The sequence below is a fragment of the Neolamprologus brichardi genome, unplaced genomic scaffold (assembly GCF_056152115.1).
Source record: "Neolamprologus brichardi isolate AB-2024 unplaced genomic scaffold, ASM5615211v1 NODE_ptg000031l+_length_7269946_cov_1, whole genome shotgun sequence".
NCBI classification, from domain to species: Eukaryota; Metazoa; Chordata; class Actinopteri; order Cichliformes; family Cichlidae; genus Neolamprologus; species Neolamprologus brichardi.
The window spans coordinates 471,822-616,000 of NW_028270136.1; the positions used below are offsets into that span (position 1 = coordinate 471,822).

The 144,179-nt window shown below is 40.2% G+C and overlaps 7 protein-coding genes and 1 long non-coding RNA gene across 20 annotated transcripts in view; 7 read left to right on the plus strand and 1 right to left on the minus strand.

Moving 5' to 3' along the window:
- Positions 1–4,268, plus strand: part of hoxb7a (homeobox B7a) — a 6,002-nt gene extending 1,734 nt beyond the window's left edge. Inside the window, exon 2 of the mRNA XM_006806243.3 lies at positions 3,224–4,268. Coding sequence (XP_006806306.1) covers positions 3,224–3,483 — 260 coding nt within the window. The 3' untranslated portion in view covers positions 3,484–4,268. The remainder of the gene's footprint in view (positions 1–3,223) is intronic.
- Positions 4,269–12,791: 8,523 nt separating this feature from the next.
- Positions 12,792–23,380, minus strand: LOC102777224 (uncharacterized). Of its 3 annotated transcripts, none has more exons than XR_004844153.1 (3): positions 23,298–23,380; positions 13,586–13,724; positions 12,792–13,018 (listed from the first exon to the last, which is right to left on the minus strand). It is a non-coding gene; the product is annotated as an uncharacterized LOC102777224 (long non-coding RNA). The 3 variants fall into 3 exon arrangements; XR_004844152.2 differs by having other exon boundaries at positions 23,057–23,339; XR_437519.3 differs by lacking the exon at positions 23,298–23,380 and adding an exon at positions 15,424–16,291.
- On the plus strand, positions 14,081–19,584 carry hoxb6a (homeobox B6a). The gene is made up of 2 exons (XM_006806239.3): positions 14,081–16,522; positions 18,184–19,584. Exons 1-2 carry the CDS (start codon positions 15,949–15,951, stop codon positions 18,462–18,464), a joined length of 855 nt encoding a protein of 284 aa, XP_006806302.1. The 5' UTR covers positions 14,081–15,948; the 3' UTR covers positions 18,465–19,584.
- On the plus strand, positions 22,654–26,227 carry hoxb5a (homeobox B5a). The gene is made up of 2 exons (XM_006806240.3): positions 22,654–23,546; positions 24,835–26,227. The coding sequence occupies exons 1-2, from the start codon at positions 22,865–22,867 to the stop codon at positions 25,080–25,082; spliced, it is 930 nt and encodes a 309-aa protein (XP_006806303.2). The 5' UTR covers positions 22,654–22,864; the 3' UTR covers positions 25,083–26,227.
- A 9,192-nt stretch (positions 26,228–35,419) lies between these two features.
- Positions 35,420–86,195, plus strand: hoxb3a (homeobox B3a). 11 transcript variants are annotated; one of them, XM_035914514.2, is made up of 4 exons: positions 48,452–48,681; positions 71,578–71,644; positions 78,570–79,276; positions 82,331–86,195. In XM_035914514.2, the coding sequence occupies exons 3-4, from the start codon at positions 78,691–78,693 to the stop codon at positions 83,200–83,202; spliced, it is 1,458 nt and encodes a 485-aa protein (XP_035770407.1). In that variant the 5' UTR covers positions 48,452–48,681; positions 71,578–71,644; positions 78,570–78,690; the 3' UTR covers positions 83,203–86,195. The 11 variants fall into 11 exon arrangements, with proteins under 11 accessions (XP_087693325.1, XP_035770407.1, XP_035770413.1 ...); XM_035914517.2 differs by lacking the exon at positions 48,452–48,681 and adding an exon at positions 52,874–52,901; XM_035914515.2 differs by lacking the exon at positions 48,452–48,681 and adding an exon at positions 57,095–57,289.
- hoxb4a (homeobox B4a) lies at positions 42,278–46,518 on the plus strand. Its single transcript, XM_006806238.3, has 2 exons — positions 42,278–43,106; positions 44,384–46,518. The coding sequence occupies exons 1-2, from the start codon at positions 42,635–42,637 to the stop codon at positions 44,686–44,688; spliced, it is 777 nt and encodes a 258-aa protein (XP_006806301.2). The 5' UTR covers positions 42,278–42,634; the 3' UTR covers positions 44,689–46,518.
- A 2,932-nt stretch (positions 86,196–89,127) lies between the features above and the next one.
- Positions 89,128–94,105, plus strand: hoxb2a (homeobox B2a). Its single transcript, XM_006806237.3, has 2 exons — positions 89,128–91,531; positions 92,905–94,105. The coding sequence occupies exons 1-2, from the start codon at positions 91,048–91,050 to the stop codon at positions 93,720–93,722; spliced, it is 1,302 nt and encodes a 433-aa protein (XP_006806300.2). The 5' UTR covers positions 89,128–91,047; the 3' UTR covers positions 93,723–94,105.
- A 21,844-nt stretch (positions 94,106–115,949) lies between these two features.
- LOC102775675 (homeobox protein Hox-B1a-like) lies at positions 115,950–118,385 on the plus strand. Its single transcript, XM_006806233.2, has 2 exons — positions 115,950–116,778; positions 118,039–118,385. The coding sequence occupies exons 1-2, from the start codon at positions 115,950–115,952 to the stop codon at positions 118,383–118,385; spliced, it is 1,176 nt and encodes a 391-aa protein (XP_006806296.1).
- Positions 118,386–144,179: the final 25,794 nt, after the last annotated feature.

Here is a 144,179-nt window from a genome sequence, read left to right on the forward strand (position 1 = left end):
ATGTATAAACATTAAACTGACATTCGTATTGTAAAGGATGAAGAAATTATTTTGGAGTTTCACGTTTTCAGGCAGAAAAGTGACAACAATTATAAAAACTTAGTAATGGACAAATAAAATACTAGCCCACATATTGTGGCCTACAAATATAATTAGAATAATTTACCAAGACTAATTAAAAAATATTAAAAAAAAAAAGGAATGGTGGGAAATCACAGGCAGGCACTGAAGAGGCACTGCAAAATCCGTATTGTTGTTATTCCTAGTCTTCTCTATTTTTATTTAATGTGTATTGAGAGACCGAGTGTTCTGAGGTCGAATCAGCCAATCAATTTATAGATGTTGATTTAGATCCAGGCATCCGAAGATGACTGGACAGAGAAGACCCGGATGTTCCCGTTGATAGTGTTGATTAAGGAGACTGCTGGCCTCTCTCTTCGACTGTGTATGTGCGCACAAGCACACCAACAGACTTCTTTTTAATTACTTCGTTTTGGTTTCCCGTGTGTGTGTTTGCACCAGAGAGAGAGTAAGCAACAGCAAATCCCCTTGTTGTCACTGACTGCCAGAGAATTCCAAATCTGGCTCAAGCAAATCACTGCTGAGCAGAAAATATTACCAGTGAAAATGGATTTCACACACACACACACACACACACACACACACACACGCACAAACTAGCAAAACACGTCTAGGTGCTGACAGTTACACATACTGATCTGTGGCACAAACCCAGAGGAGACTGCAGACACTGATATACTCGACAATATTCTTGGTGAGCCTTTAAATGCAGGTAATCGACTTTCTCTTTAAGGACAATGAGCGCAATGTGTATGTAGGCATATATGTAAACAAATATGAGTTTACGTTTGTAATTACTCTCCTTCAATCATTATTAATTATTGATATGGACTGTGAGTTAAGGGGAAAAAATACCATATAACGTTTATACGTGAAACAGGAGAAAACAGTGAGATATCCACTGACATGAATAAGAATAAACAGATAAACACATTAACAGCCAGTTATTACAATGTCCTAAAATACAAATAGCAGCTGCAAGGATGGAAGTAACTGGAAGTATTTTTTTAATTAAATGTATTGATTACATTCATAAATACATTCCCTGAAATGTGTATTTAATAATTAAATCTAAAAAGGTGGAAAAACAAATAACCGTGGACAGGAAATAAACATCAGAACATCATATTCTCTTTTAGCATTTGAATGTGACAAGGTTGGTGTCTGTGTGTGTGTGAGAGAGAGAAGAGAAAGAAAGAACAACAAACCAAAAAAAAAGAAATTGAGGGCTTTTGGCTGAGTGAGTTGACATTCACAGTGGTGCAGTGTTGTCTCACAACAAGATGTCCCTGCGCTTGAATCTCCTCTAGGGACATTCGCCGTGATGCGTGCTCTCTGTGTCTTCCTCTTCAGATACTCTGTCATACTAAAACAGTGCATGGCATTATGCCATTTTAAATCGACCACAGGTGTGTGTGATCATGAATTGTTATATGTTATTTGTCTGTGTTACCTTGTCACAGATTAGCAGTATTTCCAAGCTATATCCGTCTTCTTGCCCTGTGAGACCTGGAAATCGAATAAGTGGAAGGAAATGGATGGAGTCAAGATTCTTTTACAAGCTCATAGACTGATTTTTACCCAAAAGATTATATTTCCTAACTATATATAATTAGGAAATGAAATCACATCATACATAATCACACACACACACACACACACACACACACACACACACACCTACCTTTCATAAGTATGTATTTATTTTTTGCTTTTTGGTGAAATTTATATACACAGAAAGGAATGATGGGAAATCACTGGCAGGCACTGCAAATCCTTTATTGTAATTTCTTAAATTTTGGTTTTGATATAGATTTTATGATTGCACATCTGTGATATATGATTCTTGTATAGTGACAAGTACAACAGACAAAGATTCATGAGCTGTGCTTTCATGTCATACAGTCAATGTCATTTAGGCAGAATAAGAACACCTTCATCAGAAGACCAGACATTCTGATTAAAAAAAACTAACCTTTAATAGATTTTATTTATATATATTTGACAAGACAATGAAATACTAGAAGTATTTCATTGTCTTGAATGGTATTCAAGCTACAGCTGCAACTTTATTGGGTTCACCTACAATTCACACAGTAGAAGAAAACGTTTAGTCAATACAACTTTTATTTATTTTTTGTATGATCATTTAGGAAGAGATAGTTTTACTGTCAATATAAAGCGCCTTGAGGCGACTGTTGTGATTGGCGCTATATAAATAAAATTGAATTGAATTGAATTGTTTGTTTTGAAGCTGTACAGAACACATTACAATAAGGGGACTAGATTTGTCTAAAGGTTTTTCACAAACATTATATTTTCAGTACATAAAAATACTCAGTCATTCCTAATGATAAATATATATTTGCCCCATTAATGATGTCTTTACAGACAATGATGTTGATACAGATTGTGATCCGTCCATCATGTGTAAATATTTTACAGGAACCATGTAAAATACCTTCTCGGTTGCTATACCTAGATTTTCACTGGGTACACCTAAAAATGCCGTTCACTGTGATCCCAATTGAAAATCGTCCAGTACACAATAGATTTCCACTGATCTCTAAATGTCATGGGTGCAGTACAAGAGGCTTTCTTTTACTGAGATGTGCAGAGGAAATGCGCTTGGACGTTTTTGTGGCCGGCAAATGACCTTTGAGATTTAAAAATGTGACCTAATTTTTTTTTTTAACCTTCAGGCGATGTGTGACCTCATAAACACAAGAGGTCAATGCAGTTTCACTGATTCATGAATTTTTCACAAGAAGAGGCTTTTTTCTTTAGCTTTAAATTGAATTAACAGTTCTCTACCAACATTGCCATGTGCACGTGTCCGTTTACACTGACTGTATTAATTAGTTAAAAATTACACATCAGTAATCAGAGTCAGACTGATTATGCCCGTTTTTCTAAATTCTTTCATTATTTTTGTAGGTGAAAAGGGTAGAAGTATATCTCAGACAGGCAGAAGCTGAAACTATGCGTTTCCCCATCATTTAGAAGTTTTTCGGGTTTGCCAGAAAGTGGAGTCGAAAACTAACCCACAAGTCAACAAGAGTTTTTTAAACTACATCATATTTCCTAATCTTTCGAGTAGGAAGATTTTGTTTTGAAAGAGAATGTGTTTTCTTCTGTCCAGGCTCTGACAGACGAAGAGGCCGACAGACGTACACGCGGCATCAAACGCTCGAGCTGGAGAAGGAGTTCCACTTCAACCGGTACCTAACTCGTAAACGGCGGATAGAGGTCGCGCACGCGCTCGGCCTCACAGAGAGACAGATCAAGATCTGGTTCCAAAATCGGAGGATGAAGTGGAAAAAGGAGAACATTGTGACGAAGAGCGGCGCCCCCACAGCAGTGGGTCGAGAAGAAGAGGAGGCGGTCGATGAGGAGGACTGATGTGTGACTATAGATTTTAAGAGATAAGAAAAAATGTACCAGAATTTACAGGATAGGACCATTTTCAACACAGAACTCTTCTGTTACAATTCAAGAATCCTAGACTCCTTCGTGTTATTGCCTCAAGTGATTTGCGGCAGAAAGGCACGAGATGGTTGTTGATGCAATGAATGAAACAGCAGCACTTGTGACTTCTGTGGATTCGTGTTAGTAATATCTATTCCATGTGCAATTATGTATGTATACATTTTTATGTTTGAAAAAGTCTGAGCCCATAAATCAAAATCCAAGAGCTATACCTACCTAGCTTTTTGTTTCTGTTATTATTGTTCTTATTATCACTTCAAAGCGAAAGTAGGCAATCCCCTCCTCAATATTTTGATTTGTCCCCTCAATATTTAGCGGAAGAAGTTAATTTATACCCCCCCTCCCCCAATATTTTAATGCTATTAATAGATTAAACAGTAAGATTTATTTTTTTAATGACTCAGCAGGTATTCTGCTTAATGGGAAAACTGATCTACGGTAGGAAGAATTGTCCGCGAGCAGTACTGCATTATACTCCTGTGTGTTTTGTGTTATTTAGTGTCGGAAAGTTCTGTTTTACCTTATAAGACGTTGTTACCATAAATGTATAAAGATAGACCGAGACATTTCATATGAAACATTCATGTGGTAAGGTGCTCCAACAAATTTCGTTGCAGCAGAAGGCTGATTTTTATTTTAAATGATCGCGTTTTTAAAATTAAAATTAAAATTAATCGACTGTTTGTGTGCTTCCTTACTTAGTTGCTCATATACAGTTTATGTTAGTGTATATATATATATATATATATATATATATATATATATATATATATATATATATATAAACACCCAGCACGCCCCTGATATTATTCCCGGGATCTGCTGGAGCCACTCGCCTAGCTTGGGAGTCACCGCACCTAGTGCTCCGATTACCACGGGGATATATATATATATATATATATATATATATATATATATATATATATATATATATATATATATCAGTGTGTGTGTGTTGTGTGTTACTGAGTAATTTTATATACTGAAAACATCATTTTAGTGACAAATATTTAGACAAATGAAGACTGAATATAATATTTTCCCCTAAACTTAATTTTTAACAGTCACTTATTTTGAAAGATGTGCTTGTAGATATAATTGATGCTAGCACAGTATTCTTCGAGCCCTGTAAAACTAAAGGATGGAATTATAATGTAATAAAATACAAGATTTGGTATCTAGTGGGATCAAATATTTGTACAAAACGCAGTTGTTTTGTTTGTTTGCTTGATTTTAAAACAAACAACCAAACATTATTGACTATACATCGATCTATAACATCAATAAAGGCAAACGCTTTTTCTTCATCACCATTTCAATATTTAAAAATCTTTTTTATGTTACTAAAGAAAAGGGTGTTATTTACAAAAACGTGCTTCAATAATCCAAGTCCTTTAGCAACAGCAGAAAATCTGTGTTACTTAAGATGCGAAAAAAACGGACTTTCTTGTGTTGTTGTTACATCCATTATTCTTCGGCCAAAAATATCAAGTGTGCGCCTTTAGTATCATCAGACATTTCAAGGAGTGTTTGCCTTAAAAAGCCACCCAGTATCATAACATGAGTGTGTGTGTGTGTGTGTGGGGGGGGGGGGGGGGGGGTGGAATTGCATCCATGAAGAGGCCAAAAACTCCAATAAAGGCATCAGACAGGACGAATACACCAGATGGGAGGATGGACTAGTTCTTCGTCCTGCTCTATCTGCTCTATGCAGTTGTTTTGTTTGTTTCAGTTAAAATTTAACTCGAGCTATTCAGATAGAGGAAGCATCGGATCCCCTACTCCTGCTAACCAGACAGTGTGCTGGTTTGGAAAGGTCACACATGGGTCAGTGAGGGTTTAAAAGCAAATCTGAAATCTGCCAAACGTCGAGCCTGTAAATAGGACGCATCATACAGAGGATGACAGCGATAAATGCAGACTAACTTGACTAACAACACAGAAAACACTAATTCTGCTAATATTGGCGCTTTTGATCATATGTGATGTGGTTCCAGTCTGCTGTCAAAGCAAATTCGCTTATAAGCTGGGTTTTAATATCAACGAAACCTAATTTAAACGTTTGAAAGGTCTTATATTCTTTGAAGAGATCTTCTTGTAGTAGATGCGGGGAATGGTTCGTCATACTGCAGCAATTTAGACTGCAACCTCTTTAAGATTCAGGAAGCGTTGGATTTGGACTTCTTTGTGGGAGAACAAGACCTGCATTACCAAATAAAATGATGCGTTCAAAGACTTTACGTCAGGTGTAGTCCAGACACTCGTCGTTGAAATGACTCTGATGTGCTTGAACATTTCCGATTTCTAACTGTATATCTGTAAAAACATTAATATACTTTCGCTGCAGTTTCTGGCTATCCTCGGCTTCGGGCCTGCAGGTTTTAAATGGTGACGCCTTGCCGCATTGCGAAACCACTTTTACTCACAACGTTTCAAGCCGGGACAGTTACTACACTCCACTGCTGATGTTTTTTGTTGTTGTTGTTTGTCTAGAGATCTCTCATTTAACTGATTTTCACTTTTACATTTCCACAGTAGGCTACGGTACACTGCGTTCAATCCCTTGTATCATAACACTTTAAACGCAAAGAATGACGTTTAAAATAATTTATTAATGATTTAAAAATGTCGCATAGGCGGCTTCAAAAGATGAGAGATTTCTGTTGATTCAGCTGATTCATATTTCAGCACCAGGGACGCAGACTTTACGTCCGTGCCACTTTCACAAAAGAAAACGTGTCTGTGTTCTGACACCAGGTCTTCTTACAACAGCAGAACACGGAATATTGGTGTTGTACTAAAAAAAATCTCAAATGCAGTATGGAAACAGAAACTTGTTTGCTCCACATTATTCCTCCTACCTTTTCTTTATATAGCTACATCTGGTTTCTGAAACATTTTGGGTCTAAATATTGTCACGTGTCGTTAATGAAAATATAATGCAAATATGCCAGTGAAGATAATAAGGAAGCTCTGTCTAATTATCTAAAAGGAACAAAAATCAAATAAATATAAAGCATGAAATGAAAAATCCACAATAACGCGTGGCAAAATTCTTCATGCTCTCCAGTGCTTTGAAAGCTTTTAGCTTGCTTTTTAAGAAGCAGTCGAAGAAGAAAATGGCGGCCTGGAGAATGAAATAAGAGAAGGAGCAGCTCGGTTCTAACAACACTCCATGAAGAAATGCAATAAATTCTTTGTTGTTTTATGAAAATTTACAACTTTGTGATACAAGTTTATGAGTGACCGCGCGCGGGGATTGGCCGACGGGCGGGTCATGTGGACGCGCTTAACGTGAACATGAACTTTTTATGATTTCCCAAGTGGCTATATTGCTGCAGCACTCCGCTCCGGCCCGAGCTGCCGCCTGTCCTTCCCTGCTCCTGCAAGGCTCCACTCGGAGTCCGGCCACCGCCAGGAAATGAACACCCGGCTGTAATTAAACGGGCGACTTAATGAGAATATTTGTTGTGACTGTGGAAACCGGCACGGCGAGACGCCGACAACAAGCCGCCCCTCCCCCTCCTGCTTCTTCTCTTCCTGCTTCGCTATGGCTTCTTGCTCCGTCTGGTCTCGTGCCGCTGCTGTCTATTCCAAATTGGCGGATCTGGATGAGGACAGTTCCGCTGTGATGAGACAAAGAAGGGGCGAGCAGTGGGACCCAACCCGGAGAACGCATCCCGGAGATGCCCTCATGATTTACATTTTTAATTTCAATTTGACATTTGATTTGATTTGTCACTTGTCACTGCAAGGATGATGAAGACTACGGTGGTGGTTTGACGCCTGGGTGACAGCAGTCCCCCATCCCCAGTTCCTGCACTTCCTCAACATTACATCCACCTAATTACCACCCAGTGCAGGGCTGTCTCGTGCCAGTCCAGAGTGCCTGACTTGTTCGAACGCAAGGAAGTGACCGGCAAGTGTGTGGGCTCGTGACAGATTATCAACAAACGGTAAGAGCTGTCCACGCACGTTTAACGCAACCCTGCATGATGCGTATTGTTAAAGGAGCAGAAAAAAGGAGTCAGGGCGGCTTTTCTCAATTCTGCAGAATGTAGTTGATTCATTTGTTTTTTGTTTTGTTTTGTTTGTTTTTTCTAAACGAAGCGTTGCTCCGCCATTTCAGAATAAACGGTTTCCTAGCTGGATCTATACAGATATATTGGTTAGTTTAAATAGTGGTATTAGCTGTCGAGGAGCCATCTATTGCTCGAAACTCGGCTGTTTGAGAACTGGAAGATTAGCTTCCAGCTTTTCCTCCAAAAGCTGCGCATTGTTTTTGCAGGAAGGGGGCAAATGTGCACATGAAAAAGACTGGCTTTGATCTGATGGCTTTGGCAGAATTTGAAGTCCCTCATTTACTATGACTTTTAAAGATCAAAGCAACAGTTTTCTGTTTTGGGGGTTTGCATCTGGCTGCAGGTGAATTGAAGATGAGCTTCTGGGGTTTTTGTCAGTGTTTTACTTCCAGCGTGTAGCTTTTTCTGTTTCGATGTCTTTTTCATTAGATTGACAGCGCGAGTCTGTGTGTGTGTGTGTGTGTGTGTGTGTGTGTGTGTGTGAGAGAGAGAGAGAGAGAGAGAGAGAGAGAGAGATAGTTTACAAGCACAGGAATGTTTGTCTGTCTCACTTTTATGACTTTGGTTCCCTTCTCATTTCCTCCCTGGAGCAGACTTTTTTTTTCTTTCCCAGCAATCACAACCCCACAGTCACAAACACATCTGTAGGTGTCATCTCCTTGGTCTCCAATTTGTTGCCGTCTCAAATATCAAAAAGCCAGACTTTTCATCTCAGAGCACACACACACACACACACACCTACACACACACACACACACACACACACACACACACACACACACACACACACTTGATCACAAGGACAAAAAAAGAAGATTTTATTTTTATCTTTACCCTTGTCTGACAAATCATTATTACCCAATGTTTAAAGCTTATATGGTTTTTCTTATTGTAACATGTTGTTATTTACTAACGCTTATATGTGCTCATATGTAACCTTGATATTCCTCCTCATACAAAACAGGGTCTGACTGATTATCTAAGAACATTGCAAGTCTGCAAACGGCTGTGGAAATTTTCGCTGGACAAATATACACTTTAACAACTTGTATTTTACCTTATAGTAATTTATTTGGTTGTTGTCAAATTATTCACAAACCACTCATAGAAATGTATGCACATGTATTTTTACAGTTAAACCACATTTCGAGTCGTTTCCAATTCCGCTTTGTAGATGAACAGCTAACACAATCATTCTTATGCAGTAGGATGGTTTAAAACACACAGTAGACACAAGGATATGCCTAATAGTAAGCTGTAGCATGATGAACATATATCCTAGAATCAACAGGCTTGCTTCGTGAAAAATTCAGTATTGTCAATAAACACCAGTTCTTTAAGATAAAGTCACTGCCTCGTTTTAGGGATATATTGTGAGCCACATGCAATACGCCGTGCCGGACTTTCTAAAGCCACGATCACACTAAGTCGTGGCTACAGATCTGCGGCACTTTTCAAATTCTTTATTCCGTCTGTAGTGGTAAACGGAACATAAATTAATCGTGCATTCGTTAAGTTACGGGGTACGCTGAACGTGATAAGTAAAACAAACGCAAACATAGAACAGAGAAACAAAATGTATAATAAATTGGTATATTTTTTTAATCTGTTTGCGATTGGAAGGGATTTCTATTGTAGGGCCTATCTTACAATATAAAGCGCCTTTATGAGACTGTTGTGAGTTGGCGCTGTATAGATGAAATTTAATTAAATTTGAAATTGAATTTCTTTTTGGTCCCAGGTACCGTGAAACAGTTGCTTTAAAAATGTGACTTTATTGAAATGCATTAAGCATACTTATGGGTTTTAACAAACACGTATGCTAAAATATTTATATTTTTGTCGCAGATATCAATATAGTATTGAGATTATTGAACAGAGAAAGTCCACGCAGAATCTCAAATCAGCTATTGACACTCATTATTGTCAGCAGTGTAGTATTATTTTTATTATTATAATCATTGACTAGGTTTAGAGCAGCAGTATGCGTGTGTGTTTATGTGTGTGTGTGCATTAATAATCACGGACTCGAGAGATGTTCACGGTCTTATTTACCATATTTAGAAGTGTCATTTTTAGTTATACATTTTTCACATACTACAGATGTAGTTATATTTAACCGTCAAACAATATGGATCATATACAGATGCTAAAGTATGTCTTGAAATTCTGGAACTAAAATGGATAATTTAACACAAATAGAATTGTTATATAATACTAAATGAAGACTAACATTTAGAGAGTGGTATATAAGGTACGAGCAATGTGTGTCTTTCTGTCTTGTGTTCTCTGTTTTGGTAGATAAGTTGAAGCCAACAGTCTGTTTTCCTGTAAAGCTGTGATCACACAGCTCTGGGAGCAACGGTTATAGACAGACACAATCCGGAGGCTGTTTGTGTTCGACGGCAGTCCTTACAATGAAGCTTCAGAGTAGCCCAGAGTCCGCACTTAATAAGACACTCTGGTGCCATCTAGTGTTCCGTTAACAACAATACCAAAGAGCACATAGACACATACACAGGTTCTTCTTTCTCAAGACTCGGAAACACAAGTTATACATCCTTGGGTCAGTGTCAATGCGATTTACAAAAACCATGCCCGCAATTTTACTTATGTATTACCTCTGGAAAAATAATACCAGGTCAACCCCAGCGAGTGGCACAAAAAGCTTTTGTGTGCTTTCACAAGAGTGTATGCTGAAGATTTTTTTTCTTTGTCTTTGATGTAGGGTTGGAAAGGTCGACTTGTAGCACTGAGGTAGAGAAACGGGTGTTTCTCTCCGTCCTGCTTTGTTGCCAAGGTTAGGCTGGGTGCTGTTACACTGGTGAATGAAACGTGGAGAAAACCGTGTGTGTACAAAATCCCAGAAGAATGCTGTGCTTGTGTGTGCGCGTGTTTGCGCGTGCGCACGAGCACTGGATGTGCTCAAGGAAAAGTAATTCTGGATGCAAAATTTATGCTGATTGGTCAGGAGGGCTGTTTCGGAATAGAGCGGCAAGCAGGGAATGTGAGTGCATGTGCTTCACCGTGTTCGTGTGTGTGTAAGCATATTAATTCGTCCTTGCTTTGTGGTTTTATCACTTGCGCTTATCTGTAAATCTGTTGTGCAGCCCCACTCAGATATATGTTTCCAGTTGTGAACGTGTGTGTAATCATCTGACAGACCCTCATGGAGGGAAAACTGTGGCGTTCTGTTTAATTTATGACTTTAGCATAGTCTCACTTTAAATTGAGTATTCAACTTCAGTATTGTGATCAGATACAACATTTGTTTTCGCTTCACCTATTTGTGGTCTGCGCAGCGGATAAATACCTCGACAGGATTTTCTGTGCTGTTAGAATAACGATTGCCAGGATGATAGTACCAGAAGATAAATTATTATTATTATTATTATTATTATTATTATTATTATTATTATTATTATTATTTGTCTGACCAAATAATGTCGAACAACACAGTTTGAATAATCAAGCTCGGGTCTTCTTATTTAGCCGAAAAATATGCGGCTCTTTCTGATGCTGCATTCACCCACCCGTTAAACTTTAACTGGTCCCGAGGCCTTTTGTGGCTGAGGGCTCGCGTCCACCGGTAATAGTCCAGTGAACTGACCTGGAGCGCGTGCTCACAGTACCCTGAAGGACGCGGCGAGTCGACTCGCGCTGCCTGGAAACGATTAATATATTAAACAAGAGAAAGTACTAGTCAGGCATTTTTTTGGAGTTTGTCATTAACTGGTGAAGCAGAAGAGGTCTCTTTCTCTCTCTCTCTCTCTCGCGCGCACACACACACACAGAGCGAGAGAATTAGCAATAGAAACTGTATGTATCTAAACTCTGAACACATGAACTTTTTATCTCCAAGCATCGCAACTTCTGGAATCTTCTATACGATCCTAAGAGCGAAAGTATTCTACTTATGTCAAAAAATGTCCCCGTTTTTTCTGACATGGGTAAAACCCATAAAATATCTAAATGAATGACATTATAACAGACCACCTACTTAAAATGACAAGGACAAGGACCAGTCTGATGCGCGCAGAGTTTTGAACTCCTTTTTGTAAATAACTCGTACTAAAATGCCACATAAGAGTAATTTAGTAGGATAAGCAGTGAATTTTTAATTTCATAGACGGTTAATTATTTAACCCGTGAAATGCACTCGATCCTATCACTGCCACGGCTGAAATAAACCACAGGTGAGATGCACAGTGCTCGTTACTTGTGCGGAGAACAGCACATTTGTTCATCTGCTGTTTTGCTGCGGGCCTGTTTTTCACTTCGTAGCCATTCCTCGGACTTTACAAGGAGTCATAAAAAGTCATAAAACCATAAAAGTCCTGAGTTCTCTCTTTCTCCTTCGCACATACCCCCCCCCCCCCACACACACACACACACACACGCGCGCGCGCAAAAGGTGAAAGGGACCCATAAAGCCATAAAGCAGCCGCCTGACTCTTTCAGCTTTAATTGTCGATAATCTCTGAAGTTTCCCGGATTCCTGGAGTTCCTTCAGCGCCTCTCGGCTGTTTACTCTGAAGCTGCACCAGTAAATTTACTGTGCAGGAATACAGCAGGCTTAAAACGCATATCCGTTTAGAAAAAAGATGGGATTTGTAATTGTCATCCAACCAATTTTTAACGTGGGAGAATGTCCCAGAATATTAACTTTTTTCTTTCTTTGTTTTCTGAAATAATCTAGACCATTCCATCTCTCTACAGTTTCTATTTATTTGTGTCATTATGATTCATATACAGATTTCGCTTCTTGTCATTACCCTGTTATTAGTGTTGGACCAGTGGTAAAAACTTAATAACTATATAGCTAATGACTGGAAGGCTGTTAGCCTACTGATTTTGGGGTGGTTAAAGCAGCTAACAGGCCATCCGAGGTAGCTTATGTTATTTGTGGTCTTTTAAGTCTCCCATTTTGTATTGTAGTTACTCAAATAAATAATTCGTTGAACTTCGGCACAAAGGTCTAGCACACCCAATGTCATGGTAATGCTCTCAGCAGCGTCGGTACACAGCCCCGTTCCCTTTTTTTCAATACTGGTGGACGGCAAGTTAAAGTTTGGTAGACTTCAATATCCCCATCGACACAAGGAAATATCAGGCAGTAAAACACAACAAAGCATAAGGTCATGTGACATAAAATGTGACTTCTTTACTAGCTTTAAAGCAGACTATGTCCTTCTGCTATTCCTTTATGTCCACCCCACTCCTCTCCCTGACACACACTCGCACAGGGACCAACCATCCGGTTCTCAAATAGCAAAATGTTTCCAAAGTTTAGGTGCATCCGTTTTTTTTCTTTGCTCTGCTATTTCGTGTCGTCTGCCGCTCGCTTCTCCCAACTGCAATTGCATCTGCAATGACACATAAATATATGTCCACTTGAAACATGGAGGACAATGTCATCATGCAGTGTTGCCTATGAATATTTCCATGCAGTCACATGATATAAGATGATAAGATGATGATATTTCATGTTGCTTTTCCAGCATTAGAACCAAACTACAAGTTCGTGAGATCTCCTCTGAAGTTATTCTTAAAATGTTACATTAATCTATACTTTAAATAAACTGCTAATCTCTGCAAAATTGTCATATAAAATACATAGATGCTTCGTAACAAAACTTTCGGTATGTTACTATACCAACACTTCAATTGGCTTGACAATATTCTTAGCTTAAGCAGAGCTGTACCTCGAATCAGGAAAAGCTATGATTCTGCCTTTATATTATTATTATTATTATTATTATTATTATTATTATTATTATTATTATTATTATTTGTATTTTTCAAATTTCTTTTTTCATATTTACTCTGTGGGCTGCTGCTGGCATAGGCCTACCACAGATATAATACCAAAGCCACAATCACGTTAATACCGTGCTAATGCAAATAGGCTGTATATATAATAATAGTATTACCGTCTTGTGTGTGTCCCAGGCTGTAGGCCATGCCTGTCCTGTCCCGACTGTTAGTGCTCATTAATGATTACACCACAGTCAGCTCCAACACAATGCTGTTGCTTCCCGTTCCCACAAAGTGGAGAGGAAACGGAGCGTCCTGCCAACAAGAGAGAGCGAGAGAGAGAGAGAGAGAGAGCGAGAGGTCAAAATAAAAGTTCAGAAGACAGATTCTCCATCAGTCTGTGTAATCCTGCATAGAACGCGCGGCTCGGGGATTAAATTTTATATTTGTCCTCCTACGACGAACAGTATTACTTTAAAACGAAGAGATGGAGGAACTGATGAAGTGGGGAGGTGAAGTAAAAGTAAAAATAGGCTTTGTCTCTATCGGTAGTCAAACTGTCTACAGTTTGGCCATTCAGACAAGTCAGAGCCTGTAGAGGAAGCACAGAAAGACACCGAGAGGGGGGGGGGGGGGGGGGTGCTTATTTATGACTGCGGTTATTTTACGACCTCAGCGACACATATTCCGTTTGTGACCGCGAATGAAAAGCACGCCGAAATACCCCCACCCTCCACCCAGCTCGACCCTATTTATTCTCCTCTCTAATTTTGAAGAAGGAAAGGGAGGTTCTAATGTTTCTTTGCAAAAAGAGTGCAAAATGTGTCTGTGTAAATTTAGTTTTTATTATTCTAAGGGATGATAATAATAATTTGTGACACTAGCGTACGACATTAGCTACGTTTGTTTTTCTTTTAACATTTATAATTATCGTTCCATATAGTGTGAAACTGAGAAAAAATATAATTTAATTTTACAGCAGTAATGCAGTATGTTTTTTGTTAGTGGTAAAACTAACAAATCTATAATAACGGCGTTTTTGTTTGTTTTTTTATTCGAAGACTTCATTCTAATTGTTTTTTTAAACAATGCAATATATTTCGGTTCAATATAAACATGGACGTGGCCATTTATATATTGAAAGAGCTTCAGATGCGTGGGTCTAATGAGTGTCAAGATGACGCTAAGAAAAAAAGCAGAAAGAAAAAAAATACTTCTTTTCTTTTTCCTGTTTTACATTTCAGGCTAATCAGTGTCACCGGAGAAGAAAAAAGGAAAATAATAAATCACTGCACACATTGATCAAACCCAGCACCCTCTGGCACAGTATAGGAGTTACATTTTTCTGACTGAATAGTCTTATGGTACTCATATAGCAGCATATGTATGTGTGTGTATATATATATATATAACATTTCTCACTATCAGATTATGTGCCGAAAATCCCTTCCAAATTACTAAATTAGTCTTCTGCTTTAGAAAATAGCAGCCTGCGATAGGAGTAGGACACACACACTGACCAAAGAGGGGACATAAACTACCCAATCACCAGATATACCAATTGCAAATATACAACTCTCCAATTACATGGCCCATATTATATAGTAGGCTGAATCTAATACTAGCATCACACACACTGCACCACACACAAGACGCGCGCACGTTCCCGGCTGTGATTTACGCTCCACAAATTCATTTTAATGCGGTCGGTATTATCTCCAAAGCGCCGGGAAACATATTTTATTATTCGGTTGCCTTCTCTCCCAACCCCAAGGGGAAAACGCGCATACGTGTGAGAACTGCTGGTTTTTATGGGTCCAACAACAGACGGAGGAAGACACACGGGGAGAGAAAAGAATCAATTTAACGCGCCGAGGATTCCGGTGTGATTGTGCAATGTCACCGGGAACAGAAGGAAGATTAGAAAGAGAGATTAGATACGAATTAAAAAAGAAAGAAAGGAAGAGAGCGTGTTTGTGTGTGGTGGTGGGGGTGTATTCGGTAGTTCCCAGACCTCCTCCTCTTCCTCTTCTTCTTCCTCTCCAACGAAAGGAAAAGAGCGAACGAATGCCAGGCACAGACGCGTCCCATTGGTCAGTTCGAGGTCAGCTGGTGTCTGCCCCCCAACCCCCCACCCGATACCCCTTCTCGCCCCGTCCCGTGTTCTCCGATCGCATACACACGGAGAGGTTCTCTCTGTTGCCCCCCACCCTCCACACGCCCCTCCGTCCCACACTGGCACTCAGCCCACCTAATACACCCCCCCTCCTCCCAATCTGCGATACACTAAGTGATAGCGGCAGCCCGTCGGACTGTCGGCTATAAAACACAACAAATCATAAAGTGCAGGCAGGGGAAGGCAGAGGAAGCAGGACGGGAGGGAGAACCGTTAGCTGCTAGCCGTTAGCCTCTGCCTACTCCTCCTCCTTCTCCTTCTTCATCGAGTGAACGTTGTTATTGTGTTTGTTTCGTCCCCTCCTGTCCTCCCCTCTCCTCTTCTCCTCTTTTCCGGCTTCTCCTCTTTTTCTTCTTTCTCCTGATGAATTCCTATTTTGTCAACTCCTCTTTCCCGGTGACGCTACCGGGAACGGGTGGAAGCGGGCAGGCGGCGGCAGCAGAGTCGTTTTTGGGTCAGATACCTCTCTACTCATCGGGATACGCCGCCGACCACCCGCTTAGGCACTACCCGGGGGCAGCAGCCGTTACCGCAGCCGTGGCATACAGCACCGGCGGACCCGGCGCACACCAGGACAAACCGTACCCGGCATCCACCTACTACCAGCAGGCGGCCAATGGAGCATATACCGGACACCGGGCGACAGCAGCAGCGGCGGGGGTCGGTGTTGGGGGCGCGACCGGAACCGGTGCCTGCGACTACGCCACGGCAGCGGCGGCCGCGGCGGCCGCAGCTGCAGCCTCGAGTTTCTACAGGGATAAGGAACACCCGTGCGCTCTGGAGGAGCATCAGCTCGCGCTCAGTCAGGACGGCGTGCAGCGTAAAACAGAGTGCGTAGGGCTCAGTGCAAAGGGGCTTTTCGGAGAAACGATGGAAGACAAACAGTCGGCGTCAGTGCCCATTTATCCATGGATGCAGCGGATGAACGCCTGCAACGGTGAGTGTCTTCTTCTTCCTCTTCCTCTCTTTCTTGCATATTTTATGATCCCAGTCATAAAAATGACGTTTGTTTCCTCTGTCAACCTCTGTTAGATTTCCTTTCCTTTTTCCCTCCTCCTGCCACAGAAGCTGCTTTATGATCCCCGTTTGTTGACCTGTCAGTCCGTCATGTGCGCTGTATTTTATTGTCCGTCATAAAACGGGTTTGTTTGCATTGCGGGTCCTTTTACTGTAGCCTGTGTGACCCGCGACGATGCTACCTAGTAAAGCAAAGTGTGGGGGAAAACAAGGAGCAGATAAAAAATTAATGATGTAGATAAAGAGGAAATACAGAGATAAGTCCAAATATCCACACTCTATTAGTCATTCGTTTATTCAAATGTGTCTGAATAGTTCATCTCTTTTATTTTTGAAAACGCTTTTCCTCTCAGACATACTCTGCTTTGAGACATGACCAATATGATGCGATAAACACTGTTTTGTTTTTGCAAACGTTTCTTTTCTGTGCTGATAAAGATATACCTATTTCCTGTTGCTATTATTGGTTTTGACCTTTTCTATCTTATCGTTTATTGAGCCTCCGGAGTTAACTTTGCAGCGTAGACAGTGTTATTCACTGTTGATTCAAATCGTATATAGATATAGCCTAAAGTTTAAAGTGAAAGTGAGGCAAACCGTGGGGGAAATAATGTGAAATAGTCTCATTTAGCCGGCTCTCCTAAAAGTTTGTGCTTTTACACTGTTGCATGATTTAACCTAAAGTGTTAAACACTGTCCTGTGCTGCAAACCATCCTTAAGAGAGAAAAACGGCCTGTTGAGGGTAGAATGAGTAATAGCAGATGATGCAGAGCTAGTGTTTTATAAAGCCCTGCAGGACACTCCGAGTTATGACAGATGAGGTGGTAACATACTTCGCCGCAAATAAATATATATGGAGGAAAACAAAGAGCGCGTTATAAATGACAGTTAAAGGTGCAAATAGTAGCCAGAGAGAGGGGAAAGTTATTTATGGTCATTTGGATTTAGATATGAATAGCTTGTGGCATGCAATCCATGCTCTTACTTTCAAATCAATACATAAATTGAAGTTGCCTTAATTGCCTTATTAGTGAAGATCGGTGTATACACCCCACAACGGGAATTTTTTTTTCTGAATTTACTGCTACTTACCACCAGCAACATTATATAACATAGTTATTCTCCGTGTTTCATAAACCATGACGTTCAACTTTCCTGTAGAATGATTGTTATTGTTTTTAATTAAACAAAATAAGAAATCCAAGTTTTCACTTTTCACAAAGCCAAAAATAATCTGCGGCTTCGCAATCAGAGTAAGTAAACATTTTACTAAAACAATGTTAAATTCACATTAAAACAGTGTCCTTAAGGGATGGCGCACATTGTTAGATGGCAGCCATCGTCTGCATTGTTCTTTAATGTGAACAGTACTAATTCTTAATTTAAGCGGAGGGCAAAATAGCCTAGATAATACTAAACAGGCACTGTTGTGGAAACTTATAGAATAGAATAAAATAGAATAGAATAGAATATGCATGTGATGAACTTTTCTGGTAACTTTTTCTTAACAGAATAGTTAACGCCTCAGTGTTGTTTTCTTGGTTCAAATGTCTCTGTCTCTTTCTTTCCTTGCTTCTCAGGGACCTTCAGTAGCCCCGGGAGACGCGGTCGGCAGACGTACACCCGCTACCAGACGCTCGAGCTGGAGAAGGAGTTTCACTTCAACCGGTACCTCACGCGGCGACGTCGGATCGAGATTGCGCACGCGCTGTGCCTCACGGAGCGACAGATTAAAATATGGTTCCAGAACCGGAGGATGAAGTGGAAGAAGGAGAACAAGCTGATCAACTCCTCTTCTACATCCTCTTCTTCTTCCTCTACGGCTAACGGTGCAGATGAAGAGGAGAAACGGACTGAGTAATACAGGACCAAAAATAAACTAATGTAAGACACGTAAAAGGAAGGGCAGAATAAAAGAGAAGACATGCTGATTAATCTCATGCCTCCAAGTTTTTCAAGAGCACCCCCCCCCCCCCCCCCGCGCATTTTTTTCTCTCTCTGTTGTTTTTCTTTCTTTCTTTTTTTCCCTCACCTGAGCAGTGGTGAAACAACGGAATGGGGGGATTTATTTTTATCCCCTTTACATCAACTCTTTCTGTGGGCTGTACTTGAGTGGTCTGATATTTGGTAATAATTTGTAAAACACTCTACAGCAAAGGTTATGTAACTGTGGAAAGGGACAGATACGATAAAACCTGGGAGGGGAAAGGAACATGGCGTTAAATTAAAGAATACAATAGATGAATGAACACTTTTTTTAAAGGCCACCAACCTAAGGCCACAAGTAGTTTTAAAACACAATTTATCGCTGCATTCCGCCTACCGATTTTTTTACTGTACTTTTTTATGGCTATGCATATTTAATTTATTTTATTTTATTTGTTATTCTTTCAAAGACATCATGTAAGGCACTTGTTTTAGGGTTTATAACTTGTTTTGGGGGCTTTAGAACTTGACATCCGGCTGTTTCCTTCCTGATTTTGTTTCTTATTATTTGTAAATGTGTGTAGCCTTTAATACCTTTAAGTACAGGTGCAAGTATGCTCTGCATATACACGAAGGGAGGAAAAACTATTGGAGGTATGTATGTCTTATGGTGTTCATATTTAAACTGTACAGAAATAAGCAAGCGGAAAACGCCTTGTATGGTGAAAATAATGTAACTACGATTGCGGGGAAATTTTCAATATCGGGAAACCTGTTGAAGCTTTGGGTGGGGTTGCGGTTGTTAACCTACTGATGTTATTCGCCAAACTACCTAAAACATTCAGGAAAGTGTATATTTTATCGATTTTTACATGTTTTGGTTATGTGTTATTGTCAAGTAATCACATATACTACCTATGACAAATGTTCAATAAAATGTAAAGGAATTTATGGAGAAAGGTTATTTTTATAACGGGGATAGGGTGTGTTTGTGTGTGTGTCTTGGGGCATGAAATGAATTTTCATTCATTCTAACATTAATTAACGCGCAGTAAAGGTTGGTCAAACTCAACATTACTGGATTTGAGATTGGTTTATTTTAAGATTTAGAGGACAACTTTAACACGCTTGAGCCTTTTAGCCTCTTACTGGTGTTAAACGCAAGGCTGCGGCCAAACAGGCGCACGCGACGATCTGGAAGGAAAGCGACGAGGAGAGTGAGCTGCTGATGGCGGGCTCAAACTAAATGATGACCAGAGTGAGGCAGAGAAAGTTGACCTCTCCTCGAGCCCTGCGGCCAGACACGTTACACATAGACACACACTTCACGCAGACAAAGTGGACAATGTCCTCGTGACCTTTTAACTCTACTTGTCCCCTGAGTGACCGGCGCGTTGTATCCATCTTGGAAGTTTCACTGATGCGGGTGCAAACACACACACACACACACACACACACACACACACACACACACACACACACACACACACACACACACACACACACACCATTCTGCACATTAGCTTATCTCATGTAACATGAAAACCATAAAGACAAATATGGTCTAAATCAGAGTTACTTTAGAATGATTTCATTTGCCGGCTTTTCATTCAGAACTTTCGAGATATATTTCTGAATGTTCGAGTTATGGGTATAATAACACACATAATAAGCATAACAGAGAACAGATATTTATTTATTTATTATTTGACGGTCTTAAGTCATACCAAGCTAGTACTGTTATTATAGCATGCATCTAACGCATGCACATTTTAAGTTTAGAAAAAAAATCCTGTTGGAATACTGCCAAGACAAAAATGGCATAAGCTGGTAGTAAATAATTAATAAGCACACCTAGAAAAACCAGCCTCGTCTCTGTGCGAGTCGAAGAACTAAAGATTTCACATGATTTAATTAATGATACTTTTAGTTATGTTATGTTTGAATTTAATACTTTGAGAGACAAATTAAGAATATAGTGAGACTCGCAATGAAATTACCTCAAGAGAAAATCTATTAAAGCGTATTCTGCAGCACAGACATATTCAGTGTACGTTGGTTTCTTTTTGTGTTGTGGATATGACTCGATTGGCGATTTCGTTCCCATTTTGAATCAGTTGTATGACTACGTGCTGGCAGATGTTCTATGTTAAACACAGTGGAAATGGTTTTACTGTGAATCAGGGGGGCTTGTCTTTACATATTGCACATACGTGCTTGGTGTTTAACATATTTTAAGGAGAGAAAAACGAAGAGGAAATGTTTCATGTTGTTTTGTTCTTTCTATCTCTACTGAAAGCTGTTCTCTACTGAAAGTCTCAATTTTGAAGAAGAAAAATTGTTTGTTTGTTTTTTGTTTGTCTGTTTAAGACAACTGAGCATTAGTTAGAAAGAGTTTGTCTTAGACCACAATCTATAATTGCTTAAAATATCAAAATCTCCAAAAATGAAGCATATTGAAATCTGCGTGGCTCTTTGAATGAGATTATTAGAATAAAAGGAACTGCATCTGTGCGCAGGCACTGGTTGCAAAATGTGCTCTAATCTGGACTCATACCTTAAATTCTGACCCTCCTTTATTCTTACTCAGAATGCGACAAGTTCAATATAACATAAAGTAAACGCAAAACATGTACAGCTCAAGAGATAGGTAGGTTGAGCGAAAGAAAGGAGATGGATGGATGGATGGACGGATGGACGGACGGACAGATAGTTTTATTCTATGCTAAAACTGAATGACGATTGTCTTCAAACTGGCCTTATTGAAATATTTAAATATTTTTCGTTCAGTGAGCTCTTTCATGGAACAAATTCAGCGCGATTGTGCTGATCTATAAATACCAAAGGCAGTGTGCTGAGAGGAGTGTGACAGCTGGGTCTTTTGTGGCTTTAAACCCCATGTTGCTGTTGTGTGCTTGCCCGTGTGTTTTAAATGTGCCTGCTACTTTGTAATATTCAAGATGAATCCCATTCCAACGGCTGGTTTCTTTAGCCGACACTCTGAAATGTGGCCTGCAAACTGCACACATTTCCCCACTGAGTACATCCATTTGTATCATTTCACACATACACACAAAGCTCTGGAATTCTTCATCTGTCGCCTGTTCTAGCTGCTGTGCCGGAGTTACAACAAAGCGTGTACACCCGAGCGCACACTGAGGCCTACTTCAAACACGCAAACGTTAGACACACACAGGCACTCCCGCGGCTGAAATGCATCCAAACCCGGGAATCAACAAATCATAAATCAGCAGATTTCCATCCAGTGTGGACGTCACAGATCAGGTTTAACATTCCTCGTCTGCAGCTGCAAGGGAGGCTTGCAGTAAGAAAGAAAGAATGTACAGTCGCAGGCCAGTCGAATTGTCATAACTCAAATATTTTTTGTAGTGTTAACTGTTTAGTTTGGTCTGTGATGTATTTATTTATTTATTTGTTTGTTTATTTTTGCCTAATTTTTGTGATATTTTGCACTATATTTCCTATTGGTGTTTTGTACCTGTGCCGGAAGTTGAGGTACAAACAATTAGTGCAGCAAGTCGAAACACCGCATAACACAAAAAAACACGTGTATTTTATCGGTGAGACCGCTTTCTGGCAGAACTCCGGGATAAATATCAACAGCTATCAGATGTATGTGGAGAAAGGCTAGTTACTATTTTTTATACCATGGTGTTCATTATTAACGTTTGATTTTATGGTTCTTACGGCTCTTAATTGTGAGACTAAGCAAAAGGTCAATTAACAGAGCTGAGTGATGAACAAACACACACACACAATGTTTTTTTTTTTATAGCAGCTGTCATGGACTCTTGTGTGTCCTTTCTCCCTTAACGCTTCTTTCTGTGCAATAAATTATATCTGCAGTAGGTGGCGCTCTGAGCTCACCCCCGACACCTCTAGCAATAAAGAGAGAGAGAGACGGAGAGAAAGAGAGGGAGAGCTTCCCCCGCCCAATCTTTATCATTTGAAACCTTAGAGCATAAATTACCTCTCTAAAGTCATCGGCGAGAATTTACGACTGGTCAACAAAAGCACGTGACCGTCCCCCTCCTCCTTCCTCACTACGTGTGTGTCTCTCTCTCCTCCCTCGCCTCACCCCTCACCTCCCCCATCACACACACACACCCCTCCATCCAACACACACACACCACCCCACCCCCATATTTGGACGGCGCATACATAGCTAAAAACGAAGTACAGTGCAACGCCATAATTCACTAATACATCATAAATCGTTGAAAGTACCAGCGTTATAACGACCCAGAGAAATCTAACAAATCAAGCGCCCCTTAGTACTCAACTATAAACCTGCAAGTCTCTAAAACAACCTAAATGAGCTCTTATTTTGTAAACTCGTTCTCGGGGCGCTACCCAAATGGCCCCGAATATCAACTGCTAAATTATGGAGGCAGCAGCGGCGCAATGAACGGCGGGACGTACAGGGATTCTTCCTCCGCCACCATGCACCCTGCGACGGGCTCTTACGGCTACAGCTACAATGGCATGGACCTGACCGTCACTAACCGGGGAGGGGGAACCAACAGTACCGCCAACGCTGGAGGACACTTCGGGGGCGGCTCAGTTGGTGGGGACTCGCGGGGTTTTGGCTCCCCGGCCCCGGACAGGGGGTTCAGACAGCCATCTAGCTGCTCCCTCGCCTCTGCGGCGGACTCCCTGCTGTCACCCGGCAACGAAAGCACAAAACTGGGCGCCCGGAGTTCGTCTCCTCGCTCGGATCAAGCAGGAAGCGGTAATCTCAGCTCACCAAACCTGTCCTCCGCCTCCTCCACCGGCGGTGGCGGCACAGTGCAGCGTTTCACCGAACTGGATGACGCGTCACCAGAGACCGAGGACTTGCAGCATAACCGGGACACCAGTCACGCCAGCAATCCGCCACCCAGGACCGGGCATAAGCAGGAGGGCGGTCCGACGGGATCAGCCGCTGGCAACACTGGCAGTGAGGCGCAGACACCACAGATATTCCCCTGGATGAGAAAGCTACACATTAGTCATGGTACACATTGGTCTTGTGTTTACAACTTATTTACCATGTATCCTAGAATTTTCGGGCGATAACATTCATATGGCTGGTTCAGCAGAATAGCCTCCGTGACACATGGGACTGGTAACAGTTTAGTGCTTGTTGTACCTATATCGGGGCTTCTTAAAATGCACATTAATGATTGTGCAGAATTATTGCTGCTTTGATCTGTGTAAAGTGGATGCTCGAGAACAGCAGGAAGATACCCAATTAGCCACGGTTCTTCGTTTTTCTCTGCACCCTACCAGACTTTTTTCTACTGCGTCAATTTCATATTTTCATGTGGCAGTCAGAAATCAGTTGTCAAGATTATGAATCTCAAAGGAATGCCATTTAATCGTGCGCATTGGGTTAATATTGATGCTTCCATTTTAAATTATGTATTCATGTTTTAAATACTGATATGAAGATCTAAAAAAAATCGAAGCAGTACACCCCAGAAAAGTCTTAGTAGAAAATTCCCATTACATTTTCGTGTTTTAGAAATCAGGAACGCCGGACAATTGCCCCTTCTGTCTCCTCTTTTTTATTTTAGCAAATTCCACAAAAGCGTCATAAATCTGTCAGGGGAGAGACGAAGGGAAGAAAAACTCAACAGGGCTGGGAAGCTGCAGACAGAGCCGGGCAAAGAAAGAAAAAAGAAGCAGAAAGTGAGGCCAGGAAGGCTTTGGAAGCGGTTTGCTCCTTTGAAAAGTGAAGCTTTATTACGGGTGGGAACTTTATTAAAAAGGTGAGGTAGAGGACGGGGCAATAAAACTCTGAAGGGTGTAAAAAAATGGGGCATATAGAGAGGTGATGGTGAAGACGGGTGGTTAAAAAGGGAAAAAAAAGTAATGTGACAGATAAAAGCAAATGTTTTAACCCAGGCTGTGGAATGGAAATAGCAGAAATAAAATGTGTCAAGAAAGGTTGTGGTTAGGATGATGGACAGTTTTACTCGCTGTAGGCCTGCCTTTACGCTTGGTGATTTTGATAAAACAGTAAGTTTAATTCCTTGTGTATGCGTGGGGGCGTTAGAGGTTGATACAATAAAACAAACACCTGTGGCTCCAGTCTATGAGAATCCTTTGACTCATAGAAAACATCACCCTAACAGAGGCGTTCGTGACTTTAGATTGATATTTTCAAGTAGTTCTCTTATACTGGAGTGTACTTTAGAGCGCTGTAGAATTGCGCACTCTATTTTTGGACTCAATGACAGCCCGTTTCTGTCGCGTGTTGGCGCATCTTTAAAAGCCCTTTGTCCTCTCATCACCCTCAGATATGACGGGCCCCGACGGGAAACGGGCACGAACGGCGTACACCCGCTATCAGACTCTCGAGCTGGAGAAGGAGTTCCACTTCAACCGGTACCTCACGCGGCGGAGGCGGATAGAGATCGCGCACGCACTCTGCCTCACGGAGCGGCAGATTAAAATCTGGTTTCAGAACCGGAGGATGAAGTGGAAGAAGGACAACAAATTGAAAAGCATGAGCCTCGCCACTGCTGGCAGCGCCTTCCAACCCTAGAAATATCTTTGTTTTAAACCAGAATCTGTCTTCGTCCATCTCTTTAGAGATGATACTACCATGTACACGCTTCCCTGGAGGAGGGAAGAAACAAACCAGAAATTAAAAAAAACTTGAAGAAAACAACAAAAGAGAGGCCAGCAAAAGAAGAAGACGAAGAAAAAATATTCCAAAATGTAATCAGAAACACTTAAGAGTACTGTACAGAAGTGCAGCACTTTTCATTTGTTCGGTATGTCGGTCTTTGGTGTTTTAGGGCAACGTAAAAAAGAATCATGACTGTGGTACTTGCTCTTGTAACAAAAAAATTGTTTCTTTATGTTGTCCTCTTTTAAAAAAGGAGGGGAGTCACGGATAAATATGCTACCTACCTTATGTCCTACTTACAACATTGCTACCTACCTATTGTTTAATGTCTACGTATCGTTTTATGTGTCAAGTGTGAATTTTTGTAACTGACCAAGTGCTTTCTAGAAAAGTTAGCATGTGAGCGTTTATTGTAAGTTATTTACATCCAGTAAGGCACGTATACCCTCGCCTACCCCAAACCCACTATACTCGCTGTCTTACCATTAAATTCTGCGCTATTTTGAAGCAGAAAAGGTGTGTGTGTGTGTGTGTGTGTGTGTGTGTGTGCGCGCGCGTGTACGTGTGTACGAGTTTGAAACTTAAAAAAAAATCACTTTGCCTGTATCTGTTTATCCATCCAAAAAGTTGTGTACAGCTCTACTATTCAAAAAAGCGGAACTGTATTATATTGTTATTATAATTGTAATTATCGGTTCTATGCTTCTCAAATTATGTATATAGATATATATATATTGACATTTTTAAATGTGACCAGTTGGCTATTTGTAGGTGCAGTGTGCGAGTTCGTGTTTATATGAGTGTGTGTGTGTGTGGCTAATGGCTACCGTCCATTAAGGCCTGTAACCTGTCTGCCAGTGAGCTTTTTGTATTTGTTTGTAGCTTCAAGTAAAAAAACTAAAACAAAAAAAGCAAACAAGAAACCCAATAAAGTTCATTGTACTCATTAAACAGAAAGACTGAAGCAACTGCTCATAATAGAAACAGTTCCACAAACAGCTTAAGGGGAATCTAGATTGATACCGGCTTTGTGTGTGTGTCTGTGAGTGTGTGTGTGTGTGTGTGTGTGTTTGTATAACATACGGAAGAAGGGATTCGAACACATATCGTTTTTGCATATTACCTCATCTATACCATATTTATATCATATATCTTTATGCAAATCTGGGACTTTGGTTGGCATCAGTTGCCAAACACTGGTGGCTGTGGCTTCTCCAAACTGCACGCGGAAGTCTTCTTATACCGAACACCAAATTGCTTTCTTTGCATATCCATAGGTGCTGTACCAATGTGCCTCAATAGTTAGTAGTGGCGTGTGTGGTTATTTACTAAAGCAGTATTATATATTGTGCCAACAATATCAAACCATTTACTATTTTACCTGACTTCCAATATAGGCTGAAATCAAGTTGTTTGATTTTACATTATGTAGATCTGGCTTAACTCTTCAATCCGAGTTTAAGTGTCTATTTTTGATTTTCGCCTCTTTTTGTAGTTTTTTACGCACTTTTTAACATATAATGCACAATAGGTACACCATGCATAAAGACGCAACACATCAAGCATGATTGTGAGCATCAAGCGCGCAATCACTAAGGGGGCCACACACACACACACGCACACACACACACACAGAATCACTGGGTTTACTGACAGTTTCTTTTTCTTTCTTTTATATGTGATGAACATCAAAAGTGGTCAACACACACATAGAAGAGAGATAATTACAAATACAAGTATACACAGAACACACACTCACAAATCAGTTCTCGACTCTGCTGACCAACTCTGACAAGACAACAAACTACCCGCGGTGGACAAATTGGTCACTTTTTCTCCTTTCCGCCCGAACGAAGGCTACTCCCGGGCAAATTAAGTTTCCTCTCCTGTAAACAAGCGACTGAACTTTTAAACTCACCGGCTCATGGTGCTGCCGTTTCCCTACTCCTACAAGGCTTTCCTTCTGAGTTGCTGGGGTGGGGGTGGGGGCTGGACACAGCCTCTATCTCCTGCTTCTCCTCTGTGTGTGTTGAGATATATTTTAAAGCTAACCCCCTTCTACTTTGGGCTAAACTGTAAAAAAAGAAGGCGGCTTTGACATTTACATGTCAAACAAAGAAGGGTTTTTATCTCCAAGTTGGATCGTAAAGGTCAAGCCTGGACTCAGACTGATACCTCTCACTGGTTCGCTTGCAGTCACGTGGGGTCCCATAAGCTTAGTTTTATGGTTTTGGGGAGTTGACAATGTACTATATATTTCGCATTCTCCAAAGCAAGTGACGGTTTAACTGCTTCGCGGGGATCCTAAAGAGGTCAGTAAAGTAGACAGAGAAAGGGAGAGAGGGAGTATGTGAGTGTGAGAGAGAGCAGGCCACTGCTACCGGCCGCTACTCCAGCTCCGGTTCACACTACACTCGGAGACCGTTGATCTCCGCTCTGCTTTGCTCTGTGGACGCCGGAGAGAAAAAGCTTGGACTCACAGCACAGTAAGTAGTGACGGCTGTCTGCAAGTGGGGGCTAAGTGAGGAGAGGAGTCGGTAAAGTGTGTGTGTGTGTGTGTGTGTGTGTGTGTGTGTGTGTGTGTGTGTTAGAGAGAGAGAAACAGAGAAAGGGAGAGAGAGCGGGGGAGGGTGTATAGGTGGTGGTGGTGGTGGGGGGGGGGGGGGGGGGTATAATTACCTTGTCACTCACTATGTAGTTCTAGGGTATTAATGCGCTGGCGGAGTGCCGCCATGCTCCGGTGTATTTGCCAGCGACAATTAGGACTCGGAGAGTCCTTGTCGTCACCGGTTCGGGACGTGCGATAGTTATTACCTCACAGATGACGCAAGATTAGAATTGTCTTTGTATGTGGCAGTATCCCCACATTTACGCGTTTCATTTTGTGCATAATGATGACGCGCAAAGTAAGAATGGCAATTACTATTTGGTTTACTGTGGGGAGAGGTGGTTGGTAATAAACACAAAGAGACTAAATTCATACAGTGATTTTAAATCTGTGTGTTTGTATACAAGTATGTGGGTTATATGCTGAACTTTAGGAAAATAAGACGGAAAACCTGTGCGCGTTATTTTACCACTTCCTTTTTGCATTTTCGAATTTACTTGAACTATTTTGATAATACGTTAGCTGAAAGGCTAATGAAATCACACCGAACAGCAAATGTTGCAGATTTCGGTTTATGTGATCTTTGAAAGCGTAAAAATCTTCTGACTCATATGTTCACTCCGTTCATTCTGTGATCAAATAACATTTTTACCCATGGCCAAACTTTGTAAAATGTAAAATGGATTTTGTAAAGGATTATGAGTTGGAAAAATCAGCCACTACACTGGTGGAGAAGAACACGCAGGCGCGTATACACAGGCTGTGCTGATAGGCGTTCTTGGGCACAAGACCTTGCCCCCATGTTTTTCTGTTTTTGATGCCGGATGCATGTGTGTGAAACAGCTTTGTAGATGAAAACAAGGTTCGCCAACCAAGTCCTTAGAGGTATCGGTTTTACGCCGGGGCTTGGGCCACACGCCACACACACACACACACACACACACACACACACACACACACACACACACACACAAGGAAATGCTGGTAAATTAACCCAAACCTGCCAGACCCCAAACTAATTCTTTTACTCTGACCAAAGTGTTACCAACTTTCACAGGTGCAGGCACTGGAGCGAATATTGGTGAAATTGTTGACACAAAAACAGACGCTTAAAAATGCAACATCAGTCATGTATTCTAATACGAGCTAAGCGTTCATCAAATGACACGAAAGCACCCTTGATGAAAATATAACTTTAGATTCAACCAAACCAAAACATGATAGCTTTACTTAAGCTAGCAAGCCTCTATCAGTCTTGAAGTTAAACGGATACCCAAATAAATTCTCGTAAAGAATTGAGTTATGGTACGGGTCTTTGACAGAACAGAATTATTGCATATTTTAAGGAAATGTTAACGAAGGTAGATGACACAAACATGATTTATTCTATCAGAACATAAGATTCACACAAAATACAACGTGAACTAATCGATTTAACACGCTATAGCATATAGCCATAGTTTATCCTCTAAAATGAACAGGGTTGTACTTTTGTTTTATTTGTGACACGGATAATCGTAGTTTAAACCTTTAGTTGGTGAACACCAGTACAATTTTATCAAGAAATATACAAGCTGGTCGTGTTGTGAGTAAACTAGGAGAAGAGTGGTAACTGTAGCTATAGCTCTTTTCCGACCCTCCAAATCTAGCTCTTCTTCTGTCTAGAGTGGGACTGAAGCTGTCACACGAGCCATCCTCTGCCCCGTGCACGCACTCACCCTGTTGCTTTGAGCTATCGTGTAAATTGTTTGATATGTTATGTTAGAACTGAAGCTCAAATTTTGATACACATCAAGTCCAAGCTTGTTTCTATCAGTTCTTCTTTTTTGAGAGGTCAGTGTCCACTGGTTTACATCGCCATGGCGTCAGTTAAAGCAGCGACGCCATAATAACTCCATAAAATGAACAGATTTCTGCATTGAAGACGGTGACAACATGAGGAAGATGATTCCCAGGCACAAGAGAAAATGCTGTCTGCAAAAAAAATTCATATCTGTTTAGAGTTATTATTACGCTTAATGCCACATGTCACATTAAGAAACCTTAATTTGGAATAAAGCAGAACAAGGCCAAAATACGCTGTTTATGTTCTGACAAAATGTAATCTGTTCACAGAAGGATTTTTTATGCTGTAGTTTGATTTTTTTTTTAAGCAGTTATTTTGTCTGTTTTTTTAATCTAATAAAACCTCTCAAAGGAAGTATTCTCCACTCTTTTTTACAAAGTGTTTTGCAGTGGAAGTAAACCTGAACTAAACCTATTCTTACAATATTTATACATACAAGGCTCCTTCAAGTACGAGCCTATTTCTCCTACCTACCACCACCACAGAGTTAATCCTGTGGCCTCTGTGCTGCTCTAATAAGAGAGGAGAATTCCACTTTTCGGAAGTCCCTCTCTCCGCTCAAACTCTCATTTATTATGTTCACTTTACATGTGAAGTAAGTCCGGCTGGCTGGTTGGCCCGATGTATTTTCAGTCTGGGGATTCCTGGCGCTGCCCTCCGCCATCGCAATGATTTTTCATGAGCTTCACAAGAATGCTATTTAAAGTCATGTTTGGGGTGCCATAAATTATTGAGGCACCGGTTGAAGGAGGAAGACAGGGATAGGGGAGTGAAGCAAGAAGGCTCTTTCCCTCACTGTAAACGTTTATCTGATAAAACAAATGAATTCCTTTTTAAATTAAAAAAATATAGTTGATTAATTACCTTAAAATAATAGAATGTTTCCCAAAATCGCAATGGTTTTTATTTCAAGCCATTTTTACTTTGTGGCGCAGTTAAGCACAGTCGAACGTAATTCCAAAAACAGAGAAATAAGGAAGATTTTTTATTTTTAAAAGAATTTTATTTAAATGTAATGTAATGTAATTTAATGTAGGCCCATTTTATTTGGTTTCATTTATTATTATTATTATTATTATTATTATTATTATTATTATTATTATTATTATTATTATTATGTTGCTCCTTTTTCCGTCGGTTTATAAATACATACACACGAGCGTTTCGGGAACGGCCTAGGTCCTTGAGGAAGTTTCAGTTCGGTAAACAGGAAGGCAAAAAAAAAACCCTCCCTATTTCATTTTTCATCAATTTCCTCCTTTTAGTGATGATGCAGGAACACCTCCCTTTAGCACCAAGAGCCTACACTCTCCCTATAGCTCCATAACCTGTACACACGCAGGGACAGGACATGACACGCGTGACACAAAGTAGTTCCTTTTCTTGTCCGGGTAAGCGAGAGAGGCTATGACATGGGAAGGCGCAGCAATGGCTTTGTATGGGCTCCTTTGTTTTTGGTGTGTGTGTGTGTGTTTCCCGTTTATGTACACAGGGCAGCTCCAGTATACAGACGCGCTTCTTTTCAGTATTATGTGTAATATGTGTATTATGTGTAGAGACTTGCTGCTCCTTTGAACCTGTCCAAACTGTCAAAAGGCGCTGAGTTTGGCTTTACAGCCTGTGTGTTGGTGATGATGAGTGGGGTGAGTAACTAATGCGATCGGCCCTTTTTCTCCTTTCCATTGCGCTGCAAAGGTGTGTGTGTGTGTGTCTGTGTGAGAGCGGCTGCTTTGTGTAGGAGTAAGTGGGGTGTGTTTTGCTGTGTTTGGTAGATTTATTGGAAGGGCATGAGAGAGCTATGTATATGTATGTGTGTGTGTGTGTGTGGGGGGGGGGGGGGGGGCTGAGCATGGGAAAATATTCTGATTGTGAAGAAATCACTGGCTTGTGAGACAAAGTTCCAATTTAATTATTTTATGGGTGTTTACTTGACCCAAATTACAAATTTTGGGCGCTAGCCAAGGTAGTAAAAAAAAAAAACAACAATAACAACAAAAACCAACTGCCAACCTTTGCCCATTTTCCGCAAATCCCTGTGCCTTTTCTTCCCTCGTGTCACTTGGTGTGATTGCGCTGCATTTAAATAGGCATTTGCGGCCTTAATATCTTCACCATAGTCTTGAGGTGAACCACGCGGCCAAGCCTCATGAATAATGCATACCAAGAAGTCACCGCCAGGTCAGCAGACAGGCTCTGCTGACCTGGCTCTGCTCTGGAGGAAGAAAGGCTTGCAGGTCGGCGTTAACACCCCCCCCCCCCCCCCCCCCTTTACAGAATTCAAGTGTATGTATATTTACCTCACCAACATAGTGGGCGGGTGGAATGAACAGGTGGTTGCTTTAAAGTGTTCTCCATTTTGATGGTAAAAAAGGGAAATTTGCCCAAGCCAAACGTCAAACTTCGACAATTCAGGTGGAGCACTGGGCAAATAGACCGTTCAATTAACCCACCACCAAAAGGTTGACTATTAAACACACTACCAATAATACAATAGCCATAAAACCAGCACTTATTTTGGATTTAAAGTTGCTAATTGAAAATAGCATGTCTAAGTCACTGAACGGCACCTACAATCAGCGCTGGATGCTGGGAATAAACAGAAAGATGCTCTCACTGACTTGTTAGTTTCCTAAGTGTTTGCACTAAAAAGGCCTTTATTAGTGGCCCTTTGTGCAATTTGAATAAAGCCCGGATAACACCAGAACGGACTTGTTTGGCAATGGGTTATGAGAAAGTTCAGGTTATGTCAATATTTGTTCTTTTCAAATATATAATTTAATTTTGTTTTATGTATAGAAGCTGCGATCATTTTAGATAGTTCAGTCACATAATAGTTAATATAATGGAGAAGTATGCATTTAAATAACAGCAGATAGGAAGTAGCTTATAATAACATGCGACATATGTACAATGAAGGAAATATACACATTAACTTGTTGCAACAATCAGTGTGTCACCATCAAGCGTTTTGCCATCACAATGGCGTTTTGCCATTCCAATAATTACTGTGCCTTCTGTGCTAATTCATATTTTCAGAGCGCTTTGGGTGGTGGTGAGGTTGTACTCTTCTTTCTATTTACCTCCATTCTGTGCTTTCAACATGCCTGGGGAGGTCATATTTTTTCCTGAGAATGCAGCTCTCTCGCGCCGCCACCAGAGCCCGCTTTAGACCACTAGGAGGACGAGAATGAGCTCAAAAGACCCCCACGTGCCCTGCTCTGCTCTGCCTGTACCTCTCTCCCTCCCAGCACGTGTACGCGTCCCTTTGAATCCTAACTGACGATAACCTGCAACAACCTCCCGTCTATCTCTCTCTCAGTTAAAATACACAACTGTCAGAGCGGTCGCGCTTCTCTGAAGCTGATTGATGGTGATTGTATAAAAACACACAAGTAGCCTGTGCCATTAAGTGTAAGGTTCAAAAAGTAAGATAAAAAATGTAATTTAAGGACTTAATTATCATTTCCTTTAAACTGCATTGCTAAGTAGCAGCAGACTCAGGTAAAAACACAAAACCAGGCAACATTCAGTCCAGCAAGCAAGTTATTATAGCCTTTAGCTACTATAGGTTTCCTCCGTCTTATTCCGGCCCGGGCAAAGACGTCTTATTATCAAGAGAAAAACATAACTGGATGTCCGAGCTACTACCCAGCCTGTACAGACAGGGTCACTGAGTTGAAGGGTCAAAAGTTCACCGTCTTGCGTGAGTTCCGCCCTCGTCTCTACTCACTCACTCCACCCTGGACCAATTGCTGTATGTCAAAGGCAAAAACGGAGGAGGGAGGGAGTCAGAGTAGCCGAGGTTGGGAAGGGGGTACGGATGAGAGAAATGATAGCAGGAGGCAAAGGAGAGGCGAAGGCCTGACCTTGCCTTCTCTTCCCCAGTAATAACAGCAAAGCTCCTCCTGCAACAATAATGTGCGGGCGGGCAGAGAAAATGGAGGAGTCAAGGTGGTGGGAGGGGAGGAGGTAAATGGATGTCTGGGGGGATTACAGGTGTTTGGTACACATTTTGTTCACACCAGCTAGAGTTTGTTTCAAGTATTCACGTTCTTTTTTCTTCTTCTTTTTTTACACCCTTATACTGAGATGAATTACCCTTAATACAGTTTGAAATAAATGTAAAGCTTTTTGAATATTTGGCACACGCGTGCATGCGCGCGCTCACCTGCATAACTAGATAAATGTGGTCTTCAAGCAGTGGTTTTATATTTGATACTAAGACATGTAGATGTGGGTTTGAGGATGCAAGTTTAGTAAAGCAGAGCTCTTCCTCTCCGGAGTCTTATAGGCACAGCCTTGTAAAAAAAAAAAACAAAAAAAAACAATCAAACTCTTATCTCGCTCTACATCCAAAAAAATATTACTCCCCTTATCTGATTTTTCCTTTGCGAGATTAACGTCCTGTCCCGTTTGCTTGGATTTCCCCCAGACGTCTTTTTCATTTTCTCATTCTTTCTTTCCGGTGCTGCTAATAATAACAGCAATAATAATAATAATATAAAATGAACTAAAGTTTTTATAGAAAATCTAGGGAAATTTAATAATTGTTGCAGTGTTACATTCGGATATTCGTCCAACTCGAGCGATGCTGCGCAATCATTTCTCATAATCTAATAAATTTAACCTTAAAGATGATGATTAGAAGTAATCTTAAACAGAACCTTTTCTGTTAGAACGGGGCAGTGTAGAGAGGGAAAGGATGTGGACTCTTGGAACAGCTGATTTTCTCAATAAATTAAAGAATAAACAATGAATCAACTTTGGCATAAAACAGGCTGACTTTTTGCCTTTTCCACCAGTACACATACGCACATCCTCCGAAGGTAATGGGAGAATAACTCAGTTCAAAAATGTTGCGTTTCTCTGGGTTCATCCAAAGTTCACCTCATTAATTCAGTGTATGTCGCAGCCCACGCGCTTGTCTGCCTATAGCAGAACGGTTTTAATAATCTAGCTTCCCCATTTGCCCGTCTATAAGCACCAGTTTCTTTGCCTTGGTCCTTATCTATCCAGATACATACGAAAATATAACCCAAACTGAACAGGTACCGAACAGAAACCTATATTATACCGATAAAATGTTCAAATTTAAGCGCTCGGTGGACGTGTAGCTGCCGTGAACTCGATAAGAATCTATTGGCAGGTTGCAGAGAGTAATAATATCAACATAAATCCACCTGATACCCATGTCCGCAGGTTCCAAGACCGTTGAGCACAATACAAGCATCTGTTTATACGAACCCCGCTGAAGTGCACTGCATTTGTTTGGACAAAATATTCTTTTACAACTCTCTGAAGAGGCGGTGTCGTTATACGATCTGGGTCCACATGTCACCGTGCACTATTTATATCTATGCAACAAAAGGAAAAGGAGAAATGATCCTGGAAGAAAAGACTAAGACTGTGTGTGTGTGTGTGTGTGTGTGTGTGTGTGTGTGTGTGTGTGTGTGTGTGTGTGTGTGTGTGTGTGAGAGAGAGAGAGAGAGAGAGAGAGAGAGACCCCCTTCTTCCTCCACATGTACAGGCCATTTTTCTTCGAATTAATGACTCCAACTCAATTTAGTATGACAGAGAGAGAGGAGGAGAAGAAAGACAGAAAGAGGGGATGAGGCACAGAAAGGAGTGAAAGAGAGGTGGAAATGGCAGAAGAAAGGGTGGGGAAAGGGGAGGGAGTGGGAGAGTGAGAAAGAGAGGGAGAGGCTTGGCTTTGCTCGGGGTGAACTGGAGGTCAGCGCGTCTCACCAATATTAAAATGCGTACCGGGGACGCGGGGTGACACGCCTCGCCCGTTAAACAAAGAGTGTGCCAAACTGGCAGATTAATTTGAAAACTTGAGTTCATGCACACGCACACAACACTTAATGCCTTAAAGAGCCCACAGTCTTCACAGAAGCCCTGCTCTCGCGCTCTCTCAGCCCCAAACAGCTCCCTGTAGGACCGGAAAACACGGGGAACGGCCACCGGTGATGGGGGAAAGAAGAGTGCTTTATCACTGAACATTTTTAGCGCTTGGCTGTGATGTCGCAGGGTGAAGCTTTGCCGTTGTTTGCGCTGGATTGTCGCCATTACACTGGCCCTTGCTCTAACACTATCACCGCATTTAGGCACGGATTGTGAACCGTGCTTGTCTGACAGATCCTTGTTTACTCTCACCACAGGGTCTATCTCTGCCCGTGTGCCGGCACGCTCGTGAGCGGGGTGTCCGCGGAAATGACAAGGACTTTTTTTTCTTTTTCGAAGAGGTCAAAAACATCTGTGGCGTCGAAAGAGAGGAGAGAGCGAGAGAGAGAAAAGGGAGACTGAGGTGTGAAAGCTGAATTAGGAGGGAGGCTTCGCAGTACGGAGGGAAAAAAACGTGGAACGCAGCTGCCGAATTATTGCAGATGTAAAGAAGAAGAAGATAATGGTAACATAAAAAAATGGTTGAGCTTAACGTGACGACGCTAGAACGGAAAGGAGGATCCGCGAGCTTCAGAAGAGTGAGTACAAATCGCGCTGTAGAAGAACAAGCTGCCTCATCTGCATATGTGTATGCCCGCATTTTACTCGCACCGTGTATTTGTGTGGCAGGTGCTTTGCCCACGCTGGGAGGGAAGAGGGGAAGACCACGTGTAAGAGTTGGTGCAAAACCCCCTCCTTACCTTCCATCACTGCCACCCCCCCCTTCCACCCAAGAAATTTTTTTACGATATAGTGACCTTATCAATTCATATTTTTGGACTGTTGGAGGCTGTGCACGTCACACTGCGGGGACATGAACTGTGTGTTTCATCTGTGAGAGCTACATTTCCTTTCAATACCCAGGCTATTAATTTGCTAGCCTAATTAAGCTTGGAGCTATCCTACTTGAGAGTGCATTTTATACAATTTAGGGTGACTAAGGTTTTACATATCCAAGAAGCACAGTTTTTGCTCTTCTCAACCAGATAGATAGATAGATAGATAGATAGATAGATAGATAGATAGATAGATAGATAGATAGATAGATAGATAGATAGATAGATAGATCATCACGGGTGAAGGCCGTGCACCCTACTACAGATGCATGTGAGTTATTTTGATTCACCATTAGCATCGCTGCAGTTTTTTTCATATGCTGTTTCCTACGCCACGTGGTATATGAAGCTTAGGCCGATAAATGCCACAGTTTTTCAGGTGTATATTACTGACCGCCTGTTTCTCTCTTCCTCTGGTTGTGAGCTTATATTCGGATAAAACGGCTCCGATTATGCAGGGAGCATAATCGGAGCAATAATTTGTTTCTTTTGTTTCTTTTCTGCTTCTCTGTCTGTACAGAGAAGCTATTCCTGGTCCTATATCATATGCTACTAACAGGACAAAAAAGTAGCCTAAGTTACTGCAAGCTTTATGTATTAGGCTAAATTATTATTATTATTATTATTATTATTATTATTATTATTATTATTATTATTATTATTATTATTACTTGTCTTTTTAGTATGTTGAGTATCGAGAAGGCTTATGATTTCGCTGTATCAGGGGAAGAAGATGCGATGTTTTGGAAATGTGAGGGAAATAATTATATTTGCTCCGGCTCAACCCACTTCGCTTATCTTGTTCTTTTAGCACTATCCAGTTGTACCTACCGTCAGTCTCCACATTATATATATATATATATATATATATATAATTTATTTATTTATTTTTCTCCAGACGAATACTTGCCACAGGGAGGGACGTGCTGCAACGCTTCATTTTTCCCTCTCTGTCCGTTAATTTGCATGACAATAACCAGGGGAATGGAGCTCAATTTATTTTTCAAACTGCACAAAGAAGTAAAGCACATTTCTCTTCTTCGTCGTTGTCCCTGTAGCTTTTTCGCCTCGGTAATATTTCAGAACACTGACAAGTCCGGTCGCTGCACATAATAGGGCCGTTTAACCCTTCAGTATGTTCGCTCTAGTTTTCTCTTACCAGACTTAAACCATATAAGACCTTGTGTTGTGGGAAAGTTCTTAGTAGTTTAAAAATGTAAAAAAAAAAAAAAAAAAACCATAAATAAATTAAATTAAATAAAAAAAACCCTCTCAAAATAGCAGTTTTCTGGTAGGATAGTATTGTATACGAAGCGCACGATTTTGTACTTCTAACACAAGTATAGCCTACAAGACTTTTTCATCTGTCTCTACTGTGAAATCTCACTATTGCTATCCCTTCAATTTGAACTCATACTTTAGTGTCCGTTTACATAACTGTGTTTCAAATAAGAATTTAATCCCAGTTTACTGTTAACTACAAGCATTGTGCGACAGGTGTTTTTAACAGCTTTCAGCGGTAGCTGAGATTGTGGGCTTCTGAGACGAAGACATTTGAAAGTCGTAAATTGTAATGGGGGCGGCTTTTGAACGTATTTATTCTCCTGTTTCCTGAATATTTTATTGCTTTTCATTTCACCCCTAACTTCTTGAGCTACCACTTGAGCCTATGTGGTGTTTCAGCTGTAAAAGGAATTGACCCGCAATAAAACTCACATGCTGAAATGCAAATCGCTGACCTTTTCCATTCTCTTTATTTCGCACTACTGCGTGCTGTCCTCCTTTAGCTCCACTCTCCCGCTTGAAATATGCGCTGATATTACGTTTACATGCTATAGCTTAGAGAGACACCATGACTTTTTAATTGTTTGACTGTGTAGCACTAAATGAAGTATTTTCGCGTGTGGACGTGAAGTGGCCCTTAGCCTCCGACAGGTTAGGATTTATAATGTTTATCTAAACCGTAAGATCAAATCAGTGTATTTTACAACTAGTAAAATAGGCTAGACAGATCCTTATCATGTTTTGCTACTATTGCATAGCATGATGTCTAGATCATAAGACTCTTTTCTGGCAACAAGATCGCTTTGTTTTTGTCTCCTTGTATCTTAATACCTGTGAGTGTGTCTGGATCTGAGCTTCGCACACTGACCTTTACCTGTAGCCCCAAACAATGGGCCGCCCGTCTACTGAATGACTACTGCTGACAGACTTGACAGAGGGAAGGGAAGTGCCCCAGTCAGACTTAACACACCTTGATCGATACCTGAGATGACCTGCAAAGCATAGAGAGAGGTCAAGGTTACAAAGAAACACACACACATAGATAGATAGATAGATAGATAGATAGATAGATAGATAGATAGATAGATAGATATTCTGTATTTCATTTCTATGTAGGAATACATATACTTCATGTTATATATATTAATTGTATTTATTGTAAATGGTAAACCGTAGTAACTGTGATAATTACAAAATAACATTATTTAAACTGTAGGTATTTACCCATAAATCATAACTAATCTTCCTATCATATCACAGCGATCAGTTCCTATAAATAAATCATAAATAGATCATAAATAAATAAGTTACTTATTTCAGTTATTGTTTTAATTAGGTGCACAACGAGCGTTAGAGTCACAAAACCTACGTGGGAGCAGCGTGACAGAAAATATCACTATATCAGGACAAACATGTGACCGAGAACAGAATGCCACTCCTTTATAAATTGCATTTAAATTGTTTATTTATGATCTATTTATAGGAACTGATCGCTGGGATATCATAGGAAGATTAGTTGTGGTTTATGGGTAAATACCTACAATTTAAATAATGTTATTTTGTAATTGTCACAGTTACAACGGTTTACCATTTACAATAAATACAATACAACACGCGCGCGCGCGCGCGCACACACACACACACATATATATATATATATATATATATATACATGAAGACATAAAAATAGGTCCTCCCTATACAATCATCTCTATGGTGGCTGATGAGATCATTTTTTGATTCATTTAAATCAGACTTTTGAAGACTGACTGCAATTCATTTAGTACAGTGAACGGACAATCATCCATTTATTCACCACTCCATTCATTCTTCAGTCAGATGCTCAGAACTATTTCTGATAGGACTGTGTTTCCCTGTGCCAAGTGATTTGTCTTTTCTTCATTAATTTGTTTTCATTCTGTTAGTTGCTGCACAGTTGGAGATGCCAGGATCTTTTTTCTTCTTCTTCTTTTCTTTCTTTTCCTCTTTGCCCCCTTTTGTGACTAATTACAACTTTAGTTCTAATTAAATTTTATTTGAGTTACTTTTGTAGAGAGTTCATGAATATTTTGAGATTCAATCAAACTTTTTTTAATTTCAAAATCAAAATCAAAAGAAAAAAAATGAGCATTCATTTACCAAAAAATGTAGTTGATGAATATATATATATATATATATATATATATATATATATATATATATATATATATATAGATAGATAGATAGATAGATAGATAGATATAAATATATATATATATATATATATATATATATATATATATATATATATATATATCTATATATATATATATATATATATATATATATATATATATAGATATATATATATATATATATATATATAGATATATATATATAGATATATATATACATATAGATATATATATATAGATATAGATATATATATGCAGTTATTTAACGCACATTCCATTAAAACCAAGTAAGGCCTCTTTTGTTTTTGTAGGCCATATTTATGCTTGCAGCTCCACAGTGAAATTTCAGTACTGGAGCCCACCTATATTGCTTGCTCCGACCACATATACCTTATTTCACGACTTTATATATATATATATATATATATATATATATATATATATATATATATATATATATATATATATATATATATATATATATATATATATATATATATATATATATATATATATATATATATATATATATATATATATATATATTGCTTGTTTGGTTTTGGGTTTCCTTCTTGTTCTTTTTTTGTTTCTTTGCTTTTTTGGACACCGTCGAGTTACAGGAAGCGTGAAAGTATTATAACTTCATCTGCCAACTCCCCACCCGCGGTGAGAGGGTCACGGGTCAGAGATAGTACTGACGAATGGAACTGTCCTATAGTGGCAACACACGGGAATTTCTCTAAGCAATAAAATCCTGTGGACGGCGTAGATTTTCGCCCCCACACCGTCACTGTCAGTCAATGTCTTCTATATCTACCCTGTAGATCCGGATTTGTGTAAAAATCATTAATAAAATCACAAATTCGCTTCTAGGGGAGTATATAGTGGATTTATACACAACGGCGTCGAAGGATCCAACACAGTGAGGAGATGCCTTCAGCTACGGTTCCTGGCTGGTACAGCTTTTGTTCAGTTAGATTTTTATAAAATTCGTTCGTTTAAAAAAGAGGGGGAAAAAGAAAGGAAGGAAAGGGGAGTTTTGTAATTTTCAAAATGCATTTGGACACATAAATACAGACGTGCATTTAAAACCACTTGTGTCTGTTCGGTGATAAAACTCAACTATTATTTATTCTGATCATCAGAACGCTTTGCTGTCTTCAATCCCAACTCCAGGCTGAATTGGACTTTTTATTTCTTGTTGAAAAATGATGCTGCCTGCTTCACTGTTCATTCGAGAAGGCGTGAGGGGGTGGGGGTGGGGGGGATTTCGAGACGGTCAATTTTCTCGAAACAAAGGACTTTGACATCTACATCATCATTCCCGTGTTTGTGTGCGGGTCTGAGCATGAACCTTTTATCGTATAACACCAGCGAAAGCGGACTGCAACTTCTCCAATCTACCGAACGCAATGTTTGTGTTTTCTTTTACTTTAAATGTGTTTTGCCACGTTTTGATGCTGATGATTATAGAAAAAGCAATTCTGTGCAAAAGGTAGTTATAGAGAATAATCAGATTTATCAGTGGTGGATGCTGGAACGTGCTTCCCTTGTCTGCAAGCAAAAACCTTTGTTTTTCGCTGTTTTGTTAAAGTAAAAAGAAGCGACACCAAGCAGAGATTGAGACTGTGCTACATGACACTGTGTCAGTATCTGACACGAGGAAACAAAACTCTCAAAGTCTGTGGCAGCTTGTGTGAGATGGTCAAAGTTGACAAGATGGGTTCCAAAACAAAGAGCGTCGTACCTCTGTTCAGTAACAGCTCAAGGGCAAACGCATGGAGTGCGTGGAGTCAATATGCCACGGAAGTTGATATTAGAAAGTGCGTGGAAACAAGTCCTGTTTATTCATGCGATCCCGGTCCAGGCAGAATTACTATGCGAGGCCAGTTAAAAATGTGAAATGTTGAATGGAAGCCTGTAGGAGCAAGTTTTTTTCTCTATTCTTTTTTTTAGGGGGTGGTGGGTCTCGTCTCTAATGCAAAGGTCTGCCGGTGATTTAGGAGGTATGTAACCTGAATTAGTTGATGAATTTTCTATCGATCCCAAACAAGCCAAATTTATCTCTGACACAGTGCTGCTGCTGGGTGGCGGCGCAATAGAAGAGCCGGGCCACTCTCCAATTCTCGTTATTAGCGATTAGCGAAGAGCAGGAAAAAAAGCACATCCAAACACACACATCAACTTTAAATCTCCCCAGCACTTTCTTTCTGTTGCTTTTTCCTCTGTATTTGTCTATTTAAAGTTCCAATCGGACGCGTCAGAAGCAGAGAGGGTTCAGTTGCAATGCGGCGTGGGGCGTGTGTGTGCGTGACTTCGTGTGTGTGTGTGTGTCGTGGGGGGGGGGGGGGGGGGGGTGTACTCTTCGTCTGCGCCGTACTCTTTTGCTCGACTTTGGCAAAGCAGAGTGGATTTTTTATAGTCAGTGACGCACTTTGTTAATTTTATAATTCTCTGTCTGCTGAAGTGGAGAGATATAAAGAGGAGACATATGGAGAGAGACGGGAAAAGTATTGAGCGCCCACGAACTGAGGGCATATAATACTGCGCGTGCTGGGGCCGTGTTTATCCTTAATCCTATTTCCTTATCCGGGGTTCCTCCTGGATGTGCGCCATTGGCCGACTGTAGTCACGTGGTGTCTTAACTTTGTTCACTTGACAGAAAAGTAGGAGGGTTCAACGGAACAGGAATAACCGAAGAGTAAAGGGATGAGATATAAATTTTAGTTATATATTTTCCAAGTAGGTGCAGTTCCACAAAAAGACAGAAATTAATGGCCATGAGCTCCTATTTGATCAACTCCAACTATGTGGACCCCAAGTTTCCACCTTGCGAGGAATACTCACAGAGTGACTATTTGCCCAGTCACTCTCCGGATTATTACAGCTCCCAGAGAGAGGAGCCTGCTCCCTTCCAGCCGGACTCTCTTTACCACCACCATCAGCACCACCCGCACCAGAACCACCAGCAGCAGCAGCGAGCCGAGCCGCCATACACACAGTGCCAGCGTGGATCGCAGACCGCTTCGGTGGTGATGTCCCCACGAGGTCATGTCGTCGCCCCGACCGGACTGCAGACCACTCCACTCCCGGAGCAGAGCCACCGCTGTGATTCCGTGACACCGAGCCCGCCTCCACCTCCGTCTTGCGGTCAACCACCCCACAGCCAAAGCAGTTCTTCCCCAACAAGCACTCGTAAGGACCCCGTAGTGTACCCGTGGATGAAGAAAGTTCATGTAAACATCGGTAAGAGAAGCATACAAACTTGTTTCTCTCCCCCCCTTTCTTTTTCTTTGTGCCCGTGTATAGTCAGCTAGGTTTCCACCGTGAAAAGCTCCCCCTTTTTTCCTTAGGAGTAGTAGGAGAGTAGCCTTTGGGTCGAGATTTACGATCGTCTGTTTGCGGAGCCAATATAATTACACCCTCCATAAATTTTTATTACACCTCTCCGCTGAGGTGCCTTTTGAAGTCCGATCTCTCGTTCGTCGGCTCTAATTCGTCGCCTTATGACAACTCAGACCGAGCCCATAAGTTAGCTTTTATGCTGTGATAATTTGATTTTAAGTGGCCGGGTTGTATAAACGGTGTACTTTACTCTGTCTAGCCTTCCTTCCCCAGTCGTTGTTCCATGGGAGGGAAAGTTTTATAGCAGCTGAAATATTCATGTTTATGGATCCGGTCGTAAAACACTAATGCAAGACCGAATAGCTGCAGTCTATTATAGCTTATCTGTGATGCTCTAACATACTTGCTGCATACTGGGATAAGCGGAGTCACTTTTGCACCGTAATGCACTCACTCCGCTTCGCTGTATACTTGATAAGAAAGAAGAAGAAGAAAGCTTTGTTTCTTTCATTTTCATTCTCTCTCTCTGCTTTCTCTGTTTGCTGGCTGCGTAAAAACTGTACGTTGCAGTTTTTGAAATTTGTTGAATCATGACCTAATCTGTCAGTGACTGTCGTACATATTACCCACCCCTTCACCCCTACCGCAAACGTTGCTGTACCACCACCTTTTATTCCTAAACACCAGGTAATAGACGATGCTACAATCTCTCGAATAACATGCTGAAAGGGACGCTGCAATTGGCCCTGCTGCTTGCCATGATCCTCTATTGCAATGCTGGTCGTACGTTGCGCAGACGTGTCAGTACAGCGCCGCTTTTCAAGCTTACATCACAACATTTGGACATCAATTGCAAGCTGGCAGTATTGCCAGGATTCCCACCGCCGCAGGGCCCAGAATGACACCTGACAACACGTTTCAAAATATAATCTCCTCCTCAAAGGAGACACTGTAAAATAAACCAGCCAGGCTGTAAGCTCGGCGTCTGACAGGAAAGGATGAAAGGGGCTGCAGTCATGTCCCATTTTGTAGATCCAAACGCATTATTATTATTATTATTATTATTATTATTATTATTATTATTATTATTATTATTATTATTATTATTACTACTACTACTACTACTACTACTACTACATGTTAATGCTATAACGTTCATTGTTATTATTTCTCTACAGTAAGTTCAAACTACACTGGGGGTGAGCCGAAGCGCTCGCGAACGGCCTACACGCGCCAGCAGGTTCTAGAGCTCGAGAAGGAGTTCCACTACAACCGGTACTTGACGCGCAGGCGCAGGGTGGAGATTGCGCATACGCTGTGTCTGTCGGAACGGCAGATCAAAATCTGGTTCCAGAACCGGAGGATGAAATGGAAAAAGGACCACAAGATGCCCAACACCAAGGTCCGCTCTGGAACAGGCAGCAACAATACAAACTCCCAGGCTCTAGCCGGATCCCAGAGCCGTTCTTCCGGACCACTATAGCCCATTCTTTGGCTGTTTGTCTGATGCAGGCAATTTGTCCTTCCCCCTTTGCTCCCTGAATCCCATACTGAAAAGACGGGCCTGACACGCTTGCAACCACCGGAACCTGCACTTTGGGCCGGAATGTTTTTGGTATGGGGGGAGAGAGAGATGTCATAGCCGCCGTTCTGGCCCTGATCTGCGCTGATGTTTCTCACAATAATATGACCTTATGATGTAAAAAGGGATGGCAAGGGAGATTTCCTTTATATATGAAAATGATCAAAACTACCCGAAGAAGATGAAAGAACTAAGAGAACGTTGCTTTCGCCCGCTTTCCTTCTTTGCCTTCCTCTCTGTACTCGTCCTTTTATAATCCTCTCTCTCCCCCTCTCTCTCTATTATCCATCTCTCTCTCTCTATTTCTAACTCTTTCTCTCTCCTTCCCTCTGACAGAGCAAGGGGTGGTAGGCTGAAGATACTGTTCCCAGCGCGTGTGTGGTTCTTTTCCTGTTCCTTTACTATTCAAGACTTCTTTTAATTGAAAGATGCATCCTCGTTTTCATCTTTAATCATGCCAAATTCTGCCCCCGTTTGTAATCTTTACTTTGTGGGTATATAGCAAAAGGGTGAACTGCTCTTCCCAATACACCACTCCCTACGACATCCGTACTACTACTACTACTACACACACACATCATCACCACCACCCTCACCCCCATTGTTACACTTAAGGCGCACGTGTAATATATTGAACTCTCCTTTGGTCAAGTGAAGCATTCTTGCACTCCATACACACTCATAGAAAAGTCACACATGCTCGCTTACCTCTATGTGTCCTTATAGTACTTTAACATAAGATATAAACCACGATATGATCCAAAGTAACACCAGGCAGTTTGCCGTCTTGCTGTTTAAACTTCTGGTGCGTTTGTTTTGTTAAACGGCGAACTATAGTTTTTCATTTTTAGTTCTAGTTCTTTTTGAATTTAGTGTTGAATGTAAAATGTTGTTGATGCTGAGAGTGACGATGAGCGTTTTGTGATCAGTTGATTGTTCGTAATATGATGTTGTATACAAGCAAACAGTGTAACAGGGTTATTAAAGTGAAATTAAGTAATTTCCATCAACTTACAAAAGACACTAATGATCACACCAAAATCCCTGTACAGATACTTTAATGATGACAGAAACACAGCACTATACGATGTACTACCTATTACCTCAGTTCTGTGTGTGTGTGTGTGTGTGAGTGTGCTCGCGCGTGCGTTTGTGTCTCTATCTATACGCGCTGGATCGGACGATATTGATAAGTTTATTTTTTTATGTAATTTTTTTCGCTCGTTTAATGAAGTGAAAGCTTTCTGAGCTCCTATATTTTTAAAATTGTGTGAAAAGTTTTTATTATTATTATTATTATTATTATTATTATTATTATTATTATTATTATTATTATTATTATTATTATTATTATTATTATTATTACCTGCCATACAAAAAATCTTGTGGACATTTAAAAAGACAATTCCACAACTGCAGCAAAGAGACATTCATACAAAGTATCCTCTGCATGAAAAGTGATTTATTTCTTTTTAGATCCCCCTTTGTTCTTTCTCCGCGCATTAAATGCGCGCGCACTTCATTTTCTTTTTGTCCCTTCCTCGTTTATTCTTTCACTTTGTGTCTCTTTTTAGATATTTTATTCTAAAAGTGTTATTTCTTTCCACTGATGCCATTTTCTTAACATTCCAAAGATCCCTTTCGATCGTTATTGATGAAATGGTGCTGGTGAACATGTGTTACATCCCCCGATGTGTATGTTGCTCCGTCCTCTTATTTGTAAATAGTCCATAGACATTTAAATAAATGACTGAAAACGTACCCTTTCTATCTTATTATTATTACTTGTTATTTTTCTATTTTCTATATATAAAATGGGTTTTCTAGGAATAACAGTTTGGAGTCCTGTTGAATTTTACTGTTTCTGCTCACCTCCCCAGATTTGAGTAGTAGAAGAAATGCTTCCATACACAACAGTTTCATACAATTTCACATTTGGTTTTTCCTGCAAAGGCAAAGCAACCTGTCTTTCGAAATCAAGATCCTGCTATGATTAATCTGTCCCGGCCGTGAGTGATCTTGGTACATTACATCCTGTAATCTCGTTTTAAATCACAAACCGTCCCTCCGTTTCGCGGCCGTCCTCCGGTTAATTTAACGGCTGCTCAGATGCGCTTGCACCGGACCGGCACACCATAGGTGACAGCTCCCCCCCTTCTTCCTTTCTGTGTGTAGTTCTGAAGAACAAAATTAAATAGTTTCTCGGTTCGTGGTCTCTTAATGTGCTAATGAGTCTAATTTTTGCACCACACTGTTTTTTTTTCTCTCTGCTCCTTTCGTTGTTTTCTGGACTGCTGAGCGCGCGCGCGCACATACACACACACACATACACACACACACTATATATATATATATATATATATATATATATATATATATATATATATATATATATATATATATATATATATTACAAAAAGGGAACGGGCCCGCGCCATAGCTCAAACCCTGACAACCAAATAGATAATCAACAAGACGAATGGCTTCTTTTGTAAGGCGCGGCTCCCGTATTAATTTTCATTTTCTTTTGTTAGAACAGGTATCGAAAAATATAGAGAAAAGGGAGGGGGGCACGAGAAAATAGCATTCTTCTCGATGAACTTTAAACAAAAAAAGTGTGCCCCCCAAATTGGTTCTCTCGTATTCCTCGGCCCAGAGAAGATTCCCTATTACTTGTTGGTTGATTTCTCCCTGGGCTTCTTGCCACACAGACTCACGTTGCCCATTTATCTGTTTTCTTCCCATTTATGAGAGGTTTCTCCAGCGCAAAAAGCCACCTCCAATTAAACTGTACCCCTAGATGTGCTCGGGCACCCACTCGCGTAGTCAAAACAGTAAAATCGTACATTTCACTGTGTCATTAGTGAAACATTTAATCTCGTCTTTTGTTTTTCTATATTAAACAACGTGATTTAATCCAAATATATTAGGCCTGCATCTCCAGTTGTTAAAAGTAAGCAGGAATTTTCTTCCTATATTGTGAGAACAATAGTGGTTTAATATCGCCTTCTTCACCCTGAGGCTGTATACCTCTCCTTATAATATGATATTTGTGTCCAAATGTGGTAATATCTGCTACACATCAGTTGTCCCATATTGGAAATCTCAACACATTCGCACATGTATACACACACACACACAATGACGACCTAAAGCCCCAGGGCACTGAGCATTCTCAGTTAAAATAAATGATTTGCGTGCAGGCTGACAATTTTGCATAATAAAATCCACCAAAAAATCCTTATTATTATTACTATTTATTTATTTATTTATTTATTTATTTATCTTCCTTTATCAGCCGGGACATTCTGCTGCTTCTGTGAAAGCAAGCAGATTTTTGTGAGGATGCCCGACCCCCACCGCACACATATCAAATCTCTGTGGAAAAAAAACATGCTCACCGCCATTATTTTCTGGACAGGACAGAGGGGACGGCCCCTTAAGAAAAATGCGAAAATTATACAAGAAACAATCATTAATCACTTGTTCTTCTTTAAACACTTCTTTTGCTTTTCTTCTTCTCTATTGTCATCCGGCAGCCACACACAAGACCCCTTCTGGAGGTGGTGGTGGTTGGGGGGGTTGCCAGAGAAACAGAAGAGAAAAAAGGAGACGTCTTGGAAGACACTACGAAGACACCCCCCCCCCCCCCCCCCCCCACACACACACACACACATACACACACACACACACCTCCTTTACACACACGCCTCCCCTTTCCACCCAAGCTATTTTTTACTCTACATAAATATGCTTCCATAAGAAGAAGAAGAAAAACTTTTTTTCTTCCTCGTTGGAAAGAAGAAAATCTCTCCAAAGAAACTCCAACAAACCATTCAGAAATCCCCCACGACGAAGCAGAAGATGGCTCACGGGTCGATAAAAGTAAGAAAGGTAAGGGCCTGAGGCTAAATTTTGTCTTTTCTTTCTCTGCTTTGGCTTCTGTTTCCTTGTGTTGTGGTGTTTTATGGTTTTATTGCCCCCGCGCATTTGGCGAGGTCACGCTGTAAGAGCATTTACGGCCGTGGGGTCTTTGACTGCAAGCGCTTTGGGAGTGTTTGTGTTGGAATGAGCCTGTGTGTGTTTGCTGGCCACCTATACGGCTATAGATGACGGGCCGGTGTTGTGCTCTTTATTCCTTCAGTTTATGCAACCATTGGTGTTAACTCTGCGTCTGTCAACCACGAGATCCGACGCTTCCTAAACAGCTGCTGTTGTGCGTCGAACGTGCTGCGGTGCGTCTTTTACGCATGGTATTTGTAAAGAGCCCGTTTTTGTGTGCTTTTTCGAAAGGCTGATCTTTAATTTTTGATAGGTTATATAATATTATCGAGTTGCTAACTAAACAAGGATGCCTATGGAGTCCCGTATTACTCAAGGAAAATTATAAATGTTGTTGCTAATATGTGACAGAAAGGCCCACGAGAATAATTTCTGGTTCCTGGAACTTATTATGCATTTTTTCTTAGCTGCGTTTCTGCGGTTATAAAGTGTTTCTGTGGTTTAGGACCTATACCTTTTAATGAGATATTGTTAGTGTATATGTGTGTGTACTCTGTTTGCCAGGTGCAGGCTACAGACACTGCAGTGGGAATATGAATAATACGGCCTTCGGTTAGACAGGGGCGGGGGGGGGGGGGGGGGGGGGGTTAAGCGAACTGAGGGGGCGCGCTGGTTAATGAATACTGTCTCGGTTGCGCTTCAAAACAATTTAGCTCGAAAACAAACGGTTCGCGAGGCTTTTCAAATGAACTGCCAATGATCGCCGGTCGCGATGCGAGCTCAGGGCCTCCGCTATCTGCTGAGCCTAACAGCGACGGCCTCAAGAAGCGCGTTCACTTCAGTTTGACCCCTTCAGAAATCAATCTGCCAGCGATTCAAATTAAGGGGTAGCGTTCTGCTAGATGGGCCTTCAACCTCTCAAGGGGACGCGTGGTGCGGCGTGATTCGATGTGTGGAAAGGAAGGACAAAACGGAATAGAAAGAAAAAAGAGAAGGAGAGATGGAGGAGGGAAAAAAATCAATGGTCATACACGGAATGGCCAAGCTAAGGCCACAGAGGGTTCAGCCAGGGGACACGTTTTTTTCTGACCGATGAGGTCCAGTGGCTCTGAAACCAGAGGCTGACCTGTGGCTCCCCTCTTCATCCTCCACACCACACCTACCCCCTCTAGTCCCTGTCCCCCTTGACCTCACTAGGTTGCGCTCCCTCGGACATTCCCAGACCTCCAGAGCCACCAGGCCATTTAGTCATAACAGACTGAGTTCAGGGCACTGTAACCCAGGGGTACAACAGTGATATCTCCACTCCCACACCCAAACAGACAGACAGCAGACAACCCATCCACCTCTATAGGGGTCAGTAAGAAGCCACTGCTGACTGGGACTTCAACTGAAGTGTGGTGTAGAGGTTTGAGTCATCTGAAACTACTGGAAATGTCTTTCCTTCGTTGAACCCTCTGTCGTTTAGAGAATATAAGACTGGGGCTCTCTGCGTCTGGTCCTGGGAGCTAAAGTGCGAAACTGTGTCGTAGATGTGTTAGGCCTGATGCTGCACAGACCTCGATGATAATGTAAACACAGCATGCCCCTTCTGTCTGCATGGCTGCAAAAGCTGCTAGTAGTCTTTTAACTAGTGGACGTTCTCGCCTGTGTGTGTGTGTGTGTGTGCGTGTGTGCGTGCGTGTGTCTTCAATAGTACTGATTCAGCAAAGCAACAAGTATATGAACAAGAAGTTGTGTATCAGTCATAACAGTGTCTGTGTATATTTATTAAAATTATAAGACATTTCAATTACATTAAACTTCAAAAGACATTTTTAAATGAACCACTAAGAAGCAGTCAGATATTTATACACGAGCTGCTGTGTATTCACTGGTGGCGGAATCCTTAAAACTGTGCTATGCACTTTGCCTTGCATCGGGAAAACCTTTGGCTCAGGTCAGCCATGTACTATAGCGTAACGATAAGATGATCGTTAATTGACAGTTTTTCCACTTACAGCAAATGTGAAGCTGGAGTGCTTCAATGCCACAGTTTACAAATAGTTTAAGACAGGAAAGGTTGAAGTTTATAGAACTCTGATTTTCTGAGTATTATTGGGAATCTTTGGAAACTTCTTTCATTTCTTTTTCCACGATCTGTTTTTCCCTGTGACTCAGCTGATAGTTAGCAAAATATATCTTTTTAAATGAATTGGTGTTTTCTAGTTATTACATAAGGTTTATAGGGTTGGCAAGGGTTTGTACAATCACAGTTAACTATAAAAGTATTCAGAGTAACCATTTTAATTTTTAAGGTTTGAAATGTTCAAACATGTTATGCTTATTTTGGTAGTAGTGCAACATTCGATGAGTCGGACACAGTACATACAGACACAGATGTGGGAAAACGTACAAAAGCTGTAGACCAGCTGTTTTGTTAGGATTTTTTGTTTTTGTTTTAACTTACATTTCTGTTAAGTCCCGTAAGAACTAACGGATGCAGTTTTAAAAATAGGCAAGCCATTCCAGCATGTGACAGAAAAGTGTTTTTGTGCATTTTGGTAACAAATACTGCAGTCAGGTGAATAAATCTATATTACAATATTACAATTATGTGGGAAAATTCAAACTTGACCCATCCCTCAATGTTAATGTTGAGTGTTAATGGATATTAAAATACTATAATATGATTCATAAAGGACCAATTCTTCAAGTGACTTAATGTAATTTCTACTTTGAGCTCTTGCAGTTTCACTGAAAAACAAACAAACAAACAGTATATCTCTTATATCGCAAAGGTCTGTTGAGCTTTCCTTTACTGAAAGATACTTTATACCTGTACGCTTGTGTGAAGTGTTTTCTCTGTAGCTTGACTACTTGCTCCTGATGCTTCACTTAATCCAAAAGAAGACTTCTTTTGTAGTGTCAGGGGGATTAGCATGTAAATAACTATAAAGTAAAAGCATGAAACAGCCGGGGATCATACAGACAGATGTGACCTGCAGTTTACAGACAAGCAGCTCTTTGCTTTGCACGCTGTTTGGAGGCTCTGAGCCAACCGATGGAACTGATGTTTCAACAGCAGCTTTGCACAGGAAACAGAACACTCACATATGCAGTGGAACATCAGTTTTCAAGTGCCAGGCATCGAATATGAGCGCATGTGTTCAGCGATCGTCATAGACTGGAACACACACAGATACACAAAAGTTACACAAACTTCTGTCTTTTCCTCCCTCCCTCTCTCCCTCCCTCCCTCCCTCTATGGCCCGCGTTTGCTAATTGCCAGACAAATCGCCCGCTCCTTTTCCCCCGTCCTCTCTCTCTCTCTCTCTCTCTCTCTCTCTCTCTCTCTCTCTCTCTCTCTCTCTCTCCCAGCATCCACGTTTCCCGAGAAATTTATTATTCTGGAGAGCTCGAGGAGCCGAAGAGGTCACAGTGTAGGCGCGCGGGCTGCAGGAGGAGGTCGTCACGAGAGATATATGGTTGCCAGGCTTTTACTGCTGCACGGGCTGAGCGCGTGCATGAGCGCGTGCGGGGGAGCCATTTAAAAGTAGACACGTATTAAGTATTAAAAAGAGAGAGCCAAATAGCGGCTGCCAAGTAGCAGCACGCGCATACACGCTCTTTGTGGATTCCAGTTTGCAGTGGCCGTGCCTGGTTAGTCAAAGGGTTTTCTAAATAATTAAATACTTTTTTTTCAATAATGTGCCAATTAATCACGAGCTCAAATATTATTATATCGTTAACCCAGGCAATGAAGAATTACAGAAATTGCTAGTGTCTTGCCTTTATCAGCACTAATAACTTTATTAGTAGCAAGGACGGCAGAAGAGCTTTCGGGTGGACTTCACTGCAGAACAAAAGGAATGATGGAATGATGATTCTAATGGGGTTTAAACAACTTTTGATAATCATTTGTTTGCTTGGTTTTTGTTTCAGCTCTGCAGCTGGCTCGTATTCAACTCCAATGTTCCCGTCCCTGATAATAAATGTATAATGAAGAAATCACGTGTCAATTTGTGACCAAGTGTTGTCAGACTTCCAGTGAAATTTGAAGACAAGCAGGCCTGCAATCTGATGAAGTTACCATTGCACGATACAGCATGCAGCGCTCATATCCGTTACATGTGAGTGATAAATAGGTTTCTGTTGCCTGTATGACTAATGGCGGAGCATTAGGCCCATACAAGCCTATTTATACTGTTGGATTAACCAACTTCTCTTTACTTTTTACTGCAGCATCCTAATGACAAAGACTCACTGCCTTTTCATATAAAGTATAGTTGGAATAGCGCACTGAGAGCAGCAAATCGGAGACACGTAAGAATGAGGATTTGGTCAAATCTGCCGTTTGTTTACGTTTATTATAAGTCACTTATAATCGTTTTCAAGTATTTTAGAAAAAAAAAGATATCTGAGTGGAATGTTCTAAAGATCTGAATCATTTACACGCTGGCTTACCCTCAATTCCACAGTGAGGATTTAAATGAATAATGTGTCTTTAATACAGCTAGAACTTCACAGGGGCAACAAAGACAGTTGTAAATAAGGTACATTTAGTAGTATTATCAGTTCTTTTCATGCTATAATATTTATGATTGTTTCTAAAATAAGTCTGAGCATTACAATATTGTTGCAAATGGCGCGTTCGTGGCAAAATGTTTAGTGTGCGTCTGTCGCTGCTTGTGCAGGTTAATGCTGCATTAAATACCCCGGAAAAGGGGGGGGGGGGGGGGTCACTGTCCATCGTCAGTAAGGGTGATAGTAAAAATCAAATGTGTATGATAAATGATATGATGAATAATTGTCTAATTATGCTTTTTGCATGTTTTTACCTTTTGGATGCTTTCTTTACGGACTCTCTGACCACCATCATGTGCTTGTACTTTGAGTTTAATTCATTTTTCCTAAAAAACAAACACACATTAAGCAAAGTTGGCCATGAATTTGACGGATAAAAATATTGCCCTTAATTTTTTTGTCCAGTTTTGATGTTTTTACAGATTTGTTCCTCACAATCTTGTAAAGTGAAAATCTGACAGCCAACTTCGACTGCCCTGCCCCATATCAATCAACCCTGCAGTTTATATCACGCGCTATTATTGATATTACAACACAATAAATAAACTGTACGCAGATATATTAGCTGCTTGCTAATATCTTATACGATATAAATTACTGTGAAGCCATAACAGACTACAATATGAAAATAAATCCATACTTTTTCCATTTCCCTTTAAAATGAACTAAAGTAAGGGTTAGCCACTAACCCACCTGTCTGATCAAAAAACAGTGTGGTTGTGTTTTCTAATTATTCCACGCAGGCGAGTTTCGAACAGGATTCTGAATAATAATAATAATAATAATAATAATAATAATAATAATAATAATAATAATAATAATAATAATAATAATAATAATAATAATAATGTTGCCATAAATAATAATGTGACTTAGTTCATTATATAGAGCAGAGAAGAAGACAAAGAAGGAGGAGTAAAAGAAGATAGTCCTTCTGTTTTAGGATGTTTAAAACTATACTCGTGAAACTGACCCGGGGACGTCACCGCTTTAATCCCAGAGCGGAGGGAAGACCTCACGTCTCGCACGTGGAGAAGAATATTAGGGGGAAAATGGTTGTATGCGTACAGCTATCTCGAGACAGATTTACGAGGCGCAGTAAAAGGCAACGTGTCGGGGCAGGCTAAATCAATCTCTCTCTCCCTCTCATTGTCTCCCCTGTTTCTCTCACACACATCTCCCACTACTATTGCTACTACTACTACTGCGACTACTGATATTATTATTATTATTATTATTATTATTATTATTATTATTATTATTATTATTATTATTATTATTATTATGATACATTTTCTCACCTAGAATATGTGAGCGCTTAATCACATCTTGGCACTTTCATTTTCAGGCCATTATCCATCTTAACAAAAGATTTCTCTCTTTTTATTCAAAACTTAGTTAATCATTAACGACGAGGAAGAATCTACCTGTCTATCTACCATCACTAACCTAGAAAGCCCCAGGATCTCAAAGAACTCCTTTACAGTCTTTCCAAGTGCCGACTCTCAGTTCTACTGATAAATCTTAAACTAGCCATTTGAAGCTGGCGTGGATCGCGCGGTGTTGTGTTGTAATGCTGAGTATAAGTGAATTATTCGAGGAGTATAAATGTAAAATAATGCATGGGTCCTTTTGTTCCCATGATATGAATGGATAAAGATGCCGATAAGTGAAAATTCCTCCGCCCGTCGCTTTTGGGACGTTTTGAAACGGTTTGGTGTTTTGCGGTAATGGCTTTGCATGCGGTTGTGCCAAGTTTACAGGGCTGATTCGTATGGCTGTTGTCAGGCCGGCCCAGGTCTTCGCTGCTGCTTATCTTAGCTGTTGTTTCAAACTGTGATTGCTATAATTTATGGCCGTCATTAAAGACGCCATCATCACCACGGCAAATGTTTGATTTCAATCTTGTTGTGGGTAAAAATCTCCGCGGTGCTGGCAGCGTAAATTTAAAGGAGTATCTGCATGTTTTTAGTGCATCAGAAAGAAGAAATAAATACACGTCCAAGCAGGTCTGTCACTGATAATAGTTTACAGCCACATTTGTTTCATTTTGCCAATTATTTGGAGACATGTCATGGGTAGATTGCATTTTTAAAAGCAAACTGGCCAGTTGCATTTCTGTACTGCACTTTTGAGAAAGCTACTCTTTGTTTGCCAATATTGCTCTTTTGTGTCCTTTGTCACTTGAACAGAAATGGAAATATTTTTCTTTTCCCTGACAGTTTTGGTAAGTCCCTAAAAGAGGATCCTTTATGTTTTAAAGGATGATTTTCTAAAAGCTCTTTAAAAGTCTCTCCATCGCCATGAGGGGAAAAATCAGCGCTTTCTTGAGGATCCCGAGGCCCATGCTTTGACCTTGAAGTGTTTCTTATTTGCTACTCAGCAGCTAGGTTAGCCTTCAGAGCCTCAACATTTTTTTCTACTCCAAGTCTCTATTGTTCTGCTGGAGTCGGCTCGAGCTTTGGTAGCCCGCAATAGAAGGATTCCAACGTTCTATTGTTGCAGCTCAGTCGGCCTCACGGCGGGGGTTTTGTCATTCGCTGTTTCTTCATCTACTCTTTTCTTTTCTTTCTTCCTCTGCGGTGTCTTTCTCTTTTTTGTTTTGTTTTTGTGAGAGCTCTCTTCTCTTCTTTGCTACTTTACCGAACTCGAAATAAGTAATACAAATCTCATTCTTATCGAATTACACTTCGCCACCGCACCAAAATCTTCTTAATGGGATTTAAAAAAAAAGTAAGGTGAAGTTGGATAATTGAGTCCAAGCAAAATATTTAATTCTGAATTTTATTATCCTATAGAGTTCGGAGAAAAGCCTGCCTTATATTTAATTTTGGATTTCCAGGCGCCTAACAGGATGTCTGTCCTAATTATCAAACAAACAGATTTGATGAAATTTGTTCCCACTGACGCAGATGGCAGGTAGTCTTTGCTACCGTTAAATATTTAGTTTAGCTTCAAGACTGGCGTGAATATGACACCGAAACAAGAAAAATACCCCCCACCCCCCCGGAGCGCTGTGTATCTGATAAACTATTGCCGCCATCATCGGGTATTTCCTTTTTCTAGAAACACTGAAATATAGCACAGGCTCAAATGTAAGACGGAGCAACGGAAGGAATCCCGCTTCTTTGGTCGGCTGACGGTGAGCTGAGAAAGAGATGACAGTGAGCAATAACGAAGAACGAGTGTGAGGCGTGCAGTCATTTTTAAAAGACGAATTCATCTTTTATCGGCCCCTCTGTGTGTCTGTCCCAGGCCTCCATTGCTTTACCCTACACACGAACATCCTCCGACTGAAAAGTCAACACAAGTGTTTCCTTTTCTTCTTCTTCTTCTTCTCTTTTTTTGACTTCATTTGGACTCCTGCATGCATGCATGCATTCACGGGCCCGTGTGGGTCCCACAAACGGAGAGAGCCCCCACCACCACTACCGCCAAACACCTCCCGCCCCGAACAACACGTCACGTGATTCATTAAATAATTAATGCAGAGGTTGTAGAATAGATATGTATTCGTCAGGAATATAACGGCGAGACGTGCCGCTGCTCTTGACTTAGAACTGTCCTTTCACCCCCCCCCCCCAAAAAAAAACAGCGGGGAGAGAGAGCGAGAAGAAAAAATAGAAAGAGAGGGGGAGAGAGGGGGAAAAGAGGAGACACCAAGAAACACCAACAGAGAGAGGGGGAGTGAGTGAGAGAGAGAGAGAGAGAGAGAGAGAGAGAGAGAGAGGGGGAAAGAGAAAAGATAGAGGGAGGCTGCAATAAAACAAATTTGGACGGGCGTGTATCTTGCGGGTCGTTGTGGACACCGTGAGTATTGCGGAAGGAAAGGAACTGCATGGGGGGAAACCACACTCCTTCCTCATCTTCTCCGCCGCTGCGCCGCCTTCTCCCGCATCCCTCTCTGTGAATCATAGGCTACTTTAACATCGTGGTAAATATTGCCCCCCAAATACTCGTCTTTCGCCGTGTGTTTTTTATGTCGTGCATGTTTCTGTCGTGTTGTTTACACATCACCCCCCACCTATCATCATCACCATCAGCCATTGTTTATGGGTTGTAGCGTGCAGCCGAGCAGCCTGCAAACCAGAGAGAAAGAGAGTGAGGGAGAGAGAGAGAGAGAGCGGTGCAATGCTAGCCGACGGCTGTTTATATTTTAAGAAACACTTGGATATTCTTCTCCATCTTTCCTCCATCACTTCATGTCTGCTTTTACATCTCTCTCTATCTGTCTGACTCTGTCCATTCCTCTCTCTCTTCCTCTCTCTCTCTCTCTTTCTCTCACCCTCTCCCTCCCTCTCTCTCGTTTCCCCCTCTCTCTCCCAGCTAGCTACTTCTCTTGATTTATTGTAAGGCTCGGTGTCAGCGTGCGGCCGGGGCTGCCGTTGTGTATTTGTGAGGGAGCGCTGTTGTTTATGGCGCTGCCCACGATAAATCACGGTTTCCTGCGCTGTGTGTAAGACGGCGGGGGAAAATGACGGTCGATGGACCGACGGTACAGGGGAAAGAGGAAGGAGAGCAGGAAGAGTTCACGCCACGGCTGCGCCACTGGCTCCTCTTTCCCCTTCCTCCTCTTCCGGCTCAATTTCCACTTAATCTCTCTCGTCCTTCTCGGCCCCCACGCAAGCCCCTGTGTTTTCTTTCTTTTTTATTCTTTTTGTCCTTTAGCTTTGTTTTTACATTTTAATTATTACTCCGGGCGTTTCGGGTTTTCCCGCTTCAGTATGATAGTATTTGGCTGTAGCTTTCAAGTCTTGAATTACTGAGACGACCAATTAAGGGAGATTTGTTTAAATTTGGCACACCGGGGCACGGCTCGGCCGGCATGAAATCTCATAAAAAGGACCAATGGGCCAGGAAAAGCTCATCTATCTAGCCGGGAGGCAGAAATGAATCCAAGTAACTCAGCCAAGGAATTCGGACTAAAGATGGAAATGACAAGGAAACCTTGTTGATCTTCATTAAGTCCCTGGTTTGTAAATGAAATACAATCATTAGGCTGCTTTCTGCACTGAAACAGGCTTTGCAGTGAAGATGGACTTTTTACGTACCAACAAACCTAACTGCATCTTATTGTACATTTTAAATGATCTACTGTTAGGCGCTTTGTGGCATCAACTTTAACTTAATGCAACAAATAAAGTTTTGTTTCTCCTTATTGCCCATTTTCTGTGGATGCCCGTCGGAATGGAGCTGTTCGCCATTACACATGTCAGAGCTCAGTGTCTCTGCTTTGGCTCAAATCCTCCACCGTGAGTCAGAGCTTCTAATGTGGTGAGCAAAATAAGATGCAGACATGGGAGGACCTTCCTCTCTATTTCCCCATCCATGTTTATATTCACACGTGTCTGCTATTAAGCTGGGTGCATTTCGTGTGCCCTCTTATAATGGAAAGTCAGACACTATGAGATGTTCCAATTTTTGTCGTTGCCATTGCCAGTAGGTGTGTGTGTGTGTGTGTGTGTGTGTGTGTGTGTGTGTGTGTGTGTGAGAGAGAGAGAGAGAGAGAGAGAGAGAGAGAGAGAGAAGGGAGGGAAGGAGAGCAGGGCAGGTAAATTTCATCTGCTAATCTCATAGCTCACAATGGCTCTACACAGTGTACTAGGCTTGCTGCGTTGTTTTGGTGTGGTGCATTTGTAGCATTGCAAACAATGAACTGCAAGACTGTTTTACGGATTTTAGTGTTATTAATATTATTGTATTAATATTTTTATTACAAATTACAAAACAATAGGGTTGGTATTGGAACTGATGGATGTGCCTCTCGAATCGTTTTACAATTAAGGCCGGGCCCCTTTGCAGCATGGTCCTCTCTCTCCCTCAGTAGTCTCGCTCCCCGCTTGGCCATCAGCAGCAGTGTAAACCTTAGCTTAACCAAATTAGAGCTTCTCCGCCGGCCTCCCATCACATAATAACGACAGCAGCAACAAAAGGCGGCGCTTTTCAAGATGTGTATTCCTGCTCTCCGCAGCCCTGTCAAAAACAATATCTCGCCTCATTTCTGTAGACAGAAAAGGGGGTGGATGGTGGCACCAACCCCCAATACCCTCATTCATACACGCACATAATCACACACACACACACACACACAGGTATGTAGATGACGTTTCCACAACTGCAGCATTGAAATAGTGCTTGAATTATTTTATCTTATTTTATCTCAGCCATGTGTCCACAGTTAGATATGTTTGGTATGACAAGATAGTTCCAGCTCAGACTCATCTGAAATAATTGAAATGTTTGAAACGGTGCTGAGAAATGATACTGCGCCCTGTCTGACATCCATTCAAGCTGCTGCTGTTATCCACGTTTAATTTCTCTGAGACCGAACTGTGTTCACTCGGTCCGGTATTTGTGTAGCCTTATGTTCTGTAATACACATGTGGAAAGAAATTAATATTAGGCATTAATGTGTTACTGAGGCGTGCCTTCTATTGAAAGACCACAAATAACTGACGCTGAAATTAATGTTTACACCGAAACCCGCTGCAGGGCAATTCGTTTCAGCTCGTTTTAGCAGAGAATAAAAGAGGCAGCTAAAATGCTATTGGAATAAAAAATAAGCATTTGTTCACGGTTTGCTTTCCACTCTATAATTACAATGGTCAGAAAAATAAAAAGTAAAGACAATATTTGATCATAATATGTTAACTATTAACTGTCTTTTTTGGCCAATTAACCAAATGTGAAATACCTATGCATGGAGAGTCCGCAACTGTACAAAAGACGGCACAGATGTTCAAAGCTAACGTTATCATATTACAGTACATGTTTCAATATCACTGGTATTGTCGGTCGCGGTTTTTGTGATACGCGTATTTTTTTCTCATTAGGAGCAGTTTGTCGAAGTACCTTCCTTTTCATCCTTTATCGGTGCATTGCTTGTTTTCTTGTGTTGCTCTTACGTCCTACGTTTCTGTTAACATTCACTGTGATTGAAGCATCCTTTTATTGCACGTGTTCAAAGACAAGGTACAATCCTACGCATCTTAAAGAGAAGCAAAAGCAAGTAGGCACAAGACACAAGACCTCACACAAGGCATCTTCCCACTCACTGCTGAGACTGGCAGCCATATTGACTGCTTCACTGTTCTTTTTCCCTAGCAGGAAATATTTTCAGTCCTGGGAGCGACCATTCTGAAAAGAGTGAATCATTCTTTTAAAAATTGTATTTAAAATATTTAGTTCAGTTTTAACGCCCTCTCTATTTACACACAAGCTAGAGATATAGTAGCCACATATTAACGCAATAAAATGACATGTAACATTTGTGCGGCACATACATCCGTATAGAGACAGTGCGATTTTGTGAAATTATACATATGTATGTTACATAGCAAAAATGTTTTTGTTGTGACCACATTTAAAAGAATAATCACAAAGTGTATTTAAAATACTCGGTTCATGCAAATGAAATCCAAATGAAGAAGCAGCACTGTCGAACTGAACAGTGCTCAAAATGTGTCCCACTTCTAGCAGAAGACTGGTGCCTAAAGTTAAACTGATTTCTTTTTTTAATTTTTAATTGTATTTTTCAATACATCGTGCTCAATAGTCGCTTGCAGAAAATCCCAGTTTAATTGCCTGCTAGCGGGTGAAGCGAAAAACAAGGGAAAAAACGAAACGAAAATGGAAATGGAAAGACAGAGAAGAGTAGGGTTTCCTCGAAAACAGTCAAAACATAAATCCGAGGACTACTCGGCCTCATAAATCTGCAGCTGCTGGACGTTAACGAGGGAGAGATTTAGCGTGGGAAAAATAATGTTTACAAAAACCGGTTACATTCTTTTAAAGGACCCCTAACGTGAACGATCTATTACAGTACAAACACACAATTAACCAATGTAAGCATGACAATATCTCATCATCATCATCATTATTATTATTATTATTATTATTATTATTATTATTATTATTATTATTATTAAACCTAAAATCCAATATCTCTTACTGGCCGGAGTTATCCACTCTCATGCTCCGCGCGCCAGGTACTTCCAGAGCTCTTTCTGGCGCGGAGATGATTACCCGTTCGAAAATAAATCAGTAAGAATCCTTCTGCTAATTTATAAACGTCTGCGTGAAGGTAGTGATTCGAAGCTTGTGAAAAATGAGACGCTGAAACCGTATCCAAAACCCGAGAGCTCCATTTTTTCTCTCCCTCCATCACCCATTTGAACCGGGCCGGAGAGCCAGCACAAGCGCGATAAGATAGCCCGAGCTGCTGAGGCGGAAATGTTTCCACCAGGAGTGCAGGGAGAGAGCAGGCGCGAACTGATTTTCTTTCTCCGTTCTCTTTCTTCTATCATAACAGAAAACTAAAAATACCGGCTTTACTTTTGTGTAATTGAACTTGTCTCTCACGTACTCATTCGCGCTCTCTCTCTCTTTATCTCTCATTGTGTGTGTAGAGGGCATGTTTACAAGCGTGGGCAGATGACACACGTACCCTTTACAAGCGTGAATTGCACAAGCATTTTTTCCCCTTTGTGTGTGTGGTGGCGGTGGTGGTGGTGGGGGGGGGGGGGGGGGGCAAGTGCATCTGTTTGTATCGGAGCAAGTAAAGATAAACAGGACTTAAAATCCACACGTGCAAAGTAGATTACAATACTGTTGCTATGACGCTTTATATCTAGTCACCGTTTGTATATCACATCAACATCATAGATTTGAACACATAAATAGGCATATATCTCTTGGTTGCGTGGTTGTATGCAACTTTTGAACCTTAACATTAATAATGAATACATCGGAGATCTTAAAGTAATTGCGCATAGGTTAAAATCTCCCACTAAATGTGTAAAACCAAGCGAGGTGGAAATGGTTCCCCTCTGTGAACGCGCAGGTCAAATCACAGCGGAATTTCTGCTCTTTCGGCCTCCTTCTCCCTCTTCCTCTCCTCTCATCGCGCTCAGTTTGACGCCATGTAATAACCAACATCTGGCCTTTGCGCAGGCAGTATGAACAGACAGGTTACGGTGAACCTCGCTAACCCTTCTGGTGCACCTTAACCACACTCCCCTATTGGACAGGAACAAAACCAGAACTCCCTTTTCTCCCTCCCAGATTCCCCAGATTGTCTAGGTTGTCAGAGTGCAAACTGCTTCACAGGAACGGTTCACAGTGTTAAGCCGCCTGTCCAGAAAAGCAGGGACCGCCGAGAGAAGAGACTATATTCCAGCGGTAACCAAAGAAGCAGTTACGACGCGCCTGAAGATACGTGTTTTAGGCTTAAACGTAGATTGCTTTGGTTTGCAGAGGTTTTAGCTCACCAAGGTTACTCATTGCTAGTAGTAGCACAGAAGATAATAATAATAATAATAATAATAATAATAATAATAATAATAATAATAATAATAATAATAATAATAATAATAATAATAATGGTGAATTTGGTTAGCTTGCACCAAAAGAGAGCGAGGGAAGATGAAGACGAAGATAGAGAATGGCAAAGGAGGACTGCGTGACCCTCTTTTTAGTTAAACGAAAGAGAAGGGAAGAAAGGGGAAGGAGCAGCGAAAAGCAGCCCAGGGAATACAGCGTCACCCTCAATCCAGGAAAGCTCTATCCGTTTTTATTCTGAATTCCAGCTCAGAAAGAGGCCCACCGGAGCTCAGCAGTCTCCCAAACGTTAGTCGGGTGGACAGTGTCAACTCGGACGACAGAAAAGACAAACGTGAGCCCTGGATGTGGCTCTGACCAGGAACGTACCAGCCCGCTACAAGGGGAGTTTTACAGCATAAGGCGGAGGGGGTGAGCGCGTGCATGCGGTGTGTCGTTTAGGGTAAAGTAGCACCGCGAGCCCCAGACCAAGCAGGTTCCGTCAGCGTGCTTGCTGTAGGTCGGCTTGACTGCTGGAGATTTATAGCAGAGCCGCTCCAGATTTATGTCTTTTCCCAAACCGGTCGTGCAAACGCTTGGCGTCTCCTTTACGCCGTGTCACAGAAGCGCCATAATGAGCTCACCAGTGCTATAATAACAGGTAACGGTGCAGTTTAAACGTCGGCTTTAATTGGCATAAATAACGTTTTAGTGCCATTTTGGACTCCAACCTCTAGGAGCAACTGCTTGAATTTAAGTACAATTAATTAAAAGAAAATACGCCCAAGCCTTTCGGAGAGGATTCAGTGGTCATCCTAACTGTAGCTAGTGTGTCCGTCCGTGTCCAAAACAGACTGAACCCAGGAAAAAACCGAACACCAGGAGGATATCCATCTGGAAAGACACGCCAAGAGCGCAGGTAAGGTCTGTCGGGCTGCTTCTTGCTCAGTGTCCCCGTGCTTATTCCCGAGGCGTCCCCATTCCACACACTGCACCGCTCGACATGTCATTAATTATCTGTTGTGTGACCGCGGTCTCTCTCAAACTCGCACAGGCATCCATGGGGTGAAACCGCGTGCAAGCTCTATTGCTAGCGAACACTTTTTCTGTGCGCGCGTGCGTGTAGGCAGCTGAAGACAGATGCATCCGAATTGGTAACAGAAAATAGGGCGAACTCTGTCTCTTACTTTCTCAACCTCCCTGCTCACTCGCCCCACATTTGGAAGGCAGTATACCTGCTAGACTAAGTGAGGTGTTAGTATGTGCGTGTTAGCGTGCGTGCGTGGGACAGAGAGAATGAGTCTCTGCGATTAGGGACATGGCTGCTATGTATAAAGAAGGAAGATGCATGCTAGCCACGACAAGCCACTTACTCAAAAAATCAACCCCCATCTCACCCTTTGCCTCCACAAAACAGATATTAGCTCCAACCAATTTTAAACGAAATGGTTATCAATAGACGTCGAATTACAAATGCAACTATTGTAAAATAACTACAAACAGAAATTATTCGGTCTAATGCGTTGCCTTTCTCCTCCTTACACCAAGACGTGGGTCCATTTATTGAGTGATCACAAGGATATGAAAACACCATAAGCAAAACTGGATCACAATCAAATTATACAATGGCTGAGGTGAGAAATTAAGGTCCATAAAAAAGTGCATTAAATATAGATTTACCATACAACCATCAGTTCTTGAACCCCTTAACACATTTATTGCGAAAGAACAAGATTTCAGAGTCAAAACTGTGACTTTATTCATTTATGTAGTCTCCATATTGTTTATGAACTGCAGATATAATAACTGCAGTCATCCAAGGAAAACAGCCCACTAGTATACTATGCTATTATTATTATTATTATTATTATTATTATTATTATTATTATTATTATTATTATTATTATTAAAGAGAAGCACTTAAAGGTTTGGTAACTATAAGAAGAGCTATTCCTGAGAGCTCACATCCACCAGTCTGGAAAGCCAAAAGCAAAAGTGCTGTCTTCTGTTGTTTCTAAGAAAGCAGTTCTTTCAAAAATCCTAGCTTGCTTGTTCTTGTGTATTTTTACATTTAATGTCAACTGATATATGATTTTAATCAAGTTTAAAAAACGGCCATATTCTAAAATGCTGAACATATCAAATACTCCCACCCTGTATCGTCCAGGCTAAATCTGAGTTGCTTATGCCATCTCGTGTAACAGTGGTTAGATCCTCTGGACTTACCTTGAAGTATTTTGCTAAGTATAGAGGTATATAGATTTAAAAGTTATGAAAACCCACAGCAAGTCTAGGACAGCTGTGATTTAATCGATTTCCTCGTGTATCACTGACAAAGTATGGGCAGAATACCAATCATAGTAAAATAGTAGGGGCAAGCACAACTAACACTGTTGCTGTGTATAAAGCCTGACAGGTCTGGCTGAGATCCATAAAGCTGCTTTCTCCCGCTGTAACACACTACTGTCTGCTGCTAGGCCAAGTGGCCCGATTATATTACAGTCACTGGCTTCTTTTTCGGAAACTTGCATCATAAGAGGACCATGTTGTCAGGAAATGGATGCAGGTTGTTCAACATTCAGTGTAATGAGGCCTCAGAGCTATATAATAACAACTTAGGAAAATCCATTTTGAAAGCCCTGCCAAACCACAAATTACTATAGACACATCACTGAATGCTTCTGTCCCTAGATGGACTAACTCTCAAATGCAGAAAATGATTGTTTTTGACCAACAGGCAGCCACAATGGCTGCATGTCCAGAAAGCCTACATACCAACAATGACAAATTCTACAAAAAACATGGTCAAACGAGACCTTACGTTTATTCTCCTCTAATCCATAATAATACACCAAATCTAATGGAACTCTACAAGTGGCAGCATTCTATTCGGCATTAATAAATAATCTATGTCAAAGTGAGTTAAATATTGATGCGGTACAAAACTCTGTGATGTCATTATTTTTGGTCTTCAGCATATGATCCAGAAAGAACCGACTGTGTAATCCCACTACCACCATTATTCCCGCCCACCACCCACCCATCACTATTTAACTGGTGGGTCTTGTATACATTTTTTGCAGTTATTGATATTTGTTCCACCTGAAGTATTCCTCTGAGAGAAGCCCAGCAGCAGACCAAACCTGCATGTCACTACCTGTAACAGGTTTCAGCAGTGCACAATACTGACCAATATAATCACCATCTATGCGTCTGTCTTAGATGTGAATAAAGAAATATTAAAAATGAAAAATAACTAGGTTCCACCTATTAGACATATGAAAATGTTACAAATTACAGACTGACTAAAATTTTAGGTCACTTTTGAAATCTATTACATTTGAATGTAATATTTACAGATAAACAATTTCATTTTAATATGCAGTATTTATATTATATGGTGTTTGATTATGAATTTAGATAAAAGTCAGGAAGTCTACACATCTAAAAGTAATGCTTAATTACAATGTAAGAAGTGGAGTTTAATATGCTCAGTAGCCTGCACCACTATTAGTAATGTATGTTTCCTTTCCTTTCCTTTCCTTCCCCATGAGTAACATCTACAGTGTAATTGCTTTATAACTGCCAGGTTTTATTCCCTTGTACCTACAGTCTACATACTGTTAAAAGCAATTTGATATTTATATGTATACGTAAAATCTTACATTTAAAAAAAATATTTGGCAAATCTTGGAAATTTTTGAGACATTGTTGACTGTATCATTAACTGCCAGCTTTTTCCTATCGCGATGAGCTTTTGTTTAATATTACACATTTAGGTAAAAAGGTAATTAGCTGACCATTGACTTTGTGAATACTACCTGCCCCCCCCCCCCCCCCCCCCTCCCAACAGACACACACGTGCATGGGAGGTCACATCTATCCCTGTTCAACCTATGCCTGACAGGCTTGGTGAGCTTGGCACTTTTCATGGCCCAGGAGCAGAAAAAACAATTCGACCCCCACATCATACCTTCTGGTAAACCCCAAGAACCCCCCTTCCCCTTCTTTCCTTCTCCTAGTGTCAGGGCTTTCTTTTAGTTTGAGGTCAAAGATTAGCATCTCTGATAAAGATTAACTCTGTGTCAAAGGAAGGCGTTGATGGTATGAGTTTCTGATTTAGGACTCTTAGTGAAATGGGGTTAGTTCTTTGGGAAGTTGTGCGACCCTGCCTGGAGCAGTAAAGGAGAGTAACACTGGGCTAAAATGATTGACAAGTAGCTAAATGTAGAAAAGAAAAAAATCATACAATGAAAGGGTATAAGGGATGTAAGAACTTGTTAAGCTCAGCTCTTGTTGTTGGATATGTTTGTGAATAATCCCTGTTTGAATTTGAGGGGCCATGAAGCAGAAAGCAGCTTCAGCAGAAGCACGTGGTTTACATAGAGTTCAAACAGGTCTTTTGTACACAGGAAGAGTTAATGCCTCAGTTATGTGTCTACAGCAACAGACATTAAGTAGGTTTATTCAGATTTCACAATCCTGAATGACAAGAAAGTATTCACTAGGTGAATAGCATACCAGCAAAGATGTGAACTAATACTTTTTAGTTCACACCCTGGTGTACCACACATAAAAAACACTTTTTACAAATTTGGCTGTACACACCGAGGTTTAGCGTTTTCTCACAGAGTGGCTTGTGGTTGTAAACCTTACTAATAAAACAACAACACCAAAGATATGAATTAGTAATGTTCCACATGGCACAGTTACACAAACATGCTCCTTGGCTGAGATGTTTAAAAAAATGCTTGTTCATGCACTTGAATTGTTTGAATTTGATTAATTTAACCTTTCAGGCATTTTGTTCTTGTATTAAATTTAGAATGGAATATGGGAAACAAACCAAAAGTCCTTTCACCCCCTCTGAGACCCACTCCTTAGTTAAACAAACTGGAAGCAGATGAACATGTAAGACTTCTCTCTCTCTCTCTGTGTGTGTGTGCTTCTTTCCCTGGTGCATATCTGCCCTCTGAAAAATGGTGTTGAAAGTGCTATGTCATCTGCAAGAGGGGAGGAGATGAAATGTGTTGCAGTGCTAGGTTTGTTGTTGTGTCTGTGATGTCGGTATCAATGCTGCATGGCTGTTCGAGCTCATTACACTTGAAGAAACTCTGCAAATAGACTTGATGAAAAAGTCTTTTTTGGACACAAAGAGTATGGACATTGACTGATCTCTGAGGAAGGTGGTGGTGATGGCAGTGGGTGTCCTTATGGACATGGAAGTATCCCAAAGTGATAGAGTAACAGGTATTCCATCTGTTCTAGAGAAAGGTGCGTGTCATTGTGATAAAACGTATTTTTATTCAACAAAGCATGTGTGAAATTTAAAAACTGACTAATTTTGGGTTTAGTGTGGAAATAATGTTTTGAACTTTGAATCTTTTAGAGTAAAATGAGCAAACGTGGAAGAAAATCAGATATAAATTAATTCCGACAAACAGTAAATCATCATGTGACATCAGAATGCAAAAATTCTGATGTTAATATTTTCATCTTAGAAAGCATGAACTAGCAGCTTCTCTTCTGTGACTCCATTTGCTATCTAAATAAAATGCTAACCACTGTGATCATTTGAAAAGAATGCAAGTGGCCAGAAGCCCGCTGAAGTTGCACATGATGTCAAATCCAGAAAGTGGATGCACACGGGGGATGTGCTCAGCAGATAGCTTGTTTAAGGTAAGGTCAGATTGTTTTAAAGTTCTTAGGTACCTCGTCATGGAAAGCTCCACAAAAGCGTTACCAGCAGGCGTCTAGCAGCATTTGCAGACAAGCGTGTACTAAGCTACTATTCAAATGATGTGGACTTCATTTGAACAGCCAGCTATATTTATCTGACATCATAGACAGAGATTATTTAAAACCTCACAGCTGACACCAAACACTGACAAAGGAAAAAAAAATCATTGCGATGTGGTTAAATAGATAAATATCAAGCTAGTTTGAATAATTATAGAAACAGGTGGGTTGCAGGCATATTATCAATGACATTCTAACTAAAATAAATTTGCCAGTGCCAGTATGGATATGCTGTTTCAATAACTGCTTCTGACTAAAGACCTATACTTTAAAAGTCTACTGACTTATTGAGTCTGCCTCGACTGCTCATGCTTGCAACTTAATATAAAGCTGAGTGCTAAAGGTTATCAGAGTCTGAGTCAGTGTTCAAAGCAGAAACTGGAATTCTAGTTGTGACCAGTTGGTTGATCATTGCAGAGCTTATCCATTGCTGCTCCAGGGTCAAAGGTCACTTTTAGAAAGCTGTTACCCAATATGTCACTGTATGAGTGCTTCAGCGAGAGCTTTCAGCTTTTCCTGTTAGGCACAGGATTGAAAAAATATAACAAGGCGTGATGTGTTTCAGTTGTGTTTGAATCATGTCCGAGGTCAGAGGAAAACAAGCACTAAGGAAATTGCAGCCGAAAAAGAAAAAGATTTTTTATGTCCAACTAATCTCACTAAACGTGTATCTCTAAAGACTCAGTGTGTGCATATGTTTTCTGAAAAAAAAAACTGTGTGTGTGTGCGTAAGTTTGGGGGAGTGGGGGGGGGGGGGGGGGGGGGGTGCAAGACTGGTCTGGTGATTTCACCACCAGACCCGGCAGAGATAAGAGGAGAAAGCCGAAAAGCACGAAACTTTTTGCACACCACAAAACTTTGAAGCCTAGCAGTGAGCAGCATCAGGTCCCATAAACCCTCTCAGCCTTAAAAAAAAAAAATACATCTTCGTAAAAAGTAGTAGACCTGTTAGCTGTAGGATGCAATGGAGTCTCAGAAAAACAAATGCCTTCATTATCCTAATCCATGAATGTTTACAGCCAACTATATGCTGCAGTATTGCTGTATTTATTAAAAAGAGAAAGAGAAAATCACACACTTGTTTCATTTCGCGCTCCTCCTTTCCTTTCCTTCTCTAATTCTCCATCTCCCTGGAGTCTAAAACCTGCTGTTCACATCCACTTCACATTCTGATAAATTATAGGCCAACAGCCTTTGTTGCACACCTTTTTCTGCTGCTTCTTTGTCGCTCCTTTTAAACGTTTACAGAGAAAAGCTTCCATCCATATTGTGGTATTATGAGTCCTGGTTGCAGCCAGAACTCCCTTTCTCTCCCCCAGCCTCCTCTTCCTCTAAGAAAAAAAAAAAACGCTCATCAGCTGTTCTGGGGGCTCTAGGGGCTCTGGAGGCGGCCTCCTGTCTTTGTCTCGGCGTACAGGCTAGCTGGCTAAGCTAGTCGGCCCTTGCATCACTTTCTGGACAACTTTAGACTAGTCCACTCCTGCCTGCTCTGCGGCTGCAAAAATCAGACCATAACCGGCGGGGCTGAGGGGGAAGGGGGGCACACTGAGGAGACCCAGACTGAAGGAGCTGCAATGGGTATGCGCAGTAGCCAGAGCGGTGCGTGAGTTCTTGGATGGAAACGATAAATAACTTTATAGCAGCAGGAGCGGTAGTAGCCTGGTGGTAGTAGTAGTAGTGATGTAGGTTTGTGCGGGGAGGTCGGGGGATCCTTTGCGTTTGATTTATGTGTTTGGGTGAAGTTGTCAGGAGCAGAAGCAGAAGGAGAACGGCTCTGAGATTTTATTGCAGCACTTTAATAATAATAGCCAACAACATGGAATACGCTTTTCATCCTGTGATCCACTTATATAATTATTCAGTTCCGCTTTACGCAGTGTTTACGGCCCCGCGCAGCATCAGATGGATATGTGTTTATCTGTGGACAGAGCTAGATGTGATCTCTTGCTGTGGGTCCTCAGCCCGGCAGTAAGACTGTCCACAGGACTGTCCAGGATGAGTGTTTTCTCACTCAGTGATGCTTGAGTTATTTATGGGCCGCGTGGATCAAACAGCTGTTTGCCTTATGGGGCCTGTTCTCATTTAAGTTCGCTCCTCTTTCTCTCTGTCTCTTTCTGTTTTTTTTCTCCCCCCTATTTTCTGCTTCTCTTAAGTCCCCGTTTGGTGCTTAACAGAATTTATGATTTTGGGAAGTTGTTTTTGTGTGTGGTTTTTTTCGGATGTGTTCAATATTTATGAAGTTTATTTAACCTTTGACGTTTTTAAACGAGACCCTGCATTAAATTCTAATGATCATTTTTAATAGCAAGAATCAGAATTTTGATGCAATAGGGGCATGCCTTTCGATTTCGATTGCAGGTTTTAGATTTCATATATATATATATATATATATATATATATATATATATATATATATATATATATATATATATATATATATATATATATATATTAGTGTGTCAATCCGCGTGTGTGCTAACTGGAGCATTATTTCTGTTGGGTAATTATGATTTACGCATACAATTTAGCTATTTATGTATTTATTTATTGCACAAATCCTTCTAACCTAAACAAAGTCTATGTTTATATATTCTAGGCCATTGCTACAAATGAACAATTTCTAATGCATTCTATATATTGCATACCTCTATTCCCTACATAACTCATTTTCGTACGCTGACGGGATAAGCAAGAATATTATTGAATATGAAATCATGCGTGTTTTTGTTTGTTTGTTGTATTTATTTATTTAATTATTTTGAGGGAAAGAAGACAAATGTGTAATTGTGGTAACCAGACTCAATAACATCTCACACCCTCTAGCACAAAGGTCACTTTTAGAAAGGTGTTAGGCACAGCATTGCCTCGTTCTTTGTTGTTGTTGGTTTTTTGTTTGTTTTTTTGTTTTGTTTTGTTTTTTTGTGAATTATTTAGGGTTTGAAGTCAAGCGGTTGCTGCTAACCCAACCATTCGATTCGAGTACAAGAGGTGACCCGCCTCTGTATCTGATTTTACCGAGATGTGTTTGATTGCATATGTCTTCTTTCTCTTTCCTACCCTTTTCCCATTCCCTCCGCATGCCCCCTTTCCCGCAATATACGTCAGTTCTTAGGAGCTTTCTGGAAGCCGTTTTCCTCCATTAAAACATCAGGGGAAAATAGGAAATATTCCGGTAAGTTCGGACTTTTTTTGGCATTATTTGTCATGATGCAGCCTGCATTAGAACGAAGTCTGAAGTTTGTGCATGGGTGCTGTGTACACGCTAATAGAATTATAAGATGAGAAGACAGTGACGATTTTGCAACCTGGAAGGTGCATGAAGGGTAGTTTTTCCTTTATTTTTAGACAATTAGGACGCTGCATATGTTGAAAAAAACTGTATCCTGTGCATATTATATTGATGTGTAGAATGTATACTATTTCTACAGGAACTGATTTGTCTATTCATAGTAGAAGTATTCTCTCTATAATTTAATTTATATCGTTTAAGCATAAATGCAGTTACATATATATGGAAAATATTTATGAAGTTGAAAATGATTGTAATGTTGAAATTCTACGGGTGTGCGCGCGTGTACGTGTGTGAGTGATGTAATATCGTGTAATGACACGTGCTTATGTAATATAATCCTGAGGTGTGAAAGGAAGTGTATGATGGCCGCGGGTTATAGGCAGAAGCATGGAGGGTCAGTTCATCATTTGATAGACAGTTATTAAAACTGCATGTTGTAACTGCGGTAATGGCATTAATGCTACCACTGTTCATAGCCTATTAATACTGCTATATTTACATAACACAGCAATTAAAGTGACAGCGGCTGAATTCAATAGTTCACAGTTGGAGTCCTGTATAAATCATTCTGCACTTGTGCACGATATTTTAACATTGGCATTTTTCAAATAGTTTGAAAAACAGAATCAAAGGGAATTCCTGTGTCATCCTCAGTGGCCTACATATCTATAGTCCCAAAGGAGAAAGAAAGTGGGAAAAGGAAAGAAGATTTCCATGGCGCAGAAAGGCACCGCGTTTTAGTTGTGAAACCCAATATCCGTGACTCAATCCGAAACATGCAGAGTCGATGCGCGTCTTCCATCCGAGAAAAACAGCCGTCCTCCACAAGCACTGGCGTGCTTTTGCAAGTCAGTGCATAGATGTAATCCGTTCTGCTTATTTCTCCACATGCACGTCTCTCCCACACATGGAAAAAAAAGAAAGACAAAAAAGTAGCTGATTAGCTGTTTGGTTAATGTGTAATGAGGTTGGTTAGCAGATCCTTCAGTCCACACAAAGGCTGGTTTAAAGGAAAAGTTGCAGATGGACACATTTCAGGCTCCCACCTTCCACCTACACCGAGCTCATCCTCTCATTTCTGCTGCCCACAGCGAATGCTATCTGTTTTAAAGTCGGGCTGTTTACACACACACACACACACTGCTGGGTGCGAGAGAACTCATAAATCTTACGTAGCCATAAACGACAGGAGTAGCGTCCTGAATAATAAAAATAGAGGGAGCGGGAGAGAGTTACAGAAGAGAATGTGTGTGTGTGTGTGTGTGTGTGTGTGTGTGTGTGTGTGTGTGTGTGTGTGTGTGTGTGTTGGGGGGTGGGGGGTGAGGGGGCGTAATGACAACATCATAGGACACCCCTCATATTTTCATTTCCATTTAGGTCTCTCTCTTTCACCCCTCTCTTTCTCTCAGGTTTTTTTTCCACTGTTAGTTATTATTTTTAAGCCCACTTCAATTTTCTTTCTTTAAGTGTTGTTGCACTGCTGCTTCGTCTTCCACCTCGGTGCTTTCAAGTCAAAACGCAAGACTCTTTTAATGCTTTCTTTAAAAACCTGTTAGTGAAGCTTTAAAACCAAGTTGATCACATACAATCTTTTTTTGCTATAATGTTAGCGCAATGTGCAATTTCTATGTTAGTCTTGTCCCTCTCACTCTGGCCTCTGTTACTTACGTCTTAAGTGACGTTTATGCAGCGAGGCAGCAGCAGAAATATTGAAAAAAATATTCTGAAAAAATCTTGAAAACTATTTATGATGAAGGAAATTTACATTTAAACGAATGCTAATATTTTATCCATACTTTAAAAGAGTCGGATTGATGTAAACAAAAACACATAGCAAAGTCATCCTGCCGAAAAAGAAAACTACAGGAGCTTAGCCCAGGAGCTTAAGCCTTTTCCCCACAAACTTTGCATTCGTCGATGATATGTCCCAAGCAGTATTTTCAGATGAGGTCAGCAATTTTAATAAACCTTTTACTGTGAGCAACTGTCTTGTTTTATATGTTGACCTCAACACGTGTTGGATTTTTTTTTTTGCTTGTTGCCTCCCATAGACTTTACAGTACACAGATGCTTTCTACAATTTCAAAAATAAATAATTAGAGCTAAATGTAATACCAGGTTAACTCAGTCAACAAGACTTTATAGACCATAAAATATCATTTATGATTAATAATGATACACATCGTTAGTGACACTGTTTGGACATTTACTAGTTAACCTGGGCCTTGTTAGAGAATGCCCACGTGGCCTATAGTAGCATATAGACAGCCTTTAAGTGGGATTTTTAAAACATGTAAAAATACTTCTATACAAACCTCTAAAATATAGGTTTATTGAGGGCATTGCCTCAATACCCTCAAAAAAGTTCAATTTGTTAAAATATAAACTTTTAGGTTATATATAACCAATATAACAGAAAGTGAAAAGCACAAAAAAGTCAAAGACTTTATTAGAGTTAAAGTTATGGTGACACGTGGAAAAAAACAATCTACATGTGTGGTTGTAGAGCCAAAATTACTGCCTGCTTGCATGGTTAGATCCAGCTCAATTAGCATAATTCTTGAGTGACGCTGACTTTTTGATGAGGGAATCCTCTCGTCCAGCCGTCAATCTGGTTATTCCGTTCGTTACAGGGCCTGTGAGGGTCTCTGATACTGGGGCGTATTTTCACCATCATAACGAGAATATCTAGGCTACTACCACAACCACAAAGAAGACTGTAGGCTGTAAACTGGTGCTGCTGCTAGCCGTGTGCAAGGCACACACCTATAGCCTGCCTAAGACCGAAGCAAGGAGCACAGACCCGGGGCAGACGGGAATAATACCAGGGGAAAATGAGCCTCGGGGAGACTTAGAGAAGAAGAGCCGTAAGGAAATAAAAAACAAGAATAGAAAACTACCTAAAATAAGATGAAGTGACATTTTGTGGCGGACATACTCCTCTGTGGCTGTGTGAATGACTGGCCGGCCGTGTGAAGGACAGTGGCTAAAAGAGAAAGAAATTTGAGGCCATTGTTATCAGCCAGAAGCGGTGCAGGCAGCGCTGGCGCTGGGGTGGATGGTGGGTGGGGTGGGGGGGATGGGGGGAGGCGGGGGGGTAGCAGGCATGCTCCCCGGTAAGCTCGTTCAGCTCATGCCCTAACTAGCCTGCCTGTAGCCTGCACCGAGCCCGTCTGTTAATTTTGCCCGCACACTGAGCCCCCGCCGATAGTCTTGGATCCCTCCGACTCTCTCATCCGCCAGTCGTTCATGCCACAAGGTGTCCTGTTCGCGCAGCCCGGTCTGCCGCTGCTGGGGCTTCAGGAGGTGTTGTTGAGGTGGTGGTCGCGAGCAGCCGTGCTAGTCTCGAGACAGCACCGGAGGAGTAGCGGGGTTTGCGGAGAGGAGAGAGGAGAGGAGGAGGAGGAAGAAGAAGAAGAGGAGAGCAAAACGGACGACCAAACGAGCGGATTTGTTATTTAATTATCTGTTATTGTTGATTACCAACTGAACGCGTGCGAGGACTAATCTATGATGCGGTGCTGTTGGGTCCGTGCCGGACTGGACTGGGATCACCGGTGCTAAGGCAGGTAAGGAATATCATCGGCGGGCAAGCAGGCCAGCCGGTCATGCGCGAGCTCAAACAACAAGCCAGAAATACATAGTGTATTTGCTCGCTGTGCAGTTTGTGGACGCGGAGTGGCTGGCTCAGTGATTTATGGCCTGTATGACTTCAATCCCGGTTCAAGAAGAGTTCACAATGCTTTAAACTGCCGTAGCTACCCGCCACAAGCAACCCCCCTTTTTCTTTCGACCGTCCATCTCTGTCCTTTTCTGTTCAGCTTTTTCCGTCCTCATCTCTTCCACTACGCTTTCCACGCCTCTTCCTCACTTAAATTATATTTAGGAGCGATGGCTGTTTTTCTGTAATGGGTGATGCACTTTTCTCGTTCAATTTTTGTCCCTCCACAGGCTCTTGTTTTATTATCATGTGCGTATATGGGATCCATTGTAATTATTCCTAAAATATTTTGATGGTGTAATATTAATCACACATGAATATTTAGCGCTTTTAGCGATTTCAGTCTAAAATGAGACCGTGAACATAGCAACAATAGCTCAGATATGGCCAATCCTTTATTGTTTGTCGTTTAGAGTCTGTATAATTGGTCTCTTTCTCTCTCTCTCTCTCTCTCTCTCTCTCTCTCTCTCTCTCTCTCTCTGTTAATGGGATAAAGAATACGTGGATTGTCCAAGTTAATGCATTCTCTCTGTCTCACTGTCTACATAGCTCTTCATGGCAGACGCCATTTGTAATTTTATATCCCAGGATAAAACACAGACACTGGACACCAAGGCCGACCCGCCTCCTCTCTACCCCCCCACACCACTTCTCTTCCCTCTCCCCCTCTCTATCTCCCTCTCTGTGTTGTTTTTGTTTGGGTGGCTGTTTCTCTGTCAGTGTAAGTGGATTATTCAGGCAGGCGTCTAGCAAAGTTGGTGATTGTATTAAGCTGTAGCACTACAAGCCAGGGGCAGAGACATTACGTGTCCCGTTTAATGGTGAAACAGCGATATGATTTAATAACATATTCCTCCTACACTCACTGCCATGCCCGCCCGCCCGCCCCCCCCCCCCCCCCCCCCCCCCCCCACCACCACCACCACCCGCCTCCATCTTTCTCCCTCTCTCGTTGGGACTATTCCTTAGAGTAAATAATTAGGATTCCAGGTTGTCTACTAGAAAGATAAATGGGTGACATGTGTGACGTGCTGAGAGCCAGAGAAGGGCTGGACTATTTGATTTTGAGAAAAAAAATGGGAACACATTTTAAAATAGTTGAAAAGTGAATTATATTATTTTAGCACAATTTTACCAATCTATAAAGTTATTGGTGACTGAACTGCGATTTCTTGGTTTTACTGGTAGAAGACAGATATCAATAAAACAAATGTGATGTTTTTTGTTGTTATCACGCTGATAGCATTACTATCTCCAATTCCTTCTTCTAGTATCTTCAGTTATGTTGGCGATATATCATTCAGGCCTGTGCTTTATATATGCCGTGTGCAGAACCATCAGTATATGAAGTAGACTTCGATACACACAATCCTATTTTCGGTGCAGCTTTCATGAAGCTCGGGCCTGGTATCTGTCATTCTAATGTATCGTCTTACCTTCGCACGTGGTTTAGCTAATTCTTTTCTTTTTGTTTTGTTTTTTTAAACCTTATTTTTTTCTATACATTTCTCCTAAACAAGATCCACTATAGCAGGACTAATACAAAAATATCTTCGACATTAGAGCGAAATAAAAGAGATGGCTAATAATAGTGAGCCGTTGTTGCAATATGGAGCCGGGAGCCAGGCTAAAATGCTGGTAGGGTTAACTTGGAAAGCCCCAGTAGGCCTAGTTTTAGATGTAGCTAGTGCTAGTGCTGCTCAGCCTGTGTGTAATGGAAGAGCTGCTTCATCTCCTCTTTTCTGCGTCAGACAGTTTATCTCCACAGAAGAAACGAATGCCAGGTGTTCTCTCGTGTCTGTCAAGCCGGCCTTTTACGGCCACAGGCCCACACCAGCGGTGAGCGCAAGATAGAGTGTGTGGAGGCTAACCCTGCTGTTTTTCCTTTTCTTTTTTCTCTCTTCCTCTCTTTTTAACTAAAGGCGCCGTGATTGAGCATTCTGACCGCTTAACCCTCATGGATTGTTGACTAGTGAAATTTCTGCCGGGAGCCTCCTTTCTTTCTTGTCTTTTTTTTTTTTTTTTTTTTTTTTGCAGGAAACAAAATAAATCGTATATTTTTGAGCGCAATTACATTTTATAATATGTTTCCATTTACTGTTTACCTCACGGTAAATCAATCAATAAATCAGTAAATACATAAAACTATCACAGGGATTACTTGTATACTGAGATCCGAGTTCTAACCTATACTTCACCTTTTAAATACTTTTCGTCATTAGTAGTATTTGTTACTTTTTTCTCCGTTTAAGATAGATAGATAGATAGATAGATAGATAGATAGATAGATAGATAGATAGATTCTTTTTTTTCAGGGAAAAAAAACCCTGGTGAAACAAAAATCCTTTCCGCTTGGATTCCTGTGAGTGAAGACAAGTGAGGTAACAGCAGAGAGAACACAGTAAATCACAGGCGGAAAGTAGAGGTTGACAGAAATAGACTACCTACATCAGTCACAAAGGAAAATAGATATGGGCCGTGTCCACTGCCGCCATTACACATAAAATGTCGTGTTCAGCCCGAATAACAGCACACATTTGAGGGTAATTCTTTATTAGGAAAACTTCAAAAATAACGAATATCTCTGGAATGTATGGAAGAAGAATCAACATATTTTTAAATTGTATGATGATGGATTTTAATTTATTCTGTTTAAAAACAAACCTAAGTAAATTGCGTAAATTTCGTTGCATAAAAACAGAAAATAATTGGTTAAAATCATAAAAAAATAAAAGCCATTAATCTACAACTACAGATTAATGGCTGTTATTGATAATAACAAACTATAGCAGTAATAAAAACTGCAGTTAATTACAATTTAAACAGAAATTGCAACATTAAATAATTGACCCACCCAGCAGTGTGTGTGTGTGTGTGTGTGTGTGTGTGTGCATTTGTACAAGAAAGGCTGTGGACTGAGATCAGAAGAGCATCTGCAGGCTGTGCACTGGCCTCCAAAGGGAGGGGGAGGGGGGCTGTGGAAAGAAAAGCAGTGGTTTCTATTCACGTCATGGTGCCTTTCATTCAAGGAAGATGGATTTATCTTTCTCATTTATTTTTTTCTGTCTCTCCCTAACCTTTTAGGTCAGGTTGCAGGGGACCGTTGGAGAGACACCGTCACGTGACCCCCGGTACCAAATGGTCTTCCGGCAGTGGCTCTCAATAAGGACCGGAGCACAAGAAGACGCCGCCACTTCTCACAGAGATGCAGAAAACAACATACTACGACAACTCAACACTTTTTGGTGGCTACTCATCCTACCCAGTGCAGGGGGCAGCAGTGGGAGCAGGAGCAGCCGCCAACGGCTTCGGGGGCTATGATGCCCCGGTCCCAGCGTCTCACCACCAGCCGGTCTTCCAGTCGGCTACCCATCTGGATGTGGATTCATACCAGCGCTCTGCCTGCTCTTTACAGTCACTGGGCAGTAATGGTGGCCACCAGCAGCAGCAGCTAGCCAAGACCAAGGAGTTGAATGGCAGCTGCATGCGGCCCAGTCTGCCACCTGAGCACCACCCTGGCTCCCAAGTGTCCCCTCCACTTCCCCCCAACCCCAGCAACGGTAATACTGGGGCTCAGCAGCCAGGTGGCAGTACTGGGTCCTCCTCACTCTCTAAATCAGGCACCAATAAGTCATCTACTTCTTCCTCCTCTACATCATCTTCCACATCGTCTTCATCCTCCTCACTGCCGCCCAACCCAACCCTGGCCAAGCAGATTTTTCCCTGGATGAAAGAGTGTCGTCAGACGACTAAGCAGAAAAACTGTTCACCCAGCAACAACTCTGGCAATGGTGTGTTCCAATACACCTGTCTCTGTCGGTCTTTCTGTCTTTGCTTTGATTTCCCCCATGGAGCACCACAGTTACAGCACAGCCTACCTCTTTGTATCTCTCATTATTGCTTTCCCTGGCTCCCCCAGTCCTTCCTTTCCTCTTTCATTTTCCTTCCTCATTAGCATCTTTGTTCCTATTATCCCGCATCCCTCTTTCCTCACCTCTCTTATCAACATCCTCTTTCCAGCATCAGATCCCCAGAGAATTTACAAGGTTTCTTAGGCTCTTATGGCAAGCCAGGTTCCCACAGGCACTAGCTGAGACAGGGACATGACACTGGGCTAGTAGCCGGCTGTTCTGTTCTTTCTCTGTACCTGGTGACTGAGTTTATTGTAGTTCTAGTTAATTTTGGTAGTTAATAGTGTAGCTGGTAAGTGGAGTTTACTAAAGCCATTGATCTCTGAGTATTTTCAGTGACCAGTTCACCAACAGGATGGTTACGTAAGCTCCAGCTTTAGTTTGTTTCCATTAGTAAAAGACGCTAAAGTTCTAATGTAAAACTATCTGGCCAATATTGAAAACTAAAAGAAGTGTTCAGTAAAATACACGAAAAGGGAGGAAAACCCATTTAGTTCTATTAGCAGCAGAAAATCCATGTTCTGTGATGTGTCAAAAATGAAATGTTTGCATGCTATAGGGTTACGGTCAACACCAGTGATGAATTAGACTTAGCCCGTAGTTAAAATAAAGACTTAAAGCAGGAAGAAACAGCTGGCGCGGTTCTGTTAAGAGCAACTATACCTTTAAAAGTCAGGAAAGAAATAAGTTGTATTTTGCTTTGTTTTGAATAGCAGACAGGTAAAAACAACATTGTGCAGTTTTACAGTCATATCCTGGAACTACTATGAACAACTGTTGGTATTTGCATTGATCTTCTGGAACCTGTCAGGGATGGAGTTGTTAGTCAAGTCCTAGTCAAATTTCAATGACAAAATGTGAAGCAGTCATGAAAAAGCAATCTGTTTGTTCAGGTACATCGGCATAAATTGTAAACATTATGTTTTGAGACTTTGAAACTATATGTAATTATATGAAATATATTTAATTCCTGCAATACATCTTTACACTCTTTCAACAGAGAGAATGTATCACCTTGGCAGCCAAGACATTTTTTAGACCAAATGAATTATTTTTATTACCTAACTCTACAAAATGTGTACATAAATACAGAGAAAGTATTTTCTAATACTAGATTAAAAATTTGACTGTTTAAAAATTGATAGATAGAATTACAAGAATAACAAAAGGTATATTCATTCATATTTGACTGAACTGGAAAATTCTGCAGACATTCAGAGATGACAAATACCTGGTTTTACCGGGAATTAGTGTCAAATCTTAGGAAAAGAATAATAGTTAAGCAAGTTACATAAACCTTGTTGGCAGGCTATCTTGATATGACTTTCTTATCAAGTAAGACTAAAAACTTCTCTAAAGCCATCACTATGGTAAAAATATAGTCTACCAATACGCTGCCACAAACCTGCAACCAGTAGCTTATACCTCTCTTCATTCTTTTACCTCCTCCTCCCTATCCTGCACTTCTTTCTCCTTTCATCACTCCATGAAAATGATTTGCTTTCCGATTGCTTGCCTTTCTTCCTTCTCCTCATTTTTGTTGTTCATTGAAAAGCCACTTTAAGTAGAAATATATTAACAGGAAGAATTTAAATGTCATGTATGATAACAGATAAATAGATTTTCAAGGAGAGGGTGAGAGAATGATGAACAGACATTTGAAATGGAAGATATTAGCATCTGGATGATAAATTTGAATACCATCAGCATGTCTGATAACGGGAAAAGAACACAGTCATTGAGGCAGACAGATATGTTATTTCATTTGGTGGTTATCATTGAGAAAAAATGAATATGAGTGTGATAATCATATTCAAAAACATTTCAGCTGACCAGACAAAAAACTGAAAAGAGATTAGACTGTTTATCAATGAGAATTTCAAACAATCATTTAGAGAGTGTCACTGCTCCAGACTAGTTACTGCTCTCATCTTTCCATCTCTGTTTATAGAAATACGATAACAAAGAAAACATAATGAATGACTGGATCTAGGTTTCCTTAAACTGTACTGCATCAGCTGTTACTAATGAGAATGCACTGCTAGCATGCACATACAAACATTTATATCAGAGGCTGCTGTGCCACACGTGCACACAAGGATGAGAGAGGTTATGTTGTTTTGAGCAACTGTATAACATAATCAAAAACTCAAGATAGAAAAAAAAGGTTGAAGCTATCGGATTATCCCGTGTTACTGTTTTAGTTTAACTATCAGGTACTACAGTTTTAAAAGCACAGGAGTTCATTGCCATATGGAAACTTCAGAGCTAAAGAAAATAACTTTAGACTCAAGCTATTTCACTTTCATCACTAGTTGTCTCATAACTTCACTGGATCCACAAATGTACTTCCTGTGAGAGAAAATGATAGGAAACAGGTCTTTATCAAATATGCATGTGTTCAATCCCTTTTCTCTAAACAACTTTCTGTTTCTATTAGAATTCACTGTTATAATGACATAAATGAGATGAGAAGTTTGACTTTTCCTGGCAAGCAAATTGAAGTGAGTGCAGGTCAACCTCAGTTCCTGCTCATGAGTCCTTGTGCTGCAGCTGGTGTTGCTGTGGGGGGGTTTGTCTTTCCAGCCAAGATGCAATTTAGCTTCTCTCGGCCAGCACTGGGGCCTCCACAGCTTAATAACTGCCACTGTTATGAAGTGTTGACAACTAATATCAAGGGATTCAGTCGGCCTGCTAGACCCCCCTCTGCTTTATTAAGAACCTGAATGCTTTTAATTTCCTTCAGCATGCAGCCTGATTATGTTATATTCTCTCTACCTTTCTCGATCTCTCAGCTTTTACCTTCTTAAGATGCCAACATTCTTTTTTAAATATCCTTGGTTTCTTGCCTTTCTTCCACTGTCAACCAGGTATTTTTCTGTGGGTGGCTATGCCCTCATGTTTTCTCACCTTCACTTTTTGTTCTCTTGTCAGCATCAGGAGGAGCTGAGAGTGGCAGCAGCGGGGAGAAGAGTCCAACCGGTGGTTCGTCAGCATCATCTAAGAGGGCTCGAACAGCATATACCAGTGCCCAGCTTGTTGAGCTGGAGAAGGAGTTCCATTTCAACCGGTACCTGTGCCGGCCACGACGTGTGGAAATGGCCAACCTGCTCAACCTGTCAGAACGCCAGATCAAGATTTGGTTCCAGAACCGACGCATGAAGTACAAGAAGGACCAGAAGAACAAGGGCCTGAGTTCCAGCTCTGGAGGGCCCTCACCAACAGGCTCTCCTCCTCTGCCCTTGCAGTCTTCTGCCAGCTTTCTCAATTCAATGCACCCAATGGGAGGGGGAGGTGGAGGAGGCAGCACAGGCTATGACGCGCCATCTCCACCATCCTTTGGCAAGCCCCACCAGGGAGTGTCTTACTCCATGTCCACTGCCTATTCAAATGTCCCCATGAAGGGCTGCCCCCCCCAGCAGAAGTATGGCACCCCAGAACAAGACTATGGTGATCCCCATCCCCACCACAGCCTAGTGCAGGCTAATAGTGCTGGCTATGGGACACCCACCAATATACAGGCCAGTCCAGTCTATGTGGGGGGTGCTAATTATGTGGAACCCATGCCTGGCTCAGGGCCTTCCATGTATGGGCTTAACCACCTCGGCCCCACCCCACCCCACCACCAAACCATGGACTACAATGGCGCAGGGCCCATGTCGGCTGCCAACCAGCACCATGTGGGTGGAGGGGGTCCCCCGGGTCCCTGTGACCCACCTACACACCCGACATACACCGAACTGTCGGCACACCACACCTCGACTCAGGGCAGAATCCAGGAAGCACCCAAGCTCACTCACCTGTAGCAGGTTTGGAACAAAATGACAACATACAAAAAAGTGAAGACCACATCGAACAAATCATGGCTCACAAACAGACTTACACATAGGGAGACTAGTGCTGCAGCAGGATGGCATGAGAGACAAAAGAAGACTCACAGGGGCCGTCCAGTGGTTTGTCCTGAGCTCTGAAGTCACAAAGGGGAACAGCCAGTGTTGGGTAGTGTTCTGCCACCGCCCTGTTTTCACTGCCTTCATAAAGAGCTCCACTAAATCTGATTAAGACGAGACCTTTCAGTGCTACCTTGAAACAGCAGGTAATTTAATTTTAAAAAGACAGCAGTATCGAGTATCACAGATGAACCCAAACCTTTCATATTGTCAAATAACTTGATGAAAGGCATATCTGCATATCCAGTGCTGGAAACAACAGCAGTGTATTATAATGCAAACTCTTTTTTAAAATAGATTTTTCAAACTTATTAAACTAACTAGTATAATTTCTATTGCTCTAACTTTATGTGCCACATACAGGAAATTAAGTAACACAAATTTTAAACCATATTGAATCATATTTGAACTTGGATTAAACATTTAACTTTTACTTTAGTGGTATAGTCATTTTAAAAATGAACCCATCTACACAGTATTCCACAGCCCCAGGGAAATGAGGTGTATTGTAGGGAGAGGTCAGGCGTACATTCAGTCCCCATGCTGCTCTTTGCTGCTGCAGACAATGCATATCAAGGAACTTGTCTTATGGCACTGGTGCATAGATACAATGGCAGCTGTTTGACAGTATGTATGACAGGATCCACGTTGAGCACCGTTGTATAGTCATTTGTCAGATTGAGACTCAAATGAAAACCACCATGTTCACACAGAAAAAATCAGGAAGATTTGTTCAAAACAGCATAAAAAACCCCTAAAAATTTTGAATTTAAGACACTTAGCAATAAGTACAACATTATTAAAACTAATATATTTTATAATTTAATATAATCCTTTTCCAGACTTTCCTATACAGGTCTCCTGATACTGTAAAAAACTGAGAACTTAGTTATGTTTCTATTTTTAGCCTTTCAAGTAGAAAGTGGGGTGAGGAGTGATTGTGTGTGTATGTTGGGCACGTGAGCACAGCAAATTCTGGAGTAGTTTAGCTACTGTGTACTAAAAGGACTCTTTTGGAGGTAGCATTTAGTCTAAAATTGTACTTTGATACTTAATAGGACACATATATGAACGCAGCTCTCCCACTTCTAAATGAAATGGTTGAAATTTTAATGGCCAGTTAACAAGGTGGTTAGATTTATGGGGCTGAGTTCTCTTCCCCTCCAGACAACAGATGTTGTTGTCAGCCAAGTTGAGCTATGTGGAGGACTCTGTCTCTATACCAGCTTGCGAGAGAGAGAAAAGAAGGAGACAGAGTGAAATGGAGAGCAGAAATATATAGCTGGAGCTGGCAGAACACATCTTCTCCTGCAAAAACCACTCGACGGTCACTGTTTCTTTCTGGCTCCTGCTGTATAACCATCTCAGACCCAGTCTTTACTAACCCACTGTCTCTTGTCTATGGCAGCAGCACATGGGTTCAGAAGGAGGCAAAACCTCCCACAGTTCCCCACAGACTACCCCCCCCCTCCACCACCACCACCACCACCACTCCCTTTTCCAACCACATACACACACATCCATCACCACATGGACAGCCTACCTATCGCTCGAACAGGGTTTAAGAAGCTATGAGCTCAAATGCTAAAGTACTCATCGACACACATCTGTGCAAAGCTACTTTAGCTAATCACACCTTCATGCACACACAGCAGTGCTAAGCTAGCAATGTTTCATCAACACATCTCCATAGCCAGGGTACGCCAGCTGTTGACACCTTCAAACAAACACACGAGAGGACATGGAAGAAACATTTAAAATTCCTTATTTTAGCACATTATTGACACAGGGTAAAAGCGAAAGAGCAGAGAATATTATTTATTTATGTTGAGGTATATCATTGCTGTCTCTCTCTTTCTCGCGCTCTCTTTCTCTCTCTTTATCACTTTGAAAGAGTTAACTTACAATAGCGGACACCGATGCATAAAAGTCCACACTTTCTCCTGTGTTGTTTTGTTCTCACATATCTTGACTTTTAACATGGATACAGGGTATATATTTGAACAAGAAATGCATGCCCCAGAAGTCAGAGCTGCTGTGTAAAACACATTTTTAAAACTACTGGGTTTATTTGCTTGAACCATCAGTGAGTGCATACAGTGCACACAGAGCCTTTGCAGTGTGGAACAAACACAAGCAGTGTGCGCTCGACTCTCTCTAAACTTGCTGATGTTTAGGAAGTGAATCCCTGGTTTTGTTTTTAAAAGTGCATGATTTACACAAAAGCTTGCCACATCTGGGCATCATTGTTGCACTTAGAGTTTACATTTTGATGGTTAAAGGTAAAAAAAATAAAAAATAATAATAATAATAATGAAATCTTATTTTGAAGACGAAAGGCCCTCCAATCAAAGCGTCTTTTGCCAATGTGTGTTCAAGTGAACATTCATATAAAATATTTATTTGTTATAGCCAGTTTAAAAAAAGACTTTCTGTTTTGTATGACTATTATTTATCCTTCATGTATTTATATCGAGAAAAAATACTGTACTTTTTTAGTATTTACCTGTTATGAAAGAAAAAAAAAACATTGTTTCTTCTTGTCCATTGTACTAAAGTTACATTTTTTTAGTTCTTGTATTTTAGAAGAAAATTAGTAGTTTTTATGTTCCTATATTGACCCTTGTACATAAATGTCCTGGCTTGTACAGGGGAAAAGGCAAGTGTGGGGATTGTTGAACCACCCATGCATAGTGGGAAAATATAGACTAACTATTAGATGGAAAAAAGAACAAGTCTTTTTGGAGAAAAAACAAGTTCTTCTTTTGTCCTTTGTAGCTCCTTTTTCTTTCACTGTTGAGAGAGTTGAATGTTGAACAATTCTTTAATAAAATGTTATGTTATTCAGAGCTAGCCTCAGTGTTTTAAGAATCACAGGAGTGTAAAGCTTGATTCATGCTGTTTTGGTAAAAAAAAAAAAAAAAGACTGAAAAGTCAGCATCAGATAATGTTAAAACAAGCAGAATACTACTATCACAGTGAAGGTATCAGCAGAGAATCCTGCTCCTCTTATTTTGATTATTATGGTCAAACGAATGCTGGATTTCCTTGGGTTAATAAGAAATATCAAATTTACAAATAGGAGATTTGTTGCTAAGCTAAAGTTACAATTGCTATGATTATATAAATATGTAGAATGTTGATTATCACAGCATATTCAGTATGATTGAAAATTCTTCAACCTACTAAAACCTTTAAAGCCACCACACAAATAAGCAGTTAAAACACAAATCTTATAGATACTGACATGTGTGAACGACATGCTTGTTATTTTACTTAAATAACACAAACACAGTGCCTCAAAAATGTCAACACAAAAGAGAAATGGATTTTACTGGCTTTTTTCTAGATGTGCAGTATTTAGGAAAGGTGTCAAATAAAAGTAATTTGTTGCATTAGTTATAATCTCAATCAGTAAGAATAAGAAGTTAAACATTAACCATCCCATCAGTCTTTCACTTGCATTCTGTAAGATTCTGTACTAAAAAGTACCAATTTTTAAGTGAAATAAATATGCATAAAAATACTCTTAAAGATGAAAGTAAAAACTTGAACTCAGAAACTCATAATAGGACTTGGTACTTGTTTCAAAAGCCTCTAGAGTGCATAATAGTGTCAAAAAGTTAAATCAGATTAAAAATTTGACTGTCAAATTTGATAGATAGTTAGTATAGTATAGAATATATATATATAATGTAGATATAATATAGAAACAAATGCGTCTCATAAACCACAGATTAGGTGTGGCCGTGACTTAGTTCAAACAGATTGTCTCTGATTCAGAGATGACCTGACTCTGGTGCCAGTAGTGAATACTGGGTCGGTGTCTGAGGATAAAACATTACTGTCAGAAAACTTACAGAATTGTCCAAAAAAGAAAAGACCTTTAGCTTTCAGAAAACCTTCTCGCTGCTTCTCTTTGCTGTACAAGCTAGAGAGAAGAAGGGCTTTATTATCTGATACCACTGTAAGAATAGGAAATGTATAAATCACCACCTATTACTCTGCTATTTAGTTGTTGTCTGGTATTAATTGCTGGGATAGCAGCAGCAGCCATCCTTTTTGCTAATATCAGTTGGTCTTAAGGTTGGGATTAATATTAAAGTACAAAAACTTTTCCTACAAAACCTGAAAAATAAGCACCAGATACTGTACTAATGTGTTTTGAGTTTTTGTTTTCTTCTGGCAGCTGTTTTTTTCTGCGGGCTCAAAAAGTTGAATAAAAGAATGAGCACCAGTCCCTTCAGTCAGATGCATTTTGGTGTCATGATCAGTTAGCTGTCCTCTGGCAGTTTGGCTTCTGACACGTGTTCAGCAGCGATTATTGTCACTAGTGGTGAAGAAAACATTCAGTTTTGGTGTGCTGAATCCAGTCATTACTGCAATGATGAAGATCACTTTATAGCAGGCAGGCAGTTGAGTGAAAAGTATTCAGTAGCCACTTGTACAGGCCAAACAATTTGATTTATTTTGCTTCACTGCAGCTCTCCTTAGGTATCAGTGTTTATCCAAATTAAGTAACAATTTGGCTTGACGCAGTACCAATACTAAGAATTTTCCATTCCTTTTATGTATGTATGCATATAGTTATTTATTTAGTGTTGTTCTTACCACTTTTCCAAGGTGACGAAGAAATCTCCTGATGCTAATTTAATGCCCCCAGCTTTAAATCAAAAGACAGATAAGGGCACTGACACCTCAGGATGTTAATCAGTCAACAGAAAACACTGGCTAGTGTGCAAAAATACTGAAATCCAGTGAGTGAAAACTCCAAACAACAGCTATAGGAACAATGAAGCTGACTAGGAGGTTGCTGGAGTTGTGCAAGCTATGTATACCCACAGAGCAATTTCAATATTTTCAGCAAATCCTCTCTTAGGCATTTGTTGCTAATGCTTTCCTCTTTGAAGATTTCTCATCTTGGATGCAGCTCAGCTATGTGTCAGCTGTGTGTTTATGACTAAAAAAGCCCCGAGGACTGCGCCTCGGCTCTATCACGTGATCGACCCCCACCCCTCCTCTCTCTCTCTCTCTCTCTCTCTCTCTCTCTCTCTCTTTCCCTCTAGCACCCGCGTGCTTGGAGGGCTGAGAGCCACATAAAACTTGAGACATAAATCAGACTCCCATAAATAATGGCCGCACTTCCCTTTACATCTCCGTTGGACTAACAGACAATAAAAACACCTATAAGGAGAGATTGGATCTAATTTATTGCCTCATAAAAACAGACGGAGAGCTCGGATCCGCTTTAGCAGCGCAGGCACTACTGAAAATCGTACAGCTATTAGTGTAGCACACTCACAGCTACGTAAACACGCACATTTCTCCACTTAGAATCTTTTGATTTTAATGTGTTTTGTTAGACAGAAGATGTGACAAAGCCGTTATCATGTTATCATCCAGTATTAAACTATTTGACTATAGAAATTCTATACTGCAAATAGTATTTGTACGGTCATGATTGAATTAGAAGTGTGTTTACTGTAGTATTGGTAGTATTAAAAGAAGGAAAAGTACAACAACCTGGTCATTAGTGAACTAAGAAAAATAAAGAGTTGTTATTCGGTAACTTCTAACGCAATTAGAAGTTACCGAGTCTTTTCTCACGTTACATATTTAACCAGAAATTGGGCTTTAGGCCAATCAAAATCTCAAATAATATTAATGAAAAACTGTATTTGAGATAAACAAATAAAATGTTAATATTGTCAGTGGATTAACTAAAAATGTATTTTCATAATAATCAATTGATAATAATAATCAAATAACCGATTGCCAAAAGCGTTATTAAAATAAAATAAAATAAAATAAAATAAAATAAAATAAAATAAAATAAAATAAAATAAAATAAAAAATTACACGTTCCCATCTTCAGTCGACCAATCCACGCTCTTCAGGTCTTTTCTGGCATGTGGAAAAACATTTTCTGCTCGCCACAAAATCTTCATATAAACTCCCAATTCTTTATCAAAATTTTAATAATATGCATTCATATATATCATTAAAAAATAATTAAATTAAAAAAGAGAGAGAATGAACGCTGCTCGCTCAGCAACTTGTGTCTGCCTTGTGGGCTTATGTTTTCTGTGCCCATACAGCCTCGGCCTACTCACTGCCTGCGCTCAATGGCGTTTCCTCCCACACACATTTCTGCCTTTTTGCTGTCTTTTTCTCTTTCTTAGAGCCTGGGGGTGAGGCAAAGCGACTTGGAAAGAAACGGGGCAGGGGAGGGGGGCTAAGAACTTTTCAGTCTTTTATTTCAGTCATATCTATAACACGTCGAATCGAGCTCCGAAAGGAAGAGAAAGAGTGAGGGTGGATTTTGCCTTGTTATTTAGGGAGAGAGAGAGAGGCTGCTGTCAGACTCTTTGCAGCGAGAGAAAGATTGATCACCGCACTTCGTTTTCTTCCACTCGGGGCTATTCGGGCCCTCCCCAAAATATTCCCAGCTAAACAAATGACCGCTTCTTGATCTCTCGCAAAATCTACATGTGCGTCCTGTTGAGTCTAAAGGCCACTCTCACTTACAGTTACCATTTATACTGCTGCTGTATTCTTTTTATCATAAGAAGTAGAGTAGCGTTCTCTCCTTTTTTCCCAGCTGGGTGAAGCGACCTCGCTGTGAACTCTCCCTCTCCCTCTGCGTAAACACGGCGAACATTTTAACACCGTGGAGAGAGGGTGGGAGAGGAACCGTGGTATCTTGCAAGAAGAATTTTGGAGCCTCTCTGAAAAGGTTATTTTAGGGTAAGATTATATTTAGCCCTTGTTTAAAGTGTCCTCCCCTCTCATACACACCACTACGTAAACGTGATATCTATTAGATATAAAAATCGCACACTTACACATCAGTAGGCTCCCCTCACTGTCTGTCCTCAAATCTAAGCTATGCTCTTGTAAACTGTTCCCTCTGCACTACCGCTGAGCAGAAATCTTCATCGTCCACTCTTCGTGCGCTGCTGCGCCATCTAAAAAACTCTCAGAATGTTCTAAGCGTGACATTTCCACCCTCTGTCACACCTTATAAGATTAATGAGCAGCGCGTTGTAAACAGGAGACATATTGTAGACGGTGCTGGCCGGCTCCATACACCTAACCGTCACCACATCACCCAGAAGACGGGGACAACATGCTCAAGAAGAGGATGCTCTATTGTTTGTGCAGCATCACCGGGCCTGGATGAGCCGGCCAGTCGCCCACACTGCGCACATGGCGAATGGCCACCGTATCGGGGCTTTTTTTCACGCCCTGTTAAAACACAACAATGGCAGCTACCCTGCGAAGTAGTATCCTGACACGACATTTGATGAAAAAAAAATAATAATGCTGCTTCCCACAGCCATCACAGCCGCCTGGCCTGGGTCCAGGATTGGCTGATTTGGATCACGTGGCCAGGAACTGGCTGCAATTTCGCCCCATAGTTCTTCAGTTTAGACTACCCAGGTCCCCACACGCTAGTAATATCACCAATATACACAATTATTATATAGCCACGGTGTTTACGCCATTGCGGTCGGGAACCTACATGTTCGTGCGTTTTTTTTCAGTTGATTTTTTGTGAAGCCATAGTGTGTTGCGTGCGTGTGCAAGGGTGCGTGCGTGTATGTGTTTTTGTTGTTGTTTCTTCTTTTTTTTATTTTTGGGGAAGGGGCTGTTCGGAGGGTATCGCCGTTTCGGGGTAAAAGCCCGTTTGAGAGAGCTATGAATTTTGAATTTGAGAGGGAGATCGGTTTCATAAATAGCCAGCCGTCCCTAGCAGAGTGCCTGACGTCCTTCCCCGCCGTCCTGGAGTCATTTCAAACTTCATCAATCAAGGAGTCGACAGTAATTCCGCCTCCCTTTGAGCACACCATCCCCAGCTTCAGCCCCTGCACAGCCAGCCAGCCGAGACCAGCTGCGAGAAGCCAGCAGAACCGGAGAGCCTCCGCTACTAATGGCCTCCAGACGCATCACGGAGCCGCCCAGCAGCCATACACGACCGGCCAGGCCCCCGCCCCGGCCACGGTCACCCCGACCGGCCCGATTGCCCACGAGTTCCCCTGGATGAAGGAGAAGAAATCATACAAGAAGTGCCCCAAGCCAGGGAACAACTCCAGCGGTACCGGATCCATCATCCCCCCCGCCTCATCCTCCCCGTCGTCAACTGCCTCTGGGTACGCTTCGGCGGGCATCGAGTCACCCACAGGTCGGTATGGTGGGATGCCGGGTAACAGCGTGTATAGCTGCATGCATGTGTGTGGTAGTGAGTAAGAGAGTGTGCAGCATGTTCTGTTATTTTTTTACTTGCATCACATTTCCAACAGTTATTACACGCTGCGTGGATATACTTGAATGACATTGTCTTTTTCCCCCTCCGTGTGTGTTTGTGTGTGTTTTGTGCAGCGCTGTGTCAACAGGGAAGCCATATCTAGACCACTGCATTATGCTGCAGTGCTTTGCACACTCTTTCATCATGCATTAAACAACCCATTAACGTCTTACAGATAATCCTTGTCAGTGCGGATCAATACGTGCACGCCAGCCATACTGAGGGCAGATCTTTTACATAGGCACTAAATAATTTTAGAACTTTCGAGAATCGAAAATGTATTAATTCCATGTATAATTATTTGTCTTGCGTAAAAACACACACGGGAGTTTTTTTTATTTCTCTTCTTTTTTTTTTTATTTCATGTTCATCGCTTACATATTTGCTATAGCCTATATCGCTTTCAACCTTCTTGGACGATGTGCAGTAGTAGCAGCATGGTCACGTTGTTATAGATTCATAACACAAATGAGAAGGTCGCCATGTTGGATGGAGGTGGGGAAAAATAATGGCGAGATAAGGACAAAATACGTTTGGGTGTGGAGGTGGTGGTGGGGGGTGTAGGTTTCGTCCCCACAGGAAACACACTGCACACTATCTGATTTTGTGGGATTCGGGTTATTTCTGTCTCTCACACTGAACTCTCTAAGAGTCAATGCATTTTTCAAAATAAATAAATAATTTTGCAAATAAATAAGTAAGCAAACAAACAAATCGATGAAATAATGAAAGAAATAAATTCCAGTTTTCCATTCTTATCCCCACACATTTAGAAATCGACCTCGTATCATTTTTAATGGGAATTTCTCGGCAAATTTTCTGCCTTCTTTTCTGAAGTATGAAAAAATCAAATCGAGCTTTCAGTTGTGTTTCTGACAAATACCGCCACAATTCCCACATTTCCATACGCATTTTCTTCTAGCTCCGTGATTTATTCGTGTTCCTCTCTGATCACAGAATGCAGAATCTCATAGCCCTCGCTGATTTACAAGACACAGAAGCACACTTTCATTGATGACATAGTTATCTTTCACTCTTCTGAGTGACGGTTGCTACTATAAGTGGAAGGTATATTTTTAAAATATTAGTATTAGTTATTTTTTATTACAGGTTAAGAGCCAAGGTGAGCTCGGCGACGAAGTAGCGTATTTCTTGCAGGAAAAAAAAATTATATATATATATATATATATATATATATATATATATATATATATATGGGGGTTTCATTTATTGTCTTTGTTCCTGTCCAGACCCGAGTCAGGCGGGCCTAGACGCTGGAGGAGCAGGCTCCCGCCGGCTGCGCACCGCCTACACCAACACGCAGCTGCTGGAGCTGGAGAAAGAGTTCCACTTCAACAAGTACCTGTGCCGGCCCAGGAGAGTAGAGATTGCCGCCCTGTTGGATCTAACCGAACGGCAGGTGAAAGTTTGGTTCCAAAACCGGCGGATGAAACATAAGCGGCAAAACACGCACGGGAGCGGAGGAAGCCATGAATCCAGCGACACGGGAGGCTTTGAGCCGCTCGAAGGCGCTGACGCCTCCTCCCCGTATTCAAGCCAGCCTCTGGAAGCATCTGGCACAGGGGAGACTGCCTCGGAGGAAGAGCCGGGAGGCGGCAATCCATCTTCGGCCGCCTACGCTAATGACAGCGGGGACAATGCACAGCCCACACCAGAGGAGGGAGACCGCTTGAGTATCCCCGAGCGGCCACCGCTGTTTACGGCATCGGGGTGCTCTGACTCTGCGACGGCTCGTCACTCTCCGCCGGCATTGGCGGTCACCGACTCTGCTGACAACCCGGGCCTGATGCAGCTGAGCGAATCCGTGCCTGGATTAACAGCAGCTCCCGAGCAGCAGGACTCCTCAATTACACCCACAGCTTCATCTGCTCCTTCTGCCGTATCTTCATCGTCTACCCTACCCGACCTCACCTTCTTCGCCGGGGACCCCTGCCTGTCACCCAGCCTGCAGAGCACCCTGGACAGCCCCGTGGATTTCTCAGAAGAGGACTTCGATCTGTTCACAAGCACACTGTGCACCATAGACCTGCAGCACCTCAACTTCTGAGACCTCGACACAAATTGAAAGTAGGGTCAAATAAAAGCGATGGGCCAGTGGGCAGAGGGGCCTGCGTTAATGAGAAATCCAGCAGAGGACACAACACTTATTTATTTAACAGAAATAAAAGAATATTAAAGCTTTTCGGCAACATTCCTGAAACCTTTCTCCATTAAAATATGTTTTTTTGTTTTTTGCTTTTTTACATATTCTTCTTGCTTTTTTGGAGGGCATCATAGTTTCAAAGAAATCCAATTAATTTTTCACTTTAAAACATCGAAAGGATTTTTTCCCCTCCTTTGAAAATATGACAATATGTGGATGTATTTTTTGTACTGACTTTCTCGGTTTGGAATTTTATTTTATTTTTTTATTATTTATTTATTTCTTCTTTTTTTGTGGGGGGGGGGGGGGGGCTGTAAATCAATCCTTATGAGTTTGTGGATTTGTTTCCTCTAGTTCATCCTGGTGCAGCTTCATGGATTCTTAAAAGCTTCTCAGGAACTGTTCACGGAGTCTGTAGGCGCAGATATCTGGACCGTTTTGACAAAATCCAAATGGGACAATGAATGAATAAATTCTCTCTTTGAACGGCACGACGCAGAGAGAGGGAAGCCCTGCTGATGACCGGAGGTTTAAACACTAGTTTATTTATTGAGATTCTTTAATAGTGAAAATCCAAATTATTTATTGTACATATATTTTCATAGTGGAATAACAATAATAATAAAAACACAAACATTTATACTGTGCCCCATGTTTTTTATAGTCTCTGAATTTATAAATTAGCACAATTACGTGTGTAACCCTAACACATGGTACGGATTAATTTATTTGACAACACTAAATAGGCTAGAACGTTTTTAGACCAACAACCTACAAAATTAATTTTTTACAACACAATTTTTTACTTGTTGATTTATTACAAATATTTTTAATTATTTATATTTTTATATATAAAGCCTATATACATGCTGTGTTTTTTGCACGGATACTTTATACATTATAACCACCTCCAAAGCAATTGAATCCAATACACTTTTCAAATTTCTCATTTCAATTCCATTTTCAATTTATTTATTTTTTATTAGATAAGGATTAAATAATTGACCTGTTAAAATTCCTAAAATGCTTGTTTAGTTTTTCCAACTTAAAGACTATAGCCTAGGAAACTATGTATAGCTAGTATGTTTACAAGGAGATAACCTTGATAAATGGGAACAAAATAACACATTTTCCGGAGCTGCTTGCCTTCATCAGGTGTTAGCTCAGCACGGCTAGCTCTCTGAGTACAAGCTAAGGGTTAGCACAGCGTGGCCCTCCTCCACCATCACCACCAGCAGCAGCAGCTATTATTACAAAGTAGCAAGAACAGCAGTGCTAAAAAACAATGTAGCCTTTTTTACTGACAGTGAGTGGAAGAATAGCAAGGCTCACCTGCTGCTGTAGTATGTAAACATGGAAGTTAATCCCTGATTGGCGTCCCTTTATTAAAATGTGAATGTGAAGTTAACCATGAGTGTGTCTGCCATTAGTGTGTGCGTGATTGCAAAGCTGCTCCTCCTCCCGCGGAGTCAAAATGGCGCTGAAGACAAAGCAGGATGTGAACAATAAGCAGTAGCAGCCATTACAGGATGATCAGCTCAGTGTGACAGGCAGGATGTTTGTGTGAGGACAGCGAGCAGAAAGGACAGAAGGAACATTTTATATTTATTTTAACAAAGGATTATGGTTGACTGTTCCCATCTTATAAGGAAAAAAAGTAGAGTATAAGATGATAATGGCAACAAAATAAAAAAAGCTTTATAATTATTTGAGTGTAGAAAACAAAGCATATTATACATACATACATATATATACATATACAAAAATTGCAAAAAAAAAAAAAAGAAAGAAAAAAAGAGCTGCATTCTATTACACAATAATAATAATGTATAAAAGTTATAATCTGATAATAAAATGTATTAGTTACTAACATAATTTAAAAGTCCAAAATATAAATATGTACCAAATTTAAACCATTTTTGGCTTATTTATTTGAAACAATAAACTGCACAGATCAAAACTGTCCCTGTTCATGCTTGCCTGTGGGTATGAGCTGTATTTCTTTGTCATTAGAAGAATATAAAAATTTTCAGAATCAAATTTTTAAAAAATCCGGTGTCAGATTTTTCTTCACACACAGGGCATGTGCCCAAGTTAACGGGCATTGATGTCCATTATTAACCTGCCACAGTCAGTAAAGAACATTTCACATTAACATCTTACCATCAGCACATTTGTTACACTTGGGCACCAGTGGCCTTGACGCTAGGTTTAAATAAAGTAGATCTTTTGTTGAGTTTTAACCCTTGACTTAACTCCTATTGGTGAGCTGTATTGTTTTTCTGTTTTTTCTTTCTTGTTTGGTTATATTTACTTTGATAACATATACTCTCTACCTCATTGCGCGATTCATATATATATATATATATATAATCGTGCAATCGTGCAATGAGGTAATTCACCATAAAAAATAACAGGAAAGGGTATAGGTATGTAACCGTCAGCAAAAAGACAACACTGTTTTCACAGTGTCTTTGTAATGATAAAATAAACAGAGACAGAAGCAAGTGAAGTCTATGCATGTAAGTACAAGTTGTAAAATGGATAGATGTATAAGTGTGATGCCCATGGGAACCAGCACGTACAACAAACACCATTCTTCTCACAATAGTGTTGGGTGAAGACACTGACACTGGTATCAAAATGTTCTGCATTTGGATATAAACTGGTTATCAGCTATCCAAATTGTTCTTAAAACTCTGCTGAATGACATACTGATCTGAGTAGCAATTGTGTTTTCACTTTCTGTAACCCAAACTGCAATGTCACACGCTGAAATTATTTTGCAAATATGATAAGATGACGAAATATGATGAGGGGGAAGATGTAGGGGTTATTACAATGTTGTTACACAGTCAATATCCACCTCAACATCACCACATCCAAACACCATATCCTTTATTTTTAAATTAAAGCAAAAGTCTCAGTTAAGGAATCTGACACTTATATAGCACTTTTATATTCTAACTGAGCACTCAAATTGTTCTTTTAAAAAAAAAATTAATATTTAAGATTTAAGATTTATTGGCTAACGTCATTCCATTCCAACAGGACTCCATTAGAGCCTTACATAGATAAATATAAACACCTTTACAAAAGTCTCCCTTCTTCTTTCATTCAGTTCCAGTATGCTGTTAAATTGTAAAGAGTTTGTCTATATAGATGCATTGGTTTAGATTATAGAGAGGAAGAATCACACACTGCAGCCATGCTTCAAATTACAAATTATAACAAATTATCCCAAAATACAGATGTTTAGAATGTGCATAACGTTTTGGACATGGGAACATATCCTGTGTGTCTGTGTGTGTTTGTGTGTGAACAGATGACACATGCACATTTTGGCAGGTTACCTGAAAAATAGACAGAAGCAGCTTAATAGATGGACTGACCCTTACAGTCCATAGTTCTTATTTGATCATACTGAACTCTCAAGCCCTTTTGAACCTCCATAGATAGCCACAGGAATGCAAGATAATTTAGTTTCTAATGCTCAGAAATTGCCCAGAGCAGAACGTCTACATGTGTCACCACTAATACCCAAACACAGTTCCATGCCTGTGCCCTGCAGCAGCACATAGGAAGAAACACTTGTTGCGCTAGAATAGAGCCATGAGGAATATGACTGATTGAAGGCACTGTGAATTTAATTTTACTGCTTTGCTGTTTTAAACAAATCCTTTTAATACCATTGCTAAAAATTCTCCTATACTTCTTAAGACACTTAGCTAGAATTCATATTGTTTAATTTAAAGCTGTGGTAAAAGCTTTTCGATTGAGCAATTGCTTAACCCTCTGAGGTCTAGAAGCACTGTCATCTATAATGACTCCAACCGCAACTCTAAACATATCCCTAGGAAATCAGAAAAAAATTAAATGTCATTTTAATAAATTGTTCTCCCTTGTCTTGGAAATCAACAAGCAAAGAAAATAATCACTCTGACACAAATCTCAAATTATCCACACTGTTGGATCTGTTTTCTGTGATAAAGAGTTAGCGCAGGGTTAAGGTTAACATCTGTGATGACTTAGACCTCAGATGGGTAAAAGAAGATTCCCAAGAAAATCCTTTGGTCTCTTTGTTTTGTTAGTGTTTAAGGAAAAACTAACATTAAAACAGTCCCGATCAAACGTTTAAGACTACTTGAAAAATGGCAAAAAAAATCATATTTTGCATAGTTGAATCTTAACAAGGTTCCAAGTAGCGCTTTCAGCATACAACAATAAGAAACCGGAGTGAGATAAAACATTTTTTTGAACATGCAATTTATTGAAAACAATAATAATTTTACAGCTGGTCAAACGTTTAGGAACACACCTCCAAAAAACCCATGCCTCCCCCCACCCACCCAGAAATCAAAGCTCCAAACATGAACTCATTAATGAGTAGCTCCACCATTATTGTTGATCACTTCAAAAATTAATTACAGCATCAGTGATGCAAGCGTTTCCATGAGCTGAGTGGGAACATTTCTCCAAGTGGTGAAGACGGCAGCACAAAAGGTATCTAATGTTTGGAACTTTTTGTCCAATTTTGTAAACCTCCCTTGCCATCCATCCCCAAAGGTTCATGAATCCACATTTTCACACAGATTTGGCCTTTTAAAGGGATGTGGTCCTAAACTTCTGATCAGCTTTAAAACAGCTTTTTTCAGTTTAAGCATTGTTTTCAGTAAATTGTGTGCTCCAAAAATGTCTTGTCTCATTCCCATGTCTTATTGTTCCATGTTGAAGCTCTACTTGGAACCTTGTTAAGATCCAAACATGCAAAATATGATTTTTTACCATTTTTCCAATGGTCTTAAACTTTTCATCGAGGCTGTATAAAGACCAGGCACAGGCCTTATGACAAGCTAAATTACACTGTACCATAAAGACAAGAAATTAAGAGATGTGCAAACTAAGCAGTTTTGTGCTTTAAAGGTTTTTGTTTGTTTGTTTTTGGTAAGAGCAGTTTGAAAAAGTTCTTGGTAGGTGTGGTTGTTATGATGTATTTGTCTCACCCTTCCTATATTGTGAATAGTGTATATGTCAAAATATCCAATCTTACCTTTATGTCTTAAATAGAAAATGGACTGGTTCTTTTATAGCGCTTTTCCACTCTACCTGAGCACTCAAAGTGCTCTCACACAACATGCCTCGTTCACCCATTCACAGCCACTCTTTTTGTGTTTAAGTATTTACTATTTTATACTCACTCTCTAATAGATGCATTGGAGAGCAGCCAGGAGTTGATTACTTGTCCAATGATATTTGGCACCAACAGTAAAACAATAAAAAAAAGTTAAAGTTAAAAAAAAGTTGTTGTTTTTTAAAGTTAAAAAGAGTATACTGCTGCTGTAACTGATTTTATATAATTCTTCACCTTTCATAACTACACTGTGGTTGAATGACAACAATTAAACAATCTTAAACAATGAGAGCACACTTCCTGTGCCTCAATATTTAATTCTGCTGGGTTACTACTGTGAAACAGTGCACAAGTAGTCTAGCTCTACCAGGATGGCATATCCATAGGTACATTTTCAAGAAGCAGGACAAGACAGGATTGTACAGAGACATCAACTGAGCCTCAGGATTAATGTTTTTGTGCAAGGAGGAACAGAGCAAACTCTGCCAGTTTTTTAGTGGGACATCTCTCACACACAGTCCAGCACCATGCAAATTGTCTGACATTCCCCAAAGAATACTGGAGCTGGCTGGTCTGCCACTGGTATCTTGTTCTTTTCACAAATAAGAAAAGGTCCACACAACTTTAGACAAGATGACATCCTGCTACTTGCTCAAAGTGTTTTTCTTCCTTTTATCATCTTTTGCTAAGATTTTTTTGTTGAATTAAATAATAAAAAAAGTAGTAGTCAGTGACTAAACAATGTACCTTACATTGTTTAGTACTTCAGTAGTTGCTTCAATAGTTTAATAATAGTTAGCAGACAGCTCTGTTAACTATATGCAGTGTGTCAAGGTATATTGCTGGAGTAAAGACTGTATTATTACATTAGAAAGCTATTGCCACTGAACTTAAATTTGGTATACTTGCTTTGCAGATGCAGCATGTTTTGTTGTGCCTGCTGGGGGTTGTAAATGGTCCTTTTGCCTCCCTCAGAATTAGTTACTGATGTTTTTACGACAATTTTAAATTCTTTTTTCTGAAAGTAAACACTGGTTGGTTTTGTAAGGTCCATGTGCGGTCCATTTCCTATAATCTGCAATACTGCAAAAAGTCTGCAAAAAGTTTTCCCATGTCCATTATTATTATATTATTATGTTCATAAAGCACAAGGTCCAGTTAGCTTTGCAAAAAATAGCTGGTACAAATGTCCCCCCAGAGCTACTTTTTACTTTCTTACTTACATTTCATAACGTGTACTTTTTCCCTTTTATTTAAGCAAAGAATTTGAATCAGTACTTCAGTTTTTACCAAAGTATTTCTAATATGGGTGTCTGTAAGTACAGAGTGTCTGTACTTTTGCCACCTCTGGTACCGATGCCATAAAATGGTTATAAACAGCAGGAGATTTGTGTGGAACTCCTGTTTTCATCTCCTGTCCGGATATTCACTCATGTGTCATTCTACATTGCATACTTATTATAAAGTGCTTCATTAGGAAGGAATGGTTTCTCAGTTTACTCTTCTGCTGTACATTAGTAGGTGAGCACTGCATGAACTAGAAGGATAATTCAAACTATCCTAAAAAATATTTAACTGAAAAGCTATTCTAATCACCATATAATAAGTGTATTAACTATGAGACTAGGCTGTGCGACATGCAGTTAAACACAGTTGCAGTTACCCACAATCTCTCTTTCTTCTGTAACCATTCATCTAAGTGTGTCTTGTAGACAAAGAGATTACAGCAATAATATGTCTCCCAGCATCTCTATGCTGGGAGACATATCTTACCTTCTGAGTGGCTGCATGTGTGTATTGGGGACAGAGTGTGTGTGTGTTCCAATAATCTCTCTCTCCTGGCTGTCACCGCCTGTCGGCCTGCTGCCATGCTGTAATATGCGGGCTGCTCCTTTATCTCTTGCATCACCATTGCCATCATTATGATTTCTGCCTGTGTGTATGTGTGTAAGGGTACGTGTGTGATATTGCATAACTCAGGTGTGATAGATCACCCACTTAGCAGCAGTGGTGAAATATGTGAGTAGTGGATTTTTATCATCCTGGTTGTCAAGAGGAAACTTTCCTCTCAAAAGACTGTCATGCTATTGCTGCTCCTGCAGCTGCTTCGCTAGCTTTGCTGCTGACCTACAAGTCAAAGGGATGGGCTTAAATAGAAAATGAAACACTCTTTTTAATGGCAGAAGTTTTATACTTAACCTTCTTTCATGTAGAAAAAGAAACAGTTACTTGTTAATACAACAACATCACACCTGAATGCAAGCATTATTAGACAGCAAGATACCAAAAAGACACCAACATTTATAGCTAAAGACTACGGCAAAATTAGTTTCATAACCTGGCAATCAAAAAAGTTTACAAAGAAGTGAATATTTTATCTGTATCACATTACTGTGCAAACTGTTTTTTTTTCTAACATTGGAAACATAGCTTATCATAGCTTATCATAGCTTATCATAGCTTATCATAGCTTATTATTTATACATAATCTTTTCTGCTTATCCAATTCAGGGTCACAGGGGGGCTGGTAGCTATCCCAGCTACCATAGAACTAGAGGTGGAGCACCTTGGACTGGTCGCCAGCCTGTCTCAGATAAGGAAATCCATACAAGAGACCAGTGGGATTGCTACATAAAATAGTTTGAAATTACCTCTAAGTTACATATAGAATTGAATAAAACTGTATTTTGTGATAAACCCTTTAATTTAGATCCAGTAATGGGCTAAAATGAGACAATTTTTGCATTCTGGAAAATTTCTACCACCCATATTTTCTATTTATTTATTTGTTGTTGTGATTAAGCATATCAACTAGCTAACAGCATGAACAGGGCAAACAATACTGTAGCAGGGGGATCTAATAATAAATAATAACAAGTCCTTCATTCTAACCACCTTATTGGTTGTATGTCTCTGCCATAGGAGAAGGTAATAATTGCAGGGAACAGAAAAAATCTGTAAAATAAATGATCCTATGGTAAAGACTTTAAATAATTATTTAAATACTAATATTATGTCAATAGTACATTTGGGGGATTATGCAACTGTCCTTCTTCTCTGCTTTGAAAAATATGTACTTGTGTAAGTGTTTTGAGTCTAAATAAATTACCAAAAAGCCAAGGCCCAATAAACAAACTTAGAGATGCATTTCACTGATAGTATCATTGACAAAAGAAAAAATTCTTGTTCAAATCCATTGTTGTTTGATGACCCTCCTATCCACCCTGACCTACTCTTTATGTTGATTTTGGGGATCTAAAGACAAAGTCACCTGACTTCATCTTTTGTTCCCATGAAAATTGCTCTGGCCACTAGAGGGTCCTGTCACTTGAGCCAAACCAGACATCATTTTAAGGCATTCCTGAAATGACTGATGGTCACATAATTGTTTTCTTTAAAACCCCTTCAACATTTGCTGTGACGCTGTAAGGGTTTAAAACAAAAAAACCCAAACCTACCTATTTATTATAATAGGATGTTAAGGTTATTTGAAGCAGGTTGGAAGGATAACCTGCTCTGTATACAGTTCCGGTAAACAAAACTACACTTGGTTTTAAGAGCAGCTTTTCTATGAGTAACTGTATGATGAGTTTCACTGCTGCGACCCTAGGACATTCATGATTTACATATTATTTATAGATGCTGTTCAGGTTACCAGGCACCCAAAAATGAAGAAAGCTAAAAATAAACAAAGTTTTATTAGAAATAGAAAACAAAGAGCCTGTGATGAAGTTATGTATTTTATTGGTCTCAATATCCACCCTGACCTCCTCCTTATTCCAGTTTTGTGGCTCTGTGACTGTTAATGGATTTCCTCCTTTGTCCTATCATTACTAGGGCCACTGGACCATTCTGTCACTTGAGCCTAACCAGATGCGGTTCTGAAGCATTCCACTGCTGGAATGGCTTATTATGTCTTTTATAACTGGAACGGCTTACAAAAAATAAACAAAAAAACTCGAAAAGATAATTTTGAGAGTTTTTGAAAACTGTTTGAAACTCTATTTTAGCACAGTTTCAAAACACAAGAAGCTCTCTGCACAACTGTCTGATAAACAGACAGCTATCAGACAGCCTTGTGTTAGATTGGCTAACTCAAAGTTGTCCTGTTCCTGTTCTGAAACTCGTGTACACATGAAGTTTGTTTGGTATTGCCATACTTTTAGGATTACTTTTAGGATTATTTTCAAACCTAATTTTATCAGGTCAACATTCCTAGTACTAGATGAAAGGCATTCAATAATGCCGGTATAGAAAATGACTTGTTACTGTACATTTTTCCAAAATTGGAAGATTGAAGCTGTTTGTTTTTAATCTTACAATAAGGGACAACATAGGGGATTCACTGAAAGTCTCTCCCACCTGCCAACAGGTAAACTAATGTGCATTCTTGACATAATTACAACACATTTAAACAGTTTTGGGACCTGAACAAAAGGTCTGTCCAGTTTGTTTGAAAGCAATAAATAAAATTAAAAAAAGAGGTGATATAAAGAGCAGAGTCATAACTAAAGAAAACAAATGTGTAACTGGGGTTTAGAGTGTGTGCATGCTCTGTCCTTGAGTCACATGCATTTGTACAGTCAGACAGAATCATTTCCACTGTATGGTAATGGTAGGTAAACTACCTTCCATTCAGTCTTGTATCTGAGCCAAAGAGAGGTGAGCAATACCTATGAGGGTGCCATCAATATACTGTTTGTTGTGGATGTGAGAGAAAAGATTGGACAGCTATCCCCCCCACCCTACACAGACACACACACAATTCTGTATATTGAGTTGTCAAGTGGTAGCCTTGGAGGACACACACCAAACACAAATCACTCTCTGTATGTGCACAAAACTCTCTCATGCACTCGCTTACTAATAGGTCAATAAAGAGCCATTCCATGGGATTACTGGTATTTGCCAAGGGACCAACACAGACAATTGTCAGTCAATTCAACTGCACTAATTAACTGCCACTAAATAGACTGCTGAGTGGTCGACTCATACCACTAACCAGCAGCCAAGAACTGAGAAAAATCAAATAATGATGATGCATCTAAAAATGTATGGTGGAAACACTATGATGTGTTTTATAACATCAAACTTAAAAAGGGTGCTCCAGCTTTTTATAAAACATTATAAACTTATCTAGTGGCCAGAATTGAAGGTAATTAACCTTTTTTGAAATACTATATTAAATAAATTTTTTGTTACTCAAAACACTTTTTTTTTGCAAAATTTTGAGTTTTCATAAAAAGTCTGTTTATGATGTCTCTCTGTCACAAGGGAAAATTCCAGATTATGTGATTTGCTTGCTGCAACTTTTAACTGTCCTATGATTAATTTTACCTGTGCTTTGATAGCTGTGTCCATCCCCCTCCAGCTCTTACTTTTCTCTTCTGTTCTCCACTGTTCTCTCACATCACCATTCTGTGTGCAGAGGAACATTACTCTGACCTCCAACATTTGACTTCAGTTTGAAGAGTATGAAATGTACAGCTACTACATCTATTGTTCCAAGAAGTGAACTTGTATTATTTGCGGGTACTAACAGGCTTCTTATTTTGTTGAAGCTAGGTTAAGATGTGGCTTCATGCTGACAAAGAACACTACAGATGGGATATTTGCTTTGAGAGTGTTGTTGGAGATGTAGAGAGCAGTTCAGGAGGGTTTCACAAAACTTAAAGAAGTCTATTTGTCTTCTTTTTCAGGCTCTTTAGACCACCATGACTTGGATGACAGTGGTGAGGTGTGCGGTAGGAGTGACAGATGGGTTCAAGGTGGGGGTGGGATTACATCAGGGACTGGCTCTGAGCCTCTTCTTGTTCTCAGTAGTGATGGACAGGTTGACAGATGAGGTCAGGCAGGAGTCCCAATGAAGTATGATGTTTGCAAAGAGCATTGTAATTTGTAGTGAGAAGTAGGAAGCAGGTGGAAGGGAGCTTGAAGAGGTGGAGGTATGCACTGAAGAGAAGAGGAATGAAAGTAGAGGCAAGACAGAATACATGTGTGTGAATAGGAGGGAGATAGTTGCCTCAAGGCGTTCAAGGCCCAACACCCTAAAATAATACAGACAAAAACACCAACAATCAAATGACCCGCTTTGAGCAAGTACTTGGGAAGGAAGAAACTTCTGCCAGAATCAGGCTCAGGGAAGGGTGGCCATCTGCTGCAAGGGAAGAAAGAGAGGACAAAAGAAACTTCTGGAAGAGAGCCAGAAATTAATGATTAAATGCAAAGTGCTGTATAATCTCTCAGGCTCTCTCTATGACTTATGACTTTTGTGTTGTGTTGTGATCAAAAAACATCAAGATCATTTTCTTCTGCATGTCAAGGAAGTTTTTATTAGTGGTTCCCTTACTCTTGAGCTCCTTCACTGTTACAAATGGTGACCCTTCAACTTGGTTCTTTTTTTGTGAAGAGGAAGAAACTGTGGAAAACTGTTTGATCATAGGTAAATGAACTTTCATCACAGGTAACTTGATGAAAGTCAGGTCAGCTGAAATTGCAGAGGCATAAGAGCTCATTAAGAGACTCAAAGCAGTCCTTTGATACACAAGAAGATCACCTTCATCTCGTTTTCGCCTTTTCACTGTTGGTTCTGTTTTTTTCACCATTTGATATACAAATGATAACATTTTTTTTTAAAAAAAGCATTAATGACATCACTGTTATGAAAGTATCCACATTCATTGATTTGACTATAACCAAACCACAGCTATTTTGGTCCAGTCAATGTCAGGAGATTAAAACCGAAAAAAACAGAGTATATTTCAAAACAACAAACGTTGACCAAAGTACTGCAAAATGTTACAGAAGCCAAAAAAAGAGAAATAAAGATGGTTATCCTCAAAGATTGTGAACAATAGTCATACCATTTAATGCTATCAAAATGTTAGATTCTTGTCTTTGAAAAATGTTCTTAACATTATTGGCAATCAGGAGATAAATATATATATATATATATATATATATATATATATATATATATATATATATATATATATATTTAAAAAGTGCTTTTCTTTTTCTTTAAAATACATGGTAGTGATTGCAAATATTAATAACTGATGATAACCTAGATCCCACATGGTTGATAATAAAGTCTCAACTCAAACTGGATCAAAAAAGTGTGAAGAACTGTTTTAAATTTGAATTTAGGCACCATCAGAGCAATCTCATTAGATGATCTAAGATATGTGAGAAACTACTGTCCGTTTAGGTCACATGTATGGCATGTTTCAAAAAACAGGAAGAACTGTCTAATAACATACTAACTACATCGCAGATCATGTCTCACTTTTCTGCCTTGGTGCTGTTTGGCCCCAGGTTTGTTGATTGATTTACAACAGCCTGTAGTAGCAATACTTAGAGGTTCTAACATCAGCCAAGTATTCTTTTGGATGTTTCTTCCCTTTTCCAAACATGGAATGTTGAAAAAAAAATGAAAAGAAAAAAAAACAGTCATATTGCATTACATTAAAAAAAAAAAGGTACACATTTCCTGCAGGATCTGTAATGCATTGCATTTTGGTTATCAAACATCAGTAAATTGTGAAATGGTGATGTCCTGAAAAGGTACGAAAATGATGAAGTAGAAGATCTACTTCTTCTTATTTAACATCATCACTTCACAAATGCAGAAAATGTCAATATCACTTTAATTTCATTAGCAGGTTTATTTAATGTCATCTGATGGTGCTCAAACTTGGAAAAGAAATTAAAAACGAGAATGTCAGCGATGCAGACAATTTCTCTCTCTTTCTCATCAGCTGAAATATGTGTAAATGTTATTAATAAATTCGGTTTAATATCTGCATCAGTGTTTCAGGTTACAGAGTTAATGCAACTATGTAAGCAGTCTCCTCTGTTTCCTTCACTCAGTCAGTGCTTTGCTTTCACCGTGTCTCCTATATCATCTTTCATGATTTTCTGAAAGCCCCTCAGATCACAGACACATGCCCGCACACACATACACACACACACACACACACACACGCACGCACACACACACACACACACACACACACACACACACACACAATTGCATCCACGTGCATGTGCAGACAAACAGACACACACATATCTCCACTCTTTTCCAGGAATACTGGAGCACAACTTCCTGATTCCGGAGCCATTCGGTTGACAGGAATATTAAAATGAGAGACAGACAAATAAAGAAAACTGAAGAAGAAGCATCTAAAATCAGACTGATACATTTCTTTGAAGAAGGGATTAAAGTTACAGTCAATCACAGTTAATCAGCTTTCTGTTTTGTCTCTGCCTCTTAATTCTACCTTTTAACCTATTTAAATTCAGTCCTGGATAGACACCACAAAAAATGCAAACACTCAGAAACATAAACAGACAGTCAGAGGTAGTTTGGTGCTGAGCTTATAACTAAGACTCTCTGCCTTACCTGAGACAAACCTCACAGCTCACCTGCCCTCCCAGCTAGAGACTGTGGTAAGGGGAAAAAGATCAGCAGAAAAGCGACTTTCTGTACATGCTTTAACTTCATATTTCAACAGGTTTGCACATTTATTCATTTTTTTTCCAGGACAGCAAAAATGACTAATAATACGGGTCAGTGGGCAGCAGTAATATTCGATAACTTCCAACCTAACCTACACACCTGCTGCTCATATACTTATCAAGCTGCCAGTATTTAAGAAGCAGCTCTAACTACTACTCTTTGCCAGATTGGTACCAATGGTTGTGGAAGTTGGGCTCCTAAATGTTCCCTGTGTGTTCTTGAAATTTTAATGTTCCTGTTTCTCTGTTCTGCAGAAACCTCTCTGGGTTTCCTCAAGTGTTGTCATTTCCTGTGGGAAAACGTAACTTTTGCCTCGGTACTGGTCTGATCCTCTCTGGAAGAATTTGCTCAGAACTCAGCTGGCACCTGGTACAGGCAGATAACTCATCTGCCTGTCTGTACCACTGTTGTCACCCACATGAGGAAGCTTGACCAGGGTATCCATCACCCTGTATCTCTCAACTAAGCACTAGGACCAATTCATATTCAAGTCCTCACCTTTCATCAAGGATATGTCCTTCAACGCACATATTAAACAAATATGTAAGACTGCGTTCTTCCATTTGCGCAACATCTCTAAAATTAGAAATATCCTGTCTCAGAGTGACGCTGAAAAACTAGTTCATGCATTTATTACTTCCAGGCTGGACTACTGCAATTCATTATTATCAGGATGTCCAAAAAACTCACTGAAAAGCCTTCAGCTAATCCAAAATGCTGCAGCAAGAGTACTGACAGGGACTAGAAAGAGAGAGCATATTTCTCCTGTTTTGGCTTCCCTTCACTGGCTTCCTGTTAAATCCAGAATTGAATTCAAAATCCTGCTCCTCACATACAAGGTCTTAAATAATCAGGCCCCATCTTATCTTAATGACCTTGTAGTACCATATCACCCTATTAGAGCACTTCGCTCCCGCTCTGCAGGCCTACTTGTTGTTCCTAGAGTATTTAAAAGTAGAATGGGAGGGAGAGCCTTCAGTTTTCAGGCCCCTCTTCTGTGGAACCAGCTTCCAGTTTGGATTCGGGAGACAGACACTATCTCTACTTTTAAGATTAGGCTTAAAACTTTCCTTTTTGCTAAAGCATATAGTTAGGGCTGGACCAGGTGACCCTGAATCCTCCCTTAGTTATGCTGCAATAGATGTAGGCTGCCGGGGGATTCCCATGATGCATTGAGTTTTTCCTTTCCAGTCACCTTTCTCGCTCACTATGTATTAACAGACCTCTCTGCATTGAATCATATCTGTTATTAACCTCTGTCTCTCTTCCACAGCATGTCTTTTATCCTGTCTTCCTTCTCTCACCCCAACCGGTCGCAGCAGATGGCCCCGCCCCTCCCTGAGCCTGGTTCTGCCGGAGGTTTCTTCCTGTTAAAAGGGAGTTTTTCCTTCCCACTGTCGCCAAAGTGCTTGCTCATAGGGGGTCATATGATTGTTGGGTTTTTCTCTGTATCTATGAAGCGCCTTGAGGCGACTTTTGTTGTGATTTGGCGCTATATAAATAAAATTGAATTGAATTGAATTGAATTAGACAATTTTCATGTTACCACTTATCAGGATTACCATGTTAGGGTAAGTGACACAAGATAACAGATGGATATCTTTGTAAAGTTGAACCCTATAGTGCAGGCTCCAGGGGGATGTGAAGAGTTGTAAAAATTGCTATTTCTGTGAAGGCAAACAAGTATACCTATTGACCCAAAATAGTCTCATAGTCACAAACTACTGGTTTATTTACAAGGACACAAGTTTGATATTGTTATATATAGACCCAGAAATTCATAGTAGTGGTTCCAAAGGGCAACTAAGCCCACTTTAGGAGACTGAGTAGGGGGCACATAGATTTTTTACCAAACAGGCTGAAAAACTTACATTTTGTTTTCATATATTTTTTTCATTGAGCCTAAAAAGCTACTTAATGGGCTTTTATGGAAGACTGTGGTCTGGTGTCTTGAACCAGTGGCTCTTTTGGCCATCTGAAGAAACACTTTATACCTTTGGCAAAAAAAATAATAAAATAAAATAAAAAGAAATTGAATAAAGAAGCGAACACTTATTTTAACATTCAGTTTTATTTTTGATTGCTGTAAGTGATTCATCACATTTTTTAGTAATAAAACCGTATATCCCTAATAGCAAATTTAAAATAGATTTATCCTAAAATAGGATTTAAGTTAGTTAAATTTAAAAAAGTGTCTGTTTTTAGAGAAATGTTTTATAGAAAACATTGTCTTAAGAAAATATTGTATTAAGTGTCAAGTCATCTCCATTCACTCCAGTGGACCATTTCTTTATTGCAATAGTAGATCATGGACCCTTTCAGTAGTTCATGGAGGTTAGTGCCATACAGTAGCTATTCCACTGAGATATAGCATTACAGAATATTTAGATGCAATTTTAATAAGTCTGAAAAAATTAATCAAAAGGCTAAATGGGAATTAAACTGAATACACAACAACACTCACTTCTTTCTTCACCACGGCAGACTGGTACAATGTCTGGGGACATTGCAGGAACAGTAATTTTATCCAGTCTATCTGCTAATCTCCTGTTCGCCTGTCCCCCTACTTGTGTTTAAAATCCTAAAATACTTAAACTCCTGCACTTGGGGGAGCAAATCATTCCTGACTCAGCATGGGTATTCCACCCTTTTTCAGCTGTGAACCATGGTTTCAGATTTAGAGATATTAATTCTCATTCCTGCCTTGTCAGACTTGGCTGAGAACTGCTCCAGTGTGAGCTGAAGGCCACGCCTGGTGAAGCCAACAGAACCACATCATCCACAAAAGTGTGAGACGAGATCCTGAGGCCACCAAAGTGGAATCCTTTCCCCACTTGGCTATGTCTAGAAATTCTGTCCTTAAAATTTAAGAACAGAATTGGTGACAAAGCGGAGCCCTGGTGGAGTCACTGGGAATAATTATGGCTGACTGCCAGCAATTCAGACCAAGAGCTTAATACAGTTTATGGCTGATACCAACAAACTACAGCACATACTCTCTCATAGTACCTCCCATAGTAGCTCAGTTAAATGGAGTGAAATGCCTTCTCCAAGTCTACAAAATACATGTAGACTAGTCAGGTAAACTCACATGTAGACTTGAATATGTCAAAGTATTTCTTCTATGACAGGTACAGGTAGTTGCAGCCACAGATCCATGTAGCTGCCTCAACAATGGAGGTGTGAAACATGTTTAATTTAGACTTGATGTTCCTAGCCTCCCTCATAATGTCTTTGAAGTTCTGCAAGACGTGGAAATTGAAGATTTTGTGGTCAGGGGTCTCTGTCAGACACTCCCTTATCATATGATTGAACGCTTACTATACATTTGGGAGGGCCTCTACAGCATCCTCCCACACCACTCTACCTCACTATCATGTGGTGCTCGTTGAGAGCTCATCTAATGATGGGATTCCAAACTCAATCAGGGAGTCCTGGTGCCACATGCACTTTTGAAAATCCTTAAGTTCAAACATGGTGTTCATTATGGACAAACTGTAACAATAACACAATACCACTCAGGTTCAGATCAGGCAGCCATTCCTGCTAATGTTGTCTACATGGGGCGATCGTGGCTCAAGAGTTGGCAGTTCGTCTTGTAATCGGAAGGTTGCTGGTTCGAGCCTACTGGTGGTGGCTAGCAGCTGTGGCTACAATGTAGCTTGCCATCACCAATGGGTGAATGACTGAATGTAGTGTTAAGCGCTTTGGGGTCCTTAGGGACTAAGTAAAGCGCTATACAAATACAGGCCATTTACATGAGTGAAGAAGTATCCCAGTAGAACTGGAGTGTCCAGGAGGGGCCCTGTAGGAGCCATTTTATGTTTGTAATGTGTGCCACTAGGGGTCACTTTTTGTGTTTATGGTGTGTTTATGAGACTGTATTTAACCTCCTAGGACCTGGCGTCCACATATGTGGACATCACATTTTGGGTTATTTAGACCAAAATACTGAATTTTGCTCTACAAGGGCCTGATATCCACTCACGAGGACATTATAGTGCTACTGTTCTATCAAAATTTTAAATGAATATCCTCATATGTGGCTCTCATTTTTCTTAAAAACAAAAATAAGGCAAAAAAAAATCTGGTAATTCTTTGTTTTTACATTCATCGGGCCCCAATATGTCCAAATATCAAAGAGAAATGAAAAATGCATGCAGTGGAAGAGTTCGGGTCTTAGGAGGTTAAGGTAGACACACATAATTAGTGTCATGTGTTACTGGTCAGAAAGAGCAAACAGTCTGTGACCACTGCGCTGTTGTCATTTATGATAAATGACACTGGATAAAAAGAACTGTTGAACAACAAATACAACCAATGGAATACAATAAAGATGTTAAATTGACAAGATAAGTATGGCTGGAGTTATTGGAGTGTGGCAAGTTTCATTCATAACAGTGGCATCGCGTCACCCCCACCATCAAACACCTCAGTGGCTTCAAGAATAGGTTTAGCCTCTGCTTGATACACCCAGCAGCTCTGTGAAGGCTGAGTGTATCAAGCTGAGTAACAGTGCTTCTACACTGTTACTCAGCATGGAAGCACGGATTATATCTATATCTATACATCTGATGCTATATCTAGTCGGTATCTCTCAACCTCATCCTCTTGCTCAAGCTCCATCCCCACCAGAGAGGTGACGTTCTATGTCCCAAGAGTCAGCCTCAACAGCCAGAGATTGGATTGCCAGGCCTTCACTGCTTCGCTGCCCAACACATGTTGCACCTGACCCATATATGACCCATGTTGTGCCTTATGTGGGTGGTGAGCAATGAGGAGTAAGAAAGAAATACAGGTTGATCACAACTGCCTTAGTGAATGAATTATATTAGCCAATTTTTACTATAATTTGGTGGAATGGTAAATGGTGGTTTAGTTGAAGCTAAATAAAAAAGAGCCTATGCTGTGGCATCACTTTCCTGGTGTTTTAATTGTCTGTGTTTATTCAAAAATAGTAGTACTTTTTACTTAGTTTGCACATTTACACCTGCTTACTAGATCATGTGGCATTATCATGTGTTAACCAGGTACAAACCTGTACAAAAAACTAACATTACAGAATTACATGGATGTAAAAAACTAAACATGGGGACCAGTTGACCCCGCTCTCTCTCTTTTTCTTTCCTTTAGGCTCTCCACCACCCAGGCAGCGGTGTAGGCGTCATTTAATCTTTTTCTTGTCCTGGTCTATTCCTGCAGACGTCCTGCCCACTCATTCTGCCTCTCTTTCCTTTCAGCCCCTCACTGATGATTAACCTCCCTCCTTGTCGCTCGCCCACGCCGCTCGTTCTGATTTCGTCATAGCGGCACGGCTGCAGTACGCCTGCTGTCAGGCACTTCACACAGGCTCTGGAGGGGAAAAATTGATGATGGGTTCATTGGAGGCAGTTATAATGGAGGCTAATGACCAATGAGAATGTGTCCAGGCTGTGAAGTACACACTTGAGGAACAAATGTTTAATACATATGAATGCAAGAAATGAAGAGATGTTGTTCCCTTTTCTCCTTGAAAGCATATAACAAAAACATAGAAAGACTAAAATGAATTAAAAGTCCTATTCTGAAACATTTCCACTGAAAAGACTTCTTCCAAAAAACCTCAACGATTGCACAGTTGTAGGCCGTTGATATATACACATGTACACGCACGCACACACAGAAAGTACATTGTGTTGTCATCCTTGCTTCCTGCTCTGCTGGACCAACAGGATTTGGCCCACTAAAATGCCTCCTGTCTACTTTAACCTCATTTGTGTAACAGATCAGTTCATTCATTCAATTAGCACACACTCTCACACGGGCACCTGCACATGCACATTCACTCATCGGAAATCTATGGCTTCCCAATACAATTGTTGAAAAGTAAACTGACTCCCAAAAGTCCCTTGCAATTGAGCTTTCTGATCAATAGGAGCCCTTTAGTCCATAGAAAGATTTTTTCTGTCCTGTCGAGAGAAATGTTTGTTATAAAAAACAGCTAACTTTACCCCAAAATGGCTAAAAGTGTTCCTAGTGTTTAAGTTATATTTTATGTGATATATGTATGTGTGTATTAGTTAGCTCATAAATATGCATTCTGTAAGTGCATAAGTGGCTGTTACAGGAAGACAACGAGTCAGTACACCATCCACATACAGATAAATGTCAGAGCTGAACAGCTGGTGCTCAGCACAGTGTCACGCCTTATCCAGTGATTTGCTCATCACATATTGCGTTGTAACTAATAGTTGATCTCTAGTGGACACTGCATAGGTAACCTAATTCATTTTTTTCAAGTATATTTTGTAGACCTGTTCACAACAACAGTCATCCCATTATCGGTATGCTGTAAGATAAGACAATGCAATATTTTGGAAAACCAAATATTGTATTCCTCTAAGCAAACACGTGCAGAAGGTGGGGAAGAAGAACTCCCTTTTAACCTGGTAGCACCAGATTCAGAGAGGAACAGCCATCTGTTATGGACAGTTGGGGGTTGAGGGAAAAGAAAATACAGAAAAGACATATATATTTACTACACTATCCTATGTCAATGAACAGTTTTTTGCTGTCATTGGTAGTAGCTTCAATTCTTCATCTCAAACTTAAGATGTGTTTTACCTGACACCTATCCACTCCTCATCAACACAAGTGACAGAATTGTTATTAACATGCCAAGGATGAATGAAGTCAATTACTGTTTCTTAATGTAAAGTTGTTTTCACACATGAACTTCTGTCAATTTGTGGAAAATCAGGTTGAAACACTTTCCATAGATGCCTTTCCTCACATTTAAAGAGTCTCCTTTTATAGTATTGCATATACGCCATGTGGTGAGGGAACGAGAGCTATCTAAGTAGAGTATGCAGTAAGTCAGAACTAGAGTCTTCAATGCTGAAATCTAATTTTGAAATAGATGATTGTAATTTGTGTCACTTGTGGGGGTTTTTACAGAGCAGCTGAGGTGGCGCAGGGGTTAGGAAGCCTTCAAACACTAAGGAGCTATGTTAAAAGATAATTCTAAGTTCTTTCAATATGGACCCTATATTACTTGCTACAAATAAGCACAATAACATGAACAAGGTTTATTTTGAAGAAATTTAAATGAGAACAAACAGTTACATCACTTACCAAACTAAACACATTTCCTGTTTTAGCACTCTCTTTGTCTATTGGTTTTATTGTTACGTGCTCAGTGTTATTGTAATGCCTGCTTCCAAAAAAGGGAGCTATATCACTGTGTTTTTTCCGTCCACATATACAGTAGGTTTGGATATACCCAAAGGCTCAACAGTGGACTGTGAATTATCACTGACTTTGATGTGGTGTTGTTCTGTGTTTCTGAATTACAATTTATACTGGAGTGCAATGTTATACTAGCTAAGCATGGACAAAACTATAATAAATTTGATTTTTTTTATTGTGTAGTAGATGTAGAACCAGTATTACTTGTTGTATTAATATTTAATAAAGGGGTAGTAGCATGGTACCAGTGTACTGTATTTAGTTTATTTAGTTTCAGTCTTCTTTCTTTGAGCTTTTTGCAGGAAGGAGGTCTGGAAGCTGCAGGCCGGCTCACAGGTCCTCTTTTATTCTCTGCCTCTCTCTTTGCTCTGACAGATCCGTGCTGATATCAGATTGATGGGCCGGTTTGATTGAAGTCTCTTTGTCGTGCTAATGTCACCGCGAGTGATGGATGAGGCAAATGGGCCAACTCAACGCGCGTGCGTGCAAACTCGACTCCAGAACCGAAAGAAAGAGCCTCTCCCCTCCTCCCGTACAAACACACACACACACACACACACACACACACACACACACACGACTTCCCTCGCTCCCGTGACCAGCTAACAAACTTCTGGCCTCCGGTCACCATAGGCGACGAGCCACGTGACCTGCCATGGAGGTAAGAAAAGGAGTGACACGGTAAAACGGAGAGAGGGAGACAATTGAAGAGCAAGAGCCAGAGAAAATTGAAGAATTTGAAGAAAAAAGACAGACTGTAGGAAGACTGGGTGTAACCTGTGTGAAGCTGAAAATGTGACTGTATTCTTTTCAGTCCTCTCCCGTTGTTTTCCACTGTCACTGACGAGCCTTTGAAACACAGGTTGAGTTACTGATAGAGTAGGGCCTTTAAAACACACACAAACTGCAGCAGACCACATGTGTTTCTGGTTTGGAGACGTAAAGCCTTCGCATTTTTTCATTCACATTGGAAATGTCTACAGTTTTTTACTTGTAATGTAATTTTGTCGCGACTTTTTTTTTATTACTTTAAGGGTTTTTCGATTAAAGGACCAACACGATTTTTGTACTGCTTTTTGCACACAACAGGGAGATTCTATATCATACTGCCGACTATAGGAACAACTTTCAAATGGATTTTTTAGTTATTTGATTTTTGCTTTTCAACGAATTTCTATTAACCTCGGTCGTGTTTCTTGCTGATAACAAGTCGAGACATTTTACCAATTCCCTGGTGCTTCGAGTCTGCATGGACAACATGAACTCCTTTGTGGAATACTCTATTTGTAACCGACAACCAACTGGCATTTATTCTGCGCCTAAATCTGGATACCACCATCATCACCTGCACCATCACCTTCCCCTGGATCAGCGTCAGGGATTCCCCGTGAGCATCCAAACAGGCCTCAGCGGTTCTCCTGTCCCCGGGTCCAGAAATGACAACAGAGACGTAGGAGCGAGTTATACCGCGGATGCAGGGATGTACGTGGGCGTTGGGGCGGACACCGCCAGCGGAGGAGCAAGTCAGCATCATCAGCAACATCCTCCTCAACATCACGAACAGCATACGCACAGCGGCTACCAACATCCAACACATCACAATCACCCTCAGCTTCACCAGAGCCAAAGCCTGCAGAGTGTAATACCTTCTCCTTATAGTAACGGTTGCAACACGGGGGCCTATGTGGGCCAGGCATGCACCACAAACTCGGAGTATGTTGCTGCCACAGGCGCACCAAACTCCGTCCATCCGCAGTATTTCATGGAGGATTCTTTGGCCTCCACCTACTGTCATCAATCAAGCTTCCCCAACTCGGCCTCAACCGTCGGCCCCAGTTACAGCTCTCTTACCGGGGTCTACTGCGGGCCTCAGCGCACCCTGGCTGGGTCACAGTACCCGCAGCAGATCGGTGGGGGGGTTCTTGACGCAGGAGGCTACCTGGAGCTTTCGCCTGGGGGAGGCTACGGGGAGCTGCCGGTATCTCAGGATCGTGAAAGAGGGGACGATGAGGTCCAGCAGGCCGGGCAGGGGCAGACCTTCGACTGGATGAAGGTGAAGAGAAATCCACCGAAGACAGGTGAGAGAGGGTTCACTTATCCGTTTAACGTCTTAATAAAACCTTATCGTGAGATTAAGTCTGCAGTCCGTCAAAAGTTTCCTATAATATTATGGCATATTTTTCATAAGAAATGCAGTCAAAAATACATGCATGAATAAACAAACAGCGGGGGAATTCGTTTTAAGACGTGAATGAGGACTGAATGTAGCTTGCAGTCAGGAGCATAATTTGTAGATCAGAACTTTATGGTACAGAGAACAACATTGTTTGATCGAAATGATTTTCACAACATTATTTTTATCCTTTCAGAGAAAATACATCATATTTTTACTACTACTTTCTTTGTGCGGATAACAGGCTTTTATTTTTTTTATTATTATTTTTTACTTATCTTAATTACTCAAATCGTCAAAGAAGAGGAAAGAGAGAAAGAAAGAATAACAGTTGTGGTTTTCCAACATAAATAGGGCCCATAATGAATTACAGTAATTCGTTGTTTCGAGCACTTAAAAATAAGACATTAGTTCCCATATAAAAAAAAAGATTGCTCGTTAATACCACCCAGCACGTCTAATGGTCACAGATAAATTAGGCCTTTAAATAATTTCATTTTAAATAACTGGTAGAACAGATGTTGAAAAACTGATATATGAATACACTGTATTTTTATCAACAGAATGCTTTGTTGCATTTAGGAACGCATTGGACTTTATTACTGTGACACAGTTAATTGAATGGCACTAAAAGTACAAATCAGAGTCGTTTTCGGACTTCACTATGCAGTCGTATCTGTAGATACTTTGGTCTGGGTCAGCTGAGCCCCGGGAGTGTGAGCTCTCTCTCTCTCTCTCTCTCTCTCTCTCTCTCTCTCTCTGTGTGTGTGTGTGTGTGTCTTAATGATTACAGCAGACAGGTTGGAAGTCTCCGTTGGAAGTCTTTCCTGCTTTGTTATCTTTAAAAGCAGCCCCTCCATTAACCAGCTCCACCACCAACACCGACACCCCCGTGCTGCTTCTCCATCCCTCCTTAGGCCCACTGATGTCCTTCACTGCTCGTGTTTTTTAAACCTCATCTTTGTGATGCACTTTGTATTTATTTTGATGTAATTTAATAAATTATGGATATCAAACCACAAACCAAACTCTGACTATAAACATATCTCTATTTTCTAATTAATAACGAACACATCTAGCTCCAGTAACAACGAGCGCTTTTCTTATTACACGTACAAGTAAAACATAAAACATTCGTCTAACAGCTTGTCCATCTCTCTCGCAGTCAAAGTGGCCGACTACGGTCTTGCCCACAACAACGCCATGCGCACCAACTTCAGCACGAGGCAGCTGACGGAGCTGGAGAAGGAGTTCCACTTTAGCAAGTACCTGACCCGAGCGCGGCGCGTGGAGATCGCCGCCACGCTCGAGCTCAACGAGACGCAGGTGAAGATTTGGTTCCAGAACAGACGCATGAAGCAGAAGAAGCGTGAGCGGGAAGGCGCCACCGCGTCTGCGCGGCCATTCTCCTCCTCTTCCGGTACCGGCAGCAGTTTGAACAAGGAGCTGGAAGACACTGACCGCTCTTCCGCGTCTACGTCTCCAGGCGCGTCCCCGAGCTCGGAGACGTAATCTGGCTTTGTACCTGTGACACACTCTTCAACCCATTCTTAAAAGACTGCCTGTTGAACAGATTTTCTAAGCCCCAGAATTCTATAATAGCCGACCACCCATTCAGATGGACTTTTATGCCTCATGTACATGAACATGGAGAAAATAAGTTCTCAGTGCATTTTAGGGAAAGAAAAAATTTATATTAGTGACATAATTGACAGTTACATACAGTAAGTGCACTGATTTGACAAACTAATGGCACTTATGCCATGGAGATAACAGAAAATGCATAAAAGATGTCTGATTATAGATTTTGATACAAACTGGATGAGAGGAGCAGTGAATGTTGGGTCTTTTAGTGAAAATCATTCATGTAGATGATGATAATGACGATGGTATCTTTATATGATCAATCTTTCAGCCTGATTGTGGGGGGGGGGGGGGGGGGGGGCGTACAGTTCTTTTGTTAATAGTTTAATATTGTTTTGGGGGGGAAAAAAATCTATTTTAGTCATTCTGTTATAGCATTTAACTTTCTATATTTAAAAAAGTCAATCCCATAAAATTTGCTTTTACTATGTCACTAAAACTCACCTAAAAGCCTTCATGAATGCTGCAAATGTAAATGATCTCGGGGAGACATATACAAAACTGTGAAGATGATGATGTGGGTTCTGAGCTATGTTGGTAACACAGGAAGCCTGATGATGAGAATATAGTGCTATCTGGTACACTTTGAACATACTTTTTTCCCCTGTTTCTTACTGTTTCTAGTGTTGGCCTACATGTGTCTTCCTATGCAGCTCTGGTCTTTGCACTATGTGACTACAGGGTGACACTTTCAGACAGAAGATACATGAAGCTGGAATGTTATAGTTTTCTTCAGGTTTTATGCGCATTTACAAAAGCTGTGATTCTTCTGCAGTCTGATTTAGAATATGAACATGTTAGTTAGATTCAGGTTAATGTAGAGTGTTTGTTTGTGTGCACTTAAAAGGACAGGGTTTAGGGAAACTACTGAACTTAAGATGAAGAGTGGAAGTGTTTAATTTTTACTGACTGGGTCCTTGCCATTGAGAATAACTTATTGGATGTGTTGTTTATATTTTTGATTCTAGATAATATGTGTGTGTGTGTGTGTGTGTGTGTGTGTGTGTGTGTGTGTGTGTGTGTGTGTGTGTAGTAGGGGGGTAATGTTCCTTTTCCAGCCAAAATGATTTAACATAAAGTGATTCACTCCTAAATATGACTTTAGAAAAATAAAATTGCGTTTGGAATCTCCCTTCGCCTGTACCCACTCCAGTACCAGATAATTTTATCCAAGCGGATCATGTTTACATTGTTCAGGAGTCTGTTTTCCTGAACAATGGCTGGGTTTGATGTCAGCCTGTACCCTGAACTGACAATGATGTGACTGATTTTTTCTTATATTGTTTTTAAATGAGAACAGGGTTTGTTTTAGTTATGCTGCCTTGAAGAGACTCAGTGATATTTCTGCCTCCTTTTCTACTTTGAGCTACCTCATAAAATTATTTTGTTGATTAAGAGTTGATTCTTTGTTTTTAAACTGACCGTGAAGTGTCTAATGCATGCATGTCAAATTCCTTTTAATTAATGGATTGCACACAGCCCAATTTGACCTCAAGTGGACCAAAAAAGTGAAACTGGTGCATAAAAATCTGCAAAAAAAACCCTTCAAAAGGCTGGATTTTATTCTGCTTTCACATTGAATGAACAGTGGATTTACAAAACAGATGATATACAGCTTGTTGTAAGAAAAATATGTCCTAAATTCCATATATCTAAGTTTTTCCACATCTAGTCAGTCTACTCGCACACATGGAAAAAATGAAGCCCAAGAGGCCATGAGAAGGCTATAAAACTGAAGATAATTCAGGTCTGTGGCTTGGAACAATTTAAATAAGCACTCTGATGACTTAATGACTTGAAACACACTGCTCTCTTTTGAAAATAAACATCCCAAAATTCCTCTATTTTCACACATTGCAAAGTCATCTAGAAGGTATGCTTATACTCTTTGGCTGTTATTTGGACACATTGGCCAAACATTTGACACCAGTATGTGTATGATATGAATTGATTGGTTCTTCACTCATAGATAATACTGTTTTGTATTTGTTTGTTTTGTTTTTTTTTTTCAATTTTAAGACTGTGTCAGAGTGCTGAATACATCAGAAAAGTCTCAGGAAAACCACTTAAAGGTATATAACTGGATTTCCATCTGTCTAAACTCAGGAGATGCCAGAGGTCCACATTTATGTTTAATATTGTTGTTTTTGATTTGAGAAAACAATCCCACCAGTGTTCTTATTATTTCAGAATGCTAATCATGTGTGTTACATTCATAAATTAATTAATAACAATTTACTGTACCAAAAGCGTAGGACAGCCCCTAGAACCCAAATGACTGCGCTAATCCAGTCGTTAATCCCAAAGCAAATCTGTTTCCATAGTAGCTCATTCATGAGCCAAGAGGAACGGGAAATGCAGTGCGGAAATGGATTTTTAGATGAGGAGCGGAATCACCATTTTAAATGTCAGAAATAAATCTTTGATTCTTTTATCCATTTATTTATTTATTTTTTCATATATTTAAAATATCAGGGTTTTTTTAATTTAGAACTCAAAATTGCCTTTTGAAAATCTGTTTTCACTGAGAATTAATTTTTTTTAAATGAAATTCATTTTCGATTTAAAGTATTTATTAATGGATTAATAATTCTTTTTGAAAAATTTGAATTATAAATAGTGTTTTTATTTTAAATTAAATTATTTAAGTAAATAAAATGAATAAAAATGAATTTGTAAATGAATGAACAAATACATATTTTATCGTACAATTCAATATTTAGGCTTCTTTTTTTCAATGAGCATGACTCTTCTGGTCCTCCATACAGAAGAAGAAATACATCACTTCTGTATAATTTAGTTTAAAGTGGTTACATTTAATGAAAGATTAGAGTTAAAATTGGGAACCTAAGGGTGAAAAAAGAAAGATGTGATTTAAACCATAGAACAGTCATCATTATGATGTTTTTAGTTTGAAATTGAAAGTCTTCAGTCTTTAAAAAAATAACTGAAAGTCAGTTTTTGCTTTTGGCTTGAAAGATTTATTGCAGACCATAACATAAAGAGTAGAATGATATAAATAACATACATGTATATGTCTATTAAAAATGCTTTGCACAAAACATCATGGAGAGAGCTTTGTGCATTTCAGTCGCAGGCTTTCCTCTCAATTCACAGGGCCGCATTGCCAGTGGTTGAATCCACCCTCCTCCACACAGGCTACAATGAGGAATGTTACAGACCTTTGTGGGTGGATAGCTCTATCTAAAGGTGACCCTCTGGGATATCTAAACATGTAAACAGACTCCTTCTCATCACCTTCTCATCACTCCTGTTCTAAAGATTCTTCTCCTACAGGCTAACTGGGAAACTCAGTCATTGCTTCATGACAAATAAAGATTAGACAGAAGCCACTCACAGATCCTTTTTACAGCACTTCAACTTCCCCAGCTGAAAAAGTCCCATCAGACAAGATACTTGCAGATGTGAAAATTGCTTTATGCACCATCCCCACCACCAGTCTCACTGAAACCATTGAGCTCAGATATGACTCTGCCACAGCAAACCAAGAAGAACTTGGTATAAAACCAAGGATGCGTGTAGAGAAAGCCCGCATGGATAACAAGGCTGGGAGCCAGAATCAGAGAAGCTCAGAAGGATATTAGAATAGAAGAATAATCCTTTAATTGTCCCACAAGGGGAAATTTGGTTGTATATTAGTAAGCTAACTGAGCTGTAGAGGGCCATGGATGAATAAGAAGTAAAATGTCCATGACTGAGGTACTAGAAACTGCCAAACAAAGTCTCACAGCCCTTGCCACTAGGCTGAGGAGATATACCAGAGAAGCAGAGGCAAAGAGAATAAATGGCCTGTGCTCCATACATGCATCCAGGGTGCATTATCAGCTACAAGTAAAAAGTAATACAAGGTCAGATGCACCTATGGCTGAAAATGACTAAAACTTGAAAACATCTGGAAGAAAGAGGTGTCACACATTGTCAACCCATTGTTTAACCGTACACTGGTGCAGTGGGTCCTAGGTTCCTCCTTCCCAGGACTTGTCCCCATGGTTGCCTGACCTAACTTGAATTGAAGACATTTGGGACATTATGTTTTAGTCTATCCGATGCCACCAGGATGCACCTGAGACTGTCAAGGAGCTCAATGGTCCATCATCCATCATCTCATTAGGAAGATGCCCCAACCTTGTCAGGCATGCAAGCACGTTGGGGCAATATGAACTATTGAGTATTATTGAGTATTATTGTAGGGTCTTTATTATTATTATTATTATTATTATTATTATTATTATTATTATTATTATTATTATTATTATTATTATTATTATTATTATAAATTGAATTGAACTGAATTCCATTTTGAGTTGCAAAATGGCATCATTTTTTCACTTTGATTTTTTTGGGGTGACTTCTAAGTTTCATTTCCATCAAACAATGTGGGATCCCTTTAATTTCTAAGGCCATATGAGCATAGGTATCCTGCATGATTTTTTTCCCATTGAAATTGGATTGGATGTCTTTACTAAGTGTTCCTTTAATGAATATGAGCACCGTATCAGTTTGTTAATGAGTTAGTGTGATCTCACAGGAAAAGAGTTTAATTCAGGGAATGCAGTTATTATGTTGAAATAATGTAAAATACCTAACAGTAGGAGAATTACTCAAATTATGAGCACTGGCAACCCTCCTGCTGCTGTTTTAGTTTCCTTATCTCAGTATAGTGTCCAAGTCTAAACAAAGAAGACAGTCTCATGCATTAGATGTTTAATTTCCTACAAATTTCTTGCAAACATGATTTTGATACTATAGTTAAATTGGTGAAGCAGGACAAAAATATTGTGCTTTAGCAGATGAAGTGAAAATAACGAGATAAGAGTGTATGTAAGAGAGAGAAATGAAAGAAAGACCTCAGCAAAGAGTGGAGATTCTTTCATGATGACCTCACTGGGGCTGACCTCAAACTCCTGTTTTACTTTCCACAACTCATCTCAAGTTCAACACACTGTCTGCTGCTGTGTTCAGTATGTGTTTGTGTGTGTATTGCCTTCATAAAAAGCAGTGAAAAATAAATTGGAGCGGTTACAGTTCAAGAGTTCACATTCTCATTCAAATTGAAGACAGCATGTACCCCACACAAAGAGCTATAGCGTGTCATAGTGCTTCATGTTAAAATTCCTCTACATGCTCTGTTTTTTCTAACCAGCCAAGTGATCAGTATTACTTTAGTTTTTGATCAATCTAAATTCACTTTTTGAAAAAAGTTTGTGGTCTGACCAATTAGAGCCAAACAGTGGGATGTGTATTCACAGTATACATCAATATGTTTTTAAATTATTCAGCTGATCAACATAACATAACCTCTTCTTCTTCTTGGTTGTTGGTTACACAATAGTGATTGCAATTGAGAAAGTCCTGACACCTTTCTACCGGGGAACATGAAGTAAGAGTTCGTCACTTTAAAAAAATGTTTTTATAACAATAATAGTGGTGTTATAAGCATTGCCTAACAGCAAGAAGGTCATGGGTTCAAATCCACCAGCAGGCTAGGGCTGTCTGTGTAGAGTTTGCTTGTCTGTGTGGGTAGTTAATTTTCCTCCCACAGTCCAAAGAGGTTAACCGATGACTCTAAATTGACCATAGGTATGAATCTAGGTCTGTCACCTTGGGATAGATGGATAGATGGCAACTTATTCTTGCCTACATTTTAATATGGTTTTATGATGTACCTTCAAGCAGTAATTATATCATGCACCTTGAGGCAACTGTTGTTGTGATTTGGTGCTATATTAATAAAACTGAACTGAATAGTTTTTAATCACTTTTGATTTTTATATCTATTTTGATAAGGCTTTCAGAAATAAACAAATACAATAAATAAACGAGAGCAAACTGAAGTAAGTTTTTAGTGTTTATGACGTGCTAAGTTAAATGTGTGTGTGTGATAGAGAGAGAGAGAAAGAGAGAGACAGTGCAGTGGTGAGCATGTGTGCTGGTTTTTATCTGTAGGGGTCATCCGGAGTTCAGTAGTTCTCCTCCTTAGCTCTGTCCACAGAGAAGCATGTGAGCCCTGCAGAGTCAGCCTGTTGACTCAGTGCTGCTGCTCTGAAGAAAAATAAGTCTGGCATCATTCCCCCAATAAATCATTTGAAGGTGAATCTTCTTAAGTTCAGTGGAGTTTCCCCCAATCTGCACAATCTACTATCTTGTCAGACTGAAGAAAGCTAAAAATTAATTCCCCAATGTTCTCAGCGGCAGCCAGGATCCAATAACAGCTGAGATTGTACAAATATAGTAATGACCAATCTAGCCTACTGTAATCTGTAAATGGTAGACAGAAACAGACTTATATAAGCTGAACAGATAAACCAGAATTAAGTTACAAAATTAGTTCTTGTTAAGATGCAGAAGCATTAACCACAGTGCTGTGGCTTCGTTTTTGAAAGCATCAGTCCATTAACAAAGAAGTCCTGTGTTCTAAACCCTGCAGTGCCTCTTTGGAATCAGACAAACCTTTGGTGTTTGCTAGTAGTGACTAGGGAAACACATAAAAGAGGTTGTAAACAAGCACTGAATTCATTATTTTTACCCAAATAAGAATGAGCTTGTTCCATATTACAGTTTAAACGACAACAAATTTGGAATCCACTCTGCATCCATCTCAGTGCCCCAGGAAAAAAAGGAAAAAGAAAAACAACATACTGGATTTTATAATGGATGAATTTACATTAAAAATCATTTAGCACCTTCTAACATGACATTGTGCAGCAGAGCTAACTAGATGTTTTATGAGAAAAGAACACCAAAACAAGTAAGAAAGGCAAAAGGTCATGAAGGCAGAGTTGAAGTTTTTTTTTTTTTAAGTGTGCTTGTCAGCAGGCTGGAGGTTAGGGGGAGAACAGAGAGCAGAAGGTTATCTGGCCAGACATTCCTGTTCATCCAGTGCAAGAAAAAAAAACATGAGGACATTTCAATGGAAATTATGATTTCAAGCAAAAAAACCCCACAAAAAACACAATTTAAGAATGTTTATGAAGTGCTTAAATTGGACATATTTGTTCATCAGAATACACAATACAGTTTTACAGCAGTGGTTTTCTACACCACTTTGTCTTTTGTGTGGCAGACAGGGCTGAAAGCCTGAGAGTGTTTGGTTAACTGATGCTGTGTACTCCCTGACCCTGTGTCCTCATCACAAAGACACATACACTAGAGGCTGCATGCTGTGTTAGCTTGAGATTAACAGATTATTGTGCCATGTTCTTTCAGAACTCTCTGATCGATGTGTGTGTGTGTGTATATATGTATCTATCTATCTATCTATATATATATCTATATATATCTATATATATCTATATAGATAAATAGATAGATAGACATATATCTATATGTGTGTGTGTGGGGGGGGGGGGGGGGGTGGATGCTTGGCTTGAATGAAAGACAGGGGAAACAGGAACAGCTAAAGTGCATCAACAGTCCTCAAAATGGGGGCGAAACCGAGGGCACATCTATCACACAGTGACAACACAAATACATCACTCCCAGCACACAAACCTGTTGAGCTCTGTGACTTTAGTTTGTGAAGAGGTCTATTAATTTACAATAGAAATATGAATATATAAGATAAATAGGATTCAAACTAGTCCAACACATTGCCTTTTTTATCAATGGTTTATTCTATTCTCTGTAGTAAAATGCTGCGATCAGCGGGATCAAATGGAGCGCTGAGGTTGAGCAGGACAAGTACAGAAATGTGTCCAACAAGCCGATCATTCGGATCCTTCACTCTGAATGAACTCTAAATCCTGACTGAACCTCATCAAATTAATCATTCCACTGCAAAAGATCACATAGCTGATTTATATAAACTCTTTCTATAGTTTTTGAAATCAAAGAAAGACTGGAAATCAGTCTAAAATTAGCTAAGACAGTTGAATCAAGTAAAGGCTTTTTAAGTAATGGCTTAATTACAACCACCTTAAAAGACTGTGATATGTCACTTATTAATAAGGATGAAGTAAAATTGAAGCAATAATTAATGATAAGGCTTCTCTGAGCAGTCTTGAACGGATGGGATCTAATAGACATGCTGATAGTTTGGAGGAAGTACTTATTACCTGATGTGTTCACTTTTTGAAGCATAGGCAAAACAAAAACACAAACTTTATGGTTAGAATTTGACACAGGGAACTTTTCTGCTGTTCTGTTCTTGACTCTGGACTCAATATAAGCAGTATTTAAGTGTATCACCACGTTTATCACCACGATAGAATTAAGAAATGAGAATTGAGAAACTTAAAGGAGAGTTCTGGATTTTGGATTGTACTCTAAGTACATGCTGAGTTTATTATTGTAATTAATAGCCAAGTGTTAAAAGCACAGTGGACAGAAATATATTTCCAATCCTCCCTGTAAATGAAATAGTGATAGATTATCCTACAGGAAGAATTGTGGTATAGCACTGATAACGTTTTATAACAGTTCAGTTGATTTGTCTGTGAGATGTAAGGTCAGCTTTTTTTCTATGATGACTTCAGGTCAAAGAGTTATGGTTTTAGGTACAACTTTAGCTTCCGATCAAAAAATAAATGTTCCAAAGTTCAAAACAGACAGATGAGACAAAAAAGAACAATAAAAAAATGGTGAGAATGAGCTTAACTTGACCTGAGGGGTGGATAAATGGCACAGTTTGCTTTTTTTAAGCTATTTTCATGTTGCCCTTTATCTTTTTTATTTCTTCTTTCCTTGTCCACTCTGAGTATGAAAAAAAGCACATCTTAAAGAGATAAATGCCTGGATTACATGTAATTTCCTACTTTTTTCATCTTTAATTTCATCCTACACTAACAATGGAACAGGAAAAAGTGGAAGAAGGCAGAGACAAACAATCCATACACCATACAGTGAAGGTGAATGTATGTATGGGAAAATAAATTCAAATCGTTACCACCACTCCCAACAACTACATCATCATCTTTTTTATTATCATGCAAATGGGAAATATCTGACTTACATTTAAAGCACAGCTTAAATAAACATTTAAATGTTTAAGGATTATTATTTAAATGTATATATTACAAAAAGGTCAAGTGGGTAGGAAGTGATTCACTATGCATTTAAATGTGACTTGCCTCAGAAAACTTTATTAACCTCTTTTTACTCTCATGTGCTTAAATACTGTTATTTCATTTAATAGTAAGTAATTATTTAACATTGTCTGTCCCCCAAAGTGTTCCTTTAGTCATGTCTCCTTCTGCTCTCCTTTAGACTGGTCACAGCAGTTGGGGGTGGGCAGTTGGCTGCCCCTCCCTGTGCCTGGTACTGCCAGAAGTGTCTTTCTGTTAATAAGGAATTTTTCCAATTGACCATTCCCAACTGCTTGTCCATAAGGGGTCATCTGACTGTTGGTGTTTTCTTTCTAATACTGTAGGGATGAAGCTGAAGCTCCTTTAGGTAGCTGTTACTGAGTTGGCTGTAATCTGAAGAGATGCATTCTTTTGGGCAGCTGTGGCAATTTGAAAAGAGCAGAAAATGTCAGAATTAAAGAAGCTATTGAAAACAAGAAAAATCTGATGGCGAAACAGACAGAAGAAACAGACACAAATGTGAATGTTTATTCCACAAACACCTCCAAATATTTGTATGTGTGTGTGTCGGGGGAGGGGGAAGGGTGTTAAAGAGATAGCTAAGATCTGAAGGATCAGGTTTCGTTGATCTTTGTTAGGGTCATGTTGAGTTCGGGCCAAGAGATTCTTGACATTTCTCTCTGCACTACCTGACCCGACATGTAACCAGGACTTGTGTGTTTCCGTGCATGTGTTCAGCTATGCCACATTTCCTGTTGATAATAAAGAATAAGTAAAAATGCACCTACTCATTTTAAGTTTTTGTTTTTAATTCAGTTTATTTTGAGGCTGGGTTTTTTTGTTTCACTTTATTCATCAATGTTTGAAAATGTGTAGTTTCAGTGTTCAATGTTTTAGTCTTTCTAACTATAAGTTAATGAAAAGCACATGTGAGATTCAAGATTTAGGAAAATCAATACAACTATCACAATGCACTTTAGTCTTGTAGATATCCACCGTCCACCCTCTCAGTGAAGATCTATCAATAACTTGCCTCATCGGGCAAGTTATTGTAAAACTTTTACCAGAGTAAAGGTTTCAGGTTTTTAGTTTAATTTAAAACAAGCCTGTTAGTTACGGTTTGTTTGAAAAGCGAAAGCTAGAAAAGTAGACAAAACTGTCAGCAGCTTACAGAGCCAGCAGACGGAAAGGTTTCCTGGCACTAGAAAACAAATGGATGAACCAAAATGGATGTTACATATCCTCAGTTTGTGTGGTATTGAAATGTTGTAGTTGATAACAGGCAAAAGGTTTACTTTTTGAATCCAGTTAAATCAACATTTGACCATAAATTATAGTTTGGGAATTCACCTTAACGAACACACACAATTTACATTCACATATTGTTCTTTTATGCTACATACAGATTACATTTAAAAAAAAAAATTAAATTAAAAAGAAAAAAAAAAAAATATATATATATATATATATATATGTATGTATATATAGCACGGTGGCACGGTGGTTAGCACTGTTGCCGCACAGCAAGAAGGTCCTGAGTTCAATTCCAACATCAGGCCGGGGTCTTTCTGTGTGGAGTTTGCATGTTCTCCCCGTGTTTGCGTGGGTTTCTCCCACCGTCCAAAGACATGCAGCTTGTGGGGATAGGTTAATTGGAAAATCCAAATTGCCATTAGGTGTGAATGTGCGAGTGAATGTGAGTGCGAATGGTTGTCTGTCCCTGTGTGTTGGCCCTGCGACAGACTGGCGACCTGTCCAGGGTGTACCCCGCCTCTCGCCCTATGACAGCTGGGATAGGCTCCAGCGCCCCCCGCGACCCTGAAAAGGATAAGCGGAAGCGAATGGATGGATGTATATATATATATATATATATATATATATTTATTTTTTATATATATATATATATTGGGGGTGCAACAATACTCGTATCGATATTGAACCGTTCGATACAGTGCTTTCGTTTCGGCCCGTTGCAACATGGCAACTGCCTCAACGCTACCCGAAATTGAGCCTCCCCCACCCTCATTCAGATCTGGCGTTTGGAACTATTTGGGTTTTCATGTGAGCATGACCCTGATGGTAAGCGCGTCATGGATAAAAGTAAAACAGTATGTCGGATGTGCCACGCAATGCTCAATTGGTGGGAACAAGTGCATTAGCGCAGTTAGCTTGTTAACGTGTTGACACCGTCCAGCCCCATGCACAGGACGATCAGTGGTAAGTCGTTAACGGAGATTTGCCGCGTTATAGCGTTAATGTAATTTTAACGAGATTAACACTGACAGCACTAGTGGGAACACAACGGATATGACTGCACATTTACGCCAACATCATCCTAGTGCAAAGACAAGTGGAAGCAGACAAAAACAACAAGCACGCATGCTACAACTTTACCCGAGTCATTTAGACAGCACATGATTCTCCTTATGGGGACCTGATATGTTTAATATGCTGCTGAGAATATAGCCCAGAAGAAGCATATAGTATAGCTTTTATTTTGGAAAGAGACATTTCAATGTAATAAACTCTCTTTTCAAAAGATGAGTAATTTCTCGATCAGATAGATTTATTTATTTTTATTATTTTGTTGTTTCAACAACATTAAATTTAAAAACTGTATTTTCGAGTTTTTTTAATTTTAATAAATGACAAATTAAAAAGGCATGAAGATTTTTTTATCAAAAAAATATCGAACCGTGTCACCAAAGTATCAAATCTCGAATTTTGTGTATCGTTGCACCCCTAATATATATATATATATACTTTTTAAAAAAAAATTTATTATTGATGTTTGCCTGTATTGATATGGGAAGGGTTTTTTTTCCCAGCTCAACAGAATCTTACATACTTGCTTCAATAGTTGATGCAGTACAACAAAATAATACAGACAAAATAAAAGCCAGTGATATCAAAATGCTTTTCAAAGTGATCCATTCAGCACTGCGTGTACTGGTGAAACGTCTGTACTCCTCATTAAAGCTAAGCAGCCTGGTGATGGGGCACAAACTTCATCCAGAAGTCCAGAAATAGCCTGAGGCAGGTGAACCCCGTGGAGCAGGTGAAGCCCTGTGGTGCAGCTTGTCTACTGGTCTCTGCAGCCCTGCTGAATGCCTGAGTCACACTCACACTAAAACACACACACACACACACACACACACACACACACACACACGCACACACACACACACACACACACACACACACACACACACACACAGCAGGCAGTTGTATTCTGAAACAGTAACATGCAGTCAAACTGGCAACCCTTTTCACCCTAAACAGAGTCCATTCTGTTCATTGGTTAAAGAGGAAGAACACTTTGATTCTTGTCTTTCTGTTTTTCAGGAGAAAGATAGTCAAAAAAAGAAATGGGGTGAAATGGAGTGAGTTTCACACTCCATGATGAAATAAACCTCACTTGACAACCAACAACTAGCTAAATAACAGTGTTTGTTTACTTTTCAGTTCCAGTGGTTGCCAGTTGAAACCAAGTTAATCTGAACAAATGTGAAATGCTGAAACACATACATGGCTTGAACCCATTATGACACCATTTTAATGTGAGGTCTAGTCTAGCTATATTTGCAAAGTGACCATATACAAGATGGCATCAAAAACATTAAACTCACCTGAATCCCAACATGTTCAGTAGCTCCTTTCTGGTAGAGCAGTTTTCAGTCTGGAACAGACTCCAATCTGCTGACCACTGAGCAGTGAGGAAACCGTTACTTACTGAATCCAGATTATTGGCTTGCACACAAAGAAAAAGGCAGATGCTCTGGCACATCTTCTACCAACAGCATGTGGAAACAGTGAATGTGTGAAAACTGGTAGCAATGTGTATGTGACTGCAATGACTGCAATGTTTGTGTGTGTGAATGCACTGTGTGAATGCATATGCACTGTGAATGTGCATATGTGTGAATGTGTGAGCAGTGTGGAAGACGGATGAGTGTGTGAATTCATCTGACTTCCTGTATAGCAGTCAGCTGGAAGCTTTTGACTTAATTCAAACCTTTGTGTGTGTGTATTTGCCTGTGTGTGTGTGTATGTGTATGTGTGTGTGTGTGTGATAGAATGGAGAGAATGCAGAAGAGAGACACTGAAGAAGTAGTTTGTATAATTGAAGTTCTGAACAGCACCTGACAGAGAGAAAGAAACAGACAGGGTGTATGGAAGTGTTGCATACAGGAAAAAAGAAAATAATCTAAGCAAATAATTTCATTTCAGAGGTGCAGGTATTCATTGCTACTCATGCAATTAAATGCCCATAGATTCAGCAACTTATGCCCACAAGTGGCTTCTTTGTGAGCACTGCAGCAGATTAATTCAGGCAACTCTGCTGTCAAAGCTGAATTCTGCTTGCTGGAAATAACCTAACTTTTGACAAAGCTCAAAGAAAATAGGATCCTAATGTGACTGGTCACTTTAAATCACAGACGCCGCAGCATCTGTAATGGACAGGTTCGGTTTACTGTGTTAAACCAAGTTATACCTTGGAAACATCATAAGCTTAAAACTACATTTGTTTACAATTTTGAAAATTAAGTTCTCATTATTTATTACCAACAGTTACTTTTTTCTGTGTAGCAGTGAAGATACTGGATTCTTTTCGGTAGCAAAGTGGAGTCAGCGAGAAATCAGTACATCCACAGGTGTATAGAAGAAATAACATCTATCTATCTTTTTTGTCTAGTCATCCTGGGCTGAGTTGCAGGGGCAGGAGCCTAATCAGAGAAATCCAGATCTCCCTCTCCCCAGCAGCCACCTCCAGCTTATCTGGGGGTACACTGGGGCATCCCCAGGCCAGATGAGAGATATAATCTCTCCGCCATGTCCTAGGTTTAGCCTCTTCTCCAGGTACAACATGCCCAGAAGACCTCACACTGGAGGCGCCTGTAAGGTATCCTTGTGTGATCACCTCAACTCCTTTCGATGTGGAGGAGTAGCAGGTTTACCCTGCGCCCCTCTAGATAGACTCCACTCTTACCTCTATCTCTAAGGGAGAGACCAACCACTCTTCGGAGAAGCTCAATCCAATGTTATATCTCCAATCTCAGTCTTCCATTCTCTACCCAAAGCTTGTGACCATAGGTAGGGTCGTAGATTGAATGGTAAATAAACAGCTTCACTTTAACACTCAGGTCTCTTTTCACCAAGACAGACCACATCACTACAGATTAATTTAACATTTAAATTGTTTTTGGGTCAAAATGACTCTGCCAATTGCTTTAAAATATTGGCTTGAGAAATTTGGGAGTTATTACTTTCAACGGAAATATTATATATTTGCACAGTTTTACAACCTTGCTAGCAGTAAGCTTCTGCAGATAGAAATGTACACCTTCCTCGTACTTTTACTAGTCTTGACCTGCACTCCAATAATAAAGCACGAACGTAACGTAAACATGAACGTAAAATTACCAAAAACTGCAGAAGAGCTACTTGAGACTGGCTCCAACAGAATATAAGTCAAGGTGAGTGCTGAGTCCAAGTTTTGAGACAAAAAATACAATCAGTGGTTATTTCAGAATGTTTTAAAGACATTTCCCACAAAAGTGTAAAAACAATGCTCTGCTGGTGTGGTGAATGTTTGGGGGAGAGGAGGAGTCCCTCTTTCACTGAGGTCTGTTGCTGTGCTGTCTCATCAATAACCCTCATATTGACAAGGGAAGGGACACACAAAGGCAGGGACATCCCTCAACAATGTGATGACTATGTGTGTGTGTGTGTGTGTGTGTGTGCATGCATTCACATTATTCCCTCCAGCAGTAATGTGAATGAGGTTTTCAGGATTATGAAATGTCGCTGTGTGTCTTTACTTCTGTCAGTGAGCAGGTGGTCAGTCTGGTCTCATCAACCTTTCCCTCAGTCACACACACAAACACACCCACCCACAGTTGCTCTGTAGCAAAGGACAGATGTTTGTAGAGAAGAAGTGTGCACACAGAGGGAACATCCATCAGAGACTCAGTAAGCCCCTTTCACACATGCATTCTTTTCTATTAATCTGACAACATATGAACTTATTGGTTTCATGTCATTGAAGGAGTGTGACATTGTAAAAGTTAAGGCAGCAATCTTGCTGGTAACATTAAATCACTTTCAACATAAGTCTGAATTTGCTGTCACATTAACAACCTGTATTCAGTCTTTCACTTTTAGAATCCTAAAAACACTCTTTTGCCCTTCTGAAATCCAACTCTACACCTAACTCTACATAAGACTATGAGTCTCATGTTCTAGTTCTCTCATGAAAGTGGCTTTAATCATTTCTCAATTTTTCTAATGCAGCACATATATTGCTTGTTTTACTATATATTGCATAAGAAAATTGATAAATCTTCAAGTCATATGAGAAGTACAACACAATTGTAAAAACATTTTTTTATATTATGCCTAAGAGAGGCAGATCGGTAAGTAGAAAACCAGTCTCAACAGATTCTCTGTGGCCATTATGATCTTGAATATTAACTGTATAGTGTATGTATACTTTGTAGAAATATAAGATGGATACATGGACTAGAGTGGACTTGCTCTAAATACTGTTTTCCTTGTTTACTGTTCAATGATTGCTCAGCAGTGGTATTTATATACTCGCTGTACAATCTAAAAACACTGTATCTATGAGCAAAGATAAAACAGCTTTTATGTAATTACTTTATCTTCCCAGGAGACATTCTGTAAATGCATTTTGAAAATGTAGTTTTGTGTTTGCAATTAAGTGAAACGGGAAGAAGTTTTCAAGAAATGTGTCAGCTGTTATGAAAAATTTAATTGCTAACTTTGTTGAGTTTATCGGGTTGTTATTTCTGTATTTATTACTACCAGTATCTATGCCAGTATCAAACAACAGCAAGAACCATCCACAAGTTTTTCCAAAGCAAAAGTTGCAGCAGTGACTTTACATGAATGACCTGGCTCTATTTCATTCCACTAAACCAGGGGTGTCCAGCTCTAGGCCTCAAGGGCCGGTGTCCTGCAGGTTTTAGATATCATCCTGGGTCATCACACCTGAATCAAATGATTAGTTCATTACCAGGCTTCTTGAAAAGTTCAAGACATGTTGAGAAGGTAATTTAGGGACACATATAAAACCTGCAGGACACCGACCCTTGAGGTCTGGAGTTGGACACCACTGCACTAAACAAAGATTAAGGCAAAATTTCCCAATTATGGGAGCTGCTATGCTGCATTTTTGGAGCCAAAGTCTGTACTTTGATGTTTCAAACTCCAAACAGTTATCCGCAGTTATTATTTGTAGTGCAGCAGTGGAAATACAGACAACTGTCACGAGATTACTTTACTGCTGAAAAAATCTTTAAAACCAGAACAAGTTTTGAAGCTACTGCACTGCTGTTCCATCAATGAGTTGTACAGGATTACATAGATTTTATGATTAGAAAACATCATCATAATGAAGAGGATGCATCGTTTCTAAAAAACAAACAAAGAAAAACAACTATTTGTTGTCTATTGTCACTGCTTAAATACTTCTTGCACAATTTTCTTTACATTTTTTTACATTTTTGTTTGATAAGTTTATGTATTTCTTTATTTACAAATCTTAATAGTGTTTATAAAGAGAACAGCATTAAAGGAGCTGTTTCTGGTTGGTACATAGATCTGTGATTGGCAGTAAAAATATTGTAATACTGTTTTGATGAACAGCAAACAAATGCAATGATCAAATGCTGATTACCAACTTTTTACAGTTGTGGAAAAAGTACTTATTCTAAATCCTACTAAAAACAGCTTATTGTAAAATATTAGCCTTTGTATAATTAATTTTATAATTCTATTCATCTGTACATAATGTTTTGAGTGGGCAAAATGTTTTGTTACTGATTTAAGTGACTTCTTCAGTCTCAGCTGAATGCAATTAGAAAACACTGGAATGCAATAAAATAAAATAAAATAAAATAACATACTACATACAATAGAATAAAATAGAATACAAATGCTATATACAACTGAGTAAGAAAATACAAAAGTACAACTTTGTCAGAAAAAGAATTGCACATATAGCAGTCTAATTGCACATGTGTGGGTTTGATCAGCTGCAAAAGTCTTTGTTTGATATACCTTTATTAGTCCCACAAGGGGAAATTTCATAAGGCTGCCGACCTATTGAACGCAATGGTGGCGCCATCTTACCCTCCGACCATACATACATTACACAAAACATCACATGGGGAAGACAGGACAGAGGTATAACAATGGAAAATGCACCACACGAGGAAAGATAAGGAGAAAAAAATAACTCCCCCCAGACTGAGCTCCAACAGGGAGATCAGTTTGAGAACAAAAAAAAAAAAACACCTCTGCACATAGCACATGAAAAAACTCTTAATACACCAAAGAAACACATGACAAGCAACAGGGGTGGGTAAAGGGTGAGAGACAGCTGAATTAGACAGTACATCCGGGCCCGCAGCCTGTGCGCTGGTCTCCTTGATCCACCGTCAGCATCGGAAGGGAATAAGCATCGAAGGCGTTTGGAAAGGGAGGGGGGATGAGTGTGTGCATATCAGTGTATATGTATGTGTGTGCGTGTCCAGAGTTCAGCTGAGACAGTGTCCTTCGCCCTGCTAGGCTAAGTAAACAGTCTTCCAGCCAACCCAGGTGGCCTTGCATGGAATGGGAAGGAACAGACTAAACACAGTCGTTATCAGGGTGTTGTTGTTCAGCTCCAGTCTTGAGACCGCAGCTGGCGCCGAGAGGGTATCCGCATGAAGTGATGTTGCTTTTTACTTTAGTGCGAACAGCTCATATGAATTTCAAAGCAGTTCTACAGTCCAACACTGGTCTCTCAACCTCCCGTTGGAGAGCCGCGAGCTTCGTCATACTTCCGTTCTGTGATGTTGTCATTTCTTGTGAGCTGATTCTGAGAACTCACGACAGTGTGCCTCCCCGAGATGTCATCCAATTTGCGCCCAGAGATGTTATTCCAAGCTAGCCCTTCCAAGATGTAATCCAGTCTGCAGTCAGAGATTTTATTCTGAGTATTCACAGCAGCCGTAGCCTTCCAAGATCTTATCCGTGCTGCACTCAATGAGCCCATTTTGAGAAACTCACGCCTCCTCCCATCGTTTCAATCCCAGCGGGCAGCCTTTTGGGGGTTTGAACAGCCGGTTCTGCTTCCTTAATTCTTCGATAAGTCAGGGCCAAGCCAGATCCGATCAGCCAGAACCCTGTTACCATGGTTCCGAATAGGTAGATATCTTCAGCACTCAGGCTCACCCGAGCCCAAACTTCTCGTTGAGAAAAGGGTGTCAATTGCATTTAGAGACCAGTTGATCCAATCCATAATTCCTCTTTTAGGTTTTAGAGAACAGACTGTGAGATAGTGTTCCAGGGAAAAGTAATACAAAAAACACGAGACTAGACAAGGACATAAGAGGCTAAGCATGGAAGCTAAGGGGGAAGAGGAGGAGAAGAGGAGAAAAGTGCGACCGCCTTCGTCAAGAGCAAGAGCAAGAATGGGTGGTTATTGTGGAGTCTGACAGCAGTGGGGAGGAAAGACCTGCAAAATCTCTCCGTCCCACATTGTGGGTGCCGCAACCTGCCACTGAAGGAGCTGCTCAATGCTGTCAGAGTCTCCTGCATGAGGTGGGAGATGTTGTCCAACAGGGATGACAGCTTAGCTGCCATTCTCCTGTCACTCAACACCTTCACCGGGTCCAGAGGGCATCGTAGAACAGAGCTGGCCTTCGGATCAGCCTGTTCAGTCTCTTCCTGTCCCCGACAGAGATGTTGCCACCCAGCAGACCACACCATAAAAGATGGCTGAGGCCACCACAGAGTCATAGAAGGTCTTCAGGAGTGGGCCCCTCACTCCAAAAGACCCAAGTCTCCGCAGTAGGTACAGCCTGCTCTGCCCTTTCCTGTAGAAGGCTTCTGAATTATGAGTCCAGTCCAGTTTATTGTTCAGATGAACACCAAGGTACCTGTTGCTGTCCACAGCCTCGATGTCCATACCTTGGATGTTCAGTGGTTGCAGTGGAGGATGTTTGTGCCTGCGGAAGTCTACCACTAGCTCCTTGGTTTTACTAGTGTTGATCTGGAGGTAGTTCAGCTGGCACCAGTCCACAAAGTCTTGGGTCAGTTCTCTGTACTCCTTGTCGTCCCCATCAGTGATGAGGCCGACTATTGCAGAGTCATCAGAGAACTTCTGCAGGAAGCACTGGGTGGAGTTGTGGGAGAAGTCTGCAGTGTGATGGTGAAGAAGAACGGAGCCAGAACCGTTCCCTGTGGGGCCCCCGTGCTGCAGACGACCCTGTCCGACACACAGCCCTGAGTTAGTGGTCGCAGTGAAACTGCCCCTCAGCTGAAAGTACATATGGGCAATAAACACCTTTTCTGATGTTCTCAGCAAAGGTTTATTTGAAAAAAAAACAGACATTCAGCAAGGTGTTGAAAAGATTCCTCAGAGATTTTGGTCCATATTGAAATGATAGTATTACACACTTGCTACAGATTTGTCACCTGTTTATCCAAATTTCCTCTTTGACCACATACCATAGATGCTCTACTGGACTGAGATCCAGTAAAGGCATTTTTCTAATCTGCTGTTGTCCAGTTTTGGTGATTCTGTGAGAGATAAATTTCCTGTTGCTGTTCAGAGAACGTTTGTAACAAGTGGTTGATTGATTTACTGTTGCTTTCCTATCAACAACCATGCCACGTTCAGTCACCTTCATTCCCCATTTTGATGGTCGGTTTTGAACTACCTTCACTATGTCTACACACCTAGATGCTTTGAGCTGCTAAAATGATTGGCTGATTAGATACTGGCCTTAATGAGTACTTAAGGAACTAGCATATGTTATAAAGTGGTTGCAGAATCTGTGTAGCATGACTTTACTGGACTACAAAGTAGCTGGTGCTATCTAAGATTTTATATATTTTCTTTGTTTTATTATGCATATAGGCTCATGACTATCATTTTGATTTCTCAGTTACAGCAGTTTTATAAAGATTCAACTAAATCATTCACATTTCATTTTAATGTCTGGACACATTTTCTTCTACATTAGGCCTAGATTTTGCAACACACTTTCCAAAGTCAGTAGGAATTTGAAGTATAAAAACTTTTGGTGCCTTAAGTCTGAGTTCAAATGGAGGTGAAAGGTTTTAATTATTCGGTCACAGAATTGAAGTGATTAACTGAATTTATATGTTTTTACGTATGAAAAAATGTCTTTGAAAGATTTTTTGTTTCTTTTGCACAAGTCCACACAGAAAACCCACAGAAAAACCTCAAATAGGCATGGTTTTTACAGGTGGACACCATTGACATTTTCTGACAGTTTTTTTTTTTTACTTTTACATTTGTCAGCATTACAACTGGTAGCAGGAGACAATACCTGGAATGTACTGAATTGCACATGTAGTTGAACTCCTCCAGGCTGGATTCTAGGAGACAGGCAGTTATTCTAGGAGAACTGGACAGGGCCGTAAAAGGTCCTTAACTTATCACCAGGACCATTATCTTCTCTAGTGTGCAGTAAGGAACAGGATGAGCACTGTCAGAGGCCTACAGAGACCACTACTGTGAATAAATATGACCAAACAATCGAGGATGGCCTGAGGACCCAATATGCTCTAGTCATGCCTGTGCTCACTGTCTGTCTGGAGTCTGATTGGCATTTGCCATAGAATAGCAGAATGTGCTTTTAAGTGAGCACATGTGACAGAAATGAATGTTACACTGCCTGTAAGATTAGAAAGCATGACTGGTGGTGGGTCAGTGTCGATTTAGGGAGGCATACCTATATAGAGTCACACTAACAGAGGTCTATATAAGTCGACACCTCAGACTTGTTCTCCTCAAATAATTCCTGCATTATTTTTGATTTGTGGGAGGGTTCAGGAAATCAGGGAATACCGTTTCCATGTAAAAGGGTGCATGATTGCAACAATGCTTAGGTAGGTGGTATGTGTCAAAGTAATATCAACATGAATGGCAGGACCCAATGTTTTCCAGCAGAACATTGACCACAGCACACTGCATTCTTTCTGAATGATCACAAATTACGTTGGAATCAATAAAAAAATTTGGAATCACTTTGGAATGTCTATGCTGAGAGAGAAAAAAACACACTGGTGTTTGCAGATATTTTAGCAGTGCCCAAGAACTGAAAACAAGACCCCCTGTTGTTATTACAGTATAAGGTGCATAATAAAAGTACAATAACAGTAACAATCGTTTATTCAGGTGCATGGATTGTTTTCTCAAATGAAAATAGCCTAGCTACCAAACATAGCTCTTCTCCAGTAGCTAACTACCGATCCTGCTGATAGAAAGCTAAGGACATTAGCTTACAATTAGCTTAGAAAATGCACATTTAACCATAAAAAGTATGACAACGCCTTGAGTCCCTCATGTTGACTACTTCCGTTTACTGCAGAACACCAAACATTGTCAGTTTGAAGCACTCAGTCATGTTTATGGAAAAGTAAACACTCTATCTCCTCCTCAGCATTACTACTCTATTTGAGTCTATTCCCAAATAAAGATGTGTAAGTGCCTGTGTGACAGTAGCTGACCGTGTCAAAGCTTTCAATCATGACATTATATTCAGTTTTACAGAATCATGTTAGTAATTAAAAACAAACTTGTGAACAAAGTGACACCTTGGACCCCAATCATTGTGATAATAACTATTTAAAGTGTTAGAAAGGATCTTTATAATAATTAAGAAGAATTAATCATTACAATAATAATTTATCAGCCTTTTGTTTTACTTTGGCCGCTACCCCTTCTGCCAAGGAAAAAGGTGCGCTATTAAGAGCAGGGTCAAAGCAGGGTCCTTGTATGGATCGTCACCTGAATGTCCCTTGTTGAAATAATCCCTTATGATTCCAAATTCCTCCAAAAAACTAAAGTTATGTCTTAAATATATACATAATCCCAAGCTGGTAGTAACACTGAGAATTGTGCCCAGCTGAAATTTCTTCTACTCATGTTTAAAGAATATTTCAGATATATTTTGTAAAGCAAAGGTGAACATATCTATGAGGGTTCTTAGATATGTGTTATACTCTGAAGCAAACTATGGTGGTGCTGCTGTCTGGACAATCTCAACAGTCACTGATAATGCCTTATAATGTTTAAGGTTCTATCGTTGTCTTGTTGACTCAAGCTTTCTTCAGATTTGTGTGTGTGTGTGTGTGTGTGTGTGTGTGTGTGTGTGTGTGTGTGTGTGTGTGTGTGTGTGTGTGTGTTTTAAACCTCAAGGCTAACATATATGAAAATCAGTAATGTAAAAATGACTTGCTTTAATATATTAGTGAAGCCCCCAATGTCATCTTCACTGTGTAAAGGGCAAGTCTCTCGCTATTCTTCTCTCTCTGCATGTTAGTATGTGTAGATGTATGACAGTTTTGTAAGAGTGGATGCAGAAACAGGGAGAACCAGTGTGGAAACCCTGATCTTTTACAGATATTGGTATGTGAGTGTTTGTGTTGTGTTTGTGTCCTGGATAATTCTGAATAATTAAATGTCACTCACTTGTAGTGATGGTCTTTATAGAAGATTTCCCATATCAGTCTCACTTACAGATACACAGTAACAAGAAAATGTGAGTACATGGTAAAGAAGTAGTGATTCTATTTGCAGATAGAGGAAGAAGGAGAAGAAGAAGGTCCAAGATCATCACTGCTAGAAGCTACAATTGTTGTTCCTACAATCTGCTCAGCTTTTTAGCATCGTTAGAATCTAATTGCAAAACACACACAAGCACTTTTCAACCAGGCAGCATTCAGCCAAGCAGCAGATCTACTTAGTTTGTAGAGAGTACTGTATTATTTCCATATTCATTCACTCTGAATGCCTAAACCTGTGGATTGATATGTGGTCAAATGAAAGAGGAAGGCTAGGGGCTCGCGCTTGAATGGAGCTTAATTTACATGCTAATGTGCATGTGTGTGTATGTGTGTGTGAGTCCTGTAGATAATTATTTTAGTCTGGATCAATGCTGAAATGAGATGACACTGCTACCAAGTGATGTCACATACACACACACACAGGCTTGTAAAGGACTGACATTTCTACCAAAACTCTATTGTGAAGCTGACCAGTCTTCTAGCTGTCAATCCACATGCTCTCTTAGTTTCACAAATAGTTTCTTATCTGGGTTGAGTCCTTTAAACCTGCTTTATATATTTATGTATGTAATGTTAAAAAATTAAATATGTAAACAATTCCATGAACCCAACAGGTGGAGGCAGAGGAGGACTGTCAGTGGTGAAATCCCTACAAAGTTGGCACTCAGACCATCATCCTTCCAGTCCTTCTTGTACTCAGTTCTTCATGTATTCAGTTCTGGAACCAGTTCTTGATCTGGCATTCTGACCGGCATGTTTCCATGTGCTGTGGCTAACCTGAGTATTGGTTGAAGTGGAAGTCCTTTGCCAGCTCAACAAGCTTACAGCTTTGATGGAGTGCTGGAAATAAACTGATTCCAGTCTGTTTTATTTCAAAATCCCCACACCCATGCTGTTGTTTGGATAATGATGTGTTTCTCTCAGACTAACAGTGCAGCAGCTCAGCAGCTGAGAACACAATGTCAGCAACAGTGACAAAGAACAGTCAGACTATTTAGGCAATCTTCTGTTTCTACAACATGAAGAACCCATATATTAAACCAATAGTTTTAGTCATTTAATGATACTTTAGTTAGATTACTCTCCTAGATATGATGTAGATGTTTTGTTAGCAGAAAGTTCCACAATAAGAAAATACATTTGTTTGATATTTGAAGGTGTGCAGTGATGTGAAATAATAACTGCCCTAAAATGTCTTAAATCTGATTCAACAAGTATGTTTTGAAATTGTAAGGACTAGAAAATACAGACATTTGTGTTACCTGAAAATTCTACTTAAATACAGTAACAAAGTATTTGTACTTCATTACTTTCCACCTCTGTATTAGATCCCATGTTAAATGAATCATCTATCAGTTACATTAGGATACAGTTAGCGTTTAGCATGATAGCGTGGTAGTCAAATCAAGTTCAGTGAGTTTAATTTTGTGAGTGGAGACATACATTTGTATGCTGGAACATCTGTACATAAAAGAAGCTTCAGTGGCGATTCTAGAGTTTGCCCAGGCTCTACGCCAAAATTCAGATAGAGCCCCTCCAATCAGTGTTCATCACATTTATTTAATGAATAATCTGACACTAACAAGGACAACAACATACCTATAAAAAAGAACAGGTAAAAGACTACCCCAGAAATGGGAGAGGCCATATTTAATTTATGCCCATTTACAATGCCCAAGACTAAGTGGCCTGGTTATGGTAAATGGCCTGTATTTGTATAGCACTTTACACGTTCTGTTATCCAAACATTCGCACACTGGTGATGGCAAGCTACATTGTAGCCACAGCCACCTTGGGGCGCACTGACAGAGGCGAGGCTGCTGAACACTGGCGCTACCGGGCCCTCTGACCACGGGTAAAGTGTCTTGCCCAAGGATACAACGACCGAGACTGTCCGAGCCAGGGCTCGAACCGGCAACCTTCCGATTACAAGACGAACTGCCAACTCTTGAGCCACAATCGCCCGTGTTTATACTGCTTGTACGTTACTTTGACTTGCTAACGACACGGACAATAGTCACATAATGGCAAGCAGAGCTAAACATACCAGGCTGCTCTGCTACTGAGTTAATATTAACTGTCAAAATAAAAAAGATTAAAAAAAACAATGATGTGATTTTAGTAAAAGTTGATGTGTGTCTCTCTCCCACATTTACTTTGCTAAACTAGTAACATTAACTATTAGTAGTTAATAATTGTTATCTGCTCCACTCATTACTGTCTTGCTTTTTTCCTTCTTTCTTCTTTTCACTCCCAAAGGAATAATTGAATTAAATTTTCAATTAAATTGTATTTATGCAGCACCAAATCACAACAACAGTCACCTCAAGGTGCTTTATATTGTAAGGTAGACACTACTATAATACATAGAAATTGGTGGAGGATAGTAGTTTTCCTTGCATTTTCTAGTCACACAATGATCACCTTGTGCTCTTGGTTAAAAAAGAAGCTCCACAGTTTGGCAAGTATGTGGCTAACTGTTAGGTGTAAATCCATTCCTCTGTGGGCAGAGCGACTTTCTCCACTCTTTGGTCTGCATCATGCAATCTGCGACTGGCTGCTTCCACTTAACACTAGCTCAAAGAGCTTTGGTCTACAAAGCACCTCAGCAACCTTTTCAATGTGAACTCCATCTAAAACATCTGAGCTATGAAGCTCAAACAATACTGTGATGATTTTTGTTGAGTGGATTTCATTGTTCCAATTACATTTGTTTAACTGGAATCATGCACTCCACTTTATATACTGTAAAAGTGAGTGGAGCCGGGTGGGACCATCTGTATCAGGTCTCATGTATTGTCATTACAAACCTTTGCCAATTTACACTTTAGCACTTTTATTGTTTTGTTTTTAATGCTGCTCTGTGGCACATTTTAACTTGGATGTTTATGGCAAGTGATTCTCTTCTAGAGTCAGCTCAAAGTTTTTAGTACCTGTGTGTTATACAATGTGATACAATTAATACAAACAGGAACAGCAGTAAAATGACTGGTGCTGATGTCTCCTT

What these genes read in the sequence shown, in the direction of transcription:
- hoxb2a (XM_006806237.3), top strand. Translation starts at nt 91,048, where the DNA reads ATGAATTTTGAATTTGAGAGGGAGATCGGTTTCATAAATAGCCAGCCG. An exon ending in GGGCATCGAGTCACCCACAG is followed by an intron (nt 91,532 to 92,904) that starts GTCGGTATGGTG and finishes GTTCCTGTCCAG; the next exon opens with ACCCGAGTCAGGCGGGCCTA.
- hoxb5a (XM_006806240.3), top strand. Translation starts at nt 22,865, where the DNA reads ATGAGCTCTTATTTTGTAAACTCGTTCTCGGGGCGCTACCCAAATGGC. An exon ending in AAAGCTACACATTAGTCATG is followed by an intron (nt 23,547 to 24,834) that starts GTACACATTGGT and finishes CATCACCCTCAG; the next exon opens with ATATGACGGGCCCCGACGGG.
- hoxb4a (XM_006806238.3), top strand. Translation starts at nt 42,635, where the DNA reads ATGGCCATGAGCTCCTATTTGATCAACTCCAACTATGTGGACCCCAAG. An exon ending in GAAAGTTCATGTAAACATCG is followed by an intron (nt 43,107 to 44,383) that starts GTAAGAGAAGCA and finishes ATTTCTCTACAG; the next exon opens with TAAGTTCAAACTACACTGGG.
- hoxb3a (XM_087837199.1), top strand. Translation starts at nt 78,691, where the DNA reads ATGCAGAAAACAACATACTACGACAACTCAACACTTTTTGGTGGCTAC. An exon ending in CAGCAACAACTCTGGCAATG is followed by an intron (nt 79,277 to 82,330) that starts GTGTGTTCCAAT and finishes TTCTCTTGTCAG; the next exon opens with CATCAGGAGGAGCTGAGAGT.
- LOC102775675 (XM_006806233.2), top strand. Translation starts at nt 115,950, where the DNA reads ATGGACAACATGAACTCCTTTGTGGAATACTCTATTTGTAACCGACAA. An exon ending in GAGAAATCCACCGAAGACAG is followed by an intron (nt 116,779 to 118,038) that starts GTGAGAGAGGGT and finishes TCTCTCTCGCAG; the next exon opens with TCAAAGTGGCCGACTACGGT.
- hoxb6a (XM_006806239.3), top strand. Translation starts at nt 15,949, where the DNA reads ATGAATTCCTATTTTGTCAACTCCTCTTTCCCGGTGACGCTACCGGGA. An exon ending in GCGGATGAACGCCTGCAACG is followed by an intron (nt 16,523 to 18,183) that starts GTGAGTGTCTTC and finishes CTTGCTTCTCAG; the next exon opens with GGACCTTCAGTAGCCCCGGG.